The following is a 104,574-nucleotide window of genomic DNA, read 5'->3' as shown; positions in this document are numbered from 1 at the left end:
ATTCCAAAGTGTTATTAAGCTGACAGACCTAATTAGTTTCAAGTTTCTATTTCTGTCAGTGGTCATCAGATGTTCATGCTTTCTTAGATGAAGATAAAAAAGTGACAGTGTGGTATTTAAGGCGATAGCAGGACATTCTCAGATGAGGAGAGAAACTGTGCTGTCACCAGATGTCCGTTAACTGAGGTTAAGGCAGAGACAGGAAACGCATTAGCATGTTATATGTGGTATGTTTAAAATTGTATCAGAGTATTTTTTTTTGTTTTGTTTTTTTTTTTGCATATACCAGAAGTATTAGTGGTAGATACCCAGCAGCTCTTCTCATGTTGCTTCACACCCCATGTCTGCAGCTGGATGCATGTTGCAGGGAGGTTACTTACAGCTCATCTGTAAAACACTCATCAAAACATGAAACACTCAGAATTAATTAGGAACAGCTTTCTTTTTCTTTTTTTTTTATTATACTACGTAAATACATTATGAGGCCAATTAATTTGTGTCAACCAAAGACGATTTGCATAAGTATGAAAAATGATGAAATATATTTGAGCTAGATTTCAATCAGGTCCTCAAGCGTGTGTGTGTGTGTGTGTGTGTGTGTGTTTTTTTTTTTTTTACTAAAAATGCCTTTTATCAGATTCTTTTCATCCTGTCCCATTTCTTTAAGATCCTGCTTGATGAGTGGTAACTCCCTGAAATTTCTGACCTGAGTACCTGAAGAAGTTTGAGTTTAATAAGTTCAACTATCCTGAGATCTGGTCAAAAGATGCTAAGATGTTGTTTATAGAAAGATCTCTGAAACATTTAATTCACATTTGATGTCACTCCTCAAATCGTTAAACAAAGACGGTTGGAACAGGTGATTTGATGTTATGGGAAATGAAAAAGCGTTAAGATTTTCTGAACTGAACTCAGACTGGTGGAGTGTCTGAATGTTGAATGTTCAACTGGGTGTTCGAGGGAGTGAGGCTCCAAGAGTAGCTGGAATCAAATAATTGATTAGTCGTGTTTCCAAGGGAAAAAAAAAAATGTTTGACAACTCTCAATGAAAAATGACAATACTTTTTAGAGATTGCTTTTGTATTCACAGGGACTAGTTCACTTTATTTGAGTTAATATCCTGAAAACTAGCTGAATTGGGTGAATGATGACAACATAGAAGGTCGTGATGAACTCATACTTCACACAAAAACTAAGGTATCGTCCGCCTACAGTGACACTTGGTGTTCCCCAGCATTTCTCATGATACCTGCACTGTCTGAGCAGCTGCAGGGTGCTATTCCCCAAGGTTTCAGGGCCAGGTAAAAAAGGGAGTGGGCTCAGGAGCCATCATAGTCACGTTCCTCTTTGAAGGTTGTGAAACCTAGGAGATGCTGAAAATTGAAGCAGAGGGAAATAAATACAGCAGCCCCTCCTAATTTGAAGTTTGAACCAAATCTGAATTTTTCTAGAACTTTTAAGAGATACGACCATTCCACATGGTCGAAAGCTTTCTTGGTATCCAATGAGAGAGCACTCTGAAACATTTTCAGAAGACATGTAAAGAACATTCAAGAGGCGGCAAGTCCCCCAAATAGGAGAGGCGATTTTTTGCAAGTGCAGTTTTAACGTCCGATTTAACTGAGGATAGTGTTCTCTAGTCTACTTGGCATAACTACCTAAAATTTTCACATCTACAATTTTCAGTTATTATTGAATTGGGCTCAAAACAGGTACTCAGAGCCATTTTCCCCATACAAAATAACATCCCTGCAACAGCACCTCCTGCAGCTCATTTCCACGTACATGGTGTGAGACTTGTCGTGTAGTTTTAAAAAAATTAATGCTATTTCTAATGGCATCTCCTCTGAAAAACCTTCATCGTTTAGAAAATGTTTCACAAAATCACTTTTTTACTTTGTTGTGAGCTGTGTGAGATCAAATGAAATGACACACCATAGTCCTTAACAGCTGAACGATGGGATTTTCTGTATTACTGACATTGACAGGTTTCATCGCGCTGTGTGAGTTTGCAGTTGTAGCTGCTGAAACCTGGAATAGTAACACTTCTATGTGCCTGTGCCCTTCACTCATGCAGCTAGTGCAGTAAACTCATAAATCACAAAAAGGTGCTTGAATTGATTTCACTTTGATGTTGTTACAGTTACCTGAAATATTTTCCAGTTTATTCTTAGAACCACACAAGTGGTGACTTACAATAATATATTGGTTTGAATATAACACACAGTGTTTTTTTTCTTGGAAGCAGTTCTGGGAAAATTTGGTGTTCTTTTTATTGAGGCATCAATGTTCAGCTTGCGGTGTTATGGCGAGTTTGGCATCAAGACGGAAGTGGGGGATTAAAAACAACAGGAATGATGTGACATCCAAGTGTTTTTTTTAAGATAAATTTCTTCATAAAAATAACATGTATTCTGCAAAAAGAGCTGCATATGGAGTAAATCGGGGTTGTGTTATATTCAGACCAAGCTGGTAATAACTTACCTCCCAGCTTATTTGTTGTATTCAGCTGATTGTAACTCCGTCAGACCTTCATGAGCAGATGTGTGAATGTCATACTGCTGCTTCGATGATGTGATTAAGCTGAATATTCCACTAAAGTTCATGAGTTTTGTTTGGATGTTTCTTGAAAACATTCAACACACAATGGGAGAAGTATCGTTTGTGACACCCGATCACTTGAGTTGATAGCCTCACATCACCACAGCACCACCACAAAGTAATGCACTGCCCTTTGACTCTACAACCTACTATTGTGACATTTTTTTAAAGTCTGTTTCGAGCCTGTTTTATTTATTGTTTTTGAGTTTTAAGCCAATGAAGACCAGGGACTTGGTGCCATGATAATGCTCTTACAGTGCTATTGTGTGAAATTATAATCACTTGTTCTGGAATAATTTTTTATAGTCTTTTTCACACCGATTTTTTTTCTTTTTTTTTGTATTTGTACAGTGGCTTGGTGATACTGATGTTGCCATGAGTTATTGTAACCAATAAAAACAAGCTTTTAACCAAGAACACATTGTGCCTGGTCATTCGTGAAGTTGTATACAGCGGTGTGGTGGTTACTCCTCTCTTCTTACACCAAGGAAATCTCCAGTATTCTTTTTTTAATCAAATATTAATTTCTTTTTATAAAACAAATTAAACATTTAGACTTTGTTTTAGCTCGACTTTTCAATTTGAAAACTTAGACCTCATTCTTTCAGTGAGAGAAAAGATTGTATGTAAAATCAGCAGTGTTTCAAAAGCTTATTTTCCTCGCTGTCTATGTATTTAGGCATTAATTGGATCTAATATCTTAGGCATCGTCGTGGTGTGGCAGTGGTTCAAACAGTACTCGCACTCCCACTGATGAAAAAAACACAAAAAAAAAACCTTAGTTATCTGCCAACTTGACAGTACCCAGAGATGTGAGTGTCCGTCTCTCTAAACCCTGCAATGTCTGCTGCCGGTCCAGAGCAACTATGGTAATTGCGAGGGCTGCAAGTCTTCTATATTTTACTACAAATATTTATCAGAATTATCAAAGCCGATAGAAAATGTAGGAGGAATAAATTTGCTTTGCTAGTGAAATTATACAGAGCATTTTTACCGGTAACAATTTTTTTTTTTTTTGGAGTTGTTTGCAATGCATGGACAAACACGGAGCGTTGGATCACTGCAAGTTTATTACTGAATCTTTAAGTCAACAAACATTCAAGGAAGAAAATAAAAAGTTTTTACAAAGTGCAGACTGGTGTGATCTAATGCTTATAAATAAACGGGATACAAAATATAAGAGGATTTGATCTATACAGTTTGAATTGTTAAAAAATAGATCACAAACCTACAGTTATTTAAACACATGCTGTCCCTTACTCCAGAGATTCCCTCTCAGTGGCCCTCATTTATCAATCTTGCTGTGTTGCACCGTGATCCCGCAAGGACTCAAACTTGTGTAAGAGATGTCAGACATGTAGTGGTGAGCTTTGATCTTACCGTCCACATTAGCGTGGATATGGTCGTATAACCCAGTTTTCAGCTGAAATTTCCTTTGATAAATGAGGGCCAGTGAATTTAGTATTTATTTCATATCATTAGGAAGAAAAGATTTAATTTTTTTTCTTTTTAAAATATTGCAAATCATGTATCCAGTTTTTTTTTTTCATTCATTTATGAATGAACACATATAGGGAGCGAGAGAAATTTGATAATACAACTGGGACATGGTCTGACTTTTTCATCGCTACCATCCACACAGTGACCGTGGCAAAGTCCACGTGACGGTGGCATTATACCGAGGAATGAGTGACTCAATGAGAGCCGAACTGTTCCGCCACGATGAGGAGCGGCATCACTGCGGGGGCTGCAGGTACTGGTTTGTGAAGGCCTCCAACTGTCTCTCCAGCTCAGTGGCTTTATGCCTGCACAGGAAACAGAGGGGTCAAACTGAGCCACCATTCAGTTTGAAGTTGGGTACATTCATTTCAAAAGCAAATAAGACTTGTTATGCTCAATTGTGTATGTGCTTTCTGTAACGCAGTCGATTTTGTTGCAAAAATTTTATTGCAATTTTATTGCTTTTAAACAAGCAATTTTAATGTCACCCTCAATCAAAATGTCATTCCAACAGCGGAAATCTGCACATGTACTGCCACTGTTAAAGGAGGAGACCCTACTTCACTCAACAATTACAGATCAGTTTCCATTGTCTGCTTTGTCAAAGGTCCTTGACAGACAGATTTGTACTGATTCAGTATGGCTGCCTAAAATAAGAAAGACTGATTTCAAATATAATATTGCTTGAAACTCAAAGATCTGTTTGCTCTCCACCTTGAAATCCCCATTTCTCCACTGATGAAAAAGAGAGACTAGACTGACCGCAGGCTCTTTGACTGACTCTGCACGGTCTCCAGCTGATCTATCTTGGCTGTCAGTTGACGAATTTCTCCCTCCAGCTCCTTTTGCGTCTGGTCCACCTGCTGACAGAGCCGAGCAAAGGTCGTCGCCATCTCCCTGGCAACACAGAGAGCACAACGTCGCATTGCTTATTTATTTAGTCCTGCCTAAAGAGGAGAGGGCGAGGAAAAGCACGGCCGTGTGCGCACGTGTTACTTGTAATGCGCGTCCTCAAAACAACGTGCGTTTCTACATTCAGCATTATGACAGTGAATCAACCTCGTGTGCATCATATATGCGACAGGAGACGCGTCTGTTGAGACGAACTGCAGTATTTCGGGACTTACTGCTGGACCTGGTGGCTGCAGTTGGCACTGGTGAAGCTGACGATGAGCTGCAGTTTCTCAGAGGCGTAGTCCACAAACTGGCGCTTCAGAGCACGCTCCTTTGCCTTCGTGGTCCAGGTGAGTCTTTCGTACAGGTACAACAGGCCATAGAGTGACGCCGACAAGGCGATCAACCTCCAGCCGACTGTTTTCCACACCTTGGAAAAAGATCCTCAGATCAGTGAGCGTAGGATGCTTTTTAGTCAATGATGTACTTCAGGGTTCCTTCATTATTTCATACACGTTTGTACCTGAAATTAACATTAAACAGTAAATATACACTGTTCCCTGCAACATGAAACTCTATGCCGACATGCTAGTCTGGTAAAACACCCCAGCCCTTAAATGACAAGCCTATTTCACAATTTCAAACTTTTGAAGGCAAAAGTTCCCATCTATTCTTAACTGATGTGACCATTGTTGACGCACCACTCCACCGACGACAAGCACGCTCATTGAGGTACGAGACGTGAGGGACGCCACGTTGGTCGCCATGGCTATCATCATGTCTTCCTGGGTCATGAGGGCAGTCTCACTGTTGGGTGGCGCCGTGATGGAAGGGGGTCCCGAGGAAGGCGTTCGCGTCAGGGGCAGCGCTGGTCGGGATGGCTGTGTAACGAACAGCAGGGTTTCAAAACATGTCGTAGTATTCTTCATTTTGTGGCGACAATCTGACTACTGCTGGCCTACAATCCAACGGTTTACTTGATATTATATAGGTATTATTTGCAGCTATGCATACAACTTAATGATTTAAAAGGTAGTGTGTTGTGATTTTCATTCAGAATATATCATATAATATAATGAAAATGGCAATCGCATTATTTTTTAAACAAAGTATTGTCTCCGAGACAATCAACCAAACACAGCGAGGTGAATGAAGGTCAAGTGAAGTCTTCCTCTCCACAGATCAGCAGAAGCTCCTCATCTTGTACTGATCCTGATTACATCAACCTTCTTTTTGACTTTAAACCATAAACTGAAGTTGCATCTGTTCCTTACTGCAGTTGTTGCTGGAACCTGGAACTTCTGGTCCACCAGTTTGAGAGCTCGCTGTGCGTTGACAGACCCCAAGAAGCGGTGGACTAATGCTGTCCAGCCCAAAGAAAACTGAAACTCAATGTTTTCCTGGAAGTCACTGCAAAGCGTGGCACAGTTCAAGTCGTAGCTCAGGTCAAACTTCCTGCTGGGTACCAGCATGTGGACTTGGTTCTGAACAGAAGAAGGAAGCAGAGGCAGCATGCTCTCTGGAGAGGGACAGGGAAAAAAAAAAAAACCATCACAAGATAAACCACGTCGTTCAATGTTGATAATATTTGATAAACTCTAATCAAGCAACTCTTGATAAACCACTGCTCAAATGAGGAAGTTATTATATTAACACTGTGCATGAAAAGGCTAAAAGATAATTAAATTCAGTTTCAATAGGTAAGCTTTTTTTTTTTTTTTAAATAAACAGACCACACTTGTGTAACGGCTCCTTGAGCCTTTTCCTCAGAGGACACATTAACACCTTTTTCAGCACGTCACTGATGTGAGCCCGACACGGTGATGGACTTGTAGCATAATGCAGCAGGGGAGGATGGCATCCAGTGATCAGGGTAAATATATCTGTGATGCGGGTGTTAGAGACCTTTGCCCAAGAGCACAACAGGTCCAGACTATGTTTAGTAACACTGAATGAGTGATCCAGTGAAGAGCAATGTGAGGATTGACTGACTGACTGAAGCAATTTCAGAGAAATTGTTGATTTTTTGAGTTTGGAACAAAACAAACAATTTTAACATAACATCTTTAGCTTCAGAATTCAATACTATAGTTTAAAGCTAATTTAGACGATATCACAGATTACCAGGATTTCATCGGCATATAACTAGGAACCCCACTCTGATGTGTGTTAATATTAAGCTTCGATTTATAAATCCGTGAGCCAAGACTTGTGAGCAGTTTGTGGCTTTTTGTCTGATCCTCCTCAAAGATAGACGTGACATAATATCCCATTTTCCCATTTGTATTTTACTCACATGCCCTCACAGTGCCTCTGTAAAAAGAGACTGCACACAAATGACACGGCGGGTCTTAAAGAATTTAGAATTAAAGATTCTTGTTCTTGTAGTGTAGTTTGAATCTAGTAAGCCCAGAAACCTCTGCAACTCAAAGATGAATATAAATGTAGCCTCAGTGTTTCAAGAATGAGCCGAGTTTGACATCAGGTACCGATCATGTAACTCTGAGAGGACTGGACCGAGGCGTGGACAGCACTGGAGCACCGGAAGGCCAGGTTCTTTCCCATGCCCTCCTCCACATGAGTCAGCAGCTCCTGCAACAGAAGGCGCAGCAGCGTCAGACGGACAACAGGAAAAAGTTTTCGTGCAGTGTTTATGATGATCAAACACTTTCCTACATATACGCCCTGCATTTCTCATTAAAGCTTCTACAAGAAAAAACTACATTCACTAATTGGCACTGTCCAGTACCATAGCTATCAGCCAGCCAGCGATCAATGCCAGTACTAATTTATAATGTAGCCTGAGAACGAAAAAATGGTAAAATGGGGAAAATATTTACAGATGCCCGAAATGACAAAACAAGGAAAAAATGTTGTCAGTAAATGAGACTGACATCTTAAAGAAGTACAAATGGCGTAATTCACCCAGCACTTAACCAACATGGCCATTATAACTTCCAGTAAAAAACAGAATTCTCTAATGAAAATAGCATTTAAATAATTTTTATACAACAAACAAAAAGGTAATTACCCTGCATGTTTCCCCAAATATTTCATTTATTTTACAGCTTGCCTGGAATATGAACTTTTAAGTTGGTGCTGTGACTTACAGACTTGTAGATCTTGAGGACGTGAGGCGAGGGGTGGAAGTCTGTGTGGAACTCGTCCACAATTACATGGAGACGACAAATCTCGTCCTCCATGGCGCTGGACACCTGAGTGGCACAAAAATAGAGGAAAACACTCACCATCAACAGGTCGGGACTCATGATTTTGTGTTGAATCCCAGTGACAAATTGACAAAGTTCAGCTGACCTGATTCAATTTGCATTAAGATGCCTCCTCACTTCCCACTTTCAAGCCAGATCTCAATGAAAAACTACAGACTGCTGCCATTTCATCAGAGGCATTCAAATAGAAAACGTTAAGTAAAAAAACAGCCTGAAAAGTAAAGCTACAACATTGATCTGATTGATGGAATGGCAAACAACCTGCAGCAACATTGACTACTGGTTTTATAAAATGACAAACTCAACAGGGGCTTCTTTGTTACAAATGCTTTAAAATTTGTCAGTTTCCTCCAAGATGGTAAATTGACCTTGAGTTACCTTGTTTTCCACCTCTTCACTAATAGCTTTGATTTTCTTCTTAATGTCATCAATCAGCAAGTTGAGCTGATTCTTCACAAACTCCAGCCGGTCCATCTGGTACTCTCTGTCCTCGAGGGCCGCCACCCTGATGAAGCCACCCCAAAAGGGAACACTGTCACACAAACTAACAGGCAATGCAAAAGCAGTGGAATAGCCTAATATTGTTAAAAAAAAAAAAAAAAAAGACGAAGAAGAAGAAGAAAGAAGTTAAACATTCAAGGAAAGGACACTTAACGTTTATTTTCTGTTGATGTTTTGCAGTTTACCTTCATGCGCCCTTAACGACATTCCCAAAAGAGGACAACACCAATATAGCACTGATAATGCGTGGCAGCAGATACTCACCTCTTCTCTGCCGCCTCGATGTTGATGGCGTCCATGATGCTCTTGACTTTTTCTGTGATCTGCTTGGCCCTGATAGTGTGCTGCTCAAACTTTGTTTTCACTGCTGACTGCGAGATACACTCCTGCGAGGCCATAACACACAAGTTACTGTGACACGCTGAGCGTGCTGCTGCTGGACAGCGGGCACGAGGCTGCACGCTGTCCAGGGACAAATCGGGGGCAAGATATAACACCTGCTGCTTTCTGTGACTTAAAAGAAGACAAAAGAAATGGAAACACAGGGGTGAAAATGACAGCAGCAGTGTGTGTATCCTGTGTCCTGCAGCCAACATTTTGGGAAAGTCACAGTCTTGTGTTTGTTAAACAAATAAATCATATGAAGTGAACACAAAGAAATGAGATTAACATGAAAAAGGAGGAAATTAGACATTTGCAGACTTTTTTTTAGGAGACAGAATTGAATTGTAAAAAAAAAAAAAAAAAAAAAAAAATTAATGTATTTATATTGTCATCTCCCTATTACCTGCCGTTAGCTCTTACAGTTTTATATCCTACCAATGACAGGCCACAAGTCACATGAATAATCAATAACGAACTGTATCCTTTAACTAGAGCCAAGTATAATTGTATGTATTTTACAAAAGCCTTGACTGCTTATTACTCTCAAAGCTTTTTGTTTACATGACACTGATCAACTTAAAGCGACACTAAGGAACTTTTCAACCTTAATAAAACATTTTAATATATTTTGTGATGATACATCGACTTACAGCTAGTTGAATGACCCCTCTGTCACGGCCTGAGGGTGTCAGTCTTGCTTTCACTTGGACTAAGCAGCTGTGAGGAGGGTGGTAGGAACCCTGCACACTAAAAAACTCCAAATGTGCGGACTGCTTTACGGCATGCGTCACATCATGATATAACATTGTTTAGCCACCATTAGATTCATTACCTCGTCGCTATCCATCCTTCACACAGCCACTGGAAACAAATGAAGGCGAGTTCAGTCCGACAGCACGCCACCGGGAGCAGCATTTTACCACGCCACGCGCTAGTCCTCATGGGAACTGTAGTATTCGTTCAGGCAAAACACTACCGCTTTTGTCCACTGGCGCCGCCAAAATCAACGAAAACTGAAAGTTCCTTAGTGTTGCTTTAAATGACAAGTTTTGCATTTTTTGTTTCAGAAAAATTTCACCTTGAGATCTTCGCCTGTTTTAGAAAAGACTGCTGAACACTCTGACCCACCACAAACGACGTATTGCGCCATTTTCGATGAATCTCAACACAGATGTCCTGTGAACTAGCAGCCGTTTCCACTAAAAATATCGGGGTCAAATGTAAATGGGAATCAACTCATTGATCATGTATACTGAGGTAATCTGGAAAAAAGTAGTTTTATATTAAAGGTGCATTAAGGAGTTTTACAACCTTAAAAATACTTCTTTTCCACCATAAATATGTTACACATTTTTAATGATGTGTACAATGTGCCCTGACATATTCATTACAAGTACCTCTAACAGCGCTAAATTGTCACTTGAAAGTTGCAGTGCCGGTCCGGCACCAGCATTTTTTGGGGGAGAATTTGAAAGGAATGACGTAATGCGCGCTCCGGCTCTTAGGTTTCATTTTGTCCGCCATTACTCCGCCAGATGCTTAGTGAGCAACAACTGAGCAGGATCTTCCAGAAAGTAAGAAAAGACTGGCTTCTAGCACTGCCACAGCTCCAGCACAGACTCCACCAGGTAAAAGAAACTTAAATCATACTTGAGCGCTACTAAACGAGTGAAGACCGAGTTCCCCTCTTCTGTGCACGCGAGCCACAGAGACGAGTTTTTCACTAAGCTGCATTACGCCCAAGGCCTGCAGGGGGCGCTGTTTCGCATAAAACGTGCAAACTCCTCAATGCAACTTTAAACTGAGCTGTTAGCATTGAAAAAATATCAAATATATAAAATATAAAAGACATCAGGTTGTTCTCTATTTTTGTGTTATCAAACACAATTTGTCATCACTAGTTTTTAAAAAATATGAGCAGTAGCAGGAATTGATAAATTTGTTATTTTACCTCTAAGGACAAACAAATTGAAAACCATGTCCGTAAAAAAATAAACAAAAAAAAAAAGACAGTACAGAAAAATGAACCAGGTTCAAACTGAACAAACTCAAAGCTGGATGAAAACAAATGGATGTCCTCACCCAAGTGAATCTAGATTTCAGCAATGAAGACGCAGGATGATGATAAGGCACAGTGATTGACCGAGAAGGCCTCGAGAGAGTCACTTTGAATTAAATAGTCAACAGTAGGATTTGAACAGCTGACTGCTTCAGTTGGCTGGCAATAAGATTATGGCCTTTGCTTTCTCTTTCAAAAAAAAAAAAATCCCTATAAAAACCTCCATGACACTCTGACAAATATGCATACACCCCGCTTGGCAGCCGAACCCAACGTTTGTTTCACTGTAAAGGTTTACAGAGACAACTGAACAACAATGGCTGTCAGTGCTTGTATCCATCTTCTGAATCAATGAGTAAACTATTCCATTTCCCAAAATAATGCAGGTTCTTTTCTACTGAGGTAACAAATTCCCATTAGCAGCAGTCAGACAAGGTGGAATTGATCTGCTTAGCTTTACAAGACGCATCAACTGTAGCGTTTGTTTCCTGGTTCTGAACACAAACGTTCCCCACGACTTTTATTTCTCCACCTAAAAGTGACTAAACCTCAAGCTCTGAAACTGCTGAGAGGGTTTTCTGTTGGTTAATCTGTATCAATACTCAGGATTTAATTAGGTATTCATCCTACAATGTTTGAACATTGCTTGTCTATTTTCTAAGCTCACAGACACACCTCAAACCTCCTCTCAAAGTTCTGGAATTCCTTCAGTCTTTCCTGGAAGCCTTCGGCTAGAGCGCCACCTGTTGGATGAGACCATCATATAAGAACAAAATCAGACTTTGTTTCCATCGCAACAGCAATAAATCACTAACACTAAGACAGGAGTCCATTAAAAACCCACCCATCCTTACACAGAAGCAAACTGCAAACAGGAAGTTTGCAGGTTTAAGCTTTGTTAAAATAATCCCATTACACATGGCTACTATAGCTGCATCCATCAACAAACAGAAGCAGCATCGTCTATGAACGCACAGCACCCTCACCTGTTTCAGGCATGCCCTGTAAACGCTGCATACGGGAATTGAGGACCTCCTTCGCAGAAACGAAGAAGATGCGGTTGGGTGCCTGCTCACGGTCGACAACTTTCAGCTCCTCGACGAGAAAGTTGACACAGCGATCGGTGTGCTGCTTCCTCACCTGGGGAAGAAGAACAAGAAACAAAAGCATTCACAACTTTTTTTCTTGTCTATTCTCGTATGACCTAGTCAAGGTTTAGAGGAAAACTTACAAGAAAGTTAATAAATCAAAAATCCATTGCAAACAACAGTGGCTTATGTACTATTCGCACAGGACTAGCATTACCGGTGGAACTCTGGTTATCTGTGAATTACCCCCACACATCTGTTTCTTGCAGTGTATTGGCACGGGATAAGCGAAGTCCACATTTTACTTGAATTTACTGACATTACAGGCAGATATGATGCCAAGTCGGTGCATGCTCCAACATCTGCTGTTGTCACGTACATGTGCAAAATGCTGCTACAAAACAACAACAACAAAAAGAACTCAAACCAAGACCAAAAAAACAAAACAGACACTAGTCACGCAAAGAGACAAATGTAATTAAGCCGCTGTATCAAAGGCTGTTTGATGACTTGGTGCATAATCACACCACTTGCTAAAGTTAATGGAAAGTGTCGTTCGGACTGAAATGACCGCTTTTAACATGGTGTGAAGTCGTCATAGCAACAGTAACCATGTCGAAGCAGCAACGTGACTTGAGAACAGTAAGCGGCGCTGTCAGGACAACGTGCCATCAGAGCGTTTCTATTAAACCTGCTGAAAAATGTTTCTTTCGTCATGCTGCTGTGCATGTCATCTATCTCAATATCCTCTGAGATCATTTCCACCACAGCCTCTTATTTAACCAGGAAAAAGGGAGAAAAAGACACGCAATTAAAAAAAAAATAAAAAATACAACTTTTAAAACACCCCCCAATCAATGAGGTAGTAATTATTACAAATCACCATTAGTCCCTAGGTAATAGTAACAGAGTAGGATTTAAAACTTTAATATCCACGTAACTGCTGTGGCAACTTAGGTTTTTTTCATACAAAACTCTGGAATCCAGAAGATGTAAACAGTCACATCAAAGCATTCTTGTTCAGGAAATTGCAACAAGTGTCAGACTTACATCCTCCATGTATTCCGGTTCGTTTGCGGAGGCATCCCAGCGGTTGTTAAGGATGAATATGTTTGGTTTTGACAGACGTTCGTTCACTTTGTGGAAAAACTGCTTTTCCTAGAGGACAAAAAACATCAGGACGACAGTCAGTAAACCAAGAACTGTTCTGAACTCATAACAATAACACATCCCATACAGATCATATATTTCCTCTAACCCTTAAAAGTGTGTTAATGCAGGACATTATCTTATTATAAGTTATTAAGTAATGGAGAATATCTAAAATCATTGTCTACTCATGTCTAAACATCTTTCAAATAATCCCTCACTGTAAAAATAAAAGCATAGTTTTTTCAGGGGGAATTCCTGTTCAGAGAGAAAAATATCTGTTCCTACCTGTCTGACTCTCTCTAATTTACAAGACAAAATAAATTCAAAGTCTCATCACTAGCCACCATCTTTCATTATCTCCTTAATGGCCGAGTTTATTTTCACCGACGAATTCAGAGGGGAATGTAAGTTTGCTTTCCCTTGAAGAGTCCCAGTCGAGTTACAGAGCGCCGTGACTGACTGTGTCCAGTTTCACATTGCATGAATGCCTGAGCAGATTGAAAACAAGAATGGCGCTATTGCTGGATTCAAACAGAGGCAGTGTCATTCTGTAATCAGCTCAACCTATGAAACAGTCACATGAACTAAAGGAGCTGGTGTGAATGACGTAACTCAAAATGTACACTGCGTGCTGTTCTGTCACAATACTTCAAGTTGATCCAAGTTAAGCTGTCAGAATTCCTTAAAACACATTCCTTACAGCGAATACTCAGAAACAATCAAGTACAGTGAGAAGTGTGGTGTCTAACAATAGAAGTGAAAGTGTCTTTTCAGCTGCTGTGTTTCACAAGACCTGCTACAGCAAATCTAATATTAATTCAAATTAACAAGTGGAGACACACACAACACACACCACACACACTAAAGTCAAAGAAGGCTCTGCTTCTCAAGAAAATCATAACCATAAAGGGATGGAATGCATTACCACTTTACCTACACACAGGATGAACCTTCATCAGAATCAGAATACTCTTTATTGTCAAGTACAGTCGCCCATACCCGAAATTGATGGGGTTTAAAGATGCCCAGGCAGCCAATTACGGCACTCCGTCAGCTGACACTCAAAGCATGGATGTAATCAACCAAGATTAGATTAGCTTAAGACAAAACCCTAAGGCAAAACCACATATAAAATAAGAGTAACTTGTGGCAATTAAGAGAGCAACAGCCTCGGAGGAAGATTTTGCACTCCTTATCATTTCAAATGTCATCTTGCTAATTCATGTCTAAAACGATGCTTCCTCTGTTAGTACAGTTCACCCCAAGCCTGAAAAACTACAATGCAAAAAAAAAAAATCACTTGAATATCAGATCAAACAGTAGTTCTGTGCTGGTAAAATTTCATTACCGTGTTCATGAGAGTGGATTCAGAGTTTGCCACCAACACAAAGACATCAGCATCCAGGCAAAACTTGTCGATCCAGCTGTCCAGTTGGGTTGTGACATCTGTCCCAGGGCTACGCAGGTAGAGAGATGTCAACATGGGAATATCGACAAATATGCATCAACAGATGTGCTTCTTTAGACCTTGATATGTTCATGATGCTGAACTGGAAATGATCAAAATCATAAAGAAAAGTTGATAAGATTGTCCGGATGCACCAGCTGGATCCCCTCACCTGTCTACGAGCACCAGATCATCTCGCAGCAGTGCACATTTGGTTTTGGGCCAAAAGACACGAACAAGACAGCCAGCATCCAGACTTTCATCCATGTGAAGTGCATGAGCTAGCTGGTTAACAGTCTGGAAAGAGAGTGGAATCAAAAACACTTTTGTTATGGACATTAACACAAAAAAGGTGCATTAACTGACTAAACTCAACTGAAACCAATGATGCATTACTCCTGAGCACGAAACATTTAAAACACTCTTTTTATTCAAGCTCCGTTTCAGATCATGCAATTAAATATTTTGTTATTCAATATAAAAATATACTTATAAATTTACATTCTATTGTCTTTATGCTATTAAAATGTACAAAAAATGATCAATCTATTGATATCAACTTGATGTACAGTTCACACTGACATCCAGTAAAGGCTTAGTCTCTAACCCTGGCCCGAGAGAGCCCCTGTCCTGCATGTTTCAACTGTTGCTCTGCTTCAACACACCTGACTCAAAGCCGTAATGAGCCTCATTGCCACAGCAGAGGAAAGTGAAAGTATGCTCAACAGGGGCTGATAAACCCTGCATTAAGGTGAGACTTGGAAAATGAAAAGGAAGGACCTTGAACTTGGTAATTAGACAAACCAATCCATTTCTGGAACCGCAGCAAATGGTATGTAAAAGCATCACACTGATAAATAAACATTAGAGGACAACAGAAACCAGTAGATGAAAACTTGCAAAGCGTGTTAATCATGTTTAGTCATGCCAACAGCATACACCTCTACAGGGTGAAGAGAAGAAGCGAGTGAAGCATCAGATGCTCAGCTTTAGGTTACCAAACATCCTGACCTGGAAAAGGCCTGCATGGCTGCAGGTTCAGACGGCCCAGTTCTCACACACTGGATTTGATCATATTGCTACTAAATTGCTAACACTAATGCTTCAAGTACCACAATTATTTTTGTTTTCTTAACTGTTTTAAATGCCTGTGACTTTGATCGAAAACAATGTATAGCCAAATGTATTATTATTATTATTACAATTAACACAATATGAACGTTGTTTTATCAAAATGCATAATAAACCTATCACCCTTCATCCTCAACCAGGCGACCTACTTGACATTAACCACAACAAAGACTTAAACTCAGCTGGGCAAGCAATTCAACTCATACACTACTGAACATAAGATTTCTCAACCTTCAGTCTATGTTGCACATATCCGAGTGATGACATTTAAAAGCAACAGATAGTCTGATTAACAAAGTTGAGTATATTTTGGTGCAAAACCTTGTGCTTAGTCTGTCAGTAGTATGAAATAGTTATCACTACTCACAGGCGCGTATGTGCTCATGCACAACAATGTGGAAATAAATTACTAATAGAACTGCAGTCTTAAAACAAATAAAGTACAGAATAAACTTTCAAGAGTTACAATTACCTTAATACTTTTCTCCTCATCAGAGCCCTCCGTCTTGAGGTAGGCTTTGTCTTCATCAGTGCCCTCAACACTTAGGAAGCAGTTCGTGGTGTGGCCAATACCACTGGGCAGTACGCGGTCCCTCAGCATGGCATTAACCACTGTGCTTTTGCCATTACTGGTCCTAGAAAAGACCCAACAAGACAAGGTGGGCTTTCAATCAAATCATTCATTAACATTCGAAAACAGTTTTTACAACATAAAAGCAAACTAAATAAATGTGATTTCCTGCCTGTGTTGAGACTCTCACTTTCACTGTTTAGTTGACACAAATGAATCCTTTGGATTCGAAGGTCAATAAAATGTTTTAATCAGGCTAACAAGCAAATTACTAGAACTAATCAACCCACATAAGAGATTCATGAAGGCAACACCTAATGTGTAAAACGCATGTGCATATTTATACACTTACCTGCCAAAAAAGGCCACTTTCATGTGCCTGCGTGCAAGTACCTCCTGAATGACAGCAAGCTTGTCAGCATAGGCCTGGATCTCCAGCTTCTGATCCTGACTTGCAATGTTCTGCAAAGCCTTATTTCCACTGATTTCTAACACAAAAATAAAGAAAGTACAGGCATTTCTGTTTTACTTTTTTCCAACCACATTTTTCACATGTTACAAGGCTTTGCTGTGGTCGACAGCAACATTTTTTGTTGCCGACAACTCTGGAGTTGGTTATGTGTATATGTGGCTCTACGGTCACTGATTTGTCCTGAAAATATGTCTAGGAGAAAGAACTTATACAATTTGTTACGCCGAAGATCAATTTGGCTTTGATTCATCAGATTCCTGTTTCCAGCGCACATCCACTCCTGTAACACAATCCACCCTCTTAATATGAGACATCAAGCAGATTGTCAATTGACACAGACAACTTCTTACAATACGACCTGAAATTGTGTGAGTGAATACGAACCGCTTAAGCGTTTACATGAAACATTTACAATCTGACTGATCTCACAATCTGACTAGAAGTAAAATTTCTGGACCCATGTAAACAGGACTACTAGATTTCCAATGTCACTGCTGCTTATCTTGTCTTTAATTGGTTAATTTATTTATTTGTAGTTTTTTCTGTTGTCAATACAACAAAATAAACAAAAACAAAAATAAATGATTCAATTGCAACTCAACCCAATCATATTATCCTAAATAATAAAATAATACACAAATACAATAATCCAGTTCCCAGTACAGATTATTAGTGAGGAGGTCCAGAGGTTTATTTAAGTACCTTCTACAAACTCCGAGGTCTCCTTCACGTAGTTGAGTAGTTGCTCAAACACGTCGCTGATGGTCTTCTTGGCCACAACAAAGTGCTTGAGGGGGGAGAACTCCCCCCGAGCCGAGTCTGACCGCCGGAGAGGAGGCGCTGCAGCCATGGTGCCCGATCTGCAGCCGGATACGGTCAAAAAGGGCAAACAATCAGCTCGTGTCAGTCTACAAAACTCTCACTAATGGATCTGTTCACAACAACATGCTGCTGAACTCTATTCAACACACTTACTGTACATAGAACTATTAGAGAAAAGCTAATTTGAAAATAAATACGGCTTCTGACTGAGTTATCTAAACGCCAATGAAGAAGTTACTCCACGAAACTTGGCCAGACTCGACAACAGACGATATGTAAAGGTCACGGTCTTCTCCGGAGTTGCGGGTAAAGGTTATAAAAGTAAATAACCGGCGTAACTCAAGTGCACGCATGCAGCTGTGAAGCTAACACTTCGAGCTAGCTAAAGAGACAGATGAAAACCAAGCTGGGACTTAACAAATGAGAGGTGATTTCTCCTCACCACAGTCCCGCGACAGCCACGGCCCTCTTCACATAACACAGTCACGACTGAACTGTGTAAACAGCGCCGATAAATCCCTCAAAAGTCGCGCTGAAAGATCACTGGCACAGCACCGCTAACCTTGTGTTTGTAGACCGTGGAGCTGCGGACTCAAGTCAGAGGCAAGAGGGACACTTCCGGTGGGATTTCAGAATAAAACCCCGGGATAAGCGCGAGCCATATTTTTTTAATATACATTGTTATTATATTTATATTAATTATTTCTGATTAACATCACATCAATAACAAAACCTTGAATAACATTAATAAATAGTTTGTCAAGTTGTGCTGATTTTATCACACTGGGGCTAACATCGCAGGGAGTTTTTTTTTTTGCTTTAAAATAATTTCATTATAAAAAATAACATCTTCAATTTCACATGTAATGTTTTCACCACAGCCCTCAGGGTCAGTGCCGTGTATTTCACGTCATTCATTTTAATTCCCCATGTTCAACATGTAGGTGATTGGAGTTCCTGTTGCATGCAGGAGGAATGCAGTCAGCTTGATACAGGCCCTTGCACTGTCAGGACAGGGGGCGGATTCCAGTGAGCCAAAGGGTATGCAAGCTCCAGCCAATCAGGGAGGACAGGGGGTCTCCAGCCCTGGAAACTCCTTCACTGCACCAGAAACCCAAACCAGGAAATTGTAACTGATAATATTCTGTAGGCTCGTTGCATGAAAACCAATCTCAGGAACGTAATAAATCTATTGTGTGCATAGCTGTTAATATGTGACTTTTACAACATTAATGTGATTGAATATGCTTAAAAGGAGGTTGACTAAAGCCTAAAGCAGGGGTGGGAATTCCTGGTGGGCCACAGCCCTGCATGTTTTCCATGTCTCCCTGCTTCAACATACCTGAATCTCATGAAGATTCATGGTGAAGTTCAGCAGAAAGCCAGATAATGAGCCACATTGTAATCAGCTGTGTTGAAGCAGGGAGACATGGAAAACATGCAGGACTGTGGCCCTCCAGGACCAGGAATGCCCACCCCTGGCCTAAAGGAAGGGGCTCAGAATGGATTTTGTATGTAAAACCTGAAAAGGCAGTATACCTGCTGATATTTCTCCTAGAATTAACCTTAAAGACTCTGAAGAGACCCTGCTTGTCTTTCTGAGACAGCTGTCCAACTGACATCTGTGGCTTTTTGAGATAAACACTGTTGATATATTTGACAGGAGTGAAATAAACACACTGCAAACAGTTAACAGTTACATTAATGCAATTAAGAAGTATTTTTCAGTGATTGCACTGTTATGAGTATATATTTTTCAAGTATGATGAAGTACCTTTACTTGTGCATAAAAACAATTTACACAATTCAATCTGCTTATATGCTGAGTTTCGATTGATATATTGAGAAACTCCAAATTTCAGGGTGTTTCTTAAAAATCGTTCTTTATTTATCAAAGACGTTTGGTCTGTTTTGTAAATGAATGGAATTGAATATCTGCCATCGTCGGTAGATATTGTTTTGATGATATGTAATTCATTAAATAGGGTTTTTTTTTAAAGGATATGTCTTACATTTTTCATTAATAGCATTTTTCCTTGCAATTTAATGCCATTAATGTGACCTGAGTAGTGCAATTTTACCATAGGCCTACTGTTTTCACCTCTACTGCTAAGACCAGCTTTTTTAAATGAAAAAAAGAATTGTAGTTATACATTGTCAACAGGACTGTTATGTGATTGTTCAAGAAGGGACAAATTGATTCAGATCACAGATATTATCAACATGAGCAGCTACAGTAGTTGGAACCATAAAGATTATATGAACTTGAAATGAAACATATTTGTGCTGCTTTTACAAAGACACAATGATTTTCATTCAGAGCAGCTGCTTGTGAATGAGACAAAGCAGAGAGGTAGTGCCTCTCTCTCCCTCCCTTTCTGTGTGTGTATGTGTGTGTGTGTGTGTGTGTGTGTGTGTGTGTGTGTGTGTGTGTGTGTGTGTGTGTGTGTGTGTGTGTGTGTGGCAAACTGCTGTCTGTCAGAGCAGCGGACAGTGAAATACCTCCACCACGACCTCCAGCCTCTCATTTGGCTTTGAGATACTCAGAAGCTGCTTGTCTTTACAGAAACGTGGGCTCACTCTACTTCTGCCTTTCTTTTCTCACTGGATTTCTTATGGTTTTGTGCGGATTTATGATGGAGAATTAAAATGGTGAGGAAGAAAAAACTGCTGGTGTTCGAGTAAGTATTTTTCTGGTCATTCGTTGCATTACTTTGATTTGACAAATGGGTTTGTAGCCCAATTGTCACCATTAAAAGAGTACATCAGTAACTATTACTCAATTTCATTTAAAGGTCCCATATTATGCTCCTTTTCAGCAAGTAATGCTTCTACGTCCGTGGCAGCTCATCAACACTGATGGAGTTTTGGTTTAGTAAATAATACATGACCTCCTATTTTCAACCTGGCCTTGGCATCATACATTATTAATGACATGAATATACTAATTGCTCTCCCAGGGATATATAAATTTCACCCCATCTCAGTGTATTTTCAAAACACATAATGAAATGATTCACATTGTCATAATTTACTGAGATGAACCAAAGCATTTTGTTGGATTAGAAGTACTGAAAGTGATCTGACTTTACCAATATTTTTTTTTCCCTCCATGTAAATTAACCTGAGCACAAACTATTTTTCTGTCAGCTTCCCTTTTGTGTTGATGCTATTGTGGCAGCACAGGTGACACAAGAGCTGATGTGTGTATTGTCTGTGTGACCCTGTGTGTATTGTGCATGTGTGGGTGACCTTTACGTTTGTAGCATTCCATCTAGCAATCTCTTTCTCTGGGAATTTAACTGCATTTTAGACTTTAAGTCACATTGCAGAATGAGTTAAACACATTTATTCTATAGAACTGAAGTCGCTGAATAGTCGCTGGTTTGACAGCTTTCACAAAAACATGATTTCTGTTTTGTGTTTAAGAGTTTGTGGAAGCATGATGTGGGATGGATAAACAACAACGAAACTCTACTGTAAGTCACTGAAAAGTTGTTTGCATGACTTTCCTTTTCATGTTTAAATGAGACTTGAATACAGGACTGTCACACACACACACACAAATAAAACACAGTCATTGTCAATTTATTTATATCATGTTTTCTTAAATTGAAACATATGTTTCATTTAAAAAAGGCTATTTTTCATTCATAAAACCAACAACAACCACTTTGTGAAACTCAACTGAAAAAATAACTGTTTGCGTAGATGGCCTCTAATGACCCTGACCTTCCTGACCCCTCGGGTGACCCCCAGCCTGGTGACCTCATTGAGATCTTCAGACCTGCCTATCAACACTGGGCCCTTTACCTGGGAGATGGCTACATCATCAATTTGACTCCTGTCGGTGAGTGAATTATTGAAATTGTGCATATCATTTAACTGACTTTAACACAGGAAGTGTCATCTTTATTAAGCCATACATACTCAGATTATTAAAATATATGTAGTAAAAGTAAGATGTAATTGAATAAATGATTAATCTGTTTCCCACATTTAAATACAGATTGATTGCAGATAAAACAGTTATTTTTTTCTTGAAGGTCACAAATAAAACAACAAAAAATGATCCTGTCTGTTCTATGTATCGTCAAGAAATGTTAGTAAAAGTGTTAGGCCAAAGAGAGGACTTCAAACAACAGGGCAAACTGTGAGAATTTCATTGGCACGGTTTTTTTGCTGCTTATTAGTAAAGTCTAAGAATGCCATGATATTAGTGGGGCAAAAATTTTTGAGAGGTTTGTGGTGTAATGCAGTCAGGTAGTTCTCTTAACAGCATTAAAACAACTTGGATTTCTTCTAAAACAGCTCAAAAACACTGGTGCTATCTTACATGCCTATACTATGTCAGAACTATTCAATATGTAAAATGAGAATTTTTTTCCACAATGTGAACCAGATCAAATACGTGCTCATTTAAAAAAGGCGAATAGCTTGAAAGTTTTTTTCACAAGACACTCAAATTAAGTATTAAGCTTTACAGGATTTTTGTTTTCAGAATTTAACTTATTGTGGTATTAATGGAATATGTTTTGACCATTTGTTTGTTTAATTTTATTCCAAGCATAACAAACAAGACAAAATAAAGAAGACAATGTAAATGAAAGCTCCAGCATGCTTGAAAATGGTCAAAACAGACAAATATCCGATCTTGTGAAATATATTTTGGGATGTAGCACATTTCATTTTAGGAAATATGGAATCATAAACATTTCATATGTTTCAGTTTATTTGCAACGGATCTTGAACATATGAAAATGCCACTGACTCTGAATTCATTGTATTCTAATTTTGAGACACATCTGTGTTTTTTTTTTTTTTTGTCAGTTTTGAAGTAGACTCCACTATCACCATGATTTTGTCAACATTTTTTGAGTTTTGTTGTTCACGTCATCAGAATTTATCACACACATTGATTCCAGGCTATGTGGGTCAAACGTGCCATCAGTTGTCTTGAAATAATAATAAACACTTTTTGTCTTCTTTTAAAATGTGTCATTTGAAAAATAAAAGCATTCTACAGAATATGTGTGATCAAGATCCAGAGTTCATTTTATCTTTTTGGTTTTAGCTTTTTGTCTGTTAGTTTTGTTGTAAGTCTAAAATCTACATGTTATTGTTCAGATCCTTGGATCGTATCACATTCTGTCCTCTTGTCCATTTCCACTTCCCCAGATGAGAGCCAGGCAGCTGCCATGTCCAGCGTAAAGTCTGTCTTCAGCAGGAAAGCAGTGGTGCGCATGCAGCTGCTGAAGGAGGTGGTGGGAAGCGACTCCTACCGCGTCAACAACAAGTATGACCATAACCACACACCCCTGCCCATCTGCGAAATCATCCAGCGAGCACAAGTCCTCATTGGCCAGGAGGTGTCCTATGACCTGCTGGGGAGCAACTGCGAGCACTTCGTGACCCTCCTGCGCTATGGAGAGGGGGTGTCCGAGCAGGTCTCTCACTCTTTGCTTTGCTTCATTTTACTGTGTCAGAGCAAAATACCAGACTTCAAATTGTCAGATCGCAAACACTGATGGCCTCACTGTCACGACTTTACACTCTGGAACAGAGACAGAAATGTAAAGATTCTATAAACACATTTTGTATGCAGTAGTTAAAAGCAAGGAAACAAAATGAAAAAAAAAAAACATCTTGCTTGCCTTCATGTCATATTCAGCTTTGGCTCCAGTTTTGATTAGATTTCTTTAAAAACTACTGTAACCAAATGTTATTAAGGCTTTGATCTATTTTTGTTTATCACAGCTGAACAAAACCACATGTAGCACTCTGTATGATTAAACAAGTTTGATAGGTTTGACCTGGTTTTAAAGTGACGTAAGAAATGAAATAATAAAACAATATCAACAAAATATCTAAAGACAATCGACACAAAAGAAAAAAAGGAAATTTATTTCCTCGTATCAGAAAGTACTGTTTTTGCTGAGAAATCTGAGTTCATGATCTACATTACAAAATATTCTCAAACTTTGATATTTGAATCCACAGAGTGTGAGACTGTAAAATCCACTGGGGTTCTGTTTCTCTGATGTCTGCTGTGCCCGTGTGGTAATCCTCGGTCCACGCCTGTGGTCCTTCCTCTCTCCACAGGCTACAAGGGCCATTGGGGCCATCAGTTTGGTGACGGCAGCAGCCAGCGCCTTCTCTGTCCTGGGACTCATCAACACACGATCCAGAAACAGGCCTTTCTGACAGCTGTATTCTTCACTGACGAGTGTTTTCCCCAACATTCATGCGGCTGTGATCAGTCAGTTAATAAAAGAAGTTATACATGAACAGTTCAAAGAACTATGTCTTTTCTTCATAGAACCTTCGAAGCCGGTTTTTGTTGACGTTCATCTTTTAAGGCGTTTGTGAGTTTCTTCTATCTCTCTCACTCTGTGCCCGGCTCGTGGCCTTTTTAACAAAGGAGGAAAAGTTAACAGCTATTACTTATAATCAGTGCTACCAGACTGTAAACATGGTCTGAACACACGTCTCTGTCACTCTCCTCCAACTAAAATTTTCATCATCATTTTTGTTGTTGCCTTTCCCATTTGCAAGCAAATTGGTGTGGAAAGAGTTTATATGGCAAGTCAAGGTATAAAACTTTGGGAAAAGGTTAAAATGACACTAAAAGATAACTCATTCTAGACTGCAGAAAAATGTATTAAAATTGCTTGCACCTTTTCTGCCACATAAATGTTGTGTACAGTGTTGCTATTTTATCTATCCTACCTGCCCTCCTATACAGCTATTCAATAACTACCCATCTCCTTGAAGCTACATGAATAAAAGAAGGTAATCAGACATTTCTAATAGAATTGTTTTACTGAAGATCTGTGGTGTATATAATATGAATTTACCAGCATTCCATGTATCTGCCTGCCCGTTGTCATCCATCTGGTCATGCCTTTAACTCAGTTAATCAGGACACTTTCAATTGAATCAATTGGATATGATGGAAAAAGCATTAAAGAAAAGAATTGGGCTGAAAGCTCCATTGCTTTAAAGTGTTTCCATGGTGTGCATCATGTTTTTGAAAAATAAATAAACTAACTAATAAAGCAACTGATTACTTTTGAAAATAAGTAATCAGTAAAGTAACGGGATTACTTGCTTCAAGAAGTGATTAGTAATTGGTAACTAATTTCTATTTCTAAGTAACTTCACCAGCACTGTTTGCGAGTTTTGCAAATTTTCACTGTGCAGTTTTACTCCATTGAAATGTGTTCATTTTTTTAATTTTAATTTTACAAACCAATGTTATTACAAGACGATTTCCATCATGATATTAATAAATGTCACTGTTCTAAAGTATTTTTATAATGTGAAGCTTTGCCTCGTCACACAACAGCTAATATTTTCAGGGCCCATCATTTGAACATACATAAAGTCGTTTTTACACTCAAACTCTGCTGTATTTTTCAATGAAATGTTTTTTTTTTTAAATTTGAATCTGTTTTTATATATTTGACAGTTTGAAGGTATCCAAAGATGCAGGGGCTATTTTAGTCAAATACAAATCACAAGCATTTACTCAAGTTTATACTGACAGATTCAAAGATCCTGATACAGGAAACTCTGGTTTTGCTTTCTGAATTGGGTTGAGAAGAACATTGTGCAATTTTTCAATTAATACAGTGGAACTGTTGACAGTCAATACGGCATTGCAAAGGTCAGAGGACCTAAGAGTGGAAAGAGCAATAATGTGTTCAGAGTCTCACTCTCATTTAATGCCCCTTAAATCACCTACTTCAAGTACCAGCCAAGATAATGACCACAAAACAATAGAAACTTTGCATAGATTTGAGAAGACTGATTAAGATCATTTGAGTGTCAGTGCATAGAGGAATAAAAGGTAATGAAATAGTTGATAAATTTGCAAAATAGGGAGCATCACATGAAGCCATAATGCAAATAGCAGGTCAGTGACTAAAGGGATTATTTAAAAAAGCATGTTATGAAGGAAAGTCCGCAAACTTGAGAGGCATCACAGACAGACAGGCGTCTTCTTTAATAAATGAAAAATAAGAGCATTGAAGAAGGAAACATGGTTGGACATACAAGGTTAAACAAGACATTCCAGTTAATTAAAAAAAAACAGCAGTCAGGGAATAAACACCAGAGAAAGGGAGTGACTAAAGCAGAGTCTTCCTGAGTGGAGGAGAAATGTTGTTGTGAGAAATGTACTAACTGGAGCAGGAGGCAGTGGACTTTGTGTCAGGCTCCAGCACAGAAGGTGGCGGTAATGCATCTGAAACGCTCGTGCTACCCGCCGTGGCGCAGAGGAAGAGGAGGCGGAAGAAGAGGCAGCAGTAGAAACCGTAGAAGAAGACGAAGAGCTGCACGTGTTGTTTTGGTGAACGTCCTCGAGCTGTGAGTTTTTTTCCCTACTGAGGTGGTTTAAATCCGTGTTTCAATCTGAAATAAAACCCGAGCGCCGAACATGGGGAAGAAACTCAAAACAGGAAAAACCAGGAAGGATAAATTCTACCACCTCGCCAAAGAAACAGGTACGGATCTGCGAGCGCTGAGCGCTGGGCTTCATGTCACACTTTAGCTCGCCGCTGGCAAATTTCAGAGGAGACTGTTTTAATTCTGTGTTGTGTCCGTGTTTCTTTCTTTTACCAGGTTATCGCTCTCGGTCGTCTTTCAAACTCATTCAGCTCAATCGTAAGTTCCAGTTCCTGCAGAAGGCCAGAGCTCTGATCGACCTGTGCGCTGCTCCCGGCGGATGGTAAGCAGGAGTTTAACCGCTGCTGTGGAATGTCAGGTCCTCGCGGCGGATTAGAACCAGAAAGAGGGGAGTCTTGGCTGTGCATATGAGTTGGTCAGAACACAGTGAAAGGCTGTAGAAACTGTACAGCTGAAGAAGTGCCAGGTTTTGGCAGCCATCGTGTGATTAAGGAACTGTTTCATTATATTTATTTTCCATTGTAACGCAGTCGAGATCGTACGGTGCCATATGGCTTTTGAGGCAAAACCAGTTGTGAATGTTGTGATGTAGATCATTCTAGCAAATACACCTTTATCAGCCAGTTTATTTTATGTTGAAGAGATTTCAAATTTGAAGGAAAAATGGTCCTCTTTAATCAGATGTTTGTGGCAGGTATATGTATACATTTGCTTTCACACATGATGTGCAGATTCCAGTAAAGTGATGGATTGTTTGTTTCCAGGTTGCAGGTGGCTTCTAAGTTCATGCCTGTTTCCAGTCTTATCATTGGTGAGTATATTGTCAATACACACATCAACATATCCCCCAAAATCTCAAGTTGTTCTAAGCCTTGTCCCACATCTTAACATTAATACCTTACTCTCCTTCTCAGGTGTTGATCTTGTCCCCATTAAACCCATCCCCAATGTGGTGGCACTGCAGGAGGACATCACTACTGACAAATGCAGACAGGTGTGGAATTTGTTATTTACAAATGTGGGACAACAAGCCTGGTGGCATGTAAAGCTAGACTGTGCAGCACAACAATTAAGTCAAATTCACAAGTATATGAGTGTGTACTGATGTTAAACTTAATACTGTCTGTCTTTCTGCAGGCTCTCAAGAAAGAGCTTCAAACCTGGAAAGTTGATGTCGTGTTAAATGATGGAGCCCCGAATGTGGGCGCAAACTGGCAACATGATGCTTTCTCACAAGGTGAAGCATTTCATGCAGGGAATTTGACAGATACTGTGTTTTACTGACTTCATTTTCTCTTGAAGGACTTTCTCATCAGCACTGTGATCTGGACCAGAGTTCACTTCAGGGACTTTCTTGAAAAGTCCGCTTTGTTTGGGAATGCGTCAAAGCTCCCCAGAACTCTGATGCAGCTCAAGCAAGTGAACTCTGGTCCTCTTGAAAACTTGGATCACTGTTCACTTCAAGCAGACTTTCCAACAGATGTAACGAAAGGATGTGATGTGAAGCGCAATGCATTTTGGGTCATTAAAGAAAAAACAGCATCACAAATCAGAGGAAGCAGATACACAAAATACCCTAAGAGTTGGAAATTATCTGGCAGGAAGACGTGGAGTGGTGAAGAATTGCAGGCGCTGAATGCTATCTGGTCAGACGAGTATATATCATGGCTGCTTGTTTCCAGCTGCCAGGCTGGGATTTCAGTCTGGACCTGTCAATGAGCTGCGTTTGTTCATAGTCAGGCTTTACTTCTTCTCTGGTCGGTGTTTGTTTCGGGCAACAGGGCCTCCAAACGAGCGGCTGTTATAATTGCATAACATTGTCTGGACAGTTTGGTGCAGTGTGAACACAGACCAGATTGTTTTTTAGATAAAACGTTCAGGGGAAAAAGAAATATTGAGGTTATGTCATATATCACCATTTTCAGAAAAATATCAAGATATAAATTTTGTGCCATATCGATAAGTCCTACTCACACACCAGTGATGCTGTGTGTATACAAGTATTCACTTTATTTAGTGCCTGCTCTTGTTTTTTTTTTTTTTTGCGGATACACTGCCAACCTAATGTGTAAATGTCTCTCTTATGCAGCTCATCTGACCCTCATGGCTCTGAAGCTGGCCTGTGAGTTTCTGAACAAAGGAGGCACTTTTGTCACAAAGGTTTTCCGCTCCAAAGACTACCAGCCGCTGCTCTGGATCTTCCAGCAGTTCTTCAAGAAGGTTCAAGCCACCAAGCCACAGGCATCCAGGAACGAGTCTGCTGAGATTTTTGTCATCTGTCAGGGTCAGTGGCCAATGTGAAGGATTACAATAGCTAATTAGTTGCTTATAGGAAAGTTAAAATAAATGCTGGGGTTAATATAAGTTGGCATTGCATTAAAACATTTCAAGACGATCCCCATCAGCCTGTAACACTTGAGTGATTGTCGTGGAAGTTAATATGAAATCAGACTAATGTCCATTTTCCTCTGTTTTTTGTTAGCTGGTGATGTCAGTTTGTAGCCAAACTTAAGATGAAAATGCTTCTTTTAACTTGGCGGCTTTCTTACTAGTTCATGGTGGGCAAAGCATTAGTTGTGTACAGTGCTGTTTCTTGTGTAGTGTTTGCAGTACTGTAGTATTGCCAGGCATCAGTGAAGAACAAGGAGGCCGTTACTGTTGTGAAATAACAATATGGTTTTTCCTTCGGTGACAAGCCAATAAACGCTTTAGATTTAAATACATTCCATATATTTTAAGATCTTTTAAAAAAAGAAAATCTTCTTTCTTTCTTTTTTTCCAGGATTTGTTGCTCCAGACAAAATTGACAGTAAATTCTTTGATCCAAAACATGCGTTCAAAGAAGTGGACGTGCAGGCCAAGACTGTGAAGGATCTGATTCCCGTCAAGAAACCAAAGGCATGTTTTTATATTGCTGATGTGTTGCATCTCACACAGACATATTGCCGAGTTTGCATTGAAGTGACCAGGATCTGAGCTAGATTGTTATTTTGATTATTGGACTAACAATTATTCTTGTGTTCCAGGCGGAGGGATACACAGACGGTGATCTGACCCTTTACCACAGTTTTACAGTAACGGCTTTTCTGAAAGCTGAAAACCCTGTTGATTTCCTCGGAAAAGCCAGCGAGGTGAGATTTCTTTATTTGTTTTAAAAGAAAGCCTTCTGATATTTTAGCTGATTTAAAAACGGCTTGATGTTTGGACATCAGAGTCCAAAGTTGTGTGTATGAAATTACATTTGGTAGAAGTCACTGAGTGAGAGAAGAGAAAATTCCAGTGGTGTTCTTTGCTCTGTCCTGTCGTCTAGATTACCTTCGATAATCCAGACCTGGAGTCTCACCCGAACACCAGTGATGAAATCAAGGAGTGTTGTCGAGACATCAAAGTCCTGGGACGCAAAGAGCTGCGGTAAGCCAGCTATCATTTGTCATGTTAAGCCACAAATATTGTGGCAAAAAAAGTTACTGATGTTGATTGCTTTTATTCTACATTGAATGCATAAGGCTTTGAGAAGGTGCTGATTGTGCAGTGTGAGGTCTCTACAAGTTTACATGTTTTCTTTGAAATTATACGATATGTAGTCTTTATCTATTTTTCTGTCTGTTCACTCACCTTTGTAGGCTTCTGCTTAACTGGAGGACCAAGCTGAGGAGATATTTGGCCAAGAAGTTAAAGGAGGAAGCCAAACAGCTTGACCAGGAAATCAGGTAGACTCAGTTTTTACACCAGTCCTGAAACTAAAAATGTATCATAGATTAACACCCCTCTTCCTATTTTAAGCTTATCGTCTGATGAAGAAATGGGTGATTCAGAGGATGAATCAGATAAGAAAAGAGGAAAAAAAGATTCTGAAAATGAGGAGGAAGAAGATGAAGTGGAGAAAAAACTGGCTGAACTGAAAGCTGCAGAGGTGGCTGAGCTCAAACGGTACAACACCTTCTACTTGTCAACAGTGAATTTGTTTTACTCTTTTTCTTGAATTTTCTGTTGTCAGTTAAATGTGTATATTGTTTGGTGTGAGATGATAGCCAATGGGAAATGACACAGACTGTGGTGTTTGGCCAGGAAAAAGAGGAAAATTCTTAAAGAGCAGAGGAAGCAGAGAGAAAGAGTCGAGCTGAAGATGGACCTACCAGGAGTCTCCATCGCAAACACTGAGGACACGTGTTTATTTTCTCTGTGCACCGTCAAAAAGCAAAAGGTGAAAGCCCGATGCGCCTCGCTGAAACCCTGATAACAAACACTTGTTAGATTTCCTTGGCCTTGATTGCTGTTTGAATTAACACATATCGTGCAAGTTAAACGTTCCTTTTGTTCTGCCCATCAGGTATTGACTGATTTGTCCAAAGGAGACATGAAGGTAGCAGACACCCTGGTAGACGGAGAGGATGACCTTCACCTCTCTGAGGAAGAGGATGATGAAGCAGATGAAATGTCCCTGGCCTCCGATTTAGATGAGGATGACTTGAATGAAGTGAAACAGAGAGAAGAAGAACTGAACAAGAAAATACCAAAGAAAAAGTAAGTCCTGATTCAACTGGGTCTGCTCTGAATGAACTCGGTGTTCTTGACAAACACGCTGTGCAGAGATCCACCAATCACCATCGTTCTTAATCATTCTGCTGAAGCAGAACACACCCCTGCACATGCAGCGCTGTTTTTCTTTTTAATCAAAATAAATATTGCAGGGTTACAAAAAAATAACGGCAGTTTTTTCCGATATTGTTCAGCCCAAAATAAAAAACTGAAAAGATGTTAATCTGTCATATTGTTGAGACTTGAGGAAGGATAAGTGACCCCTGGGTTGTCAGCTCTTCTGACAGAGCTGAGTCTCCATGCTCTTTTTGAAATATGCCTGTTTCGCATGAAGCCTCATTCTCAAAAGTGTAAATTTCAACCAGCTAGCTTTTTATTTTTGTGATCACAAAAAAATCTCAGCATGATACAAGTCAGTTCAGTGCTTCGAAAAAAAAAAATTACGGATTAATTTACAGTCATGAGGCTTATTTATATCGACTTGTTTTAGAGTCAAGTTTGCCGAGGCTGAGGGGGATGACGAAGGGCAGGACAGTGGCTTGCTGGTGGAACTTGAAGGAAAAGATGAGAAGGAGGAGCGAGAGACCAACCTGTGGTTCAGCAAGGTTTGTATTTTGAGTGTTTGTCTTCCGATTTGCTAACCTGCTTCCATCTACACATGGCATCTTCTTCCTTCGTTGTGCCTCCTAATATTGTGACGCCTGCATTTCTGCCGCCCTGCAGGGCATCTTTTCTGAGATTGACTTGGAGGGAGATGCAGAGAATGAGCTGAAACAGACTGAGCTGCTTCAGAGCAAAAAATCAGGTAATTGGTCCTTTCTTTTCGTTTTTCTCAAATATTCAGATGAAGTTTGCTTTTTAAATTAATTTTCAGAACTTAAAAAAACAACAGAACAGTTTTGCTTTATTGAGGACCCTCATTTAAAAAACAGATCTGTGAAAATAATACGCTTTGTTGGTTTCTATAAAAAGGCAAAAAGAGAAAAGCTGCGGAGGAAGAGGAGGAGGAAGAAGAGGAGGTTATGAAGCCAAAAGCAGCTGCTCCTGCCCCAGTAGAGGAAGAAAAGGCGGGACCGTCCCAGAAAGCTGTGGAAGAGAGTGACAGCGACTCAGATGACAGCAGCGATGACGAACAGTAAGCCCTCAACAGAACTTAATTTTATATTACTGATCAAATTTAAATTAAGATATGTTACCTAATTGAATCATCCACCATTGAATGTTTTTTTTTAATTCATGTTGTAAATTTAACTGTTTATTTCCTGTTAAATTGACGGTGTTAAAATCAGTGCCTTAAATGAACATTAAACAAAGTGATGAATTAATGTGTTCCTTTTTTCCAGAGAAATTACCAAAATGAAGAAGGCAAAGGGGGCTGGTTTGCTATCAGGAGAGACTGATAATGACAACTTCCAGGTTGTGCCAGTTGAAAGCACAAGTAAGTATGAGAAAAGATCATATTTCATTTAAACTTACTGCTGTGTCGTGATCATCAGAACTTAAATGTCAGAAGGATTTCAGCAGCTAAATTTTATTTATGCGCTGAATCTAAGAACTTCACAGTTCTGCAGCTTATGTAGCGTTTATCTGGGCTCACTTCAGGTAAGAAAGCCAGGATTCTAAATGCAGAGGGCTTGGCACTTGGAGCAATGATTGCAACTTCCAAGAAAAGAGCTCGAGACCTGGTGGACAGCTCCTTTCACAGGTATGTGTGTCAAACAGTCTGATGGCTAACCATCTGATGGAAGCCTGATGCTGTTGATTCTTTTTGTAAGCTCCTTCAATACAGTATCAAAAACATTGTTGTGAGCGCGGGAATCACGAAGTGCTATTGCATAGCTACGCAGAACGCTGACTGTGCCGCCCTGCAGGTTTGCTAGCTCCGATGAGCCGTGGGAGGTGCCTGAATGGTTCCTCAATGATGAACGTAAACACCGAAGGAAGTCAGTGCCTGTCACTAAAGAGATGGTGGAGGAGTACAAGCAAAAATGGAGAGAGATTGATGCCCGGCCCATCAAACGCGTTGCTGAGGCCAAGGCCAGAAAGAAGAGAAAGGTAAAGACTAAATAAAATAAAAAAAAAAAAAAAAATCATTGTGTTCTATGCCAAAGGATGAGTTTACAGTAGCAACATTATGCTCTTCTAAAAGTGACAGGTGATCACACTAAATATTGATTTTTTTTTTCATGGCATTGTTTTATGCGTGATGGACTGTTGGACAGTTGGAATTGTTCAGTTATGGTCATTAGATGAAAAAGCAAAGTTTTGCCTATAAACTTGATTATTTCATTGTATGTGTGTGTTTCTTTTTTAGATGCTTAAGAAGATGGAGCAAGCCAAGAAGAAAGCAGAGGCAGTTGTCAACACAGTGGACATTTCTGAGAGGGAGAAGATGGCCCAGCTCAAGAGGTAATGCTGCATGTAATTGAAACTGCAACTAAAAGAGTGGCTAATTTATCAAGAATATAACAAAAAATATTTGGTTGTTGTCTCTTTCTGTTTGCTCAGCATTTACAAAAAAGCGGGCCTGGGTAAAGAAAAAAGAGAAGTCACATATGTTGTGACCAAAAAAGGAGCTGGCAAGAAGGTAAGGCGCCCTGCTGGAGTCAAGGGAGTCTTCAAAGTCGTGGACAGTCGCATGAAGAAGGACATGCGAGGACTGCAGAAGAAAGAGCAACGTGCTAAAGGGGGAAAAGGAAAAGGGAAGGGAAGACAATCTAAGGGTGGCAAAGGGGGAGTGAAGGGCGGCAAAGGGCGAAAAGGAAAATAAATTGCTACATTTTCAAAGTCCTGTCTGACTAATTTTTGACTTTCCTGTCCTCATGTTGCAGACAAGTGCTTTTTGGCTCTTAATAAACTGAGGTGCTTTGGTTATAACTAATTTTCACATGGATTATTAACTGTTGTCTCTGACACAATTCCCTGTTTTCATCACCTTGGCTGTAGTTTTGCAAAACTACAGTGTCCTTTGTTCAGAGGCTTTTCATGATGTGTGATGTTTGGTTCATGTCTTCCTGAAGACAGAAAATTCAGAAAAACGGATCACTTTCATTTGATCTGTAAATGATATTCAAGTTTTTGTTCAGTCATGTAAATATATGCCTTTTAATAAATGTCTTAAGCTATAATCCATGTTTTCTCATTTGTTCAACCATTTGGACTGGTGTGCGTCACTCACATGACATTTTATTTTATTGAAACTCACCAGTGAGATACCTGATATTTCAGGTGAGAGCGACTTTAAATTTTCTGATGATGGGCTGCTGAAGTTACTGTGCAAGCACTGAAACAAAGTTATAGGCTCACTGCTGATTAACAGAGTTGGTATTTGACACGTCCACATTCAGATCTTCATGTGAGCGCTGACTAAAAAAACATGTTTCAAATGCATTATAGATACAGTCTCATGCGCCCTCACTCATACTTGGATTCAAGCACAGGGAAATACATTAGACAGCAAGTACTGAAAGTAGATGATCTACTGTGGTACCCACAACTACAAAATGCCAGCAAGAAAAGAAAGCAATCATGTTTGATGATTTATGGAGTTATAAACAATGAGGTGAGGAGAATGGAAGAACATTAAGACTATTGAATCGATAATTATACGTGGAAGTAAATGTCACTGCACAAAATGATATGGTTAAACACTATGAAGACGGCAGACTGAGTGTTGTATTATGACTCCCATCACCCGAATTACCATCTGAGAGGAGAATAGATGCTCTGACTTGGGGAATCTAAGAAGGAAATATGAAGCTGTTGCAGTTCTTATTTTTTTAATCTAAACTCTTCAATAAAGCAGTCCTTTGTATGTCTCATGTTGATCAAATTAAGCAGAATGACTAAATGATTGAACAAAACTGCAGATATCAACAATGGCCCTGTCTTTGCAGCAAGACAGTATATTTTGGTGTTTGTTTCATATATTTAAATGTCTTTTTTTTCTGTTCCATTTGTGTATGTTTGAATTTATGCAAATCTCACAGGCATGTTTTTTGGACTGTGTAGAAGGTGACTGGACTACCCAGAGGAAATTAACACTCACACAGGGAGACCATGCAAACTCCACACTGAGGGGCCAGGTCAGTATTTGAACCCATGACCTCCTGGCTGTGCAGTGAGAGGGCAACCCCCTTTCCACCTGAAGGCTCAGTTCATACAATAATAAAACATATGACTGCTTTGCTGATTTTACTGTCATATCTATCACTAACATTGATGCTTTGTTTTGTGCCATTGCTGCTTTCATTTTCAAATTAAGTTAATTAAAAACTAATTAAGTAAATTAGAAAAAAGATTTTCAGACAGAATTCAGTGGCAGTCTTAGACATCTAAAATGTAATAGTTGTTTTATCAAATATTAAATGTTCTATATCTATTTCGAAATTAAGAAATTATTGTATTATTATTGTGTATTAATTACTGTGGACTGTAATAGAAACAACACAACAAAGAAATACATTTCCCATGAAGCCTTGCGAAATGCAGCCACGCCGTACACGTTTTTTTTTTATTTCAATGCTCTGATTGGCCAGTGCTCTAAGTTTGCTTTATGATTGGGTGAATTTCTGAAAAAAAATCTGAAATGAGCTAATCAGTGTTGAAGTAAGGCGGGCCATACTGGCGTCACGAACGAGGAAAAACCCTTCTCTAAACCAGGGTTTCCTAAGTGTGTAATGTTTAGGAAAGCAAGATTCGTGACTTTGTTTTGTTAAAAAAAAAAAAAAAAAGCATCTAATAGTAAATATGTGATCACATCCTACCTATACCGGAATAATTGAGTGTGAATGTTTTCGCTACCTTCGAACCGGAACCACAAAGCCAGCTTAGGATTTCCTGTCGGACTTTCACTTCAGCTGCACCACAGTTTGGTGTCGCCTGTTCTTCGGAAGCTTGTACAATCTGTTATAAAGGATGCTGCTCATCTTCGTGGCTTTCAGCCTGTGGCTGCCTGTCCTGGGCCAGCAGGGGGGCGACGAGTGGCTGGACCCCTATGATATGATCAACTACGATGCGAGTACAAAGACCATGAGGAAGTCCTCCCAGGCGAGTGCCTTTGTTTACTTATCCGTTTTTGACCCGTGAGCACGTCGCTGTGTCACAGCACCTGTATTTATATGAGTGTTTCTGTCACAGACAACGAACTATGACAACGTTGCCACCAAAAGAAGAGAGTACACCCAGGACTCAGACCAGGCAGAGCTGCTGTCCTGTACCAGACAGGTGGCGGAGCTGCAGAGGCGGGTGAGAAACGTGGTGTTGTTGACAAGTAGGACAGATACACTCAGGACATCTCCTCGTACAGTTACTGGAATTATCGAAAGTAAAACTACTTTTCAGTTCTCGGGCCACTTATAACTCGGTTAGATTTTTTGTTTCAGTGTGATCTGAAGTGTGGACATAATTTTGTTAATTTGAATTGTGGTGAAGAAACAGTCCCCATATTAGTTTTTCCTAAGGGACAACTAATTTCAAGTGTGCCAAGCCAAGAACCTGAACATACATTTCCTTTTTAGTGCACCTTGATTCATGTGCAGATTATGTTGTTGCTGTTATTATTATCATTATTATTGGCAGTGGCAGAAGCAGCAGTGTTAATTTAGGCACAAAACTCTCAATCTGAGAAGCTCCCACAAGAAAAGAAATCACACTGTAAACAAAATAAGTCCAAAAACAAACGATTTAATAACCTAAATGCTTATTTAAAACACCCATACATCCATCAACACACTGAAACATATATATTTTTAAAGATCTCAAACCAATGTGTGTACAACTTTACCTTCAGTGCTCATACAAAGCCCGAACAACAGCACTTAACATGAAAACGGAAAATCCACAGATAGATCACATTCCTTCAACCCATTTGTTTTGTAACCTTTGAAATATGTGGTTAAATGCAACAGTTAATTTTTTAAAAAATGTGCATATAAGAGCATATCGGGGTATAAATTCAAAATAATAGTAATTTCTTAGTGCTATTATCGCTTTATGAACATATTATATGAATGCTCATTCACTAATCAATGAGAGAAGTGACAGCACTGGGAGGAGGCTATGCTTCTAATATTGGATTCTGCTTCTCTTTTATTGTCATCATTGTGTTTATTGTTTTACTGTTTTTTATTTATTTATTTTTTTACTTGCACACCAGCTTTTAGGTTTTCTTGTCTGTTTATGTTCAGCACTTTGTTGCAACAGTGGCTGTTTTAAAGTGCTTCATAAATGAAGTTGAGTTGAGAGATTTTAGCTGTATTGTGTTGTGGCAATCCTGAGTCACTGTCCAAGGTGAGCATTGGATAATCTGTTTCTCTCCTGGATTTTGATGAAGTTCATTGATGAGAATGATGACTCACATGTGTATGTGGAGGGGAACGTTGTGAGTAGGAGTGTTGAAATAGCTGGGGAATTTTTGAATCAAGCTTGGAGAACCATGTTCCAAAAGCCACTCACCTCAATGTACCTGTGTTGTACTTTGAGCAAATCAGATGCATCCTCAAGAACCAAATCTGAAGAGCTGCCTCATCAACAAAAGGCCACAGCTTTTTGGCATCTGCAGTCCACTGACCTTCTGTAGGGGAGGATGGCACTTGAGCGTTTGGGGGGTATAAAAGTTTTTTTCCCAGCCAATCAGAAACATCTCCCTTAGATGTTGAAAGTGCAACTTTCTCCCCTGAATATCTTTCTCCAAAAATTTTACTTTTGCCCAGAAAACTTTAACTACCTTGTACATGTCCGCAACAGTGTAGTTCTTGCCTTGTGGTTGCAGATTAATGCAAATTAGATGAGACCTGATGTCACACTGAAAGAAAAAACATCCCATCATCTCAGAAATATTTTACATTTCTGGGATTGTCGACTTTGCTGTTTGGATAAAAAGGATGTCAGTTCATCATGCAGTTTGCACACCCTCTTCAACACACATATTAAAAAAATGTTGATGTGCAAATTCAACTCCAGTCATATGAGATAAAAAGAAACAAAACATTTAGTACGTCAAAAAAATAACACAAATATTTGCTCATGCTGATTGGAGACCTGAGAGCGGATATGGTACATTTAATGTTCTCGAACAGAATACTCTGCTTTGATACATTTCTTTTAGGAAGTTTTGATTTTATTTTTCTGAAAAGAGAGTGAATTCAATCATTCAGGTGTCACAAATAATCTGATTTGTTTTAATACAGGTTGAGGACCTAAAGAAGACAACCCCTCATTTCTCTCAGCAGTCTACCTGCAATCCAGTATTTAAGAGATTCCTCAACAGACTCCTAAAAGAAATTTCGAGAGTTGGTGTGGTATGTGATCATTCTCTCATTTTGCTTTTAAATTATTGAATTCTCTAATTTGAAATTACATCATAAGTAATTTTACTCACAGATAGTGTCATGAATGCAGTAAATATCATCATTAAAAATGTGTTTGTGGTTTAATTGTGTGTTTGTCCACTTTTCTCTGCAGCCCAGTGACTCCACTGATGTTTTTTATGATGCCAAAATCAAACTCTCCAAACAAGCTATCACAGAGATTCAGGCTCTTCTGGAGGGCGAAGACCGCTGGAGAACAGGAGCGCTCGATAATGCCATCAGCCAAATCCTGGTTGACCTGAAGCCACATGATCACATCGCCTGGAAGTGGCGTTTTGAGGACACCTTTGGTGTGGAGCTAGACACAGTATTAAAAGTGCGTATAATTCCTTCCATAATGTCCATAATATACTTTTGTTGTTTTATTGGAGGAAACAAGCTCAGTTTGTTGTACCACAGGCTCAACACAGGGGCCTCATTTATAAAACAATGCATAGGATACATACTAAAAGTGTCCGTGTGTCCAAAAGCCAAGAATTGTTTGCAAAAAATTATAGAACTTATCAAACTGTGTGCACGCACCTTTGCCTTATAAATCACAGTTGGTTTGGAAAGTTGCGCTGGTGGATTCTGATCATATACTCTGCCTGCTGATCAATGAACTTTTGTGCTCAATCGTAGCAGAGAAGATAGTTTGGTGGTGGGATCGGAATCAGTAATGAAAGAAGAAGGTAAAATGCAATGGTAGACCCACACCGCTGCACAGCAAAACGGCCTCCATCCTTGGAAAGTGTTAGAGAGGGAAGGAGACCACAGCAGAGTGGTCTCCTTCCACTGAAATAACAGTTTTATCTGTTTATCAAATGTATAAATGAAATATTTCATTAGGGGCTTGAGGAAAGGCTCAGTGGACTGATGTGTCCTCAGAAGCGGTGGGAGACGAGAAGGACAACATTCGAATGGAAAATATATTTGTCAATATATGAGTTGAAATGCATTGCAATATTTAGCAAAATATGCAAATAATTGCTGATTTCAGTAAATTGCAATTTATTAGAAAATAAAAATATTAAATCTTATCTATGGAAATATATTGCATATTTTCCAAAATGCTGCAATATACTTTTGTTTCACAAGAGTAGCAGGCTGATCTCCAAGCAACATGATAGTTTTTTTTTCTCCCAGTTAAATAGAAGGAGAAGACATTTTCAGGCAGTACAATTTGGGCAACACTTAACGTACACGATATCACAGGTTTTATTTAGGTAGAAAGCTGGTTTGTAAACGCAGCGTTCCTGAAGCAGGGAAACTGTTGATCAGGAAACTTCTTTGGCATGACACTGGCAAAGCCTGTCCTGGCAACGCGGCTCTTCAGACCAGTGCGTACAGAGTCCGGGTCTCCTGACCGGCACTATGCTGCAGAAGCAGGGGAACCATCACTTCAGTCAATAAAGTCACAGATGAACTCTGACAAATATATAAAGTCATGATGAGTAGTGTGTCTTGTCATGTCTGAATGTACAGCTGAATTAAAGATGCTGTTAAAAAATGAGACAGGCTTGCAGTCTTATTATAAAAGCTGTGTGAATCTTCCACGGAGCCTTGAAAATCCGGTATGTGATGAAATTGAACATATGAGATCAATCTGGCTTCAATTCTCTTGCTCATTATCTGTGAGTTGGGTTCTCCTGTGTCCAAAATGTCTGCGCACAAGGGTTAGCATTGACGTACTCGCCTTCTCCCGTCAACTTAATGCTTTAAAAATCCAGCATTTGCATATAAAGTGGCACATGCCTCTTTCAGGCCCAATTTTGTGTGAAAGCAGTGTTTATAATTGGGGCCCCTGATCTTTTTGAATGTATTTGCGACACGTATGAGAAGCTTGTGTGTAAATATTCAACAGGACAGCTGAACTGTGACGATGTTTTAACCCTGTCCCTTTTCCTACACACTGTGACTCTAGAATTTAAAGACACTTGAGCAAAACTAAACATGTGTATACTGTAAATAAGACATCTGAGTGGCTCAGAATGCTCACTTCCATAAGACTTTCAATCATTTCAAGCTATGCATTAGTGATTTTCAATCTTTTACTTGTGTATGTTTCCTTTGATATAGATGGGAGTGGCTGTGCTGATTATGGTGGCCATCATGTGCACTCAGATGTGGTCCACAGTCTCCTGGTTTGTGCAGTTCAGTCGACTGTTCGCTGTGTGCTTCTTCCTCAGCATCATCTGGAACTGGTTTTATCTGTACAAGGTGAGGACGATCTCTTGTGCGTCGACCACCTTTCAGGTGTTTTTACACAGCTGTGAACACAACACTCACACTGTGGTTGTTGCTGTGCAGTCGGTCTACTCTGTTCTGACGGGCTGGCCTCAGAGCAGCTCCAGTTGAATTCTGGTGAGGTGGGACTATGGTGGGCATGAAAGCATCTGACCTGGGACCTTGGGTGTGCAGCAAATGCTTCCTGTACTCACACCAGATAGAACAACTACAAAGAAAGCTGTATTTTGTAATCCTGTGTTTTCATGAGTTGCATTATACATTTTTCCATGAACATGGTTGCGATCAAACATAGTGGAAAAAAAAAAATGCCAACAACTGTGGTCAAACTGGAGCCAAAGCAGCACTCAGGGCTTCATCAGTATTTTCTCTGATAGCTTCATAAACACCAATAAACTTGTAAGAATAGTGATATACAGTATATACTTTTTTTTAGCAAACGCACCGTTTGTACGAATGTACACAAAAGCCTGGAATATTTATGTGGCCTGTATTTAAGTATTCGATGCTTTTAATTGCGCCATGTTGTGGCCATGTGGACATGACGCTTGCCCTGTATTTACGGTCACGGGTCATGAAATCTAATGTTTTGGCAGATGACATGGCCTTTTGAGCAGAACAGGAAACAGGTGTGACCGCAGACAACGTAAACTACAGTGTATCAACTTGAACATTGGTTGCTGTGCTGAATGATGGTGAAATCACTCTTAGTTATTTTGTCCTTACAATAGTACAAAAGACTACTGAGGTTGTTTTTTGTTTCATTAATTTGAATTTCAATCTTTTAATTTGTAGATTGCCTTTGCTGAGCACCAAAGCAAGATTGTGAAGATGGACACTTTCAATGAAAAGTGCACTGGAGTGAAAAAAATTGACTGGAGTGACAGTTTGAAAGGTAAGACAACAGCAGGCATGAATGCACATGATTAAATATTATGAGATCTGTGGGAGGGGAAAAAAACTCTCCCTGCTTGGAGCATCCCGTTAATGTTTGCTGAAGCCATGATGTAGACTTTTTGTTGTTTTTATTAATTGCAATTTAATATGCAGCTTTTGGGGTGCAGCAGCTCACAAGACATAAATGGGAATATCTGTAAGAATGATTTTTTAGTGATCACAGTCCTTTTGAGTTTTGTGTGGCAGTGGAAATTTGTGTTTAATTTCAAATTTATGTTGTGAGTCAAATACAGTGCCAACAATTTCAACCTTTTGATTGTGAAATACTTTTTCTCCTGGTATATTCTTGTTCTGCCTAAAATCAATGATGACCTCCTTGTTTTTTTTTTCTTTTTTTTTTTAATATATTTCAATCCAAGGAGTTGTCTTAGTGCCATTTAACAAATGCAGGTTATGCCTGACTGTGTAAATATGATAAAAAGCAAAGGTGACAGGAGGACATAACACTGAGGCAAGCCTGTGTTAGAAAACCTGCTGCTGGACATGTGTCCCTTCATCGACACTCACTTTATTGATTTAAGTTCCTTTGTTCTACGCACCCAATTAAAACCTCAGATCTGCCTCTTCTCTCAGCCTCACTCTACCTCCAACCAAAATAACCATCATGGGGTCCAGAGCTTTCAGCCGCTCGGCTCTCCCACCTCTGGAATTAACTCCCCCCCCCAACATGAGAAACAGCCAGTGTCTGGAGTCTCTTATGCAAATGCATAAATGTTTTTTGTTTACGTATGTGTTTAATTGTTTGAATGCCTTTTGTTTATTGTTCAGTGACATTTGGTGACCTGAAAAATGCTGATAAATAAAATGAGTTGTTATTTGTTGCCCAAGAAAACGTTGGGATAAAAGAGTCGACACACAGAACATGATATAAGATAAAATTCTATCAGTCGATTCATTTATGTCTTCAGCAGTTTTAAGATGGCAATCATGGCTACTAGACTACCCAAGTCACAAGCTGTGAAGCCACTGAAGGTGTTTTATTGAACTTTTTCATGAATTGTGAAAATTACTGTTGTCTGCTCCTGCCAACTCCTAATCCTGACAATCAGTGAGAGGCACAACAAAGGTCAAAGGTTTTTATTCGTCAGTCCTTCGTACAGGGTTCAAGAAATGAGATATTGTACTCCTAGGTTAAATGCAATGTGGAATAAATCAGGGAATGAGAGAAAAAAAAAGAAGAAGAAACAATCAAATATGCCACATAGTTCATATGTGTTTTCACACATGCAACAGAAACGGCTCCCATCACGGTTCAGTGGCCGTAGAATCAAATAAGTGTTGAAACTGAATTAAGTTACTCGAACATATCTTGTAAGAATGTAAACGAGTGGTTGTCAGTGTCAGCTTTTCAATTTGTTGGTCTTTGTGTTTAAAAGTTCTGTAAAATGATTTTCCAAGTATTAAATCCATTGATTTTGCTGATTTTTGTTTCTGTTCCCATCCAGAGTTGTTTAGAAGCACATTAACTCTTCAGGATGACCCTTGTAAAATGTATTATGAAGTCCTTTATATCAACCCGATTCTGCTGGTGCCTCCAACCAAGGTAGGTCCCTGTGGTACCCTGAGAACTAATGTTTGGACTAACATTGTGTAGTGGATTCACTTAAAGTATGTGGGCCAGCCATCCATCGTTATTTGACTTACGGCTACAGGGTGTCGGAGCTGATCCCAGCTGAGACAATCACGCACTTTTCCCAAAACATACACACGGAGAGAACATGCAGATTTCACTCAGATAGCCTCAAGGTCCAATTTGCACTAAGAAAAGTATAGCTCTGGCAAAAAACTAAAAAAAAAAACCCCTAACCACTTCACCTTTGCCAGTCCCTTTAAAAACAAATTGATTAATTGAAATGTCCATTGACATGTAAAATCATTATTCAGGAGAGCTTTGAAACCTTGCATAGAAAAAAAATCCTTACATCAATGAACACAGCGGTTAAAATGTTTGTGGAGACGTAATCCCATATTTTATTTTCACCAAGCTTTTTCGTGCCAATCTGCAATCTGAGCAAGTGTCTCTGTTCAGGCGATGTCCGTCACCATCACAACCTTCATCACTGAGCCGATGAAGCACTTCGGCCAGGGCATCAGTGAGTTTCTGCGAGCTCTACTCAAAGATCTGCCCATCACCCTCCAGATTCCCGTCCTTTTCACCATCATTTTCTCCATTGTGGTAAGGACCTTAACTGTCCAATTATTACGTTTTTTTTTTTTTTTTTTAAGCAGGCGGTGCTTCTCTGGACTGGTGTGTGTTCTTTGTTATTTTTTTCCCCCGCAGGTGTGCATGTATGGAAGTGTGCAGTCGGCCTTTCAGTATGGCATCATGGCACCTCTGCGCCGTCCTCGAAGGGATCCTCCTCCACCGGAGCTGGATCAGCGACCGCCTCCTCCCCTGAGGAATGAGCACCAAAACCAGTCGGCAGGGGGAGATTTGCCTCCACTAGCAGGTGAACGTCCAGCTCTGCCACAGCGTGATCCAGGCCACGGAGCTGCGGAGGCCAGATCACGCAGGAATCTAGTCCATCAGAGGAGGCCCAACAAGGTGCAGACCAGCGTTCCCGTGAAGACGCTACGACCCGTTGACCCTCTGTACAGCGAGGATGAGACGGATGCTGCGCATCGTGAGGAGAATCCAGAGGTGGAAGAAGATCTTTACAGATCATTAGGTGAAGAAAACCAACAGGAGGCTGCAGAGGTGCTCGAAACACCCACTGTTGGAAAGGCTGCTAAAAGCGCCTCTCCGACGAAAACTAAACCTGCTGAGTCAGATTCATCCAGATCAGAGAAAAAGCCATTAAAAGAAAATGATAAACTTTCTCAAGATGAACTCAGAAGAGACAGTACAGTAGCCACATCTCAGCCAGCAGAGAAACAGCCATCGCATGTTGATATTCAGGTAAGCACAATATGAAGATTGCACTGTTTTCTTGTCCAAAGCCTGATGTTTTGAGTCCCATCTCATCTGAGTTGTTCCCAGTGGAGGTTGCGCACGTTGTGTGGCAGATGGGTCTGCGTGTGTGTGCGTGTGTGTGCACACATATCACCAGTGACCCCAATGATTTAGCCTTTTTAGACTGCTTAAGCCATGAAATGTCCTCTGAACGTCATTCCTCTCTCCTATTCTACCTGCTTGGACTGATTAAGGATCGTGTTAGTAGGGTCAGTATTTGGAGGGTTATTATGAAAATTATTTTACTTTAAAATCGTACTTCAGAAACTTCAAACTGGGTTCAATGGATGATAAACATACTGAAATATGTGATGACAACAACTTCATCAAAATAACAAAAGAATTATATAAGATTAAAAAAAATACATTTGATCTTATGTCTGGTCAGATGTTATATTTTAACCAGCTGTTCTTTAAGACTAAGCTGGAAGATTTCAGATGAAATTTTGTGTGTGCCATTCGCTCACTGCCAACTAATACCCACTCAGTACTGCTAAGTAAATTCAATAACTCTACCATTGTGTGTCTGAGACAGAGAGTATGATATGTAATTGTTATAATAGTTCAAAAATATGTTTTAAAAAGATGCATTAATAGTGAATAAGTACCATTAAAAGTTTAAACAAGTATTAATGTACCAGTAGTAATGATAAGCTATGAATAAAGTATCAGTTGAAGTGAAAAATATCAGTAAAGTTAAATTAAAGTGAAGAAATGATGAAAAAGTATCAAAATGCTACCATTAAAAGTAAAAAAAAAAAAAAAAAAAAATCAATAAGTTGCCATTGGAACACATGTTCAAATTTTTGCTCAAAGCTTGCAAGTTTTGCTTTAAATTCTTTCAAAGTAAGAATGTGGTTGCAGTGGTAGCAATACCTGTTTATGTGTGCTTGGGCGTGCGCGTGTGTGTGTGTGTGTGAGAATATGAATATTTTGTCTGATATGTCTGTTATTATCCCCCTCAGGACCCTGCAGCCAAGACGTCCTCCATCTCAGTGGCGCCTGTTGAAACTGTTGGCGTTCCTGTTCATGAGATGAATTCGACCTGAGCGGAGTGAACTACGTTTACGCTGATCAAATCAGCAACATTAGCATGGTTGGTTTTCGGGAATTGTGGACTTTTTCTGTGGACCATGATGGGTGCTAACTGCACTCCATGTACCAACCAACACTTTCTATATATTATTTGAAAGTAATTATTTTGAAGCTGAAAACTCTCAGATGAATCTGCTTAATTTCGTTTACAAGGACATAAACTGTTCAGTCAAACAGCAGCCAAAGTAAAACCAATACCAGGACAGCGTGACTTATGGAAAACAGCAGTGTTCTCCCACTCTGGTGTTTTAGTGTCTTTGTAATGTTGACTTTAAGAAACAATCATGGTCTGTCAGGGATGTCTGGTTAATTTTGGCGGTGAAGATCCTGTAAACTTTAATGTTTCTAATTTACAGTACAGATCAAGAGACTTACAGTGTTACTGTAACATCACATGTTTGCTTGTTTTCTGTGAAGAGTGTCAAATAAGACCTGCAGTCACATACAACATGTCTTATCCCTGCAGGACATACAAAGACAAAACGAACACTTTTTACAGGCCTTTTGCATACTCGAGTCGGCACACACTAAACAACACTGCTGTATAGTGTTGCTTTTTATTTGAGGTTTGTGCATTCATGTGTTTCAGTGTGACAAAGGAAATAAAATTTTAATTGTCCGACTCTGTTGCGCGGCCCTGCACAAGGTGAGTATCTACACAGCAAAAACTGGAGTGTTGAAATTTCAGGGTTAAATTTTCTGAGTTTATTTAAGCTCCTAGAATGTTATTTTGCAGAAGAGAAGTGGGGTAGGATCTGGTCAGTACATGGATAGGAGACTGTAAGGGTGAATGTAGTGTGAGAGTGATTGGTGGTGGCCGAAGGGTTCGATGGTGCAGTTTGGCAGCCTTGTTTCCATCAGTCCACCCCAGGGCAGCTGTGCTTACAGACGGAGCTTACCACCATTGAGTATGGAATGATGAGCATTGCCATTGTAAAGCAAATTTGAGGGTCCAGAAAAGCTCTACATAAAACTAATACATTATCATCGTTTGACAGAGTTGATCACATGGATGCAGTTTTGTACTATCAGTGTTACTTTGACTCTGTGGAGTCATCTTAGCTGTCTGTGGTGAAACGTACTCTGCCTTCTCCTCAAGTAGCAGCATCCCTGAATGGGCCAGCCGGTAAAGAAAATGAGTCGAATATAATCAAATCTTTTTTGAACGAGTTTTTTCAGCAGTTATAAGTGTAGACAACATGACACGAGTTATAAAAGCAAACCACCAGAATATATGGTGAGGAAAAAATATCTCAACAGTGTTACTTCTTAATTTAGCTGTTTATAGAGTTTATGGTGTAACTCTGGCACAGTCTTAAATGCTTAAGTGTTTCCAAAGTGTTAATTTAAATGTCAAAAGTGTGAAGCAATATAAACCCAAAGAAAGTGCAGAAATCAACTCTGTGGGAGTGAATTCAGCACTCGGGTTTTTGCTGTGTACTCACCGGTTTGTGCGTTAACTTTAATGCTGTTTAAAACAGCAAAAATGCTTGTTTTAAAAATGTGTTTGTTGCAGATCCTGTGTTCATGTGATGAACATAAACTTTTTGTCATTTATTTAAAGTAATTCTTTTTTTTTTTTTGGAATTTAAGATTTTAATTAAAATATTTTGCATTCCTCCCATTTGTGAACAGAGAATTATCATCTTTGTAATAAATAATGACCGAAAACTGAATGTCTTTTTTTTTGTTTTTTGTTTTTTTGTTTTAAGAGAATGTTCTAAAAGCATGTCACTCACATTTCATGCTTGATTTCCTCCAGATTGCTGTGTTTACATTTCAGACAGGCATTTTCTGCAATGGATGAAATTTTTAACAGTATTCATCTGAAACTTGGCCACTCATCACTTGACGGAATGAATGTCAGTGACATTTCCACAGCTTATTTTACATAATTTTCACAGCCAGGTGTGCACACAACGGGATGTTTGGAAAAAATGAAAGAGAAATAAAGTTAACCAAATCTAGTGTTCTGTGTGAAGCTGACTCAAGTACGTCATGATTAATGCAAATCAATTAATATTTCTTTTTCTTTTATTTTTTTGAAAAGGAAAGCCAATCCATCCTTCCATCCGTCTTCGACCGTTTATCCGGGACCGGGTTTCGGGGGCAGCAGTCTCAGCAGAGATGCCCAGACTTCCCTGTCCCCAGACTCTTCCTCCAGCTCCTCTGGGAGGATCCCAAAGCGTTCCCAGGCCAATAGAGAGACATAGTCTCTCCAGCGTGTCCTGGGTCTTCCCTGGGGTCTTCTCCCGGTGGGACATGCCCGGAACACCTCCCCAGGGAGGCGTCCAGGAGGCATCCTAAAGAGGTATCCGAGCCACCTCAGCTGGCCCCTCTCGATGTGGAGGAGTAGCGACTCTACTCCAAGCTCCTCCCTGGTGACTGAGCTCCTCACCCTATCTCTAAGGGAGCGCCCAGCCACCCTACGGAGGAAGCTCATGTCAGCCGTTTGTATCCGGGATCTTGTCCTTTTGGTCATGACCCAAAGCTCATGACCATAGATGAGGGTGGGAACGTAGATTGACCGGTAAATCAAGAGCTTCGCTTTTCGGCTCAGCTCCTTCTTCACCACAACAGACCGATACAACGACTGCATCACTGCAGCCGCTGCACCGATCCGCCTGTCAATCTCACGCTCCATCCGTCCCCCACTGTGTGCAAGACCTCAAGATACTTAAACTCCTCCACTTTGGCCAGAGTCTCTCCACCGACCTGGAGGGGGCAGACCACCTTCTTCCAGTCGAGGACCATGGCCTCGGATTTGGAGGTACTGATCCTCATCCCTGTCGCTTCACACTCGGCTGTGAACTGCACCAGTGCATGCTGTAGGTCCGGGTTCGATGGAGCCAACAGGACAACATCATCTGCAAAAAGCAAAGATGAAATCCTGTGGTTCCCAAAACGGACCCTCGCCGGCCCCTGGCTGCACCTAGAAATTCTGTCCATAAAGATTGTGAACAGAATCGGTGACAGAGGGCAGCCCTGTCGGAGTCCAACATGCACCGGGAACAGGTCCGACTTACTGCCGGCTATGCGGACCAGACTCCTACTCCAGTCAGAGACCGGACGGTCCTTAACAAGGGGCCCTGGACGCCGTATTCCCGGAGCACCCCCTACAAGGCACCACGAAGGACGTGGTCGAATGCCTTCTCCAAATCCACAAAACACATGCGGACTGGTTGGGCAAACTCGCACAAACCCTCGAGCACCCTATGGAGGGTATATAGAGCTGATCCAGTGTTCAGCGAAAAGAAAAGCCCTGAACAGGAAATGGAATGAGAGGATACCTGGTCTCACCATCATGACCTTTACTGTCATGAATCTCATGTTGTTGTTTACCTACATACCTGGACGTCTCACCTCACAAGGACGCTGTGAGCCCAGAGGTTGGAAAAACGAACTTGGGATCAGAAGTCAGCAGGTTTGAATCCCACAACTGATGGGTGACTTCTTTACCCCTACCAGCTTCCTGGCTGCTGCACACAAAAGCTCCCTGAAATGGTTAAACGTAGAGGAGACATCCTCTTAGCCATCTCCAAATGATCTAACAATGGCATTAAATGAAAAAAAAAAAATACAAACAAACCTAGAATAAAACAAAATGTTATTGATCTTATGAAACTTGAAATCATAATCAACTGGAATTTGGCACTCAGAGAGCGCAGACCTCCGCCACAGGTCAAATCAGTCACCAAGTCGCACCGCATGCCGCACGCCCCCTGTCAGCGGGCCTGCCCAACTATGTGAAAGACTGCCCTATCTCTCAATGATAAAGAATCCTTTAAAAAATTCCTGGATCCAGACAGTGATCTGGATCATCACCAAAATTGAATGGAATCTAAGTTAGCCCAAGACGCACCTTTCCACAAAGTTTCATTGCAATCCGTCCTTTACTTTTTCCGTAATGTTGCTAACAAACCAACCAACCAACCAACATGATTCCATAACCTCCTGGAGGAGGTAATAAATGAACTATGGAAATAATAATAAAAAAAAACATGTCAGACAATGTGAAGTAGGAGAGAGTAAAATATGCTCTATAATTAAAAGCATTTTAGTTATTTTAAGAGCAACAGTAAAACTACAATAAAATCTGGCAAGATTGCTTCACCATGGCTTTAGTTGTCCTAACTTGAGTTGTTTTGACAAGTTGTTTAATTTGTACAATAAAACAAAGATTAGACTCAAACTTTGTTCCTGATTTTCTGAGATGTATTCCCTCAGAGTGCATGTAAATTTCCAAGTTTCCCTTGGCTTCGGGACAAATAAAATGTCAATCATGTCCAAGTTGAGCTGCAGAAAATTTTCTGCTACTCGTGATTTATTGTCAAACGTACATTTAAAAATGATTAACTGAAATACAACTGCACAACTGAGAAACGTTTTCTTCTCACGACAAGTGGAAAGGTAAAAATTTGAAAAAGAGGGGCCAAAGATCAACCCTTAAGGCACACCACATTTAAGATCCCACCATAGAATTCCTGTTTGAGGGTTATGAGTCAGAGACTGACCAAGCGCCGATCTCAATTTAAACAAATGAGGTGATCTCTTATATAGCTGATTTAGATCCCTGGGACTTAAAACTTGTGCAAATCCAAACTGCACCTGAAATCATTTATCCTCTCTCTCTCTCTCTCTCTCTCTCTCTCTCTCTCTCTCTCTCTCTCTCTCTCTCGCTCTCTCTCTTAAAATCAGATGGATGTTTTTCCATAAACATTATTCATTAATAAAAAAAAGTTATTAATGTGAATTAAAAACAAGTCTCTTTAAATGTTGGCTTTACAACGGCAAGCTCATCTTCTAGTACACCAATGGCAGAAATGCACCACTCTTAAAAAAAAAAAAAAAAAGAAAAATAAACAGACTTGCTTGGACAAAAACAAGACTCCAATAATAAATTACATTCAAGAAAGAGGATTGAACCTTAGTGAAAAGAAGGCAGAGATGTTCACAAGTTTTTTTTTTTTTTTTTTTTTTTTGCAAGTCCAAGTCAAGTCTCTAAACAAGAAATCTCTCATGTCTCCTCTCCAAATTTTTATAAAGTAAAGGGGGATTTTTTTTTTTTTTTAAGTTAGATGGCTATAGCACAAAGCTGAAGGCACATTTGGCCACTTGGAAACCCAACCTATATACAAAGTGTTTTTTTGTTTTTTTTGTTTTTTTTTTACCTCATTGAATGGAATCAGGCTATAAAGTGCTTCGGTAAAAATGGTCAACCAGTGTCCTCAGTCAAACTGTGACATTAATTTCGCAATTGAAATATATTTATTTCAACAATAGACTTCATAAATTGTCAAATGTAAAAACAAAAAGTATACACAAGCATAAAAACACTGAAATATATAAAGGGGAAAATAGTCAAATCCCCTTTACATCATGAAAGAAAAAAAAATCAGTATGCAACATGTTGTAGAAAAGCACTGTGAAAAAAATGTGCATTTTCAGAATAAAAATCGCCAAATATATCTCGAAACCTATATCTAATTGCCATTCACTCACTTTGCAGTGCGGGCGCCTGTGTTTATGCACAAAGATATGTTCCTGATCAAGTCTCATTCAAGGGCCATTCGAAAGCTCATGAGGTGGAGAAAGTATAAAAAATAAATAAATAAACTGGTGAAAGACTGACGACAGGTCAACAAGATGGCCAAAAGAGGCTGCACATCAAATGATGGCGCATGGTACTTTTTACTATTACAGTGGAACACACCATGGATTTTGGTCAGACATTAGATAGACCAGAAATGGTCTCAAAACGGTAAGGAAATTTAAATATATTGTTTCTGGTGCAAATAGTTTGGGATTTGGTGAAGTTGTGTGTGAGAAATATACAATCCGTGGTGCTGAAAATCATCATCTGATTTGGGTCGGCTCAGAAAATATCATGTTAGGTTGGAAACTCCGTTTTTTTTTTCTGCATTTGATGCCACAGTGACCAGCGTTAAGTAAGTGGCATTCAGAGTTTTTGAGAAGCAATAAAGAGGAAAAAAAAACTTCCCTACTGCACTTCAGTAACTTTTACACATATTGGACTCGAACTTAAATGCAAGAAAAACAAAACCAGGAAAAATACAAAACTCGGCGATTGTTCACGAGTGACCCATCTCTGAATGAAGGTGACCGCGGGAGGCCCCCGCCCCGTACTTTGAGCACCTGCGCACAGTTCGGAGCTCGTGCCCTGATTGGCTGAGCTTAAGCTGCGCATGCTGTTGGTAAACTCAGCTGGAGGGAGTTTCTCGTGCGCGGTCACAGTGCGTCTCTCCCGGGTGGGCGCCTCTCTCCACTCATCTTCCTCACAGAATAATTAATTAATCATGGAGCTATTAGTTCGATATCTGGACCGGAGCAACTCAGTTAGGTGGGTGTCATTTAAACGCTGCTCTTCTGAACTGTGATTACAATCATATTTGTGTCATTTAATAAGTAGAAATAAGTGTTGACCGCTGAAACAAGCGCATTTAACGCCATATGTTTCAACACGGCGCGTTTGTTATTTCAACAACAGCACAGTCATGACAGCAGTGTGTGTGCTTCCATGACACGGTCATAAACGGTTGCTTTTGTTTGTTTTCTGAGGCTGTGGAAAGCTACAAAGTAAAATGTACTTTTGGCTGTTTTTCCAGCGTGCGGTTCCCAAAGTGTTGTGAAAATATTGAATGTACGCTCAGAGCTAACCTTGGACTTGAACCCAGACTGCAGGCTGAATGCAGGCAGTGTATCCAGTACATGGAGTTCTTCCTGTGTGAAAAGACCAATTTACTGCACACGACAAACACTATTGCTCATAAAATAACTGCCTTCACACTTTCACTTCTGCATTTTCATCCAGAGCCTCACACACGTGCCTTCTTGGAAGGACTTGAAGGCTTTGTTAAAATATCCTTATTTGGAATTCTACTTTTAACCAACTACTTTTAATTATCGCTCCTTTGTCTTGTTGATTTCTTTTGTTTCAGCTCTGCCATGACTCAAGAGACAATCAAAGAGGAGAAGCTGAGAGATGACCTGAGGTATTACTTTATGAGTCCCTGTGAGAAGTACAGAGCCCGGCGTCATCTACCCTGGAAAATGGGAGTCCAAATTCTGAAAATCATTATGATCACCACACAAGTATGTGCAACAATTTTAAAGACAGTTTATTACTAATCTGGGATAAAATACAACCCAGGAAAGTCTTCCTGAAGCAGTAATGTGACAGTGCTGTAAATGTATATGAATCTGTGGGAACAAGTCTGACAGCACATGCTGACACACAAAGTCCTACATAGCCACCATGTACTTTATTCTAAAGAACATAAAATGCTTACATCTGAGTCTTGCTTTTGTTACAGTACGGTGCAATGAACCAGTGTTGTTTTTGCTGGTTTTCCCCCACTCTTTTTGCTTCACTCAGAGGAACTAGATTCACAGAATAAACCTGAAAATCTCACAAAACAGTGTAATGATAAAAGGAAATTAATATATATCCATATCCAACTGATCAATAGAGGTGCTCATTAGAAACCCACATGCAAACAAACAGGAATTCATGTACTTTCCATCCATCCACCCTTGACTACTTGACTATCCACTGCAAGTGTTTACATTAAATGTCCAGACACCACTTTAACTCTGCCTCTCCGTCTCTCACAGCTGGTCCTGTTTGGCCTCAACAACCAACTGGTGGTTTCCTATAAGGAGGAGAACACCATGGCATTAAAAAACCTTTTTCTAAAGGACTACAGTGGGGTGGATGAGGATGACTACTGCATCGCAGTCTACACCCAGCATGATGTTTACGAGAGTCTGTTTTACGTCCTGGATCAGGCAAGTTTGCTCACCTGTGACTTTAAACATTAAATTCATTGTATTTTAATATCTAAACTAATGAAAACGGTCACCTTACGTGAGTATGAAACTAATGCTGCACTCAGTTTCCCTCATTTTTACAACTAGTAAATTCTATTTTTTTTTTCTCTTTGGTATATTTGTGATGATGTTGCTTCTATTTGGTTCCATAAAACATTTTTTGTTTTCGACATTTCCACATTTCTCCATCGCTCTTTTATCTGATGTTCAATTATTTTTCACCTGTTTTGCTTTTTCCAAACATGTGCTTTGTTTTATCACAAAACGCACTGTGACTATGACTTTTTCTTGCATGTCCATGTAAAAACAGTCATCCAGGCTTCTCCTTTTTTTGGTTTTGTATCTATTATTGGACTCTTTAAATTCAGTTTCAGTATCACACAGGAGGTGCTCTGACACTCTGATTCACCCAGACTAACAAACAAACAAAACATTCTGAAATTCTTCATTACATAATTTGATTTCTGAGACGATCTTATTTAATGGCCTATTCAAAGTTCCATACAGAATAATTAACAGCTACTTTTTGTGCTTAGTCAATATTTGACTACTTGCACTTCCACTCTTTAGACAGAGAGCCGAGGCCAGTGGGGCTTTTCTGGTTTCTGGGATAATCTGAGGAGTTTAGACTGTTGGGCTCCTTATCTTACATGCAGTGTATTTACTGAAGTGAGCGTTCTCAGGGTTCATGACCTGATCTGTCCATTGCTGTTTTTAAAGATACATTGAGACTTTTGTTTTGCCATTCACTTATTCCACATTTTGAAAAACTCCATAACATCAAGAATATTTTTACGTGTGAGGCGAAATACAAATAAGACCGCAACCCTTAAATTAATATATATAGATATATATATAAAAGAAAAATCAATTGTAGATGGTTGTTTGAAATAGGAGTGTAATATTTCACTTCTAAAAGGATGTGCAGTGTTGTACTTATCCATTTTCAGCCTCGTTACCCTCTGGTGTCACAGCGTGTTTGACCTGAGGCCTCTGATACTTACAGTACAGCCAGCTGGGCGAACTCTCTGTCGGTCCCATCAGTTACGCCGAGGATGCAAAGGGGAAGCTGCTGCCTCTCAGCATCTGCAAAGAATACTACAAGAGAGGCAGCGTGGAGCCATCAGACGAGACCTACGACATTGACGCTCAGCTGGAGACGGGTGAGAGATCTCATTTATGGGCTCTGTAATTTATGAGTGTCCGTACAATTATGAAACACAAATGAAACACTACTTCAGATTGACAGTTGTTCTTTTCTCACTCTGTTCCACTTGAAATGATTTCAACAATAAAAACTTGATTATTTAACAAATGTGAGTAAGGTGAGGAAGAATGTAGGTAGAGGTGTAATGGATGGAGACCGAACACATTAGAGAGACAACTCATGTTGGTCAGGTTGGTGGAAACGGAGATGTTCAGATGATCGCTCTGGGAAGAGGAAGGGTAGTGGAAGAACCTCATCCACTGTGACAACTTCTAATGAGAGATTATTGACATAAAACAAATGTCAAGTTATTGGCTCATGCAGGCTTTCACAGTCTGGAATTGTTCTCAAAGACTCCAGTTGACACTTCCTTCCCTAAAATGTCTGTAAAGGTTGTTTTGGACGCTACCCTCATGCTGAATGGCCTCCTGCAGCCAACAGTTCCTCTAATAATGCAAGTTCTGCATTAAGTTAACTGAACAGAGTGTACAGATAATATTCACCTTGGACTGAAATTACTCTGTTTTTGTGTACTTGGACTTATGGTTGATATCAGACAGTTTAGTCTTGCTCGATTCCAAAACAACACAAATCAAATCATAAATCCAAGATATTTGAACTTGCTGTTGCAAAAACAGTGATGAAGCAATTATTGAAAAAAAAATGTCACCTTCAAGGTTAGGAAATAAGTGACGTTCACTTCTACACAGAATCGCTGCAAAAGAAAGATTAGGTAAAAAACTCTTTTAAGACTGGATTCTTTAAAATTATAGCGCATTTTAGGAAACGTACAAGAGCTGCTGAATTGATTGACGTCAAATTTGTTTAATTTACCTCTTCAAAACAAATCTAAACAACTCATAAGTTGAGAGTTTTAAAGCGTTCGGGTGTATTTCACCCACGTGAAGTCAAAACTTTGCAAATTTCATAAAACTTCTGAATGTATCATAAGAATCCTTTGTTAAGCACACCAGTCAAATTAATCATGATGTGTAATTGTAGAAGAAATGAAAAAAAAAAGTCTTTGTTTAGTTGTGAACTCGAAGTGCAGTATTTGCTTTCTGTTATATCACACCATTATATAAAAACATTAGAAAAAGGAGCTGAAGCAGCAGAGGCTTTAAACACCAGACCTCATTTTCTCATTCCGTTTCTCAATCTTCTCTCAGTTTGTATGTCTCATGGTCCACTGACTGCCAACCAGTGGAAGGCCAACAATTCCTCCTTCTTTGATCTGGACTTTTACAGGTATGCATTGGTATTGGTACCCCATGACTTCTTTTGGCACATACAGTGACATTTGCTTTGCCCCTTACAGCCACTGGTTTGACATTTTGTCCCTTCGTCTTTCTCAGGCTGGTTGATATCAAAATAACTTTCCAGTTGAAAGGAATCAACCTACAGACAGTGCGCTCACGAGAGTTACCTGACTGCTACTCCTTCTATGTTGCGGTACGACTTCATCGTTATTCTGGCTTGAACGGCTAAGAGATTGTCAAAGTGCTGTGCTGATGAACGCTTTGTCCTCTTTCAAATGTAGATAACTTTTGACAACCAGTGTCACAGTGGAAAGGTGAAACTCTTCCTGGACATCGATGCTCAGAGCAGCACCTGTCGGTACTGGAAGATTTCTGGGACAGGTAAAGTGGAATACTTTGATCAAAAGGAGCGAAATGTTTTAATTAAATTTATCTCGGTGCTAATTGACACCATAGTGGCGCATATTTGCTCTGAAAGAAGTTCATCATTGGTAGTTTTCCCCTTCCTGCTGGTGACTGTTAGGGAGGCGTTTTCTTGCTGACTCAGTTATCAGCATCGGTAATGACTGTCAGTGAGTTGTGTAAGAGATAAAGCAACTAAAGTGCATTTTTTTCCTTTTTTTGCAGCTCAGAAGAACACGCACTATCTGCTGGTCTTTGACGCTTTTGTTATCCTGATTTGCCTCACATCGGCCGTGCTGTGCACACGCTCCATCGTGCTGGCTGTCAGGTTACTTCAGGTCAGATATGCTGTGTCTGCTGTCACTGACGTTTTGTTACCTGTTTGCAAATTACGTGCACGTTGCATTATTCATTTCTATATTCTTTTTAAGTATTCGGATTTGTTGGAAGCAACTTTGCTGAATTAACAGAAGTCTTTTTGACTGTGTCCTGCTTTGTATACTTTTTTCATGAGGTACTGAATTTATGTTGTTGTTGTACTTTAAAGAGATTCTCCCGGTTCTTCCATGAGAACTACAATCGTAAAGTGTGTGAGGACGACCAGAATGAGTTTCTAAACGGGTGGTACGTGTTGGTCATTGTCAGCGACCTTCTGGCCATAATTGGATCCATACTAAAGATGGAAATACAAGCTAAGGTAAATTGTTTTCTCGTTTTCTTTTGGCTTCAAGGGCCAATATAGTACAAGACACAAACTAATATTTTCTAGATATTTAAAAATTAATTCCGTTAAGTTTTATTCATCTTGCTCCAATTACAGCATTTTCCCAAGTGTTTATGGGGAGAAAATGTTCACGAAGAACGTGTTTTGTAAATTTTTGCTCTAAAAATCATGCTCGACAAACTCTTTTACAAACATTTGCTTTGTATCATGTAAAGCTTTTGACCAGATACTGCATTTTTCCTGCATACTACACATAGCATTCTCTTCCTCTCAATTACAGCAGTTGAAAATATACTTGCACACGTGTTAGATTACCTTCTGACATTAAAATGGACTTTGGTGTGAATTGGCTATTTTTAAACTGACTACTGAGTGAAAATGATCAACCTTGGTTGTAAAAAAAAATATATATATATATATAAAATAAAATAGGCAAATCTCTGTCTGTCCAGGAGTTTGGAAGGCCAAATGTTAAGTAATAACTTGCCCTTTTAGGGAAAACTAGTCCCCTTGTTTGTCATCGACATCCCGTAAATCTCTCGCTCCGTATATATTGATCCAGTGACAATGTTTGCTTTCTGTTAGTGTGCTTCCCTCTCATGTAAGTCAAAAATATACACAGTGTAACTCAGCTGCCTACAGCTCATTCATTGTAACATTAAGTAACACAGTCATATTATCATTCTTTCAAATACAGTCATATTATTTTTTTCCTCCTTGAACTTAGTCATTTTGTGGTTTTTAAAACTGCTGAATGTGACAGTCACATGATCGAGCTGTTTAATAATCTGCAGGATGTCGCTGTGTTGCTTGCGTCACATTGGACTTTCAACCCTAATAAAGAATTTCAAATGGTTCATAACACTTTAGGTTTTAATGACAAGCCTGATGCAGTCAAGTCAGACTAGGAGTTTTCTTTTTTTCTTTTTTCTTTTTTTTGATTGATTTTCAGGAACCATGTGCAGAAAAGCATTTAACTCCGACTGAATCGAAGTCCCCAGCAGTAGATTACTGCTTTTCAGCTGCTGACTCTGTGGCAAGCAAAAAAATAAAAATAAAAAGTATATAAGAAATGAAAACAAAATTCAATTTAGATTTCACAAGTAATATTCCTGTGATGTGCAACTTTATTCTCATACACAGTCGTCTGTTCATCTCAGGATCAATCAATACATCGGTTTTCCCACTATTTCCTGCCAGTGCTTTTATTTGCTCTCTTTCTCCCCTCTAGAGTCTCACAAGTTATGACGTGTGCAGTATCTTCCTGGGAACGTCTACTCTGATGGTGTGGGTGGGAGTGATCAGGTACCTGGGATACTTCCAGAAATACAACGTGAGTCTTTGTAGCTTTTCTTGTAATTATACAGATCTCATTGTATGAGCAGTTGATGAGCAGTATTTTCCACCTGAAGTTAATATTGCTCATCGTGAAAGTACATTCTGGAAGAAGCTTTATTTGTGTCTAAGAAATTAAAAAAATTAAGCTATTCCATCTCATATTCTTAGTCTCTATATTTTACAAACATTTTCATTACTGTTTTCAGAGCTTTAAATGCTCCATTCAACATTTTTTATCGCCTTCATTAAAATGCTAGTCCTCTGTTTAATTATCTCCATGTTACGTTGAGAAGAAATTACAAAACTGTAATAAGCATGACTGGGTGGCTGTGGTTCAGTGGGGAGAGCAGTTGCCCCACAATCGGGATGTTGTGAGTTCGATTCCCGTTTCTGCCTGTCTGCATGTTGAAGTGTTCTTGGGGAAGACCCTGAAATGCCCCCACTGTTGTACGTCGCTTTGGATAAAAGCGTTTGTTAAATGAAATTGTGGCAAGCAGGAGGAGCAATTTGATGAAAATGGACGCTATTTGTAAAATTAGTCTGCATTTTTAGCACAAAGCAAATTCCTTCAATATCTTAAATATCATTTTCTTTCAATCGACCGGATGCTATTGCGCAGTCAGAGGGAAGGTTTTTCTTTGCCAAAACTGTGCATACGATTAATTCCTAAGATATTTGAATTATTGATGACTGAATTCTTGCTTTATTGTTCTTGTAAAATATAAAGACAAATTTCAAGCCATATTTTTAGAGTAAGAAGTAATAATTGTTCACTGTTTGTCATGTCAGTTAGAAAGAGATTTGAGCCTCAATACAAATAGAGTGACATGCAATTTTCCCATCATGCTTCTGTTGACATCTGACTTTGTCATTGTTGAACTATAATATAGTTTCACATCTGTGCTGATTTCCTCATGATTGAACAGTTTCATACTTCTTACGTGTTTAGGTGCTGATATTGACCATGAAAGCAGCCTTCCCAAAGGTCCTGCGTTTCTGCTGCTGTGCAGGCATGATCTACCTTGGTTACACCTTCTGTGGATGGATTGTACTTGGGCCGTACCATGAGAAGGTAAATTTCTGCCTGGTGTACATTAAGTGGAAAAAAGACAACATTATCACAATACATCTTTATTATTATTATTATTGTTATTGTTATTGTTATTGTTATTGTTATTATTGTTGTTGTTCTTTTACAAGTTTGAGATATAGTGCCTTTTCAAGACACTCAATGCTGTTCTCATGAGGGAAAAACAGACAGAATTGTATACTACCAATAATAGAAATAAATAAACATCCATTAATTAAGATAGGCCATCTATAATTCTGGATTCAGAGTCATTAAACTTTTTTATTAGTTGTTTTTTTTTAATGGCAGTGATATGTGGATATTATGCTGAAGGTCATTTCAGAGATTAGGAGCAGAGTATATGAAGGTTCTGACGCCCAGTGTGCTGAGGCTAGATGGCAGGATGACTTTGAAGGTCTGTAGATGAAGGTCAGAGACGCCAAAAAGATCTGTTTGGCTGTACATGGGTGAGTGAGATAGACTGTGGCCTTATCAAGAAGAGCTTTGAATGCTATCAGCATGATTAATTCTAGTGTTGAACCACCAGCAAGTGTAGCTGATGAGGAAGAGGAGGAGGGACATATTCATTGGATTTGGGTTGAGCTATGTCCTACGCTGCTGTGTTCTGAATAAATGTCAAATGTTCTGTTAGATGAGTTGTGGTGTTTGGTGTTTGCATAAGGAGTGAAGACTGGGAGAAACAGAAAGGAACTATTGAGTCTCCTGTGAGTGAATCACACTGTGGATTCACACAGAACTGCTAAGTCCGCAACTATGAGGTTGAATAAACGGAAGTCACAACTTGGACTCGCTTGAAATGACTGTCTTGAAACTGACTTTGAGACAAAAGTCATTGATTTTGGTCATCGACACAAATGAATTTTATTTTCCTGTGTACAAATTATACATATGTCACATTGTCCTCATTCATATTTAGTTTTTTCCTCTTCTGCCATTGTTCTCCAGGTTAAATATTTTCTACAAATAACCAGTATTTCCAGATCTGAAACATTGTTTAAAATTCGAGAACCTGCTTGTGCATTTTGTGTCAATATTAGTGAAAAATGCATTTACTTGCAAAATGGATCAGGCTCTGCTCCTCACTTGAAGTGCTCTACACACCAAAAAGAAATATATTACTTATTGGTTTCTAATAAGGTTTATGTTCCTCAAAAAATGCAAAATGCAAATAAATAACATTGATATTGAATAAAATAACTTTAAGGAAAAGACTAGTGCAATTACCTCCATATGTCAACATTAGCTCTAATAACAAGGCTATTATAGTTTCTTTATGGTATTTAACGAACAACAGAAGTCAACAAAGATTATTAAATGCAATAGAATTGCAAATTTGCCTGTAAATATTAGTAATCTTTATGGTTTATCTTTATGGTTTTTAATCATTGTGTCATTTACCTGAGCATTAAACAAAGATTTAACAGATTTCATAAAATGGTTCCCAGTAAATTACTGCTGCAGCTTAAAGTGATTCAGCTGAGGAAACTAAAGAGAAGACACGTCTTCAATTTAAACTTTCATAAAGTTTATCAAATCACCACTAGAGGTCAGTGTGTGTTATACATTGATTGCCTGACTGCTCTCTCTCTCTCTCTCTCTCTCTCTCTCTCTCTCTCTCTCTCTCTCTCTCTCTCTCTCTCTCTCTCTCACCCCCCCTCCCCATTTCATAAACTGACACCACATCAAAGTACATGTAAACACGTAATCTGTACACGGAGTCTTTTCTTTCAGTGAAACAACACATTTTCTTTCACATAACAGGGTAGTGGTCATGTGAAAAGTGTGAATGTATTCAATTACTCAAGGAAAGTTGCAGAAATCTTCAAAGAAGAAGGTGTGTGCAGCCAGGCTTTGGTAATAATGTGCCTTTGATGTATACTGAATGGTCATAACAGAGACAGATTATTAAAAGGCAAGCTTTTTTTTTGTACACAAGGAAAACATTAAATCAGTGGATATTTTTACTGGAGTAAGCAACATTTGATGCATCTCTTAGCATTTTTATGGGCGGTCACCTTGTCTGGGAGGGTCCTGCATCTGAAATGTCATCAGGGTAAATACGAGTGTGTTTAGCTGTCCGTGGCTGTTAAGATAAATTATTTACGGAAGTCAGAGGAGAAATGGGCGTCTAAACAAGTCAAAACGCATGAGACAGATGTGAGATATACTGAGTACAGCTGTCCCACATCTCAGGTCTCACTGACCGAGTTCAGATTTGTTGATAATGTTCACCTGAAAAGGAGGAACTGCTGTTAATGTTCTGAAGTGTGCTTGTAAGGTCAGTGTACTCCACCGCCACATGTTCACGACTGATGGAGAACCAAAAATACTCACAGTGATATCGGTACAGGTGTTTCATCAAAGTCATTTGAGCCAGTTATTTTATTTGTAAACACACTTTCTCTCTGCTTCAAACTATATATAACATTTTTCATGGCATTGCTCGAATGTCCGTTCTCAGCTGTAAAATAAATAAAGAGTTAACTGTATGAGATATGATTGTAGTTGATTCCTGCATGTTCTTGTGAGATGCAAAATGCGATGTGAAATAAAATACGAAGATCAGTTTAATAACAGGAGAGCTTGTTTCATATTGTTTTGCTTTACATACATTTTATTGTTTTATTTCTAACAATCGGTGGAGATGAAAATGATCTGCAGCTGAAATCAAGCAGGTTCCAGTTGCTTGGCTTTGTCCAGCTAAGAGTTGGCCTTGATATTTACATTCTGGTAGCGAGGGGAGTCCCCTGCAGTGAGCTGTCGGCCCTTCCAGGGCCCTCTGTGTATTTACTGCAGGAATAAACAGAGGATGTCATAGGACTTGCCTTTCCACACGTCTTCAAGTGCCGTGCCCTGAATCTGTAGGGTCGCAAAGGGATGTTGTTCCCAGATACTATCGGATCCAGCTGAGGCAAATGTTATCTTGCAGACTCTCCCTTTCAGTGATTCGTCTCTTTGGTGTTTGGTGCCTTTAAAATATTTCACCTGATTGACAAATGAGGATCAGGAGTGCATAAAACAATTGTTGAACTGCGTGTTTTTGAATTTCTTAGCTTGATTTATCAGTTTTAGCAATCATGAAATGACTCATTTTCCTGTGTTACACTGCAGGATGTGACCTTATGCAGTGACTGATGCATAGGCACGAACTGAATAACCAAACAACAATGTAATTGCAAAGCATAGCTTAGATAGTCTAACTCAGGGGGAAATGTTAAGGTTTTTGTTGTATGTGTATATCAAGAAAAAAAAATCTAATTAAAATCAGCATTCCATCACAGAGCATGTGTGTCTACACATACGCACAGATACACACACACACACACACACACACACACACACACTAAGGCAAAGTTATTCGACAAATTTTCACTAGAAAAATAATTAGTGGAATTTCTATTGTGTTGCATTTATATCCCGCTGATTGTGTTACATTCAGTTGTTTTGCCCTGTCTCACTGTCTTTGCGTTCCCTGTTTTTTGTGCTTCATTTATGCAGTTTGAAGGACTGAGCCGCGTCGCGGAGTGCCTGTTCTCCCTGTTGAACGGTGACGACATGTTCACCACTTTCGCCCAGCTGAAAGACAAAAACACCTTGGTGTGGCTCTTCAGCCGGGCGTACCTTTACTCCTTCATCTCCCTCTTCATCTACATGGTGCTGTCGCTCTTCATCGCTCTTATCACTGATGCTTACGAGACCATTAAGGTGATTCTTGGTTCACTGAATGAGCAACATGTCACAAAATCTCACTACGCCTGACAGAGTTTGGTAATGAAGACTCAGAATTTGGTCATTTTGAAATCATACCCTCATTGAGGAACTGTTCACGCAAGTTTTTGCAGTAAGTGCTGATTTCTTGCACCACATTTTTTTTTCTGAAACGTATTTATGTCTGAAATCGCTACCAACACAACCACTCGTGAGAAGTGAAAATGTGTAAAGGCACGCATTTTGGTAATTTCTTATGTAGCTGTAACTTGGTCTTCATAACTCACTTCCTCTCTGCGCCAACTTCTCTCTGGCTCTACCAAGAATGCTCAAATCAGAGAAAGCAGCAAATTCACGTGTCCAGGAACACCTGAGGGAGTCTTGATCAGATGCCAGAGGGTGATCTTGCACTGTGGTGGGCTTGAGTAGCAGTTTCACACAACACTGTGATCCAGAACAGTACAGCAGTGAGGTTGAGTTTGAGGAAGTATACCTCCTGATACTGCAGTAGTTTCGTATGGTGATAAGTGACTTGTTTTTGTCAAAACATGGCAGGTGGCAGCCAGGGCTTCATATAGGAACTGGGAATTCACAGGTTCGAATCCCACGGTGAACGGGTTACAACAAGGTTCTTGACACCCCACTAAATCCCCGGTGTGCTTTAATTTGGCTGCCTACCGACGGGTCCATTTGGAAGAAAAGGAATTTCTCCTAAGGGGATTAATTAAGTATGGTTAGTTTAGATTTAGAAGATAAATATGGACATTTCAAGGGTCTGCTGAAATGTCTTTGTGTTGAAACTGAGAGAAAAATTAGAAGTTGTTGAAGATGTGTCATGGTGCTTTACTGGTCCAGCCAAACGGAAATCAGATTGGGATGAATGTGGACCGTGAACTACATTGAATTTGAGACCCTCAGTTTCCACTGCTGTGTTAGTCCTGTCAATTGTAACACAATAAAAAGTTGCCTTATCTCAAAGTTTAGATGATCTGTTTCTGAAATGTTTTTTTTTTTCGTTTCAAACAGAACTACCAGAAGAATGGATTCCCACTGACAGATCTGCAGAAGTTTCTCAGAGAACAGAAGGACTTTCCAGTCATAGAGGATTGCAGTCAGACAGACGTTCACATCAGAGGCTCCGTAATCTGCTGTTGTCAACGGTAGGAAGCTTTCAAAACTTTTCATTTCTTATACCACATGTGGGAGTTTCTCCCTGGAAACTTAGGAGAGAATTTGTTTTGTTGCTTCTTCTCTCTTGAAAAGACCTGAAATGTGGCAGAAATGTTTGTTTTAAAATTGCCTTGTAGAAACAGTTGCAGTAAGTGGCAGAAACCACTCTGATCATCGTGAGAGAGTAACGACATCAGTAGCCGCTGTGCAATCATTGTTGCGGTGTCTATGGACCATCAATCAATTGAAAGCTTGGGTGATACCAACAAAGCCTGGTATTAAGATAAATAGTCATTCAATCACTTGTTTGTACAAAACAAAAGTCTCCTGCTGCCTGTCTGAAACATTTCTCTGAGTCCATTAACCCGTCTCTGTTTTAAAGCAGCATCAGGTGTTCAAAGTCAGTCTAATGACAGACATATTGTGATATTACTTTCAATTGGATTGAACATACATTGTGTTCAGTGCATGTATAACTGAGCTTACTGTACCAGAAAATAATAAGAATCAATGAGAAGCAGCTAAGCAACTGTACAAAATAGCACTGCGCATAAATTGTAGATTTCAAAAAGTAGAAGTTGGTCTGTGCAGCCTACACCATGTTGCTAAAGCAAGACTCTGTGTTTTCTATACATCCCCTTTTTCTGCTCATTCCTTTACTATGAGCCAATCTCTATCATCAGCAGGCAGCAGACTGCAGTGGAGTTTCCTTTAGGCTGTGGTTTGGCTCTGTATTCTGTGGTCTGAGAGCAATGAAATTAGTGGTGGGAGCTATGCAGACACACCCAGTGATGGGCTGATTACAGAGAAACTGAGGCTGCATAGTGGGAAGAACCCACTCCCACCCCCAGTCACTGCTCACTGCTGTATTGTCTCCCTTAAAAACAGGTCACAACTCACATTGAGCCAAAAAAAATGTATCCTCGGCAGTAGTTTCAAATGTATGGTTCAAGTTACACATGATACTCAGGCTTTCCTTGTGGTGGAATTCACACACTTCAACATCTTACTGTTGTGTGTGTATGTGTGTCATTTTGCGTAGAAAATTCACTGTAGACCTTTATATAATGAATTGTTGTTCAGTTTTCCATTACATGCACTTTAATCCACCACATCCCTTGTGAAACTGCACTAGACAGATGAATCTGCAGCGACTGAACTGTTTGCAGTCTGTATTTCCTGTTTCTATCTAATGGCAGAGTTGAAAACACTCACCCAAAATAAAAATTTCAATTGAGCGTGGCTTCATACTTAGGCTTTTGAGTCCACATTCTAAAAGATGGTTAAACTTTTTATAGGCTCTGAATATAGATTTGTGTGTACATAGTAAACGCTCAAGCACCTTATTGTGTTGCCTCTGGGATTGATGAAGTATCTCTATTCTGAGCACATGCCAACAGTCATTAAATTTTAGTCACATTATTTTCTGAATCAAAATGTGAATTGTGGGCTCATCATGGCTGGGAATGAGAGCAGCATCCTCCAAAGGCTCGGTCGTTGTTAGCACTAAAAGATCCTGGTTCACCGCGTTGCTGGACTTTGTAAAGATGATCTTGTTCTAAGCCTACAGGCTGCATTTTCCCGTGCTGATGATGTCATCAATGCGGGACGGAGACGGAGCAAAGCGACGTAAACAATGTAGCAGAGCTCAGTCCCCGTTACCTGTTGACGAATCTCCTCTTCCCCACGGATCATGAGAAGCTCTCTGATCTTGCCATTGCTGGGTCATCTTGACAGAGGATATCTCACACTGTGTCCACAAACAACAAGCGCGCCACGTCGACGTCATCACGTAAATTTCCATTCCGACCCGGGTCTGCCTGTCACACTGAAGCCGATCAGAGGCAAACCAATTAAAATCTGTCGCTTCCAGAGTCAGTCGACCCGGGTCCAAATGCTGTTTAAACCCTTTCCCACTGCTATGAGGAGCAGTAGCTGGTTTATTGGCGGGTTTAAAAGGGTTTTTTGGTCAGTGGGAAAGAGGTATTAGAAGTCATTTAACACAGCACATAGCCGCATTATACAATGCAACCTGAAACTTGGTTATGCAAGAAGAATGTCATACAACTGTACATGCAGGGTTTTTTATAAACCTGAGCACATTTCAGATTTCCTGAAATAGGAGAGAACGTGTTTGCACTTTTCCTGCAGAGAAACTGAAGCAGACGCATAATATACTGCCAGAGTTCCAGCAAACAGCCACCATGCAACACATTAGAGCCTGTGGCATTGTGTGCATACATGCACACATATATTCATGAGTTTTATATAAATTCATTATGCAAACATCTTTCGTTATGCAGCTTCCTCTGTTACTAAGAAAAACAATGCTTAACCCTGTTCTGGATGCTCTACAACCCACCGTAGAAGGGTGATCTTCCTTATCTGATTATCTAATCATGACCATCGGCCTTTCAGCTGTTCAGATTTGAAGGCATAGGGTGCATTTGTACTTTACAATAAGAGTAAGACCACCATGGACTGTAGGGTAGCTTATGAATCATGCTTTACTGTTTATGTCTTGCATTATTGTTAGAGCACCAGGTATCGTTTGTTAAAATAGAGGAGTGTTGGTTTAGTGGATCAACTTGACACCTCACAGGGTAAAGACTTTAATTCAATTAATTAACATTGAGTTTGTATATTCTCCCTGTGCCTGCACAGGTTTTCTCTCTGTGTTTGGTTGCAGCTCCCTGGTTTGAATAAAGTGGGTAAAGAAAGATTTACAAGCTTGAATGAAATTGGTCAGTAAAACCATACAAAAGGTTTTTTTTTGGCTCTGATAGATAAAGAATTAATGAAATATTGTGTATGACAAAAATGTAATTACGTTTTTATTGCAGTTCAAATATTGTCAATTTTTAAAGCATAATAGCTGTGATTTATGTCTGTCATGTTTGATATTATACAACTGCAAATCACAGGCTGCTGAAATAAAAATCACTGATCTTTCACCCTTTTTTAATTTTTAAAAATTGCCCTGCTTTTCTGGAAATTGTTAGTTTTGTTCATTTTTCTTCCAAGTAAGTCTGTGATTGTTTACTGTGAAGATAAATCCTTCTTGGTAAACACAGTCCAGACTTGGTTTCTGTATCCATCACTCTCCTCCCACTTCAAAGGCAAAACGTTTTTCTGTTTGACTGGATGCAAAAAGATGTTATTTGCCTCAGACGACTACTGTTGTCATTTGTATGGAGTTATGCAGAATATTTCACCGGACTATTACCAACTTTGACTAGAGATCTTCAGATGTTTCTCCGCAGTGTGCAATAATTTGATGCCTCGTGCTTTCTGATGAAGATCGTAATTTGTAAGCTGTAAGAAAAAAAATTAATAGGAGAGAGAGAAAAGTCCTATGCTGAAACAGTGATAGCAGAGTCCCGAAAGCAGGAACAGATTGGCTGCAGACAATAACCCCCTTTGAGCTTTACCCTGCGTGTTTGATAACTGTTTTCTATCTTTGAGCTGTCAAGGATTTCCTGCTTTGGAAGTGTTTGAGGAAGTGTTGTTTCAGTTACAGAGCCATTATGTAAAGTAGTGTAATGCAGCTAAATACGCATCTTCCTGGCAGATAAGCTCATAAAACTGTCCATGGCCTTTTAGAGTTGGATACGTTTTGTCATTAGCTGTCTTGTCAAGATGCACCAACTGTGTAAGTGCAGTCGTTTGGAGCCTCTGACTTGACTAAAGTGGATCTGTCAGTATCTTTGTCTCAAAAATTAGATCAGAATTCTCAGCAAGCATGTTAACGAATTTCAGGATGAAATTTCATCCATGAACGTTGATCCTCTTTCTCCACTTTTCTGTTTCAAGTACTGTTTATTTTGTTTGGACGGTAAGCTGAGAAGCAGGAATCCCTCTCTGTGTAGATTTTTAACTTATAATAAAGGATAAACAGTGTCTCCATTTAAATAAGAAGCATTGCAGTGCTTATGTATGTAATTATAATGAAGCTTTGAGCCAGCCTGTGGATTTTACATCAAATCTTTATACTTTAGCACTTTAACCTTTCAAGAAAATGACTGGACTCGGTTTTATTTCTTTGTATTAAGTATGTTCTCATTGTCAACAGACAGAATTGGTGTGTGGATGTAATGGGCTGAGTGCAGGTCTGTGGTATTGTAAGTCAACAGCAGTCAGAACACATAAATGTTCTGTTTCTAGCAGATTATAAAGATGAAGAGGATGTTTCCATTTTTAACAATTTCACAATTTTCAGCATCTCTGTAAACACATACTGTAATATTTGTCACGATTGAAACAATCCCCTTTAAAGCACTTATTTTGCAGACTGGTTCTCAATATGGAAACACACTCAGTAACATGATACCAAGACCTCCATTATATTCTAACTATATGAGGCTTTGTGTCAGTGCTACTCTTCTTTTAAGTTGGAGTATTACAATAGCTATGAAGGGCCGCATGGTGGTCAGCAGTCTTTCCTCATAGTGAAAGTCTCTGGGTTGAGTCTGGATTGGGCGTGAGGGCCTTTCTCTGCAGCTTTCTCCCGATGCATGTTTGATCTTTCTTCAGGTACTTTCCTCCTACAATCTAAAAACATGGCTTCAAGCTCACTAGTGCCAGGAGAGAATCTGTGACCCGCTGTCAACCTGGTTCCCCTCCAGCCCACAGAACTCTCTGTATAATAAAGCAGTGCATAAGATGGGTTGATATATGGAAAAGCAGTGCTGTGCTTTTATGATTTCAAGCAGCTGACTGATACGAAAATTCCTCAGAAGTGTTATCTTGGTGTTTGAGAGACTTGGTGTAAAACCCCCACTGATCTAAGGTGCTTTGGGTGCGAGTTCCTGCTTCTTTTGTAGAGTGCTAAGTGTTACAGCTAAACACAAAACAAAATGCCTTCAATAGTGGGGGATCATCGATGGAAAAAAAAGCTTTGTTGATGAAATGTAATGGCAGACACCTCCTGCTCCTACTTTACCATGGCTTCACTGTGGTTTTTGCCTTCTTCCACAGTCTAATAAAATCAAATATAGTTTGAATGCAGCTGGTTCCACTGGCCAAATGTGGAACGTGCAAAAATAAATGTGCTTAAGCATGCTAGCAAAAAAAAGGATTGCATATTTTTTGGGATAGCCATATATCAACAAGAGAGCGATCTTACATTCCCAACCCTTTTTCCCCAACTCCCCGAACCTGATCTCTAAATGTTACCATTACTGAGGTGTAACCAGTTTAATTATTTTAAGACAGCTACTGATTCTGCGCTTGTTGATGAGGAACTTGGTGTTTAATGTTTCGTTCTGTTGTTGCAGAGTTCCAGTTAACGATGACCTTATTCTGATCAGCTGACATCAGTCCCGACCACACATGAGAAGATTCAGCGAGGAGGACGCAGGAAGCAGCACTTCACGTGTTTGATAAAGAGCTGGACATTAAATGCTGTCACTGCAAAATCCTGCAACGCAAAGTTACCTCTCTAGGAGTGGAACTTTTCATTATGTGCAATATGAAAGACCAAATGAATTTTCCTCACGTGTGTGAGTGACTAGAGCTGCAGAGCTGGGTTTAGCAATATTTATTGGAATTCAGGAATTTTACTGGGCATGAAAAAGTTTACCCATGCATTTCTTTGGCAGAGAAAGATCTTTTTTGTTTGTCTGTTGCTATATAAAACGATGCAATGCAATTTAATGCAGTGTTAAATGCAATTTGTTCATCAAGAGTTGAACTAAAGATTCCAGTCAAGCATATTTCGCCTAATTACATGACTTTGAGGCACCAATAATGTAAAGTGTGAACAAACTTTAATCACAGTGACTTTCCTGGATGCTCAAATAAATGAAACGTTTCAGAGTTTTATCTCATCCACAGAAACATTCTGTAACTGAAATGATCGCGAGGGAAGATGGTTGTTTTGTTCACAACAAGTGCTTTATGAGTCAACATCATCATTTAAAGTACAGGCGAGTTAGCATGTTTGGACAAGCTGATATAAAGTGTGAACACTGTGCTTCATAACTTGATTAAATCAAATGTGTTTCCTTCCCCTGTGTAATTTGATCGGGCTTGTTTGGAGGGCGTAACCTCCTGCCATCTGGTGGGCTGTCGCTCTTTGTTGTTTTCCAAAACGTCTGAGTAACTCAGTGGCCCATTACTTCTAATAATGATACATGTCATAAAGTACCAACCCTCAGAAAACGCTTCCTTTGTGGCAGTGCTGATGTTATGGTTGTAAGATTTGATCTCAGATGATGACTTCAAGTCTAAACTGACACCAGAGTAAAGCAGATCCTTGTTTTGAAAACAAGAACAGGCTTTTTTATTCGAGGATGTCCTTTGAACAAGTCTGTGCAGTTCATCTCATGTTAGCAAACACTGCTGTTGCTTTTCTCCACACCGTTAATTAACACAGTCAACATCTGCATATCCTGTGTCAAACAAAACAGATAAAAGTAACAATGAGCACTGAAGAAAATACACATTTTTTTAATGCTTTTATTGAATGTAAATGAATAGAAAATCAAATCGGCACAAGACAAAACAACCGTCTTTAATCTGAAAGGCAGTTGTGTTGAGTGCCAATGATATATCTATCAAAGTCCAAGTTTAACTGACAGGAAACAGCAAGAGGAAAGGGTGACAGTTATGACTGAACCTACACAGTGATGTTTTCTGTTGTAAGCAGGGTTGCACCATTTGTGTTTTGGATCACAGCAGCTAGCATCTTACAATTAACCCATTTTTGGCAGAAGCTAAAGGACAAAGTGACTCAACACAGTTACCTACTCTATAGCAGATTAAATTAAATTTTAAAATGTCTTTACAGATAAAGTGGCACTGGGTTGGAACACGTGTTGACATGTTAGTTGATTCTGCACATTTGTGATTAACAAAAAACAGTCATAAACTGAACTTATACACAAAATGTTTTTGTAATCAGAAAACTGTATTTTCAATTTCCCATCTCATTTTGTGACTTCGATAGAGGAAATTTTCATAATTGATTACGCCTGTTTCTGGATAACAGTGGTGCAAGCTGAATGTACAGCCTACATTCTATATTCACCTTTTTGCTGTATTGTGCACTTTCTTATAAGAATAACATACTGATTTTTATTTATTTTTTATTTTTCAGCCTTTCGTTTGATCATTCTTTTCTTTTTTGTTTTGTATACTTTCAAATTCATCTTTTGGAAAAAAAATGCTTAATACATAAAAAAACATAATTCTTGCATTGCCTTTAAATGAATGAAATTATCTCATGTAAATGTGACATTGTAGTGCAAAGAATATCAGCCAACAAGCAAAGACAAAGGAAATCACCTCATTTTCTAACACTGTTTCCCTGGCATTGAGCCTTTTTTCATGTCTTGTTTTTACTTTGTCTTCTTTACAGAGTTAATTACTGTCGGTACAGAATACAATACACGTCTTCAGATTTGTTTTTGGCAGATCATGTGTGCAAGTTATAAATGTCCACAGTGTGTAGACCATTGTGGGTGGGATTGATCCACTGGTTGAATCGGAAAATATTGTTTCATATAAACCCAAATGTCACTGTCAAATAATTTATTTAGTTTGACACAAAAGTTAGGAGAACGAGAAAGAACTAACTCAGCTGACATACAAGATACATAAATAAAAATCACCAATTTAATATTTAAAATGTTTACTTCTAACTAGTACACCAAAAAGAGCTACTGATGTACTGTAAAATCAAAAGCATCTCAGGGGCAATGTGCAACCTGGACTGTGTCGTTGGATGCGGGGAGGCCGCTGGCCGGAGGAGCCCTGCCGGGATGTAGGAGGCTCAGCTCCGGGGTCACGCCCTCTGCGTCACGTCGCCCTGAAGACTCCAAAGTGAAGAAGCCGCTGAACTGTGCTGCCTCCACTCCTCATCACTCTGTCGCCTCCTCCCGAGCCGCACAGGCACAAAGCCACACAGACAACATGCTCACTGACTCAGCTCGCGCTGTTTCGAAACTTTTAGTCTACTGACGCACCGCGGACAACCATTTCCCACAGGTAAGCTCACCTGCACGATACTTATACTTTTCCACAACTTTAGTCCTCAGTTTCACTTTTTCCCCACCCCCTGCACACACGCAGTGTTTTATTACGTTTTCTGCGTTACATGGACGCTTATCTTGTCTCAGCCCATCCCACTGCGAACTTTTCTTCTCTCTTTATTCCCATGGCGTCGGGAAACCGAGTCCGACAGGTTTGTAGTGAGGCGGCTCTCTCTGAAAACGCTCGCGGAGAAAACTGAACTTTACACCTGTTTCAGGCGGACTCCCGTCCCGCCGCATGTCCTGAGTGTTGAGGAAACGTTTGTACAGGAATCAGACTCTTTTTAAGGCTTTCCTTTTAATGTTTAGTCTTCAACTTTATCGGTGTCATTTTTATATTTCCAGGCAGTTCTATGCGCTGGTATGTGTCCTTCTCTTTGGATATCAGTCATGTAACTCTTCTCTGCTCTGGAGATATTTGTTACTGGAAAAACTGGCACCAGGCGCAGATATGATACAGTGGAGCGTCTCGCTCGGGACTTTGCATCACTCTTATCATCCTTTGGAATATTTTCTGAGGTCTAGTGGGCTGTTGTTCCCAAGCAATGCATGCAGAGCTCCTGCAAACTTTCAAAGACATTCATGGAGTTATAAGTGAAGACTTTGAATCAAACCTTTTAGATTAGTTGCTAAGTGCATTATCAGTTTTATTTCTGATTGTATTATTCAGTGATTTAATTCCAGATTGAACTGTGCACCACCAGCTACAACACTGACATGGCATGGCACTTCACATCATAAAATTCAGAGGGAAAAACAAGACTTTCTCATTACCATCCTGGACCTTTTCATTGTGGAAAAAAAGCCTCTCTTTTCACAAGAAATCTGTGTGGAGCGAGTCTCCCAGGTGTTGGCTGTTTGGCTTATTGGCTTCTAGATGAGATTTAACAGCAAGCATGTCAACACGTTGTCTCCCTACTGAGATTTTGTTGCAGACTCAGCAGGTTGACACAGTGCTTGACGCAGAATGCACCAAGCCAGATGCAAAATGGATGGATGCCACTGACTCCTCAGCCAGGGCTTTTTCTCCAACATGGTTTCTTTGCTTGGGAGGAATAGTTGCCTTTTATTGTAATGATATGAGGAGGTACAGCATAGCACAGCTCTCTAACCTCCAGACACCCTCAAAAAGATCCAGAGGAGAGAGTCTGGAGGGACAGAAACATCAGTGACATATAAACTTATGGGGAGATAAGAGTGCACTGACTGTGGTTTTCCAGAAATTGAAACCTATAATTAAGTAATCCAAAGTGGCCTCACTATAAACTTTATCGAAATAAAAAAAATAAACATTTTGCCTGATCTTTAGAAAAAGAGCCTGGGAGCTGTTTTCACATTAGTGAAACCAAATGCTCAATGTTCTGCTTCATATTCCACTTTTAGAAACTCTAGGAAACTCCAGTAAGTCCTGTCAGTGTTACGGTTGAATGAAAAATGTGAAAGCTGATTCTTGCAAAAACGGCAAGACAGATAAACAAATTTTTTCTGTTTTTCCTTTATTTCACAGATCTTCTTCTGAAATGGCCCAGCACAACTACAGCTGCTATTATAATGAGTCCATGGGTTTCTTCTACAACAAAAGTGGCAGCATTGACAGATGGGACAAAGCCCAGCTCATCCTGGTCCAGGTGGTGGGCTCGCTCTTCTGCTGTTTCATCCTGGTCTCAAACTCTATGGTCATAGCTGCTGTCATCACTAATAAGAGGTTTCACTTTCCGTTCTATTATCTTCTCTCCAACCTTGCTGCCTCAGACTTCCTGGCAGGCATAGCGTACGTGTACCTCATGTTTAACACGGGGGAAGTGTCCCGGAAACTTACAGTGAGAGGATACTTCATCCGCCAAGGTCTTCTAGACATCAGTCTCTCAGCCTCGCTTGCTAACCTGCTCGTGATAGCCCTGGAGCGCTACATCTCCGTCATGAGCTGGAAGGTTCACAGCAACCTGACGAAGAGGAGGGTCACCCTGCTGATCGTGCTGGTGTGGGCCATTTCCATCTTCATGGGGGCTGTCCCCAGTCTGGGCTGGAACTGCATCTGCAACCTGAGTGACTGCTCCCAGCTGGCTCCGATCTTCAGCAGGAGCTACCTGATCTTCTGGTCCCTGTCCAACCTGGTCGTCTTCCTTGTCATGGTGGCCATCTACATGCGGATCTACGCCTACGTCAAGAAGAAGACGTCCGTGCTCATGCCGCACACCAGCGGCTCCATCAACCGCAAGAGGACACCTATCAAGCTCATCAAGACGGTCATGGTCGTGCTTGGTAGGTGCCTCTTGTTGAGTGTTGTCATTGCATAATTGCTGATGATACATTTGTGAGTCAGAGCATGAATAGTAGTTGTGGTGTTCAGCTGTGTAGTTTTTATCCAGGTTGTCCTGAAGATTATAGCAGTTCACACGCTGCACTGGAGTCTGTTTTCCAGATGACGGAGAACTTTGTGGGAACAATAACAAGCATAAAAATGTATGTTTCTCATGGATTTTAGGATGAATGAACTAAATAAAAGCCAAACACTGAAATCAGAAAATTATCATAAAATTACTTATAGGGTTATTTATTTTTGTACGATATTCACTGACTCAGAGCGCTCAGATTTTTCAACATTTGTCATGTCAGTACCTGACACTTTTTTCTTTAACTCGTATCCAAGTTTCATTAATTTATTTAATTTATTGTATAACAGAATAATTCTGCCCATGAAATTTAGAAGCGCGGTAAAATTTCACAACTATCCCAAGATCATTTTTTGAGAAACTTTATATTAACTCTTTTCCCACTTGATTTGCCTTTAAATCCATTCATTTGTGCTGAAAGAATATTTTGTTTAATAATGGTTGGTCTTTATTTTATAGGAAACAGAGTCATAGGATCCTGTTTTTGTCCTCTGTTTAGGCTTTAGATGAGCCAGGCTGATATCACAGCCAGCTTTCTTTCTCCAGGTGTAAACGGATACCTTGTAATGGAGGTGCAGTTTTTCAGTCATTCAGAGACCCGTACTTTTCTTTACAAGCATGAAAACTGAACTGTGTGGGTTTTCTTTTGTAGCACTACACTGTGAAAAAAGTATATTCTGCACGAAGTATACATGTGAGCAATTGAACTCGGAACTCCTTGTGAGACCGACGCATTTCAGACAGCTGTGCAGGTCAGACGAGTTCATCCCAACTTCCATTTCTGCGCTCTCCAGTCATCAGAATAAAAGGCCTGGACTTCATGACACTGCAGATAGATGTTGGTCACTAATCTTTGCCTGTTTAGGGACTCATCTGGTTGGACGATAGATAGCACACTGTCCTCCGTGTAGCGTAGGAGCCGTTTGCCTCAGTACATACTTTACTTTAGAGACTGCTGTGTAATTATCCTTCACTGCAAGGACAGTGCTGCTCAGCCTGTGTGGCGCACCATCCACCACACCACACCAGCCTCCAGTGAATGTCCCCTCCTCCCCACCCCCTAGAAAAGAAGAACCTATATTTGAGAATTTTGTCAATTGCTTTCAGATGCTTTTTTTTTTCCTTCATGTGGAAGCACTAGTACATAATTTATCTTCTAAACTCTTTCCCAATTTTAAATATCTTAATTCCCTTAAAACCTTCATTTGATACCAAAAGGCAGTTTTCACACTTATTCCGTTGTAAATATCATTTGGGAGTATCGTAGTGAGGATGGAGGTCAGTTTACCTCCAGTAAGCAGGATTGTATCATTATAGTGCAGAGACTGCATTTACTCTGAGACTCAATATGATCCACTGCAGCCACACTGGGTCGTTGTTTTATTTTTGTCCAACACAAAAATGTAACATGTAACAGACATTTTCACAAATCCAAACTTTGACGCTGTAGAAAGAATCTGTCTTGAAGTGCTTGTGTGGTGAGGTCCCGGTCTGAGGCATGCATTAGTTATGGGAGGAGCAGTGAACTCTGGTTGCAGGCGGAAAAAACAGTATGCCATGTCAGAAATGGCAACTGGACAAACCAGTTCAGAGACGCAAACGACAGGCGCAGACTTTGACTTTGTTAATACCAGAGACAGAAAAAAGTGTGTGCATTGAAAATGTTCCTGGATTTTGTCACTTTAATTTGCCTGCTCTCACAAACAAATCCAAAATTTAAATATGGGCATGCGTAACTATACTGTTTGATACTTATTCACCAAATAAAAATACCTGAACAAGAAAGAACACAGCTATCTTTGTGTTTTCCTGTTTACCTTTTCACTGGTACCTGTGAAACATCCTTTATGTCTTTTCAGAGCCTTAAGCAATTTATTTGTTGCATACCTGAAAGTGTTTGGGCCTGCTTGTGAAGTGAGGCATCGAACTCTTGCAGGCAGTTGCAGATTTTGTTTTCATTTTAAGTTCAACTACCATTGTAGTAGCTCACATAAAGGACCACAAGTCCAAAATGTAGGTTCTCACGACCTTTTTTTGAGAGTAGGAGGGTCCAGTTTTAAATATGTATTAGTACAATATATGACATTTCAGTGCCCTCAGGGTAATGGGGGGCATCAGAGATTGGATTAGGAATCAGAGCTTAATACAAAGAAAGTTTACTGTTTTTCTTGTAACATGAGACTGAGGAAAAACCCTGTGTCTCCATGTAGCCATCGACCAAGAGGAGGAGGGAGCAATTTAACAGTGCATGTTGTTGTTGTACAGATGCATTGCAGCTGCAGGGATGCCGGTAGTGAAGACAAGTTGTAACACGCTGCTTCTTTTCAATTCCAGAAATCGCTTAGTAGCTCTGTTTTTGTGCCCAAACATGTTTGTAGTCAATGGCTAATTGACTCTTTTGGTCGCCATGAGACCTGCGTCATCATTTACTAAATACAGACGGTTACATACAGAGAGAGGATGATAGTGTAGACCCAAACTCTGCCTGCTTCTTATTTTGTCATGAGGATGATGGAGGAGTGGTGAGATCCTATTCAATCAATACTGTAGCATGCAGGTTTGTGTTTGTTTTGTGTATGTAACATGCTTGTATGTGACAGTAGTGTGTACCTCTTGGAACATGTACATATCTGCACTTTCACTGCCTCAGATGGGCCTCACAGCCACTTTTTTTCTGAGTGGATTTTGTTACTTTCCTTTATGACAAAACTCCTCTAAGTTTTCTTTTCACTTAATCTAAGCTAGTCATTATATTTTCGTTTGCAGAGTCATTATTTTTATACAGTCTTCATATCTTCAACCTCAGATTACGGTGCAGTACTTCTAATCAGGTTGTTGTTTGAAATCACTTTTCTTTTTAGACTTAAAACAAGATTTACAAAACTGTAAAAGTTGGGACAATATATTTATTATAAAGCCAGACAGTCAAATGGCAACAGATTATATTTAAATACTGTGGGTAAATTAAAAAAAAATTCACTCAGTGTAACATTTTTTCAGATGTGTGTAGTGCTGTCTATTGGTGCTGAATCTTGAAACAGTCAAGATACTCTGGAGCAGTTGTGTATCGGTAATCTTCAGGCTATTGGGCAGGATTACATTAAAGTAACATTATTTTCTCCTGGTAACAAGAAATCATTCACATGCATCCTGTGTTTATTTAATATTACAAAATGTTCCAACTTTTTATTTAATTTGGGTCATAGCATATAGTCCTCAGATATAAATATGAAGTTTGGATTTAATTCTTTATTGCAGCAATGAATAGAATACTCACAAAAGGCAATCAATATATATGCAGAGTGTATTTCTCTGCCATTTTTATTCTTTTCTGATAGAAGACCTTCGGTATGAAAAATATTTCCAAAATCTATTTGACTTCGTCAAAATGCATCAGCGTGCAGTGTGATACAGAGCAACTGCGCTTGTAAAAATGCCTGTTTTGTTAATAATAAACTTTCATACCTTATTTTGCTTTTAACGTACTCGACATATTGTTAGTCGGATAGTCGGAGCCCCATCTCTGTGTCAATGACTTTAAAACTAAACTGTTGGCAGCCTAACGTGTTCAATGTTTAAATGTTTACGTTGACAAAGTTTATTATAGTCTTGAAAGATTTTTTTTTTTTTTTTTTTCAATTTCACTGACTTTAATAGAACGACGACTGTCTGACTTGGTATTTTGTCTCTGATTTCAGGAGCGTTTGTGATCTGCTGGACCCCCGGCTTAGTTGTTCTCCTGCTGGATGGCCTCAACTGTAGGACCTGCAATGTCATGAAAACAAAACGCTGGCTGTTGCTCCTGGCCGTGGCCAACTCCGTCATGAATCCCTGCATTTACTCCTACAAAGACGAGGAAATGTGGACAACTTTCAAGAACCTTATGCGTTGCATTGGCAACGGCACTCGCCGACAACGGTCAACCAAAGCGAACGCCAGGCCGCTGAGCTCTGGCCAGGATACGGGAAATAGTCAGCCACCTTCAGAAGAGATGAAAAGTGACAATCAGGAGATACTAAAGACTTAAAAAATGTGTGTACATATATTTTTTTTCTAAATCATTTTTCGAACTTCTGACTCGGTCTGGCTGGAAGTACCTTATGAAGACTCAGACTGGAGCTGACTTGAACACTTCTCCGCCGTTGGGTCCAGGTGACTTGGCCAATGTATAAAGTTTTCCCATGGAGATATGCCGCAGTCAAACTGCTTTGGCGTTGAGCTGGAATCGTAGTTAGAGAAACAATTACAGATATTCATGCACTAATTCCTTTAATTGATGCAAATATGTTGCTTTGTCAGGGTTTGACCAATTTCGGAAACAACCTTTCTGTGTGTGTAAAGGGGAGTTTCCTGTGGCTGTTTTCATCCAAAGTCTTTTTTGTTGTTAATTCTATCTCGTTACATACCCGAGTGTGTTAAAATGTATTCAGGCCGCGGTTCAGCGACTGATTGAACGAAGTTTGTTTGAGATATGCAGTTATACATTTCCACCTTTACCCCCTGAAGGGTGAAGATGTGCAAGTTACTCATTTAAACATTTGTAGATCTGCTTGAATTATCTTGTAGGTTGACTTGAGGTTTACTTAATTTGCTCATGTGGACAAAATATTGTAATGTAGGAACTATTCAAGAGTGCAAATTGTTTGTAGTCAGGCACCTGAGAAATGGCTTGTATAAGTGGGGCATTGATTTATTTTCAGTTTTACACATTACTGTTATTTGCTGAGCTGTAACCATCTGCTTGGTAGAGCAGAAGTCCAGTAACATTTTGCACGATCTTGACTGGGTTGTTTTCATCATTTTTTGTGATTTAATTTAAAGGAAAAGAAAAAAACACAACTTTCTAGACACTGTCAAGTATTTTGGCCTCAGTAGAAGAATCCCTCTTGTCTATTTCCAGCTTTGGTCCTTTAAACAAACAAATAATCTTCCACATGTTGCATCTCTCTTTTTGACAAACTTGTTTCCCTTGTAGCATTTTTACACATCCGCCTCACCTCGCTGAGTGGCTGCTGTTGCTCTGATGAAACAGCTGCTCACCTGAGAGTGTGGAAGGGTTGTAAAAACGATGTCGCAACATGCTGGATTCCTGCTCGAGGCTGAGTACACAATAGGTGCCTGCAGGAACCGACAAGGATACGACTGAACAGATTCCAACTCCCTTCGCACACAAACACAGATACACACAAAGCCCTGCAGGCTGCTCTGATGACCCCACTGCTAAATCATTTACAGGGTTCCGATGACTTTTCTCACTTGTACAGTATTTATACACATAGTTGCTGTAAAGAAGAAACCTTCATTAAAGTTATTTTGTTTTTATTCTTGCGGTGTATATGAGAGTGGTGTCTGATAAGGTTTACAGTTTCAGTGGTTTGGTAATTGAATGTATCTAATAGTCTAGATTGTGTGTTTGGTCAATAGTGTGACTTTCAATGAGGTAAACCTTGAAAATTGGTTTTTGTTTTGTAGTTTTAATAGAAAAAAATAAGTTAATACTTAAAGCTGCACTTGTCATTTTTCTATTTTTTCATTACCTGTAACACTTTACAGTAGTGTGCTTACAATCTTTATTGGATACATTATCATCATGCCATCATCATACATGGTTTTAACAAAAATTCCCAACACCTAGATTGTTGATTTAAAATCACAACATTAACTGCATGCATTCACATCAATATCTAACCCAGTTTTTATGTACACTGTTAATATTCAAATATTTGAATTTAATTCAGCTTTATTTATATTTTACCAATAACAATACGACCATTAAGCACTTGATATCTAAATTAAATATCGAGAAAAACCCCAGCAATCAAACCCTAGCAAACACTAATAAAGCAGGGGGAGATCCTTGCTGGTAGCACTGAATGCTAATCTACACGAGTGTAAAAGATTAACTGGCATCAGCGTGCTTATATTTGTGAGCTGCTGGAGTCATTGGACAACCACTCCCACTTGGCACCACCATCAGCCAACCCACAGCATTAGTACTTGAAAATCCAGTTCAACTGAGGCACTTTATCTCTTGATTTTTTTAATAAGAATTTTCACTACGAGCTGACAAAAAGGTGTTTTTCATGGTTGTATAAAAATGATAACTGCCCAGATAACATAGCAGCAACGAAAACTACCGAGAGGATTGTTTGATCCTTGAGTTACATGATTTGTGCTGCAGTGAGCAGCTGATGAAGTGCCATTACTTGAGATTTCTGGTGGCACTACAGGGTGATTTACTCTCTTCAAGACAGTAAATGGGTGACCTTTTGTTTCCATTTCATTGAGTTACGTTGTGGGCTAAAGAGTTAGAGAGAGATAAGTGATTCATTTGCAAAACAAATTCTTAAATAGCGCCGTAAACACTTCACTGTGCAAAGAGGAAAAATTATCTCAACATTTTCATCTGGTAAAGGATGAAATGTTGAAAGAAGTGAAACATTAAAAAAATCTTCATGTAGTTTTTTGCAATATTAGATATTCTATGCATCTCCATGTAAATTAGTTCACGATTTCTATATGTATTATCACCATAATGTGCACATTTTGCTTTGATGAAAACCTCCCCTCTAATTTACACAATGTGACATGCCTGAAATACAGGCCTATTGTTCACCCTTCACAACCACAAAACCAAAGCCTTTTTCATTTTTCCCCAGATTGTAGGTAACCTGTTTTTACAGCGTGCCTAATCACATAGTAAAATCCCTTTAAACCTTAAGATCTTACACACGACTCATGATGTAGTTCCCAAAACACAACCAACGCTCTTTGACAGCAGAAGAAATACATTACACATATTTCTCTCTCTCTCAAAAAAACAAAAGTTCTCATGGTGTAAATCATGTTCATTTTTGTTTCACTTGTTGATGTTGGACTCGAATTAAGTCATGTGGTTTGCAAAAACAAAAACCAAAACCTGCTCCATGGCAGAGAGAACTGTATGTACTCAGCAAGTCCTGTAAACCTGCAGTGACTGCTGCGTGCCACTCTGCTTTGGCATTCTCTAAAACATGAACTGTAAACTGTGTGGTGTGGCAGCCTTTTCACTACAGCTGTGCTGTAATTATGCATTCTTGGAAAGCCAATTAAATCTCACAGATGTTCAGTAAATCTGTCTTCAGATTTATTCTAAATCTCAGGGCAAACAGACTTAAGCAGAGAAGGCAAGAAGTTGAATCTCCCCTGTCTGTGTGTAAATATCTACTGATTTATATTTAGCAGCTTCTCCCTGAGAGACACTGCAGGAGTCTTTTCCATTTAACGATGAACAACCAATCAGCTGTGCTCTAATAAGATTCCACATGCTCGTCCTGCCAAATAAATAAATAAATAAATAAATAAATAAATAAATAAATGAATGAATGAATAAATAAAATAAAATAGAGTCAGTGGTAAAGTATAATTTTTCAGTTGAATTATTCAATAGAATTAAAGGAATAGATCAAAAGTATATTTCTGTCAAATTTGACCTGAGGTTTCTTCTACAGAATTTAACCATGCATTTAATTTATTCCCAAGTGGCCATAGGTTGCCTCAAAGAAATACAATTGCAAAGATTTTTTGGGAGCTGTTTTTCCAAGTAACATTTTTTTCCTTGTATTATTACTCAGTATGGTCACTGGCTTACAGTTTCACGGGTGTTGCATCCATCAGAGCTTGAAACAGGCACAACAATGGAGCAGTTTCAATATTATTGACAAGATCTATTTATCCACACACACAAATGCAAAACATGCACTGTGCTCACATTCTGTTGAGAGCAACTTATGGTTCAGTGTCCTGTCTGAAGACAATTCAGCCATTTGGTTGGAAGATGAATTCATCTCAATGCACACATTTATTCACATTATAACACAATCTTACACAATTTTATCTGTTATACTCATTGGTATTGTCAAAGTGAAGGTGTGCTGTCCTGTGTAATGCCAGGTAAAGCACTGTACAGAGCAGCTTAAAACTTGTGTCAGACATATAATGTTGGGACCAGCAAACTGTTTGATGTTTATTGTGCAGTCATGGAGCGGAGAGGAGCTGAACTTCAGGTGTAATTGAGGTTTGTAGGTAATGTTGACCTGTAAGCCAGTGAAGGTGAGCTGAAGCACCCCATGAATGGGGCCATGCTTAAACTGTGATTGAAGAGCCTCTCATGCTGATTGGATATTAAGGGCTGAGACAGAGGGCGGAGACAATGTGAGCATCAGAAACAAAGATAAGAAAAATCTGGAAATCTTGGTTAAGGTCTCTCTCTCTCTGTCTCTCTGTCTCTGTCTCTGTCTCTCTCTCTCTCTCTCTCTCTCTCTCTGTCTCTCTCTCTCTCTCTCTCTCTCACACACACACACACACACACACACACACACACACACACACACACACACACACACACACACACACACACACACACACAGATATGGCCCTTCACATGGTCAGGGCATTCAGAGCAGGTCCAGTCAAAGCCAGCTGCAGTCGTCATGGCTCTCCGGATAGCGACATCTCTCTGTCTGTGTTTCCTGTTGGTGAGTGTCTCACGTTAAGAAAGACTTGAAAATTTATTAGATTTTAATTCTCATGACAAAAGACAATTTTATGTCTAAATATGCTGCAGAATGAATTATAGATAGAAATACACCAAAATGAGGGCAAGGTGTTGAATGCATGGAAGAGGGATTTAAAAACAACTGTACCAGTGATTTTATAATAATCATATATTCTTGAATAGTTGAGGAAAGGCCTTGCCTTTGTTGTCTTGTCAGAAACATTTGTTGCTGTGGGCATTAAGTCTTCCTCCTGTGCTTTTTCAATGTGTACTGCTGCATTACTCACTTGCTGTGCAAGAGGGAAATGCTTGATTTCTACTGTGTAGTCAAGCAAAAGTATGCAGTTTAAATCTGTCTCGGGAGTTTGAGATTCTTAATGCAAAGCAGATGCACTGCTACATAAAAATTGCTGGTTGCCGAATGTTTGGCCAACATTTTACAGCTGTAGTTGGTTGGTTACATTCATTCATGCAGGACTGCCACAAAGAATCACTTTGTAATCAATCATTTGGTAAATATTCACTTGCTTACTCGATTACTCATGAAGTAATTTCAGAATGTACTGTGCACGTATTCAGAACATAGATTGACTCTGTCTGCTCAGTACTTGCGATGTTTGGACTAAAAAGTGAAGGAAATAATAAAAGTCAAGGAATGTCTTGAAGTGCTGTGATCAGCTGATCGTTGTTCAGTGTTGTTGTGTTTTCCTTCTGTACACAACAACTCTGAATCAGAGACAAACCAGTGCATCAACCTTAGGCTTCTCGTGTATATTGTAAAGAATAACAAAAATCTGTTTGCCTTTCTGCAGGGAGCAAATTGTTGGCATGATCTTCGCAATACTGAGTATGACTGTTGGCCAATCAGCAATCCCAATGATTCCAACATGATCAGCTGTGGAGGTAAGGGTTGTTTTTGCTGTTGTTGCTTTTTGAGTATTTGTCTGGTTGCTGATGTGTGGTCTTCAGCTTTTTCCAGCAATATTTCTGATTGATTTACTGGAAAATCTGATCGTCTTCCTTCTTCAGCTGGAAAGGAAGTAGGCAGAATTGAGAGCATATATCTAGATGTTCGCACTGTGGCTTTAGCCAGTCATTTCAGAGTAACATGCTGAGGTGTTGTACCTGTGTGTTGTCAAAGGTCTGGAGATGGCCTGGGTGCAACGTCCTCCAGAAAAAATAACCAATGGAGAAGACTTTAATGTCTCGTACACAGTCACTGCGTCAGATTCCTTCTATGACTATGCTGTCCGGAACAAGATTTTCCAGTTCAGGTGAGGGTGTTACCTAAACATCCTGTCATACCAATAAAATGACATGCAGATGAAGATGAAGATACAGAAACACACAGATAAGAAAGTCATTGATGTAACTGTTGAAAAGCTACACAAATGTAAAAAAAAAATTTCCGTGTAAAATGTGTACAAGTTTACAAAAACTAAATGAAATTTACATGAAAACTAAATCAGTTTATAAAAGTTTTAATGTTTAATTTAATAAATAAAGAACTGACATCTGAATTGAAACTCAAGCTTGCTTTCCAGCTTTGCTGTTGGAGAGGGACACCGAAGTGTCAGTTTTGTGTGAGCTTTAACACAATGGGAAAAGCAACACGGGGTCTTATGCTAATTAACTTGGTTGTCTCTTCATTAACCTTCACTTTCAGCGAAGCCTCAGAGGCAAAGAGATTCTGTCACGAACATGAGTGCCCATCAAACTGGAACAACGCCAACGAAATGAACTGCTGTGTGTATCACGCCAACATCCACTCCTGTCCTCTGGGCCTCATGGTGGGTTGCTCTTTAGATTTTACACAACTGTGTTCACCCGAGGAAGCACAGTCCATACACTGCACACCTTTTCCTTATCATGCATTTGTAAACCATAATGCAATGGCCGCTGACAGGTGAAGTGGACAGCGCTGATTGTCCACTTTTCTTGAAGCCTGTGTGGGTAAGCAGCATCAAGCAGCAACTGAACATTTTGTCCTCAAACGTACGGACTTGATGACGCTGGCAAAGGCCACTCTGTCATGGCCCCATGAGAAAAAATTGCTAAAATATTTGGACCAGATACCACAACACACCTTCATAGGTCCAGTTAAGTACACGTCTGACTGGTAAGGGCTGTTTTGGCAGCTGAGGGATGTCCTACCCAGTTGATCACAGTGTTAGGGCTGACAAGTGATAACATGACAACTGCCATGCTAAAAAAGCAGTTGCTTTTTTTTTTTTTTTTTTTCAACACAGATCACTTCATTAATTTAGAGTTTGAGAACAGCTTCTGACAAAATTGTGGATCAACATTGCATCATGGTTAAATTTGAGGTGTTGAATGCCAACACTGAATGCAGTTCTTTAATGAATTCAATTTTATTGACGGCTGTTTCAGTGTTCTGAACTGAGTGGAACCATTTTTGGGGGAGAAGGAACAGAGTCTCATCTTTTCACTATTAAGCAAACTGTTGCAGACAGTGATCATGACTTTCTTTTTCTTTTCTTTTTTAAATACTTAAAGGTATAGTGGATGATTTTATCGAAAAAGTCGAAGCCAAACGTCTGTTACTCGCTTTTTGAAAAACGCGCATTCGCCAGACCATCCTACCTGCTCTACTGCTGCTACGAGCGCACTTGACGGCGTTATGCAAGCATTTCTCCAGCGTGATTGACGTGTTGGAGGTTGAGATTCGCATCACGCAATTCATTGGCTAAAACATCGTCCATTATACCTTTAAGTTATGTGAAAGTCAGTCTGTGTTCTGTTATTTTGAGTTGTTGCTCAAGAAAATATATAAAATAAAAATATAATACACTTGGTATGAACAACAATACTTAAAAGTTGCATTATAGGCAGAGCCAATATGGAGCTGAATACTCAAATGGTCAATATTTCGAAATTGGTGGTACATCCCACATCAGCAGAGAAAGAAGACTTGGCTCATGGGCCTGCACTGCAGTTGTTCAAGTAAGTTGCAAATTTTAAAAAGTTTTTTTGAAAAACTTTTCAATTTTGACACATTCATTTTTTTTTCTTTAAAATACATCTATCAAGAGTGTGATATTGTGTTTCTAGTGAAAAGTTATTTTTTTTTAATATTAAGCAATGAGTAATTTCACTGCAATTGTCTGTGGCAGAATTGTTTTCAATTTGTCAGTTTGTAAAGTAAAGGTTTTTTTTGTAGTCCTCTTTAAATGTACAGTAGTTTGATATTTTTTATGTTAGATTATGCAGAGGCCTGAGTTGACTCCTTTTGAAGGATATTTTTTGCTTTTTGTATATCTAATCTTTTCAAGTGAACTACAGTATTCATAGGAATGTTTTTATATCTAGTGGAATTATTGATTAATAGATTTTTTTTCGATCATCCTATACATATCAAACTGAAAACTTACGTCCTGACAACAAACTTTTCTTCTTATCTTTTCTTTAGATGGTTCTCCCAGCTTTAATTCAAGTCGCCTTACAATTTCTGATTGGACGATGCTCTTAACTGCTTTGAAAAAACTGTTTTGTCACCTGTTGTTAAAATTGTGCTGACGAGAAACAGGCAGCTCTCAGGTCGAACATGATGCAAGAACCCCTGTTTGATGAGCTTTCTGTAACTGGTCTACTGCAGTGGCTCTAAAGCGATTACATATCTCGAAAGGCCTCCACTACGACCAACCTAAATACAACGTACAGCACATTAACCTGATTCATTACGGGCAGCTCATACATTCACCGCTGACACTAAGAGCCACACTGCACTGAGCAGCAGCAGCACTTCTTTGCTTGCTTTGAGGAGGAAGGATCCGAGGATGCAGCTCGGACACCAGATGGCAGCAGGTCCAGGATCAAGGTGCCGGAGCTGGAGGTTAGGGGCGCACTGAGGGCAGTGGACCACTGGAAGGCCCTCGGACCTGAGGGAGTGAACGGGAGCATCCTCAGAGTTTTCACAGAACAGCTCAAGTCACTGTCCCCGGCCATCATCCCACCTTGACTGAAGTCGGCTACGATTGTCCCATCACTCAAATAGACCACCAACCTTGATGACCCTCAACCAGTCACTGTCACCTGTTCTAGTGAAGTGTTTCCAGAAACTGGCTCAACGTCACATCATATCCTACCTCCCAAACATACTGAATCCACTGCAGTTTGCACGGAGAACTAACAGATCAGCAGAAGACACTATTGTCTTCTCACTCCACACTACCATCTTCCACCTGGATCAGCACTCTGTGCACACGGCTGTCAGTGCCTGCCCAGATAATACCATCACCAAGTTCACTGACCACACCACAGTGGTCGGTCCCATCTGACTAAATGCATCCAGGGACGAGATTCAGAGGCTGCTGGAGTGGTGTGAGGCCAACATCTTGGTTCTCACAACCTCTCAAATCATAGAACTAATTTTTGACTTCAGGAGGAGGAAGTCTGACCTGCGACCCATCTGTATCGGTGGGGAAGATATGGAGAGAGTGGCCAGCTTCAAGTTTCTGGATGCACACATTGGTGTGGATCTCCAGTACAGATCTAATAACACGGAAGAAAGAATCACTGGTCACCCTCTCCCCTCCAGTTAGGAGGCCTCTAGTGCCTGCTGAACTGCTGCCGTCTGGCAGAGGTTTCAGGGCACTGAGATTATGCACTACAGTTTTCGTAATTACGAATGCTTAATCAATGCACACCAATAAAATCCAATCCTGCAGCGACCATTAAAGATGCTACAATAACTATTCTCTGAACCTGATTGCTCATTTTGTGTTTTACACTGGGTCACTTTACTGCTGATTTTAACTGGACATGATTTCACATAATGTTTATTTTTGTTATAGTTGCTTGCTAAGCATGTGTGGCACATCTGACCTATTTGGTGGGTTGGCTTAACTGCATGCTCATCTTTTACAAATGCATGTCCGTTTTTTTTTTTTTTTTTTTGCTCACGAGGGGCGGATTTCCTTGTTCTCTCGTTCAACAGTGCGACTGTTCAATGACAATAAAAATGTATCTTCTCTTATCTTTACAACACTTCACACACAAGGTTCAGCACATCATTATCTCTCACAGCAAACCACAGTTATATTAGCAGTTGTTTAAATACATGCACACAGTCTGCTTACAGACCTGACTGTCTTAAAAACTAAAAAGTTTCACATTTCATGTCATTTCAAGTCATTTCAAGTCATTGCAGGTGAGGCCTTGGTTCAGTTGGTAGAGCTGATGTCTTTCGATTGGAACATTGCAGGCTTGATGCTGTCCTCAACATTCGTTGTAAACCCAGATACTTTACTCAACCTTTTTTTGTTTTTGTTGGAATAAATTCCAGTAGGATGTAGAGGGTCCTGTAGTCATAAAAATGTTCAAACTGCAGTTTTGGACATAAAAATAAATAATTAGCTTTCTCTGTCTTTCTGACGTCTTTCGAAATGCAGTTGCTTTGTAAAGTCGTCCTTTTTTAATGAAGGAATAGAATGAGCCCAATAGTCTCTTAATAAGGCAGTACATCTTGTGATTTATCATTGTAACCAAAAACTCCCAAATCTCTATATGTTTTTATCCGGTATCTCTCAGCTGCTTCTTGACCGAAAGTTGTCCTACTTAACATTTCGGCAGCACGGTCAGGTGTGCTCCAGAGGGACCAATCAAGACACAAAAGAAAGTCAGAGAAACTGCTTCACCTTCCATGCCCTAAAATGAATTCCTCTATCTTTAGGCTTTTTGCATTGTAGGACTGTTAGTATTCTGGTATTTTCAGATATGAAAGCAACTACTCGTAAAAAAAATGCTTTAACTGTTTTGGTGTCAACCGGACCTCGAATATGGAATGTGCGTACCGTTACATGCAACATCTAACATGTGACAAACAAGAATCCTTGAAATGCGTTGTTTGGTGTTGTTTCTCTTGTTGTAGCAGTACTTTTGGCAGTATTATGAAGACTGCATTTGTATAGATGTAGTCTTTAATTTATGCAACAGGCAGTAAATCTTTCAGCCTTGAAAGGCCTTCGTGATGAGCAGTGACCACATTTGGGTTGTGTTCATTAAAAATAAACAATTAAATTCATATTATCGGCCAAACAACTTATTCTGCTGATCGCCATGGTTTTCTTGATTGTATGATTGATGTATTTTCAAAATTCTATAACAGTGATATGCAGATGAACTACCTGGTACCTGGATCATATGCATTTTCCACTCCACTTTCTCAGCTGTGCTGCTCACCCAAAATCTATCTGTCTCTTCCAAATTTGCCACTAATAACAAAGAACAACAAAAACAACTTAAAAGTAGATTCGCTAAGTGAATAAGACTTATTGCCAAAAAGACTACAAATGTTTTTTTTACCTTTTACCCTACAGTTAGATTTGAGACAGAAGAATAAAGCAAAATCTCAGAAATGAAAACTGTTTTGTCATTTTTCAACATTTCAAATTTGTTTTCATAAATTTATATATTGTGTTACTTAGTTTGAAGCTTGCAAAGTTAATTTAAATTGCCCCAATGAATACCCATTGTTTCACATGTAGACTCCCATTTAGTTGATGGTTGAATTAGAAGTGGTTAAGTTGCATTATTCAATTATGAAATGACAAAATTAACCAGCAGACTGCTTTACATTGACAGTTCAACCAACATTTGTGTAGAGTCAGTTATGGGTGAAAATTCAAGGTGATTCATAAACCTTAAGAAGCACTTTCATTTTGGTTTCAGTGCCAGCTTTCACGGTAGGTTCAACACTTCAGCTTGAGAGTATCTGAACATTGTTTCATCATGATTTTGCTATCTCTTCAAAGAAACAAGGTCAAATATGTGGCCCATGGATCCCTGATGATGGTAAAATAGTGACCCACACAGTATCCAAAGCTGGGAAGATGACCCAAAAGTACTGGACCTCAAAGGTGAGTCGATTCCAGCAGCACTGTTAAAAAACTCTTATTTTTTTACATGTGTAGGAGATTCGTGGCCTTTCTCATGTAATTCTTTTACACACACGCAACTTCAGTTTTTTAATTTTATAAAGTATTATTTTTGTGAAAGTGAATTTCAGAAAATGATCATCTTGTATATATATATCTCACTGGAATTTCACTGTATAAAATTTCTGGACTGAACAAAAATATTGGTGGGGAAAATGAAAAGTATTGTCCCCAAACAAATCACTCTCATTGTGGGCCCTTGAGCAAGGCTCAGGGTGTTGGATAGTGGCTCCTCATTTTTTTCTTTCAGACAATGTTTGTTTGTAAATTGTGTTATTTTCTTTAATGGAACTGAACTTTTCTTTGAAAATAATGTTACATGATGCTTTTTACTTATTTTGCAGGTGTGATTATTTGTGTTCATTTTGTTAAGTTTCATTAAGTTGAAAAAAAAAAACTATTGTCAAATAAGAATTAAACTGACCAGGAACTAGTTCCTCCATTTTAAAACTTTTAATTGTTTTTTCACGGTTTTATATCTTTGAAGGTGGTTTTGATCCATGTGGGACCCACTTCAGTCATTGCTCATATCAAAGTAGGACAGATGCATGCAGCGCTGGAGTCCAAAGTGCTCGTTGTTAGTGCTCAAGGTCAGTCTGCTGAGACTTATGTTAAAGATCATGTAAAAATGATAGAAAAAAAGGTTATATGAAAAATATAGACCTATTTATTGGGGGTTATTACCATTTTAATGACCTGGTTCACACACACACACACACACACACACATAATCATAAATAAATAAATAAATATTTTATATATATATATATATATATATATATATATATATATTTGGACCAAAAATTAAGAAATGCTTGATTGCGTTTCAGTGTGTGGGGATGATGTCTGTGAGCTAGAGGAGACGTGTCTCAACTGCCCTGCAGACTGTGGCATCTGCCCCATGTCCATCGGTATCAAGGTGGCCATTGGACTTCCAGTCACCCTGTTTAGCAGTGGCTTCATTCTAACAATGGTGGTCAGTCTTCGAAACACACATGGAAACACACACATCTGTGAATCTCATACAGGCCATGGTGAATCATGCATTGATTTTCTCCTCTCTTCCCTCCTGTAGTGGCTTCAGTACCAGAAACAGAAGATGTTTTGGGACGAAAGCTGGATCATCAACTACACGAACATAATATTTGGTAGGATGATAAAAACTACAACTCAGTAATATGAATGTGTTTCCACTGAAAGCAGTGTGCATGTGTGTGTGTGTGTGTGTGTGTGTGTGTGTGTGTGTGTGTGTGTGTGTGTGTGTGTGTAAATTAGCATAGGATCATTTGTGTACTTACCATCCATATTACAACTGCAAAAAAATGTCTCCAAGTTGTCAATAAGTTGATGCTGTGCCTGACTGAAGTATTCAACTGTTTTGTCTGCAGGTAGATTAGGCTACAGGGGCCATGACAGCATGACAAGTCTGCAACCTACCAAGAGCAACTCCTGCATCAGCCGAGCCACCAATGTGACCGTGTTCACAGGCGTCAACACTTCCTTCAAGCAAGGCTGCATACAGCCAGGCATATAGTGAGGAAATCTGTTGTCAGTTTCAATAAATACATTACATGGAAGGTTTGACTCAACACACAGAGAAATGTATAGTTTTGACTCCAGGACATTATCTGTAATATTATTAGAAATTTAAAAAAAAATATTAACTAGATCAGTTTCATAATTCTTATTTCTTTGGGGTGTTTGCTTCACTGTTTTGCAGCGATGGGAGGACAGTTGCAGTGAAGCACATTCATAAGAAACATTTCACTCTGTCCAAAGCCATCAGAAAGGAGGTGAAAGAAGTTAGGTGAGCAAACACACTTTCTTTCCTCTCCTCCAAACTAATGGACTTGCATTGCCCTTTCAAAACAATCTCCTGCAAGTGATGATTTTCTTTCATTGTGGCCAGGCAACTGGACCACCCAAATCTATGCAAGTTTATTGGGGGTTCCATTGAGGTTCCATTTGTGACCATCATCACAGAGCACTGCCCTAAAGGAAGTCTGTCGGATGTCCTGCTAAATGACGACATACCCATCAACTGGGGCTTCAGGTGGGAAGACATCACCGTCTATTCATTGTTACATCTTTACTTGCAAGTTCAGAGACTTTCAAACATTTTTCTTTTGCAACTCTTATTTTGATGATCATCATCATGATCCAAGGTTGGGAATCACTTGTTTTGCTGATAAACAATAACAATATTGCCAAAGGACCTGTTGTTACTGTTGTTAGTAAAGGTATTACTCTTAAGATGCACTATTTATACACATGCCTTGTGGTTAATGTCAAAGACTGGTTAATTTCTTTAATTTGTTGTACTAAAACAAAACAAAACAACAACAGCAACAACAAAAAAATCAAAAATAACAAAGATGAAAAGGTAAATGAGTAAATTTAAGCTATATTTGCACCGTTAAGTTTTTTGGAAAATCAATTTTTTAAGATTTAAAAAACAAAATTTAAACAGCACTATTTTATGTTTGTTTGACAGTTTGTTTTGGCCTAATACACCCCTAGTGACAATCCAGGTTAAATGAAGCTTCTCTACCTTTGTGGGACATTTTTAGAATTTGCTCGGTTAAATAGCTGATCATAACAGGAGCACCTGAGCTGGGTGCGAAAGTGAACAAAGTGTGAACTGAGGTTTCTGGCACGCTTGTTAAGCAGCATTTCATAATAACGGTGCATTTTGTAATAAATGCCCGAAATGTAATCATTTTGTCATTTCATTTTGTAATAAAACCGCATTTTGTAATAAACTGCCCCAACGCATTTTGTAATAAGTTATTACATTTTGAGAAGATTATTACAAAATGCACTTGCAACTTTTTAATTGTCTTCAAAATGTAATAGCATGGTGCATTATGTAATAATACCTCTTTTTATTGTTCATCAAACAATAAACTTAGACAAGAGTGACTTGGAAGGTTACAGGAAGCTTGAGATAGCCATAGCACTGCCTTTGAGCCGTGTTGTGGGAAAAAAATTGCATCTCAGTAGCAATACTTTCTACAGTGTAGCCTAATAAACCAAGCATGCTTCCGTAACCCAGTTTCCCTTTCAATGTATCGTTTTACCTTTATCGAAACTATGTCCCTATGTCTAGGGACATGGAATGTCACCTCTTTGGGGGAAACAGCACCTTCTCAAAATGTAATAATTTATTACATAATGCGGCAAAACTTTATTTTATTACAAAATGCGTTGGGGCAGTTTATTGCAAAATGCGGCAATTTATTTCAAAATGAAACGACAAAATTATTACATTTTGGGCATTTATTACAAAATGCACCGTTATTACAAAATGCGGCTCAACACACGCTTCATTATATCTGCTGAAAGAGAATTCCACTCATCATACTCCAACAGTTACAGTTGTGCAGTTCGGAGAATAAAAGTGTAGAACACATGGACAATAACGCCTTTGCTCATACAGGCTGTCTTTTGCAACTGACATCACCCGTGGGATGTCCTACCTCCATCAACACAAGATGTTTCACGGGAGACTTCACTCCAGAAACTGTGTAGTTGATGACCGCTGGGTGTGCAAAATCTCAGGTATCAAAATATCACACAGATTCACTGTGCAACACTCCAGAGGGTGGAGAACAGTTTGACACATTGCAAATCATAACACTGCTGAAATACAACCAACTCAGTGGTAATATCACAATGCAAAGTGTAAAACATTGTTCTGCTGTTCTGTACTCTACATTTCTCTGCGTTCGGACTTAGATTACGGACTGACAGCATACAGAGAAGAGGACTTTGAAGCCTTCAGTAATGGATTCAACTGTGGGGATCTAAACCTCATATACTGTGCACCCGAGGTCGTGCTGGGAAGCAGTTCAAGCATGACACCAGCAGCTGATGTTTACAGGTCTGTTTGAGCCATTTAGCATGTAGCTTTGATTGAAGGATTTCATTTGTTCGTCGAATGTTTAGACTAAGTGGTGAAGCAGAATAATAAATGTTTGTATTGTTTCTATTGATGATGAACATCAAGCTATGTCTCATTGCAACCTTTTTTTCCCTCAGCTTCTCCATGATCTTGGTTGAGATCGCAACTCGCTGTGACCTCATTTCAGTGAGTTTGACAACCGGCTCCATAGATTACAACCTTCTGCTTGCTTTTGATCGGTGCTTTGTAACCGGTAGTGCTCTCAAACAGGACCAGGCTGAAGGAGTCAGAATGGACATCACATGGCGTCCTCCTCTCCCCGAAATCAAGGCAGGAAAGGCTGACACGGACTGTCCCAATCAGGGAGACTATTGTGAGGTTTGTCGCAGCTTTAATTATTGCTTTGTCCATAAATTTATGTGGACAAATTTGATTGATTTTAATTGGTTCACGTTGAACAGAACAAACACCTATTCATTTTTAAAATTCTTTAAACAGTGTGCTGCATAGACATATGGTATTTGGGGGCCGCTGTGGCTCAGTTTATAGAGTGGGTCGTCCCTCGATCGGAGCTTTGCATGCTTTGTTCTTTATCATCCACATGTCTTAGAGTCCTTGATCAAGACACTGAACCCCACTTTGCTCCCAGAGGATGGACTGAGGACTTGGCATGATTGCATCTCCCCTGTCATGTGAATGTGATTAAAAATGTGAAGAGCTGTAGGGACTGCTCAAGCAGTGGAAAAGTGCTATTTAACTTAACTCCATTTACCTTTTATTTCTCTTTGTTTTGTCTGAAAATGTTGAACAGCTTATAAAAAAATGCTGGTGCCACAACACTACAATGAGACCCACATTTGAGCAGGTGAAAAAGTCTCTTGAAAAGATGAACCCACTCAAAGTCAGCCCTGTGGACATGATGATGAACCTGGTAATAATTCACTCGAATTCGACAAAATCAACATACATAAACAATGCAGGGCTGTTTGTGTCATCCACATTTCTTTTCAGACACAATGTTGTTTAATTGCAGATGGAAAAGTACAGCAAGCACCTGGAGGCCATAGTTGCAGAAAGAACACAGGACCTGTTGCAGGAGAAACAGAAGACAGATCGACTGCTGTACAGTAAGCCACAAACCGATGAGGAGAGAGAAATAAAGCTCTTCGTAAAATTACTTTATTGTATACTATTGACATGCCATTGATGCTAAACATAGACAGGACTGTGTGTATAATGCATATTGTAAATTGTTGTTAACAGTCGGCTATAACTTAAGAGTACATGTAAATTAAAAAACGTGTGCATGCATGAGTTGTTTATTGACAGTAAATAACTATAACGATTTCCTGTATAAACACATAAACTCTAAAGATGTACCATCATTGAAATGCAGGTCAATGTAATCACTGCCATCTAGTGGAATGGAAGTAAAACTGAATGTCCAAAAGACATGAAATTCATTTGCAGGCATGTTACCAAAGCCGGTGGCTGATGACCTTCGTCAAGGACAAACAGCAGAAGCTCAGAGTTTCACCAATGCCACAGTCTACTTCAGGTGTGTGTGTGTGTGTGTGTGTGTGTGTGTGTGTGTGTGTGTGTGTGTGTGTGTGTGTGTGTGTGTGTGTGTGTGTGTGTGTGTGCGTGCGCGCAGTCTTGTATTTCTATCCTTGTGGGGACCGTCCATTGACTCCCATTCATGTCTAGCCCCTAACCCTGACCCTTACCCTAACCCTAACCCACACCACAATAAAGCCTAACCCTAAAGAAATGTTTTTGCACTTTTACTTTTTTCAGTAACAACAACATGGTCAAGAAAACACTGTTTCTCCTACTTAGGACTGGAAAAAGGTCCCCACAAGGCACGTCGTTCCACGTTTTGCTATCCTTGTGGGGACATTTGGCCCCAACAAGGATAGAAATACGAGAACGTGCGTGTGTGTGCGTGTGTGTGTGTGCGCATGTGCTTGATGTGCTTGCACGTTTGTGCATGCATATGTTAGTGAGTGTGTACATGTGTTTTGAATGAATGAAGGTAATCTCATAGGATTTAAAAAGGCATCTGAGCTCAAAGTTACTATGTTAAAAGTAAGTAAATAGTAGCGTAGATGGTGTCTCAGAAATGGGATTCATTTTGAGGGTTAAATATAGATTAGGTCTGACGTGCTCTGTGTCTGCTGTCACATGTAGTTCCCTCTTCCTTTGTGAACTTGTTTATCTCAGTGTACACTGGGAGACTAACCAGAGATGGCTAACACAGTGTTTCTCTGTTCTGACAGTGACATTGTTGGCTTTACTCAACTGTCTGGTGCCAGCACACCTCACCAGGTCGTAGACTTCCTCAACCAGCTTTACACCACCTTCGATGACATTATTGATAACTATGATGTCTACAAGGTGGAGACAATAGGCGATGCTTGTACGTAAGAATACATTGCACAATTCAGTGTAGTGCATAGTTTTACTCGAGCATAGCATATACTTGAGATGTAAACAAAACATTTTGAATTTCACCTTTGTCATTCTTTTTTTACACTATTATGAATGAACAAGGTTTGATGCTTGACATTGCTCTGCCTGTGGTTCTATGGTTTCTTTTGAACAGACATGGTGGTCTCAGGGGTCCCTCAAGAAAATGGCATCAATCATGCAGGAGAGATTGCCAGCATGGCTTTGGATCTTGTGAGTGTCTGCCATGCTTTTAAGATTCCACACAAGCCCAACACTCAGCTGAAGATCCGTGCTGGCATCCACTCAGGTACAAGGACACAAAGGCTGCATCTTTATAACTATACAGCACTCTGAGATATTAAAGATGAGCTACATGTAGTGTGAACTGTAAATGTGCAGTGGATTACAAGAATTTAAACTATTACAAGTACCTCGTATATGGTAGTGATCCATCGAAGGGCGAAGGTATCACAGTCCTTAGTAGACGGCTTTCCCTAACATGAGCATTAAAGAATTAAAATAAAAATAGATATTTAAAAAGTAAGATAATGAAAAATATATATAATTTAATCAAAATTTGTCATGATTTCATTGAGCAACACATTATCATTACTACTCTCTGGGAAAAAAACAACATGCAATTATGTCAAAAACTGTAAAACTTTATGTTTCTACCCAGGGCCTGTAGTAGCTGGTGTGGTTGGCACTAAAATGCCACGCTATTGCCTGTTTGGGGACACGGTCAACACAGCGTCACGCATGGAATCAACAAGTGAAGGTAATGAAAGTGGAAAAGAGAGATGTTTAACGCAAACATTAGATTTAATGTTTCACTTAAAGATCAATGTATTGAGTGAAAAGCTTCCTCTTAATGCTGTGGTTTGACAAGTATCAAGAAATTTTACTACAGTACAAAACATCTTTACGTCAGTGGCTGCAAAACTCAATGTTTTTGTTTTGTTTTTTAAATTCATTACATTACTCAAGATAACTATTAACACATGCAAGAAACTGTTTCCTCACACATCACCATACCTGTGATACACAATATCGGTACAATAATCATAATAGTCATAATGTGTAAAAAAAGAAAACATGTCATGTTTTCCAATTTCAACATTCGCTTGCAGAAAAACAACACTTTTTTCTTTGGCATTGATTGCTTTATACCAACATGTCAGTGACATTGTGTTAAGCTTAATAGATCTTAAGGTAAAAATATGAAATATTGTCTTTAATGTGAAGTATTGTCAGCCATAGTCATTAAAATATTGTCATTACAAAGATGATATATTAAAGGGATGTTTACCAAATGAGTACAGATATGGTGTATACACAGGAATTACCCTCTGTCGCAATGCAGTAATAAGCTTTCAGTCTTCTTTATGAAATATCCTAATATTATGAGACCAATAAGAAATATCAAGATTATGTCTTCAACATTGAAGTTCAGTTGACTCATCAAACAGCAGGTTTTGTCTCCAGCACGGTATGACGCAGACATCCCTGTCTTTACCACAGCCTTGAAGATCCAGGTGAGCGGTGCAACAGCGGATTTACTTCACACCCTTAAAGGTTACATACTGACCTGCAGAGGAACCCTGAATGTGAAGGTAAATCATAAGCATTCATGTGTGGCACAATTTGTATTTAGTAAAACACAGGTTGACTTTTAATTTAATTAATAAAGAGAAGAAAGAAAAAAAAAATCTCATGAGCAACTTTTTTGAGGAAGTCCATCAAAAGATCTGTTTATGAAAATAAGGGCGTTCAGACCTATTGGGTTTTTTTTCTACCTATGGCTGAAGATCATTTATTAAAAATAAAGAAATTACAACAAAACTTAGGATTTCTGCAGGTTTTTTTCTGCTTCACAAGAGGATGGCGTAACAAGCCCGACAGTGGCATTGCCCTCAGTTCATTCTTAGCTATGTTAGTGACTTTTACTGTTTTATTTGGTTTCAAAACACATATCACCAAAGCGTGCTGATATGTATTCACAAATCCTTTCAAATTATTCTAAATTAGGGCACGATTAATTCTGAGTGGTGCATTCTCGACCTTAGTGTCTTTCAAAACTCAATAGATCAATCCATAAACTGTCTGGAAAAGACCTCTGAAAAAACAAACAAAATAAAAAAGAAAACAGAGGGAAAAATAGAGAGATTTGCTGTCTGCCCAATTTTTGTGTGTGTGTGTGTGTGGGGGAGGGGGGGGGGGGGGGGGTCAGGCAAGCACTACAGTATTAATTCAAAGTCACATTTAATTCTCAATATGATTCTCTGTTTGATTCACCCTTTGCTCTGCTCATTCTTCCCAATTCTCCTAACCCAACAGGGCAAAGGCGATATGACAACATGGTGGCTTGAAGCAAAAAAGAATGGTCACACTGACCCTCTGGTCCGAGCATCTGAGTCTAGAGTCGTCCCCGTACCAGTTAGTGACTAGAAGTTTAATTGTGGAAAAAATTCAGTGCATGTTTGTAGAGCTGATATGTGTTCAAGTGAACTGCTTTGTGCAAATACTGTAGTAAGGTGTTTGAAATTCAAATCATATAATGACTGTAAATTTAATAATTAATTAAAAAGAACACAGTTTTTGTCTGGCGACCTCGGTCCCTGATGATGATGATGATGATGATGATGATGATGATGATGATGATGACGACAATGTTTTGTTTTTTTAAATTTATAATGTATATTGAAAAAGATCTCAAATATCTAACTTGTACCGCCACCACTGGTGTGTGAATGTGAGTGTGAATGGGTAGATGTGCTAATGCAGTGTAAAGCGCTTTGGGGTCTGCTAATGCAGAGGAAAAGTGCTATATATAAGTGTAGACCATACATAAAATCAACGTATAGAACAGAAAGGTAGCACACTGTAATGGCAAATGATTTGGATTAAGGTTTGGTTTCTAAAAACCTGAAATGTGTATTCCTTGTGTTGAAATCAAATCTGGTACCATGCCAGAAAATATTTTAGACTTAAAATATGCAGCTCAGTGTAAACAAAACAGTAGCAAAAATCAAATTAATTCACACAATGTTTTTTTTTTTACTCAAAATAAATAAAGAAGCTGTATTCACATATGACTATTATTTTTCTCTTTCACGCAGCCTGTAATATTCTATAATAGTTTCTCACTGCCTGAAAATAAGTACATCTGGCCCAATATAATGGTTTTGATTCACTGTAAAGTCTTTACAACTTTGATAAACAATACTACTTTCGGAATGTGACTGCTTATATTTCAGACTTTTTGACTATATATAGATCATGTGTGTCAAGGCCATAGAAGAACAAGTATTGCTACTTTTATCATTTTTGCCATTGTTGTTGTGCAAAAACATGCTTAGTATTGTAAGAGATCATCTTGTACTCAGTTTTTAACGAGATAAATACTTTGTCCATGCATGGAAAATGTCAAACACATGAACAGCAATTTGGTTGAGAAAGAATTGGCTCCGTCGTGTTGTAGCTGTGTTTAGTAATGCTCACTGTGTAGTGCAATAAGTGTTTATTGTATTGTTTGAATATGCAATAAAATTTAACTGAAATGCTCTTTTTTTCCTCATACAGTTATGGTATTACAAAGAAGTGCAAGCACATATGTACACCTGCCATCATCTCCAGTTAGACAAAAAAAAAAATCACATCAGAAAATAGACATCACAAGAGATGTGTATATATTAAGAGGAATGAATTATATTCACCATTATTTCAATATATTTCCTTAATGACATGCTGAAGGACACCAGAACAAAATGCTTAGCTAATCTTATAGCTACAAAAAGAAAAATCTTAATATCTTGTTGAGCGCATCAGGAAGATTGTCTCCCCTGATATTCCCTATGCCCCCGTGTGCACTAAGTCTGAGACAAATGGGTTTTTGCTCTTTTTTGTAAATAAGGTTGCTACCATCAGCTCAGCTGTTTTCCCATCAAGCCTTCAAAATGCCTGAAACTTCTGTAATTCTGATACCTGGTCCTCGTTTTGCTCCTATACAACACATCACTGATCTACTTGGCTGGATTAAACCAATTTCAGGTCCTCTTGATGTCCTCCATACTAACCTCTTGACTCCATTGGATCCTGTGTTGTGGAAATGTTCAATATCTCTCTACATACTGGCTCAGAGATCCCTCTCAGCCAAATAGCTACAGACCAATATCCAAACTGCCTTTCATGTCAAAAATTTAGGGGAAAAAAGGTGCCAGGTAACTAAATAACTCCCTGACAAGCACCAATGTGATTGATATTTTTCAGTCTGATTTTCCCAACTGCATTCTATAAAGGCTGCTTTAGTAAAAGTCTCTAGAGACATTCTGATGAAGGCTAACTCTGGGGAGCACACAGTCTGGGTTGTACTGCATCTCTCCTCTTACTTCGATAGACCACAACATTATGATAAACAGACAGAACTTTTAGTGTTGTTCTAAACTGAGTGATGTCCAGTATAGCAGACCTGCCCTGTTGGAGTACCCCAGGAATCTGTCCTCAGTCCAATGCTCTTTCTGCTATATATATTCCCTCTTGGCCAAATCATAAGACGTTATAACACCATTTCATATTATCTTTATGCTGATGATATTCAGTTTGTGTATTGCAAAAATTGTCTTGCTTAAAAGGTTGCCTGTAAGAAATCAAAGAATGGCTAAATGACAACTTTCATCAATTAAATAATGACATCTTTTTAATTTAACAATGTTTTTGTGTCTTATTGTATCCACTGTAAAGCACTTTTTTTTTTTTTTACTTGTTACAGGTGCTATGTAAATATATTGTACTTATTTACTACAAAATGTCTCTGTAGGTGGAGACAAATTATTCCAGAAAATGGTGGTAAAAGTTAGTATGTGTTACAAGGGTTTGGACCAGCCGAGTGCCTTGAGCAATCCGAAAATAGAGACGAGGTGGTCAAGGTTCAGTGAACTACAGAGGATCGTTCCCAAAGTATCAAAGATGGCAAAGCAAAATTCAGTAAGTTTGGGGCATGACCAAACCATGTGTGTGTGATCAACCGGTGAGAGTTTGCATCGATTGCAGGAGGCAGTTCTGTCTGGATAAATCTTAGCTGATCTCGCACATTAGTGAAGTGGCTCCTGTGTGGGATCTTGCATTGTAGGAGTTTGTGCTGAGTGCATATAGCAGACGTATGAACAAGCTTGAGGATACAATCTCATTGTTCAGCAGAGACTCTGATCCCAGGGTCCCGGTTCCAGACAGGCCTTAAGGAACTTCAGGAGGTCAGTTTCATCCTGAAAATTGAGTCGTATAAGGTTGAGGTTAGGGACTTTGGTGTTGTTTTGAGGGAGCCCAACAGAGTCTCTGGGGGGGGGGCGATTAGAAATCTGGAAGAAAAAGAATCAATGAAACTGAGGGAAAATGATTTCTTTTTCTTTTTGATAAGTTTGCAAATGAAGGGAAATACCATCAGTATATACGTAGATCATCAAGGATGAGCAGAACCTTATTTGAAAAAGATTTAAAGACTGACTCAGAACAGGATAGAAGAAATGAAAGGTCTCAATAAAGTATGGATTGTTTTGATTGAGAGTGAAGGCCCAGTTTCTCCCAAAATGACACCAAATTTTCAAGGTCTGAGAACCAGTTGGATTCTGTGTTACTTTGCTTGTTGATGGAGGTAGCTGTGAGCACATCGCTGACCATAATATAACACGTGAGGAAGCTAGTTCCTTGCACGTCCATAGGGTGTAATTAGGAGCATTCCAGAAAATGATTGTGTTGAAGTTACTTGCCCAGTTGTATTGCCAAGTTCTATCAAGACCAAACCTCCCGAGTGATTTTTGATGTTGGGGAGTTGATCATTTTTATACAAGCTTGTTTACTGCGCCAATTGGAGTTTTTGATTCCAGTACAGAAAAAAAGATTTGCAGATGAACACTGGAGCATCAAAAAAAGTCAAAGTCAAAGTCTCCCTATGCACAAGTGCATTAGGTGGCGCCTATCTTCGTTTCATAACCCCAGGCCACACAGCTACTACTGTGAGTAGTGAAAGCTACAGTGGAGGGGGTTAGACCTCTGGTAGCTCTGTGTGTTCGACCCCCTACCCTGTTCTATATTTGCCGAGCACATGACTAGAAGGCAGTATGTAACATTTTTAAGGTCTTTGGTACGACCCGGCCAGGATGTGAACCCACAACAGCCCGGTTATGAGGCAGATGCTCCGCCAATAGGCCATCATCACTCCGGTACTGGAGCATGTTCAAAGAAATAAAGAAAATATGGAAATATTGAGATTTTGATCAGATCGATATGACCCAGTTGTGATGAAGGGATAGTGCACCACCTAGCTAAGTCGAATTCACAGCGTACTGGTGCGAAGTATTTTGCAAAAGATTCAGTGAGTGATTTTGTTACAGTCGTGCAGAGGTATTTTAATCTATTCATTTAATCTTTTAAAGAAGAAAAAGGTTGGATGAATAATTTATTTGAGTGACTACATATTTTTTTTTAAATATTTTTTTCTAAAATTATTTTTTTAAGTTCTTTCTTTTTTAAAACTTCTCTGGTGTTATTGTGAAGTGATGACCATATGTGTTCAGATCTGTGAAGGTGACAGGAGAATTAATTTTTAATGTATTCCTCTTTTGTTTTTTGGTACTTGTATAGTGTTGCATACTCAGAGCTAACATGAATTGTTGGTTCAGAAAGCATTTTCCCTTTGAAATTGTTGCACACTGACAACTCAAATCATGCCCATTTAAATAATAACATGTTCAACAAATGGGTTTTGGGATGCAGTTTATTGAAGATTAGATTTGAAACATACACATGATGTAAGTGATTGACAGGAAACATTTTTAGGCACACTGAGCATTGCAACTGCAGGCCAGGTGAGCCTCTGTTTCCTCTGTCAGGTCCACATTGCTCTCATAGATCCTGCTCGTACTCAGGATAGAACCTGCAGAAGTGAAGAGAGCAGAGGCATCAGAAGCTATTTTTTTCACTCAACTTTTTTTTTTCACAAGTTTTTTAACCTGAACCAACATTATGCCTATTTTTTAATCATTTGTGAGACTCACCAGGAGATGCACAGTAGAACCCAACAGTGACAGGGGTGGTCCTCACTGGGTAGCAGCCAGGCAAGCACCGCAGCACTGGCTCAACAGAGAAGCACTGGGAATCTTTGCCATTCAGGATCACCTGCCTCTGAAGTTGCACAGATTCGTGCCTCAGACGGCACTCTAAGAAAACAATGTGGATGAATTAGTTGCTGAAGGAATCACTGTACTCTCCCTTCCTTTCAAGACCTCCTTCTGTTAAATGCAGTCACAATACAGTCATATCTGTTAGCTGGGAAATAAAGTGTATTCATTAAAAAAAAAAAACCCATTGCTACCAACAAATTTTGAAACTCACCACTGTTGTCGTGGCAGCTCTCAGCAGGCAGAGTCCAGGAATGAGCATAGCTGACACCATTGCTGCTCAAACGTCCATTGGAAGAGCGAAACTCCTGTCTGACTTCCCCATTAGCCTTCCCACACACTCCACAGATGCTTCCTCTCATGAAGTCAGCAACTCTAACCTGCATTGCAATTTAGCATAGAATACCACAAATTGTCAAATCACACTTGAATTGAAGCCTCGTAGTCAACGCCATGAGAATCATGGTGAGCATTGCCTTCACCTCAATCATGTCCTCGGAAAAGTAGACTTCGCTGAGACCATGTCTGGATGCAGACACGACAACACCATCACCCCTTTTCTCGATTCTGACCAGATCTGAAACAAAGAAAGAACTCATTATTTGCCTAGCTGGAGTTAAACAAACTGTCATCAGAATCCTTAAATATTCATGCAGGATTGGATGACTGTGATTTCAAGACTATTGTGACTGTTACAGAGACAGAAAATAAGCTATGACGTATGGGTGCTTCAGCTGAAGTCAGCATAAATAAATAAAAAAGATTTACATTTTTTATATTTTACAAAATAAAAATAATTGAACAAGATCAAGACATTCAATATAAACCTATGGGATGTTGGTATGGAAGGTTGCTCAGTGGAATTCGGTTTCCGTTGACTGCCAACACGATGTCTTTACGTCTCTGGTTGATGTCAATATCTCTGAAAGTGGACAAATGCAAATGTTAGGCAAGTTTACAAAATTTTTGGCACAGTTAA

General features: G+C 39.4%; 8 protein-coding genes across 12 annotated transcripts in view; 6 read left to right on the top strand and 2 right to left on the bottom strand.

The window, feature by feature from the left end:
• Positions 1-3,653: 3,653 nt before the first annotated feature.
• mfn1b (mitofusin 1b) lies at positions 3,654-18,433 on the bottom strand. 2 transcript variants are annotated; one of them, XM_030083365.1, is made up of 18 exons: positions 18,271-18,433; positions 17,733-17,890; positions 16,911-17,046; positions 16,460-16,622; positions 15,029-15,153; positions 14,758-14,866; positions 13,308-13,415; positions 12,156-12,309; positions 11,845-11,912; positions 8,991-9,112; positions 8,604-8,730; positions 8,106-8,210; positions 7,485-7,587; positions 6,270-6,514; positions 5,697-5,876; positions 5,229-5,425; positions 4,864-4,998; positions 3,654-4,406 (listed from the first exon to the last, which is right to left on the bottom strand). In XM_030083365.1, the coding sequence occupies exons 2-18, from the start codon at positions 17,878-17,880 to the stop codon at positions 4,337-4,339; spliced, it is 2,295 nt and encodes a 764-aa protein (XP_029939225.1). In that variant the 5' UTR covers positions 17,881-17,890; positions 18,271-18,433; the 3' UTR covers positions 3,654-4,336. The 2 variants fall into 2 exon arrangements, with proteins under 2 accessions (XP_029939225.1, XP_029939224.1); XM_030083364.1 differs by having other exon boundaries at positions 18,295-18,433.
• A 1,933-nt stretch (positions 18,434-20,366) lies between these two features.
• plaat1 (phospholipase A and acyltransferase 1) lies at positions 20,367-24,119 on the top strand. Of its 2 annotated transcripts, none has more exons than XM_030083387.1 (5): positions 20,367-20,504; positions 21,282-21,331; positions 21,564-21,702; positions 23,031-23,299; positions 23,955-24,119. In XM_030083387.1, exons 2-5 carry the CDS (start codon positions 21,305-21,307, stop codon positions 24,054-24,056), a joined length of 537 nt encoding a protein of 178 aa, XP_029939247.1. In that variant the 5' UTR covers positions 20,367-20,504; positions 21,282-21,304; the 3' UTR covers positions 24,057-24,119. The 2 variants fall into 2 exon arrangements, with proteins under 2 accessions (XP_029939247.1, XP_029939246.1); XM_030083386.1 differs by having other exon boundaries at positions 20,367-20,533.
• A 2,048-nt stretch (positions 24,120-26,167) lies between these two features.
• On the top strand, positions 26,168-33,922 carry ftsj3 (FtsJ RNA 2'-O-methyltransferase 3). The gene is made up of 21 exons (XM_030083741.1): positions 26,168-26,359; positions 26,478-26,583; positions 27,026-27,072; positions 27,176-27,255; positions 27,399-27,498; positions 28,351-28,545; positions 29,044-29,159; positions 29,288-29,392; positions 29,572-29,672; positions 29,885-29,971; positions 30,045-30,191; positions 30,330-30,465; positions 30,592-30,785; positions 31,291-31,405; positions 31,524-31,605; positions 31,773-31,935; positions 32,144-32,238; positions 32,403-32,505; positions 32,672-32,855; positions 33,115-33,209; positions 33,309-33,922. The coding sequence occupies exons 1-21, from the start codon at positions 26,293-26,295 to the stop codon at positions 33,568-33,570; spliced, it is 2,580 nt and encodes an 859-aa protein (XP_029939601.1). The 5' UTR covers positions 26,168-26,292; the 3' UTR covers positions 33,571-33,922.
• Positions 33,923-35,654: 1,732 nt separating this feature from the next.
• Positions 35,655-47,075, top strand: clcc1 (chloride channel CLIC-like 1). Its single transcript, XM_030083992.1, has 10 exons — positions 35,655-35,849; positions 35,940-36,047; positions 37,991-38,101; positions 38,265-38,486; positions 40,229-40,369; positions 41,192-41,291; positions 42,799-42,896; positions 43,383-43,529; positions 43,635-44,252; positions 45,272-47,075. Exons 1-10 carry the CDS (start codon positions 35,718-35,720, stop codon positions 45,353-45,355), a joined length of 1,761 nt encoding a protein of 586 aa, XP_029939852.1. The 5' UTR covers positions 35,655-35,717; the 3' UTR covers positions 45,356-47,075.
• Positions 47,076-51,635: 4,560 nt separating this feature from the next.
• mcoln2 (mucolipin TRP cation channel 2) lies at positions 51,636-71,664 on the top strand. 2 transcript variants are annotated; one of them, XM_030083783.1, is made up of 14 exons: positions 51,636-51,762; positions 52,361-52,514; positions 53,037-53,210; positions 54,259-54,415; positions 55,629-55,707; positions 55,815-55,911; positions 56,000-56,099; positions 56,346-56,458; positions 56,668-56,817; positions 58,076-58,177; positions 59,132-59,254; positions 62,771-62,977; positions 64,007-64,140; positions 69,427-71,664. In XM_030083783.1, the coding sequence occupies exons 1-14, from the start codon at positions 51,719-51,721 to the stop codon at positions 69,461-69,463; spliced, it is 1,671 nt and encodes a 556-aa protein (XP_029939643.1). In that variant the 5' UTR covers positions 51,636-51,718; the 3' UTR covers positions 69,464-71,664. The 2 variants fall into 2 exon arrangements, with proteins under 2 accessions (XP_029939643.1, XP_029939644.1); XM_030083784.1 differs by having other exon boundaries at positions 51,676-51,762; positions 52,361-52,414.
• Positions 71,665-71,990: 326 nt separating this feature from the next.
• lpar3 (lysophosphatidic acid receptor 3) lies at positions 71,991-79,900 on the top strand. Of its 2 annotated transcripts, none has more exons than XM_030084068.1 (3): positions 71,991-72,139; positions 73,691-74,445; positions 78,275-79,900. In XM_030084068.1, exons 2-3 carry the CDS (start codon positions 73,704-73,706, stop codon positions 78,601-78,603), a joined length of 1,071 nt encoding a protein of 356 aa, XP_029939928.1. In that variant the 5' UTR covers positions 71,991-72,139; positions 73,691-73,703; the 3' UTR covers positions 78,604-79,900. The 2 variants fall into 2 exon arrangements, with proteins under 2 accessions (XP_029939928.1, XP_029939929.1); XM_030084069.1 differs by lacking the exon at positions 71,991-72,139 and adding an exon at positions 72,224-72,335.
• A 3,147-nt stretch (positions 79,901-83,047) lies between these two features.
• Positions 83,048-99,901, top strand: LOC115382042 (atrial natriuretic peptide receptor 2-like). The gene is made up of 23 exons (XM_030083684.1): positions 83,048-83,092; positions 83,925-84,015; positions 84,254-84,386; positions 84,779-84,902; positions 89,886-89,990; positions 90,556-90,658; positions 90,899-91,044; positions 91,144-91,216; positions 91,457-91,601; positions 91,789-91,875; positions 91,978-92,121; positions 93,508-93,629; positions 93,807-93,951; positions 94,110-94,158; positions 94,243-94,350; positions 94,784-94,903; positions 95,006-95,099; positions 95,443-95,530; positions 96,252-96,391; positions 96,578-96,730; positions 97,103-97,201; positions 97,945-98,036; positions 98,761-99,901. Exons 1-23 carry the CDS (start codon positions 83,048-83,050, stop codon positions 98,869-98,871), a joined length of 2,517 nt encoding a protein of 838 aa, XP_029939544.1. The 3' UTR covers positions 98,872-99,901.
• A 3,274-nt stretch (positions 99,902-103,175) lies between these two features.
• Positions 103,176-104,574, bottom strand: part of LOC115382041 (vitellogenin-1-like) — a 9,253-nt gene continuing 7,854 nt past the window's right edge. Inside the window, exons 30-34 of the mRNA XM_030083683.1 lie at positions 104,423-104,517; positions 104,078-104,172; positions 103,810-103,975; positions 103,473-103,634; positions 103,176-103,351 (exon numbers count right to left, since the gene is read on the bottom strand). Of these exons, the coding sequence (XP_029939543.1) occupies positions 103,251-103,351; positions 103,473-103,634; positions 103,810-103,975; positions 104,078-104,172; positions 104,423-104,517 (619 nt within the window). The 3' untranslated portion in view covers positions 103,176-103,250. The remainder of the gene's footprint in view (positions 103,352-103,472; positions 103,635-103,809; positions 103,976-104,077; positions 104,173-104,422; positions 104,518-104,574) is intronic.

The sequence above is a fragment of the Salarias fasciatus genome, chromosome 23 (assembly GCF_902148845.1).
Source record: "Salarias fasciatus chromosome 23, fSalaFa1.1, whole genome shotgun sequence".
NCBI lineage: Eukaryota > Metazoa > Chordata > Actinopteri > Blenniiformes > Blenniidae > Salarias > Salarias fasciatus.
Note: the sequence above shows the minus strand (reverse complement) of the source record. Positions and strands in the feature narration are given on the sequence as shown.

What these genes read in the sequence shown, in the direction of transcription:
- mfn1b (XM_030083365.1), bottom strand. Translation starts at nt 17,880, where the DNA reads ATGGCTGCAGCGCCTCCTCTCCGGCGGTCAGACTCGGCTCGGGGGGAG. An exon ending in ACAGGGCATGCCTGAAACAG is followed by an intron (nt 11,913 to 12,155) that starts GTGAGGGTGCTG and finishes CTCATCCAACAG; the next exon opens with GTGGCGCTCTAGCCGAAGGC. An exon ending in GTGAAGAGGTGGAAAACAAG is followed by an intron (nt 8,211 to 8,603) that starts GTAACTCAAGGT and finishes TGTGCCACTCAG; the next exon opens with GTGTCCAGCGCCATGGAGGA.
- plaat1 (XM_030083387.1), top strand. Translation starts at nt 21,305, where the DNA reads ATGGATAAACAACAACGAAACTCTACT. An exon ending in CATCAATTTGACTCCTGTCG is followed by an intron (nt 21,703 to 23,030) that starts GTGAGTGAATTA and finishes CCACTTCCCCAG; the next exon opens with ATGAGAGCCAGGCAGCTGCC. An exon ending in GAGAGGGGGTGTCCGAGCAG is followed by an intron (nt 23,300 to 23,954) that starts GTCTCTCACTCT and finishes CTCTCTCCACAG; the next exon opens with GCTACAAGGGCCATTGGGGC.
- ftsj3 (XM_030083741.1), top strand. Translation starts at nt 26,293, where the DNA reads ATGGGGAAGAAACTCAAAACAGGAAAAACCAGGAAGGATAAATTCTAC. An exon ending in GCACCGTCAAAAAGCAAAAG is followed by an intron (nt 30,466 to 30,591) that starts GTGAAAGCCCGA and finishes TCTGCCCATCAG; the next exon opens with GTATTGACTGATTTGTCCAA. An exon ending in GACAGCAGCGATGACGAACA is followed by an intron (nt 31,936 to 32,143) that starts GTAAGCCCTCAA and finishes CCTTTTTTCCAG; the next exon opens with AGAAATTACCAAAATGAAGA.
- clcc1 (XM_030083992.1), top strand. Translation starts at nt 35,718, where the DNA reads ATGCTGCTCATCTTCGTGGCTTTCAGCCTGTGGCTGCCTGTCCTGGGC. An exon ending in CCATGAGGAAGTCCTCCCAG is followed by an intron (nt 35,850 to 35,939) that starts GCGAGTGCCTTT and finishes TTTCTGTCACAG; the next exon opens with ACAACGAACTATGACAACGT. An exon ending in ACTGGTTTTATCTGTACAAG is followed by an intron (nt 40,370 to 41,191) that starts GTGAGGACGATC and finishes TTTAATTTGTAG; the next exon opens with ATTGCCTTTGCTGAGCACCA.
- mcoln2 (XM_030083783.1), top strand. Translation starts at nt 51,719, where the DNA reads ATGGAGCTATTAGTTCGATATCTGGACCGGAGCAACTCAGTTAG. An exon ending in GATACTTCCAGAAATACAAC is followed by an intron (nt 58,178 to 59,131) that starts GTGAGTCTTTGT and finishes TTACGTGTTTAG; the next exon opens with GTGCTGATATTGACCATGAA. An exon ending in GTAATCTGCTGTTGTCAACG is followed by an intron (nt 64,141 to 69,426) that starts GTAGGAAGCTTT and finishes CTGTTGTTGCAG; the next exon opens with AGTTCCAGTTAACGATGACC.
- lpar3 (XM_030084068.1), top strand. Translation starts at nt 73,704, where the DNA reads ATGGCCCAGCACAACTACAGCTGCTATTATAATGAGTCCATGGGTTTC. An exon ending in GACGGTCATGGTCGTGCTTG is followed by an intron (nt 74,446 to 78,274) that starts GTAGGTGCCTCT and finishes CTCTGATTTCAG; the next exon opens with GAGCGTTTGTGATCTGCTGG.
- LOC115382042 (XM_030083684.1), top strand. Translation starts at nt 83,048, where the DNA reads ATGGCTCTCCGGATAGCGACATCTCTCTGTCTGTGTTTCCTGTTG. An exon ending in CTGGGTGTGCAAAATCTCAG is followed by an intron (nt 93,630 to 93,806) that starts GTATCAAAATAT and finishes GTTCGGACTTAG; the next exon opens with ATTACGGACTGACAGCATAC. An exon ending in ATCAGGGAGACTATTGTGAG is followed by an intron (nt 94,351 to 94,783) that starts GTTTGTCGCAGC and finishes AATGTTGAACAG; the next exon opens with CTTATAAAAAAATGCTGGTG.